Raw genomic sequence first — 144,179 nt, 5'->3', positions numbered from 1 at the left:
ACCTTGGTACTAACCACTTCGGGTCCCAAACGCCTATTATAAGCCACTTCCATAGAAATGCACCTAGAAAACATCTCCTAAGTTCCAAACCAAAATTGTGTCCTATTTCACAAAATGATAATAATCAAACTCGATTCTCTAATAGGTAACTCGAGAATGCAAAAGCTCTCAAAACCCAAGTTAACATAAATGCTCAAATTGAATCAAGATACATCAAGGCATCCAGTCAAATAGACATCATAAAAGAAAAATCAAAGCCTTTGGTTCACATCCTAACTTGTCCAACTAATAGCTCATATGAAAATCACCACAAGTCAAAAACCAAAAAACCCATAAACAAATACCACAAACCCTCAAGTAAACACATAAAACACAAGGTTTTCAATCTTATAGTTTCAATTTAACTCATTCTCTTATGTTTATTTTTTCCATAAGCATGTGATCAAAGATTGAATAATAATATAGGTGTTTTAGAATAAGTTATTATAATTTAGTAAAAGAAAAAGAAATATAAGCAATTTACACTTAATAGTTTTTTATTATTTGTTATTATAATATCAATCATAATTAACATATACAAAAAAATTCTCTTTCCCTTTAATACAAATGATAATTTCAAATAATTTGATTTAATTAATATTTAAAATAAATAAAACTTAAATTTATATATTCTAAATTTTATATTTTCAGAACTGATAAAAATGTAATTCAATTTAGAATATTATAGAATTAACTTTAATAATAATTATATTTTAATTAAGATGAAATCTAAACAAAATAACATTTAATAAAGTTAAATTTTAATTACATAAAATAAAATTTAAAAAACACTTAATAGAATTAATTTATTATCAAAATAAAATTTAATTTAAAACATTAATTAATTTAATATAATAAATATTTTTAAAATTAAATATAATTTTTTAATTTAAAAATCTCCAAAGGAGGGGTGTGGGCTCCGCTACCATTAAAGGTGGTGTTGGTGTTTTAAAACTACTGAACAACAAAATGCTCAATACCAAAATGATATTACTCACACAACCTAAGGATTAGCCAATTCCTATTAACAATTACATGTGCAAACCATTTGGACCCAACTTCAACAAAACCAAGGATGGTTTTCTACTCTTTAGGCTCTACAAAACCAGGGTGGGTATACCCAGGGGATGATTCAAACTGAATGCTACTATATGAGAATTATATTAGTTTCATTATGATTCTCATCTTATATCCTCAAACACATACATGATTTTGACATTTTAGATAAAATGCATCCCATATAGTAGATTTGGTCACTATTCTTCTATAGATTTGCAAGCATGTCCAGTGATAGTGGCTAACTAAGGCTAAAACATTCCATGCAAACAAGTTTTGACCATCTTTGTAAGTCTTCAAGAAAATTAAAATAAAGCTGATTGTGATTTTAGATTTGATGCTTACTCATGATATACCTATATGTAGACTGAATTAATTTGATCAGTGCCTATTCCTTTGGGATTCAAAGTCTATTCCAATTTGTAGATCTAATTTGTTGCATTACAACAAATAATATCAGCAATTCTTAATGGAATTCATCCTTATAGACATCCTTTCTATTACCATAGCAATCCTATCAAATTCATCAAAGCCTTTACTTAATTCATTGAATTAATAGCAGTAATGAATTGACATACAACCTAAATGAATTGCATTCAATTGAATAAGCTTTACTCACACAATCTCAAAATAACCAGGTAATAGCAAAGGAGAAAAAATTGAATAAGAATTGATATGGGGAGAACTCAAATTTGTATTAATTTTCCTTGAAAATTGTATACAATTGTAATAAACTAAGAATGACTCTAGAAAGAAACACAAAGATCACTCAATAGTAATGTATTCTCAAAAAATTTGCAGAGAAGATTCATCATAAAGTTTGCTCCAAGACTAGACCAAAAACATCCTAAGTATAAAACTAAAAATGCATTGGAAATAGGACCCTCCTCTCGCCCTAGAATCTCACTTATATAATGTGAGATGCAAGAAGATTCAAGCATAGAGAACTGATAGGTGTCCTTTTACAAAGAATATTTACATTTGATGTTGTCACAAAAAGAAAAAAAATTGTATAACAGAAAAGATTTTTCATCATGATATTGCTTTGGTGGGGCTATTTTTCTGTTTACATCTTTTGTGATATTACAAACTCTATGATAGGCTCCTTTATTATTTTGATTCATTAGAGTATATAGACATCAGGCTTGCCAATGATGAATTATGCTTTAATGTTTTCAGCTTTACTTCAATTCATGGCTCTTCGTTGTCACCATCATGAACTATCAAAACAACCATTATCTGTTAATCCTCTTCTGCCATATCATCAATTGGGACCATGATGCTTTCTTCTTGAATTGGTTGTTCCTCTTTGTCCTGCCCTGCATGTTAGTCATCCATCTAGCTTTCTTTCTGACTACTCTATTTCATCTTCTTCATTTCTAGGTGCTAATAGAAGTGAATCAATAATTTTTAATTCATCTTGAGGTACTTCTTCATCATCACTTTCAGCTTCCTCTCACTGTTCACCAGAAGCAATATATGCCATCCACTTGTCATAAAGTGTATCATCTGGCCAATCAAAATGCAGAATGTCCTATTACTTTCTGATAACATATTCAGCTTCTTTATCAATATCAACAAATTCTTGTTTCAAAGAATCAAAGAATATCTGGGCTTTCACCATTTCTTCTATTGTGGTAGCCCACCATGCATGTCCTCTCTCATTGATGATTTTATTCATTCTTAAACAAAATAAATCATCTAATTCCTTAGCCCATTCATCTTTTTTTTAAAGTTATTTTTTCTATCTAGGGCATGAGCGAATAAATCAAATTTTTGACTTCTATACTTACTTAAGTAGCCTACTATTCTTCTCTATAGGTGAACTCTCTTATTATCAAAGTCTAGAAGATCGGTAACAATATCATAAGTCTTTTCAATTTGATCATGTGAAAATTTTATGACAAAATAACATAAAAATGTCATTTCTTTCCTTCTTTTTACCCATTTATTCACAATAGGCTTTAGAACCTCATCGTGGGCTTTCAATTTATCCCAAATGTTTATTGTCTTTATTAGTTGATCATAAAATAGTGGCCACTCAATTTTATCCCCCATATATGTGAGAGTTTTTATCAATTTATCTTCATACTATACATTCAGTTCTACATGTAAGGCCCCACAGTTTACTCTTTTCTTCTTCAAAATCTTCAACAGTATAATATTGTGGCCTTTGTGGGGTATCTGGCAATTCTATGATAGGAGTGGATTTAAAAGGTTCCACTGGAGGATGGGATATGTTATTCTTGGTCTTATAGACCTCCCCATTACTTTATTTTCAAGTTCAATCCTCTCTTGAACTTCTTTATTGTAGGCTTCCAAAACACTCTCATATTTGCTCTATAATTCAAACATGGCCTTTTCTTCCTTTTCAGTAGTGGCCAAAACAAAATGAGATGTATCTACACCCCAGTGTGTAGCCTACACATGAGAAGTATCAGCTACTCTTCTTACAATGATATTTACCATCAATCCAAACTCATCTGGTTGTGATGAGGTGGCTCTTGATCCCTTTCTTAAAGATCATATAACCAGAGCAGCCTGATCTTCACTGAATGCATTCCCTATGAATTCCTTCTTGTTTGGGTCTTGCAAATCCAATTTATTTGAAATAGAATTAAAAATTAAGGCATCAAAAATATCCCAACTGGGTAATAATAAAATATTTGAGGCCTTTACCATTTGTCTCCCCTCTTCAGGGGTTATGTTTTGAAATTCTTGCATCATCTCTTCTTTTATTTAATTTTGCAAGGCTACCTCCTCCAGCTCAAGATGCTCTATTCTTAGTTTATTACATCTTTCCTCAAATTTTTCCATATTGCTTCTCCATGCAAATTGGCAAAAGGCTCTTGATTTAACAAAATTATCATCTGACAAAAATTGTTGACTTGCTTGCTCTAAAATAGGGTCTAGTTCCCTTCCTTTATAATCTACAATTGTCAACTCAAAACTTGGCATAGGAGGCTCCTGGGAGTTTCCTTCATCTATTTCAGATTGGGTGACAAAAACTCCCCCTTGGGATCCCAATTGTTCAATTTTCTCCCTATTGACCTGTTCTTCCTCAATCCTTAGAGGGGTTTTTGAAGGTGAATATTCCTCAACATGAGGATCCTCCTCCCTTATTATTTTCCACCTCTTAGGGGAAGGCTCAGGAGGCCTCTCTTCCTCGACCGTACAAGTGGACCTAATTAGTTGTTTACCTTTGTCCATAGTGGTCCTTTTATTCTGAATTATAGTATAACCTAGCCTCTTTTGGACAGTCAATTGACCTGCCCCAATGTTGGGAGTAAATCCCATTTTCCTCATTACTTCCCTGGCCTTATCTAGGAAAGAATTAATAAGAATTTTCTTCTTCTCATTCATGGTTTCCATTGTTTCAGGAAAAGTGAGCACAATCTTATTTATTATGTCTACTATTATAACAGCATTACCAAGAGGACTATAATCTACATCAAAACAATGAATGAAATCCAAAACCTTTGAGAAAACTCTCCATTTTTCCTTTTTAGTCTCCTACTCTTGCAAGAAGTCTTCATTTCTTATTATATCTTTAGGAAAATAGAATTCATGTTCAATTTTACCCAGCTTAATTCTATGTCTAAAAGCCAAATGATAAAATCCCTCAATGTCACAAAAATGAGGGTGAGAAACAGCCATCTTATATGGATCCAAAATCTTGTGCAAAGTAAACCATCCCCCTTTTGTGATTACAAATTGATGGGCCACTGTGCAAGTGGGGAAAATTGACCCTCTTGATCTTTTCAACAAATAGGTTTCCTCTAATCTTCCCAGATGCCATAAAAATTTTTCTACTCCTACTTTTAAAGGCACTTGGTAAGGTAACACATGGGGAGTGCCTCTGAAGCCATAAATTCTGATGACAGTTTACACTGAATACGGAATGATGTCTCCCCAATTATGTGAAACCTTCAAACCAATAGGATTTTCTAGGGGGCTAATGAGACCTGCCAATGCCTTGGGTATTTTGGGATTGTCACTCAATAATAAACATCTCAGCTTTGAAGCAAAATATCTATCAAATCTGACAAAACTAGCCTTCTCTACTTCCCAGGTCATATATGTACTCCATAATTGGACTGGCAGTGCTTCCCCATCTTGTTCCCTATTTAATTTCATCTGTTTTCCAAAATATGTTACTCCTTTGAATAGAAACATGTGCATTATCAAAGAATAGTGACCAAAAATCTTTTCCACCTTGCCCTTCACAATCCCAGCTAGGCCATTATGAATTTTTTCAGCTAAATAAGAAGAAAAATCAAAAATTATGTCTACACCAAAAGAGGAAATCTGAGTAATCATGTACATAAGATCCACAAGCATAAACTCCTCTTCATCTTTTCCAAAAACTCTGCATAGAGTCCTATATGCCTCTACAGCCCTGGCATTGAAGTATACCCTTTTGAAGGGTTCTTTGGAAGCCATTTTTATTGTTGGTAGAGTCCCAATCTTACCTATATGTGCCCTCAGTGCACCTTGTCTAACAGAATCCTTCTTTGACATGTATTCTTTTTCTAATCCTTTTAAATCAATTGTCACATTGTAATCAGTGAGAGGCCCTAAACCAAATACTTTCCTAATTTCCTCTAGGCTGATTGTAATTAGAATTTCACCATCAATTCTCCTCACTACTCTAATTGCTTGGTCATAGTTTTTTGCCATAGCCTCAAGGAGGTCATAATCCATAAAGACACTAGGAACCACCAATTTCCCTAAATAAAAATTCCAAATATTGGCATGTGGGGCAAACAAGTTCCTCTCTGAAAACCATTTCTTAAATAAATCCAGACTTGTCTGAGAAGTGTTAGCATCCCAAACTCAATTTTCCTTATCATATAACCCATCTCTAACTCTCAGCCTAGGGTTTAATGAAGTTATCTTTTTTACTTGTATGGTCTCAATGGTGGATTTAGGAAGCAATTCGAGCAAGTCATCATGGATATTCCTATCCAAATAATTCTCTTACCTAGAAAACACCTTCTTTGGAGGCATCTTGACTTTAATTCACAGAAAATGAAATGCTAAAAAGATTATAGTGTATAAGTACTTACTTTCTTGTTTGATGGTTCTTCTCTGTAATTCTACAATAGCTTGCGAACAATGGGAAACTGCTTCACGTTCTTGTTAGGCTCGACACAATATTCTCAGTAAGCTATTGTGCTTAGAAAAATTGGAATCTTTGTTTGCATGAGATGGGAATGGTGAGATCTCCTGTAATATACTATATTTTTTCTCACACGCGAAGCTTTCAATCCTCATAAATGAATTGTAAGGGAAAAAAGAATGGCACCACCTTCTACGCTCAATTTTACACCATTGATCTTTGAAAAATCCTATGATCCACGGATGCTAGCAAGGATGACTCACGTTCTACTTGACATGTTGGCAGTCAAACTAATGATATTTTGCCATGTGTACCTTTCCCTCATTGTTGGCACTTCAAACTGGACCCACTGACTTCTGAGGACACGTGTCATTGGGTTGTTACCTTAGTATACATAAAGAGTGAGTATGTTGCTATAGCGAGGAAGTGACAACCCTTGTTCTGATCTTAATCTGATGGCAGGCATTTTACTGCATTGTCATTACTATAATGGTAGGTCCCTCCTATGTTTTTCATGTTCGCTATGTCACTATACATAAAAAGTGAGCAACTTTCAATAGAGACAAAGTGATGATCATTGATTCGAGCTTGATTTGAGGGCTAGGAAACTGTATGAAATGCATACACTGTGGTGGGTCCCCCAGTCGCTATGTCACATAAGATAAATAGTGTACATCTTTTCATAGTGAGGTAGCGACTATCATTGATTTCATCTTGATTGAATAATAAAAATTCTTCATCTGGTTTCTGACTGGAGTGTGGGTTCAAGTTATTATTGATTTGAGAACATACTATCCAACTAGCTCATGAATTAATATTTTAATCCTTGTTATATTACCTCGTGGCTTAGGTGAAATGTCCCTTTTCTGATTTTGTATGATATTTCAAGCCTCTAATCAGATCTTCAACATCAAACAACTAATATCACAAAGATCCACAAAATTTCTCAAGAAACCCCAAATCGGGTATGCTGAAAATAGTGCCAAAAGCTTCATAACTTCACAAATTATTAATAAATCTAAAAATGGACATTTTTTACAGAAATTTCAGCAGCATAAAATCCTACAAAATTACATTTCCAGATCCATATAGCCTTTACACAACAACTCACAAATGTAGGACAAAAACTATGCTCATCGGGCTCCCGAAATTAACACAAAAATGCCCGAAAACACCACAAAAACACTAATAATCTATCTCAGAAGTTTAATCACATCCCAATACATATATTCAGCTCTATTTTAACATCTTAAAGTCTGAAATACAGCAGCAACCCAAACTGATATGAAATACTCAACTGAAAACACCAAACTCATACAAAAAACACACCCGAAAACCCACAAATCTGCACTGTTTAGCACAAAGGAAAACTCTGTATGAGCATGCACATGGAATGGCTTCAAACTCCCATCCTTAGCCTTCTTGGAAACCTACAAACTCCCATTCTTGGGTCTCCCTGGAAACCTGCAAACTCTCATTCTTGGGTCTCCTTCTCCACAAGTTTGGCAGCCTCTGAAGAATAACAAAGAATGAGCAAAAATCAAGTTCTGGAATCCGCCCAAAATGCCTCCAAACCCCTTAAAAGAGGGCATAACCGTAACTCACGTCCAAGAGAGGTTAATGAAACATATTTTAATAATAATTTCCATTTATTAGTCCAACAGTTTCCAAAGATTAACCTCCTTTTTCCGAAACTTCACTTTCTTGGGCCTGCCTGCCTTAGCAAAGATTATTATTTTTTAATTATTTGAAAAGGGGACATGACATTAGGTCTCACCACATGCCCACTTTCTGGCTGGGGGCTATGTCACTAACGGCGAGGTGCAAATTTTTTTCAATCATGACATAGCGACCTCCAGTGTCCTCAATTTTTTTGGTGCATGACACATATCCAACTAGATGCCACCATGTCCAAAGGTTGTGTGATTCATATCTGATGATGAAAATGTCTAGGACCCACCCTTTGAAACCGTTGCTACACTATCATTTTTTGGTTGGGCGTTATGTCACTAACGACAAAACTCATTCATTTTTTGATCATGACATAGTGACCTTCGGTGCCTTGTTAAAATCTGGTGCTAGAAAGATAAATACCTGTCAAATCATAAGTATCCTAATTAGTGCTTCTGATAGAAGAATAAAATTGCATGCCCACCATGCCACTTGGGAAGTTTATGGTCACTAAAAAATTTAAACATAACCGTCATCCTTATTTCACGTTAAGGCACCATGTCGCTAATGGCAAGGCTCAAAAAATTTCTGACAGCGACATAGCAACCCATCGAAAAAAATGAATTTTTTTGAAGCCTTTTGTACTTCGTTGTTTTAGTTCCTTTTTCGATTCTGAAAGCTCTGATATGAGAAACATGATTGAACATTTCTAACTCAATGCACTTTCCAATCACTACTCCTCCATTTCACGACACCACCTCTCAATTTTGTGGCAGTCTCTATTTCACATAGGATAAAACACTCGCATCTTTTGATAGCGACAATGCAATTGTCGTAGATCTTATCAGGATCAAACAGTGTGTAATAAAAGGGGGAAAAGGTCAATTGGAGGTGCGAAATATTTGAAATGGGCATGAAATATTCACATTTTAAAAGGTTTCGCACCCAAATAAATTCAAAAGGAACAAGACATAGGGTTTAACAAATATTTTCAAAGGTTAACAAATTTGCAGGACCAAAGACCAGATAACCTATTCTCCATAATGGACTCAATTCTGATTTTTTTTAGCTAGATTGGGGAAATTTTATCTTGCAAAAAATCAGACCAATAGGTGGTGTATGTTGCATTGGCATGAACAAAGGGTTGTTCAAACCCCCCTTCAATATATTTGTTTTAATTTTTTTATTGTAGTTTTTTTTTTAATTAATTTATTTGCTAAAAAAATATTTTTATTAGCTAGTAAATTACTGAGTCGTCTAAAAGGGAAAATACAACTAGCCATTCAATTGTTAATTTATACTTTTCTCTAAAGGAAAAATTACAACCAATTTGTAGATTAAATCCCTGTAATTTCTCAATCAAGCCCTAATCTTTTTTTTTTGATAGGTAAGATGTCAAACCTAAGATTAATTTTTATGTTATCTGACTAATTATTATTTTATTTTTAATTTGAGTAGGTTTGAACCCAAGACCTCCCAAATAAGAGGCTCACAATTTACGGTTGTGTTGTAGGCTCTTGCCTCTCAATCAATCCCTAATCAATTAAATTCATTCTCTCCATTTTTTCTTCTAGAAAATTCAATTAGGGGTTTGATCATGAACAAGGTTTCCAATTCCTCCAATTTAGATATGAAATTCTCTACCACTTGCACATATCTAAGATAATACAATAGATCAAACAACCAAATTGCAAGTACGCAAGAAGACATGAAGAGTATATATCTTTTTAAATGAACTTTCTACCGCGGGTTTCAAACCCTTCCTCCTATCAACTACTAAAATTTGAGACAATGGTGAAACTCTTTCATATCCAAACCCTTTGAAGCTTTCAATAACTATTTTGCTCCAATTCTAAATTTTCTCTCCAAAACTTGTGTTCAAATATGAACTACAAACCCTCTACTAAAGAGTTATAACCCTAGCTAGGGTTTATCTTCTCTAATATCTAAAAAGTCATGACTTTATTAAAATACAAATATTTTAATTTATTTAATTTTTATGGACACTTAAAGCCTTTTACAATTAAAATAATCTCTTATTTTCTTTCATCCACTTTATTAATTAGTGCAAGCACTTTTAAAGAGTAATTTATTGTTTGAATTAATGATAATAGTTAAAGCCCATCATTTCAATGCAACTCTAATTTAAGCATTATTAATTAAATAATAATAATAAATTGATGTTAAATCTTTTAATATTTTAAATATCTTTATCCAAATTTTTAAATTAGACTTTTAAATTAAGTCTTTTAAATTGAAGCACATATTTAATTAATTTCCAATTAATTAGATATCCTGATATTAATTTATTAATTTTTTAATCAAATAATATTTAATAATTCTATTATCATAATATTGATCCAAACATCACAATTAAATCATTCATCTGGTAAATAACATAGAAAAAATCACATAGAAACAACATGAAAAAAATTAACTAGAAACCAAAATCAAGCTAATCACGCAAAGACAAACTCACGGGTTTCAAAGGGTAGATAGTCATATAAAAGTCCTCCTTCTCAAGACTAGTAATTAAGCTATTGTTGGGATTGAATCTGAACATTATCTCCCCATTCTTACCACTAAGTTTTTATGATAGGGCATGCTCATCTTGGCAATTCAGGTAAGTCTATGCTTGGTATCTACAACTTGCATAAAAGATAAGCATATATATATATATATATATATATATATATATATATATATATATATATATATATATATATATATATATATATATATATATATATATATATATATATATAACTAAACTTAACATGCCATGGTAGGAAGTGGTTCATCTTGTAGATCTTAACTAGTTGGTGCCTACAACTCCCTTCCTTAACCTTATCAAGCACATCCAAAAAAAATGCAAAATAGAGACACACACACACACACACACACACACACACACACACACACACACATACATGAGAGTATGTGATAAGTACCATAGTAAATCACGAGTACAAATAGTATTAGAATCCAATATAATAGCTCATCATCATAAAAGAAATTGCATTTACTAACTAAGAGTCACTAATGTATCATCAATATGAAAATAATCAATATCATCATATAACACATGAAATGTATCCACGATGAAATCAATCCAGGTATATAATGAAGTCATGAAATATTATTGTAAGTCAAATATTTGTTAAACTAACACATGCATGAAAATAGGCCTAAAGAGTTTCACAAACATAACAAAAAAGAAAACTACGAGTGGGCACTACTTTCACCTATTTTTAAATGTTGCTATTAATAAGACTCTCCCAAACTTTGTTTCTTTGGAATCCAAATGGAGAAAAATAGAATCAATCCATGGTTTATGAGAATGTCACTATCTATTTTCTAAGTTATTCTAAATAGGTCATGTAATAGTTGATTCCAAAGTTGTTATAGCTAAGGAACACAAGATGAAAGACAAATGACCTTCATCTACCTGTTTGGTGGAGGATTAGAAGCTAGATATGGATTCCTTAAGGGTTGAGGAATATTCCTTCATTGATGATCTATAGGAGCTTATGAAATCACCTTACAACTCCCTTATGTTGCAACTTTTTTTAGCTCAAAATTTAGAAGAAACTGTAAATGAGGATCTAGTAAGAATTCAATTATCAATCAAGGCTTTAAGATATGGCCATTATAAAGATACTGAGATGTTCTTAGTGAATAATTTAGTAGAGGATAAATTAACTAGTGTGTCTTTGGTAGATAATAAAGTATGAAACCCCTTGAGTTGAGTTTCAAGATGTGATTATCACCCAAAAGGAGAGTGTTCAAACTAAGTGAGAAAGTTCTTCCCATATCTTGAGCTTAGCTACAAGACAAGTCTCATATGACTTTGGCACTAATGTCATTATAATTAAAATTTTAATTTTTCTCATAAAAAATCTTCCATTGTGATATTATCTCCAAAATTGACCCTATTTTCCTTACCCAGTGACAATTGTTCCAACAATTGGATAGACTGCAATGGATCACTATCAAATTGCAATCTTTCTCTTTGTTTAAGAGGGGCATCTCCCTCATATGATGGATGCATTTGTGATTGTTGTGTACTTTTTTCCTGAAAGTATGAAAGGATAAACCATAAAACTAAATAGACATACAAATTCTAAATGGATTCCTAAAAGATAACAATTTACAAGGAGATAATTTGAGCATACATATGTAATGTGATTATGAAAGTAGTATATTGGATCCTGACGTCTGAAGTGATCAACTATATGAGTACATCTAAACCAAGATACTAGGAGATCAATGTTAATATTTGCACCAAGTTAAATGGTCCACATGAATGCATAAAGAAATCATTAATTTAACATCTGATAAACTATTGATCATAACATAGAATAACAATTTGGACATACAAAAAAATGCATTCTTCATTATCTTTTTGAGAAGATATAAATGTTGACATTATGGTCAAGTTTGTTTATTAGTGAATCACACTTAGTCAATTGGTTAAACAACTACCAAGCTTATCTTTCAGTTTGAGGTATTAACTGAGTGCTACAATTACTACCGAGTAATACAGTTGCTATCGAGTTCTATAGTTGATACCGAGTTCCAGAATTACTATTTAATTCACATCGAGCAGTATCTACCAAGTTGATAAGTAACAATGCAAACCAAGCTTCATAGTATCAACCAAGTTGCACAGTGTCAACTATGGTCTCCAGTGTCTACCAAGTTCACAGTGTCAATGAAGTGAATCTAGTGTTGACCAAGCCAAGGAAGGTCAACCAAGTGATTTAGTTTATACTAAGCTCATAGTGTTAGTGTTGACCGAGCCATGCACTATCAACCAAGTGATTCAATTTATATGTCAAGTGTCACAATGTTCACCGAGTCACCAGTGTTGACTGAGTTTAGTCTACTTGGAAGTGATTAGTATGAGCCAAGCTTCTACATCTACAGAGTACATGATGATGCCAAGTGTTGACAATGGTTTTCAAGTATCAGAACCTTACTAAGTTTGTCTTTAGAACCTGAGTGCCAACAGTTGAGCTGAATTTGTAATCTTATTAGAAATCTATGTTGTAGCCAACTTTGATGAATTATAATTTGGATTGGTATATATGTAAGTATTATATCACATCCAAACATATAAGAATAATAAGAAAGTATGAAGGGAATAAGTGTGAATTAAGAAGGCTACAAGTAGTATAAGGAGTAGCAGAGATTTATCTATCATAGCAAGGTGATCATTACATTTCAAAGGAATCTCAACCAGCAAATCAGAGTTGAAGATCAGAGATCAGCCACTAGTTCATCCTAACAGGTGTATCAATTAAATCCTTTCACAAGGTAGACTTAATAGTCTTTTGTGAATCTCTTTACCAAGTTCATACTTCATTGTATGTTTTGTAAATCCTTTCACAAGGTAGACTTAGTAGTCCTTATTGCTCCTAACAGGGAAGATTGTCAAAAGTAATAAATTGTAAGCCTTAATTGGCCAACTTTATACTGCATTACTAAAGCTTGCGAGTATCATCCCCCTTTACTTTATATTTGGAAGGTTTCTAGGTCATTATATCTTGTGTCAAACTATTATTAGTATTTTAATGCTTTCAGTCTTTCATGAATGCAATTCAATCAGAATATATATGAAGGATTAATTGGTGAAATAAGATTAAGTTTTATTGGTTCCTGATTCACCCCTCCCCTCTTAGTAATCTAGCTTATCCTATATTTCCAACAATTGGTATTAGAGATTTTTGGTTCTCAAAGAAAAATTTTAATAGCTTGAGCAAAGATCAGAGGCAATGGAGGTATACAAGCTAGACAAGGTTATTGACAATGAAAAGATGGATTTGGAATTGGCTATTGGACAACTAAAGAAAGCAAAGGAGAAACTCTCTCAATCATTGAAAAGAATAAATGGCCATGTAGTACAAATAAATGACAATCTATACACTAAAGAAAGAGCTGAAGATATCTATCCATAAAGAAATTCAGATGAAGTTGATGAGGCAATCAAAGACCTGTTGTCAAAGAATTGCAATCTTCAAGAAGAAGTTAGAAAATTGAAAAGAGAACAATAAATTCAGTTAGTAAGATTATGTGAATTAATGGAAGAAAAAGACAAAACCAAAGAAAGATAGAAGAAAAAATAAATGAAATTCAGCATCTATCCCTTTAGTAGGTAGACTTCATTGATCAACTTACTAATGTAAATGAAGAAATCATGAATCTAAGATCAGAAAATGAAAGATTGCAAAATGATCTAAACACTGAAAAGCAAAATAATGAGAGAATGTTGAAATCTCAAGAAAACATGAATCAATTGAATGAGAAAAGTCAATACCAACAGAAAGGCAAAACGGGAATAGGATACACAGAAGAAGGTGAATCATCCAAGCAAGGAGCTCAAAAGAATCAAAGGCCTACTTGTAATCATTGTGGTAAACTAGGTCATACATCAAACAAATGTTGGAGTAATGGTAAAACAAAATTCAATGGAAAATGTTATAATTGTAATAAGCATGGTCATAGAGCAAGTGAATGCAAAGAGAAACCTAAATTTGAAGGTAAATGTCACAAGTGCAATAAAAAAGGACACAAATCTTTTGAATGCAAAACCAAGATATTGAACCCAGCAAAATAGATCGTGAAAGCTATATGCAGTTGAAATTACAACACATGGTGTAAATGCCACTACTATGGATAATTTGGGCCCATTGGAGAAAATTGTGTGAAACGTCACATGAGAACAAGAGACACCACTAGAAGATATTTTATTTGTACAGACCTTGGACATCTTGCCAAGAACTGTATGAACACTAGAAGGATTGAAGATGAAAAGAAAGCCAAAGCTGACAATATCAGAATGAAAATGAGGTAGCAATGGATTCCAAAATATTTTGAGAATGCAAGTCTAAGTCATGAAGCACATGTCACTCAAGAATTGGGTGACTCAAGCATTTCAACTTGATCTCCCATAGGAATGAATGGAACTGAGACTCTGAAACAGACATCTTATATCAATTTCAGGTAGCTAAAAGGAAAGATCCATATCAATATTCAAGATACCAAGGGATCCCTGAGTGACTAAGGAAAATCAAGACCTTACTAAGCTAGTTTAGGTTGAAAGAACTTGTCGAGCAAGGTCGAGATACACTGAAACATTTTGTGGACACTGAGCTATGAGTTACTCTACTGAGCATTAAGGTTAAACCGAGTGGAAGATAGTCTACCACTGAATGAGTGATCATACCAAGCATTTACGGTGATTGACAAGTGAAAATATGTTAAAAGGAAGGAAATCAAATTCAATTATCACCATGAATTTTTGAAGAGCTATTTGTAAAGGGAAATTTCTATGCTTCCAAGTGATCTATGTGTTTTTTGTTGAGGATTTTCATGTTTTCATAAACCATACCGAGCATGGCATCTTCCAGTAGCAAAAGTAGGAAAGGATTTGAGATGTTGGTTCGAGGAGTCGATTGGATAGCACCAAACTTCAATTTGAGTCTAGTAATTCCAGAAACACTTGACCCAACTGGAGCTCAATCATAGATTATGTCCAAGGTATTACTCATTAATGATATTTGTTCATATTTTTATTGTTTGATACAAGAAATTGGAACCCTACAGATGGATGAGACTTTGAAAAAGTTATGTGAATGGTGCATTGAAACTCGAGCATCAACATTTGGAGACCAAGGGTTTAACACACATTTTGCATATGCCCTGAGACTTTCAGATAAAAATGGATAAGGTTTATCCTTATTCATGTACACAATAGGAAATTAGGGTTGGATCAGCCTATGCAAATTACAAAGACTCTTATTGAGTGAGATAGAAGAGGTATGAAGATCAGTAGTGTGACTAACATGGAGCTCAAATTTGGAATTCATTTGATAGCTCATAAGATTTATAGCTCCAATCGTCTTGACAATGTGTCGTGTAAGGCAATTGATCTCACTCTCAAGGTAGTGAAGAACAACATGTTCTTTAACCTTGTCGAGCTAATGCTAAATCAATTAAACAAGAACATGGGGAGCATTAGGACTTCAAAGAACAATTCGTGTAAGTTTGGTTCACTATTAACTTGCTTATTTTTCTTTGTGCAAAAGTTTTTCCCTTCAAAAGGTTCAATCGAATGGAGAAAATATGTACCCGTGTTATATCAGATTAATAAATATATAGCAAAGATGGCTAAGAACTTTGTCAGTATCATGGACAACTATTTTGATTCATTCAAGGAAAAGATGAATAGAAGATATAGAATTCCAAAGAAACTTGTAGAAGATTACAAGGATGATGTTTATTTTATTGTAGACTATGACAAAGTTTACATTCAAGAAGTTAAACCTAGAGTGGTGTGGGTTAAGCCTCTAAGCTATGAGGTTAACATTGATGAAACCAAGGATATCATTGAGGCACTCTTGAATGAACCTGTGGATCCCAAGGCCACATATTTTGGTACCTATGATGAAGCCAAAGCTAGAATAGAACTTAAAATCAAGCTTCACACTCAAGCAGTCAGTAAAGGAAAGAAGAGGATAGCAAAACTGAGGCAAGGAAGTTCTACTCTCCTATTGACTGAAGGAAAAGGAGATGATGTGGAAGAAGATGAATCAAAAGATGAAGCTGAAGAAACAAAGTCTAAACAAGAACAGCCTATAAGGAAGAAGAGTAAGGTTATCATTACCCGACCCACCGAGTCATCTACTGCAGTATTCATAAGAAGAGCATCGAGATCAAGAAAGAAACTGAAATTAGGTGAAGAAGATGTTGAGGAAATTATTTTCAAGAAACCTCCACCTACATTTCAGGAAAAATTAAAGAAAAAATGAAGGCGAAACTAAAATGGAAAACTTCAAATCTCTCAGATGTGAAACTAGGAATGTAGATGAGAAGAAGAGAGTTGAAGATGTGATGATGTCAAAATTAGTTAAATGGAAATACTCTCTTGATCAACCTGTACAGAAAATTCCCAATGAGCTTATGCAAGTAATCGAACCAAGATGGAAAAATGTTAAGAAAATTGCAAAATAAATATTTGGATAGACTTTGAAGTAGCTCATGTCAAGTCTTAGTGACTAAGAGCTGAAAGAATCCACGAAGAAAAATAAGGAAAAGATCATTCTGAAATTCAACACATGCATGATATTGGTAAATGACATTGAACATGTGGTGAAGACAGCTACAACTACATGGAAGAATGTTTACAAACTTCATCAACCAAGTGATTTTGTTGTTCATGTTAGTGACATGGATGATGAAGATGACAAGGAAGATAATGAAAAAAATGATTTAAAAGATATAGAAATAGATGATGTAAATTTGGATGATGAGGAGCAAGAATAGGAAGCTATAGAGGAGAATCGCCCTGAGATTCAGAGTATTGAGGAAACCAACCTAGAGAAGATTGCAGTAGCAGCAATGGCCTCATTTCCTCACTCTCTAAGAAAAGCTTTAACACCATCAAGCTCATAGAAAGCTTCTGCAGAGTTGGTTGTGGCAACTACAACAACACCATGCACCCAACCAATCTCTGCACTTGTTTAGCTGAGTACCATATTGACTGAAGTGATCAGCACTTCATCTACCGAGCAGCCAATGCCTCCACCATCATCAAATTTGGCTACACTGTAACTAGGTATTTCTACTATAAGTACAATATCTGCTTTTGTTGCTATCCCTTCTATTTCTACTATTGTTACAATTCCAAGTGTGCAAATAATAAGTACAAGGATGGTTGAGATTAAGTCTCAACTGAGTACTACAGTTTCAAGCAAGGATAAAGGTAAAGAAGAAGACATTGATCTTGATGAGGATATAGTTATCCTGAATTGGGATATCTCTACTCTCAATCCTGATCAAATAAACATAATGGGTGAACTATTGCAAAAGAGAGCTAAGCAAAAGAAGCTTAGAGAAGAGAAGAGTAGAGAAAATCAAGTACTTGAAGATGTAAAGAACACACTTGTAGATGCACTAAGTACTGAGGTTGATAATACACAATCTATTTTGGTTCAATTAGCAAAATTTGTCTAGAAATTCAATGAAGATTTGAATGGAAAAGAAAAGTTTCTATAGAGAGCAGAGAGAAAATTTGAGAACAAATTATTGGAGCAAGTTGCACAAAAAATTGCAATAAATCAAGTAGAATTGTCTACTACTCTCAGCTCATTGGAAACCTCTGCAAATAATGTAACTTCATTATTCAGCAAGTTGTGTGATACATCTATCTTCACTCAGGAAATCAAAGATAAACTATCTAAGATAGATGAAGACTTTAAGGAAAGTGCAAACCAGTTTTCACTTGACCCAAGTTACAGTTTTGCGCACTACTCAAAGATCAAATTTTTGACTAATTTACAAGCATAATTTTTAAGGGAAGAAGCCAAGATCAAGGCCACACTTGTAGACATACAAGGCATCATTCTTCCAAGCATGGATGCATTGCAGAAACATGTTGCACATGCTAAAACTCTTATCCATGATAATAACTTCTCCAATGTTGATCACATGATGGAGTTATCAGAAAAAGTACATATTGCACTTAATGCAAGCAAGGTGTTACAAGAAAATTGGGACAAGACAATGGCATTGATTTTAAAGGTGCATTCTGACTTTTTGTCACATTTTAGGATTAACATGTAGTATACACCTTTGGCATTTATGTCAAAAAGGGGGAGAAGATGTGATATATAAAGGGGAGAAGATGAGTATAAGATGAGATATATATATATATATATATATATATATATATATATATATATATATATATATATATATATATATATATATATATATATATAAGGAGGAGAAATTTGTATATATTAAAGAGAAGTATAATATGTGTATATATGTATGGGGGAGCAGCATAATATTATACAAATACATGTACAGATAATCAGAAAAAAACTTTTACAAAAGCAATTTTGAAAAATCTCAAAAATATGTTACCGAGTTGAAGATAAAAGATGGAGACAAAAGAATTTTTTGGACTTGAAATTTTGAGAATTCAGTTTTGGATTGATAAGTGTTTTCGTCACTAATGCCAAAGGAGAAGATTGTTGACATTATTGTCATATTTTTTTATTAGTGACTCGCATTTGGTCAATTTCTTAAATAGCTACTAAGCTTATCTTTCAATTTGCGGTATTTATTGAGTGATATAGTTACTACCAAGCAATATAGTTGCTACTGAGTTCTATAGTTGCTACCGAGTTCTATAGTTTGCTACTGAGTTCCAGAATCATTATTCAGTTCACACTGAGCAATATCTACTGAGTTGATAAGTAATAGTTCAAATTGAGCTTGATAGTATTAATCGAGTTGCACAGTGTCAACTATAGTCTCCAGTGTCTACCAAGTTTATAGTGTCAATGATGTGAATCTAGTGTTGACTGAGCCAAGGAGGGTTAACCAAGTGATTCAGTTTATACTGAGCTTGTAGTCTTAATGTTGACCGAGCCATGCAGTGTCAACCAAGTTATTTAGTTTATATGTTGAGTTTTGCAGTGTTCACCGAGTCACTAGTGCTGACCAAGTTTAGACTACTTGGAAGTGATTAGTATGAGCCAAGCTTCTACATCTGTTGAATGCATGATGATGTCGAGTGTTGAAAATAGTTTCCAAGTATCAGAACCTCATTAAGTTTGTCTTCAAAACTCGAGTGCCAGCAGTTGAGCCGACTTTGTGATCTTAGTGGAAATCTATGTTGTAGCCGAATTTGATGAATTGTAATTTGGATTGGAATATATGTAATGTATTGTATCACATCCAAACATATAAGAATAATAAGAAAGTATGAAGAGCAAAAGTGTGAATTAAGAAGGCTACAATCAGTATAAGGAGAAGCAAAGATTTATCTATCATAGCAAGGTGATCATTACATTTCAAAGGAATCTCAACCAGTAAATCAGAGTTGAAGATCAGAGATCAGCCACTGGTTCATCCTAATAGGTATATTAGTTCAATCCTTTAACAAGGTAGACTCAACATTCTTTTGCAAATTTCTTTACCAAGTGCATACTTCATTGTATGTTTTGTAAATCCTTTCACAAGGTGGACCTTGCATTCTTTATTGCTCCTAATAGGGCAGATCATCAAAAGTGATCAACTATAAGCCTTAACCAACCAAATTTATACTGCATTACTAAAGCTTATGGGTATCATACACACCCCACATTTAATTTCTATTTGGAAGGTTTATGGGTCACCGTATCTTGTGTCAAACTATTATGAATGTTTTAATGGTTTCAGTCTTTTATGCATGCAATTAGATCAAAATATATATGAAGGATTAATTGGTGAAATAAGATTAAGTTTTATTGGTTCTTGATTCACCCCTCCCCTCTTAGTAACCTAGTCTATCCTATATTTTCAACAATAAATTTAAAAACTTTCATACATAATGGGAGACTAAAATTCATTTAAAGTTTATTTGAAAGATCCTCTAGAAGTTTCTCCCTTTCCAAAGTATCATCCCTTTCATTACAAATAGCCCTGTATTTAAAGGATTTACAAACATAACTAGCTTTTCGGGTTAGTAAGTACCTAAGTTAGAGTACAGAGGTTATTCATGATTTTTATAACCAACTCTAACTTTTACAAAATAAAAGCTAAAATCCTAAATTTTACAAAATAAAAGGCAAAAGCCTAACCTATGAGTAACAATGAGTGAAATATGCCACTTCTTTCCACAAGATAATTAATAACTTATAGAAAGAAAGACCAAAATATTGACTTCGTCAAGGTTGCCTCCCACCATCATTTGTGATTGCATCATCTATGGCTTCGTAGGGCTTGAGATTAGTATTCCTTTGTAGATGATTTCACCTACAAACTAATATAACTTGGATGACATGTGCTCTTGTATTTACAATATAACTTTCCTTGTAGTAGTCATCCACTTTGATTTGTGAGAGAGAAAGTGTATTTCTTCTCAAACTCTTCTTTTTAAACCATATCTTTCATGGTTTAAATTTAATTCCCACACCCCTTAATAACCCAGTTAAAGTTGTTGACATACCATCATCTATATGTCAGCCCAAATATCAATAGCTATGTATTCCTCTATTCATAACTGTTATAATTTAACCTATTTGTACATCCACTCTAGCGAGAATGTAAAAAACTAGGATAAAAAACATATCAAATATTTAGAAACATTCAATGGTGCAATGAGAAGTTATAGCCTCTGAGACCCAATCTTACTATTTACTATCCCAAGCTATACCATTAAATCCAACCTACTCATAAGTTTTAATAGATCACTAGTTTTGCACCTGCAAATATATTTTCTTAAAAAAAATTGAAAGGTAGTTAGTGTTCAGTTGGAGTTTTGGTTAGAGTTTTCTATAATCCTAACTTTCTAACTTTTCAAAAATTAGAATTACCATTGTTTCAAAAATTTCTAACTTTCTAACTTTTCAAAAGTTAGACTTCTCTTTGTCTCCAAAATTTCTAACTTTCTAACTTTTTAAAGTTAGAATTCTCTTTGTTTCCAAAATTTCTCTTTTTATAACATTTTAAAGTTACAAATTTAGAGAAATCTCTACATTTCCAAACTTTCTAACTTTTTTAACTTAGAAATTTAGAGAAAACTCCATGTTTATGAATTTTCTAACTTTCAAAAATTCTAAGCTAGATTTTTACAAATTTTAGAATTTTAAAACTTGAAATGCCCAGAATCTTTTAACTCATAACTTTTTACTCAAAGGTTCAATTTTAAATTTGAAGTGTTGGACGAAGGTGGAAACAAGTCAAGGACTTCAAAATTATAAGACTGCAATGACTCAAATGAAAAGTCAACCACTATTAAACTAGAAATGTGAAACTCTTTATGGACATATAATTCAAAATAACAAAACTTACAAAATCTACACAATTGCCTCATTTGGAAATGAAATTTTAAATTTTTTGACCTTTTCAAAAAGTTGGACAACAAATTACCTAGAAGGTCGAAAAAGGAAAAGTTTCACTCAATGCTTCAAATAGTAATCTTGGGAGTATAGGGGAAGAATAATGGTTAACACACAAAAACCAAGAGCTAAGAAGGTGGATGTGGGATCTAAAAGCTAGGAAGACCAAATTTCAATAAGGGTTTCAAGGCATAAGGAAACTACTAGAGAAATTTATAATGAAAGGAAATAGACCCTAGATGTTAGCACCAAAAAAACAAAAATGAAGTTCCTTTCATGAAACATTACATGATTAAATAGTCCTCAAAAGAAACATGTTTACAAAGTTTGTATTTTAGAGCTTACAGAAGATATCATTTACTTCAAGAAATGAAAGTGACTGCTCATAATTTTTCTTATATTGCTAACAGAATTTAACAAGGTTCATCTTTCTTTATCAGTGAATTTATTGGACCATATGGATTTGGTCACCATGTCGAACCTTTATAAAATCAAAGGGGATGTATTTGCATTCACTAATAACTTTATTGGTATTACTTTATCTTTAGTAAATTATGTTTGGTATTTGTCTAATGTTATGCTCCTAACACCTTCTCTAGGAGAAAGGAAGTTTGGAATGAGATATCCTCTTTTATTCTTGGTGATATCAATTATTTATGGATGATGGATGGTACTTTTAATTCAATATTATTTTAGTTTGAAAAGAGGGGGCGCTTAATAGACCACTCTAACACAATGACTGATATGTTATAATTCATCTAGAGAATTGATCTTTTGATATAGAATTAATGGGTCATCCTTTCACTTGATCAAAAAATAGAAAACATGATCACTTTATTTAGGTTAAACTAGACAAGTTCCTTGTTTCAACTATGTGGAACATTAGTTGTAATGCTACTCTAAAGGCTTTATCTTGAATCATAATTGTATCCTCCTAGACTAGATTGATAGACCTCTAGGTATCCCTCTCCCCTTTTATTATGAGAAAATGTAGGCCTCACATCCAAACTTTAAGCCTTGTGTTCAAATTGGTGTAAAACCCCTACAAAAGGGTTGGCTATACATAAAGTGTCATAGAAGCTAAAAAACATTATAAAGCAAGTGAAAGGTTAGCATAGATCTACTTTTGGGGACATCTTCGCCTAGAAAAATTAATAGGCTCTAAACTTGGAAGTATGCAAAATCTTATGGCTTCTAGAGACTTTTCCCAATCTCTACATGAAGAAGAAGAAAGTTGGAGGAAAAAATAGAAAGATCATTTGAGGAACAGATCTATAGGAAGAAAACATAGAGGGTTCAATGGCTCAAAGGAGATAGGTACTTATCCTTTTTTTTTAAATATACTAGAAAATGCAAGGAGAGAAAAACTATAAAGAGCTTGATGGATGGAATTAACTAGGAAATCATTGATGATTCTCAACTTGGAGGGTAGGTTATTCAATATTTTAAGAAAGATTATACTGGGGTGGGAGGATTGGTATATACGAATTTGGGGGATCAAATTTTACATTACATTCAATATTGTCAGAAAGGAGGACAACAATCAGATTTTGGGTCCTATAGTTGAAGTGGAAGTGAGGTCAATTGACTTTTCCATGGGCTCTTTTAAGGCCCTGGACTTGGATGGATTTCCTCCTACCTTCCATTAATAATAATGAGACATTTTAAGCTATGATGATACTATAGTTTCTAGGGATAAGGAAACAACTTAAAAAGCTTAATAAAAGTTTCAATGCTCTTGTTCATAAAGTCCAAAAGCCAAAAATGATGAGTGATTTTAGACGTATTAGTTTGTGTTACACTATACAAGAATTCCCGAAGGTTTTTCATCGATGGGATTAAACATTTTCCTAAAAAATTCATAGATTATAACCAAAAAGACTTTTTCCCTCAAAGACAAATTCTTGATGCGGTTGTATCCACACATGCAATTATTCACTCAATGTATATATGTTGAATGAGAAGTATAGTTCTAAAACTTGGTATCTCTAAGGTACGTGATAGGGTTAGATAAGTATTTTGAATTGAAGTTTTTGCAAGGTTGGATTTTAATGAGAGATTGCCTTGTAAGAGAATGCATCAAAAAAAAAAATCTTAATTTTAGTGAATGAGGGTTCCTTGGTGTGTATAGGGGAATCACACATTGACCTGCTATCAACTTACTTATCCATTATGCTTACAGGTGTCTTGGACACAAAATTTGTCAATATGATTAGCTCTAGGATAATTTAGGGGGTTAAAGTTTCTTTAGCCCTTCTTTTTGTTTTGTAGCACTTTGTTGATGCTACTATATTTTTTGGGAAAGCCTCAATTGTTAAAGCTACAGAATAGAAGGCTTTTTTCTTCTACTATGATAATGTTTCAAGCTAGCACATTAACTAGGAGAAAACCAACATCTTTTTCTTTTAGCATAGGGAAAAATCAAATATATTTTGGGGTGTCAATGTGTTGTTTTACAAAGAACCTTCCTTGTTTTGCATCTCACTATCAAGGAGAACACCCAATCTTTTTCAAATACCACACTAGAAAGAATGTGAAAGAAGTTGGTTGGGTGGAAAGGCTAAGCTCATAAGTTCTTAAGCAATGCAAGAAAACTTCAACTCTTGTTGCTTTGCTCTAGGGTATTCATGTCCACTTCCTTTCCCTATTCAAAAATTATGGTAATATGATAGATAAACTTGAAAGAATCAAGAGAGGGTTTCCTTGGATTGGATTTACAAAAAGAAAATAATAGCTTTGGTTAATTGGGAAATTGTATGCAAACTGAGGCACTAAGCTGGCCTAGAAATAAGGAATTCATCGGTTCTAAATAAAACCCTTATTGCTAAAATGGATCGAAAACTCTCTTGAGAAGTCGGATTGGTGCAACTTCATGAGGATCAAGTATCTCAACTTTGACAATTTTTACTTATTTCTTTCCTCAAAAAGCTACCCTGATTTCAAAATATTGGAATGACATCCTCAAATATAGAACTATCACCAATGAAAACCTCAAATGGGAGATTGGCAATGAAAGGAAAATAAGGTTTTGGGGCTATATTTGGGTTGGGAATAAGGCCCTCGAAGATAGCCTAAGCTATTGGGGTTTGATGGAGACTTTAGAAAAGCCTCTTTCGTAAAAAAGTTTCTAATTACACTACAACATTGCTAAGATGAAAGGATAGCATAACATGTTTCCAAAATAAACCTAGTTTGGTAAAAAAAAATATTGAGCTTCAAAGAATAATAAGAAAGGTTACACTTGATCTATTCCCTAAGAGGATAAGCATGCATAACTAATTCCTAAAAAATATTTATTCTAGCGTACAACTATACATAACAAAACTCTAACCCAAAATAATCTTGTTAAGAGAGAATTTCAACTACTCAATAGATGCTTTCTTTTCAATTAGGGGGGAGAAACTATTCCTCATATTTTACTTCATTACCAATTTGTTATACAATTTTAGTAGAAAGTGTTGGAAAAGTTTGGCATACCATGGGACTTCAATAATGACATCCAAAAATTTATATTGGAGTAGAGGATTCCTATCTACAACCCCTAAGTGAGACAATTATGGGTTTCTACCTACAACCTCCCACACCATGTGAACGCCTTTCCTATGGGTTATTTTTTTAAGGGATATTTTTGGGTTTCTTGCTAAGAATGAATTTGATACTTAAGAGAGAGGCAATAGACATATTAGGAAAGACCAAGGAGCAACACTTGAGTTTCATGGAAAGACATTTAAATTTCATGACTAAGCATAGGATGATAAAAAAACAAATGTATAAGATGACTCTCCTCCCATGTGGCATTATGATGTGGCAACTAAGGAATGGTGATGCATAGAACAACTATGTGTTTGTGTTTGCTACAAAAGAAAGTTCTAGGATATGATGACAAGGACAGTAATCACAAGAAATTATTTGAGTTCCTCACAAAGGATTGGTTTGTTGCACAATATCAAGTGAAAATGCAAATACAAAGGAGCTCAAAGGGACTTGTAATGGGCACCCCTGGATGTCCCAAAAAACTAAACCAAATTGCTAAAAGGAATTATGTCAAACAGTTTGCATTCAACTTCTTAAAACCCCTTATGACTCCAGAAATCAAACGTTTATTTGTTTGTTGTGTTTCGTGCATGGAATTGGTATCATACAACATAAACAAGAAAGAAACTACAATAATATGCAAAGTGGAAATGAACGGCTGCTAATAAAATATTATTTTCAGAATTCATAAAACCAAATACATGGCAGATTTATCAACTCACTAATTACTTCAGCAATATTGTCATAATACTCCAGCCCATGCTTACGAACTTGCTGCTACAATACTTTGTCCTCCAATCAGTCCACTACCTTCATAATACCATTCCCTCCAAGCGGCATAAGCGTCGGACAAGTAGTGAAGAAGATATGAGCAAAATATCAAATCTGCCTGTAGCCGAAAATGCAACTAAATTGTCTGATAATGAAGCCAATAAGAAAGAATTCCAAAGGCCAAACCCCAAGGGAATGATGTCTAGAATGTTACAAGAGAGGATAGATGTCCTCAAATGCCAAGAACAAAGCTACAACTCACACACCAATTTCTTCTCATATTCAACCTGTCTAATGAAGCCACAAATGCTTCCTTTTATTCTGTTCCCATGGGTCCGCTCAACTCATATGGGCAATGTGGGATAAAAGATGTGTAATATAAAACATATATTAAAATACCCCTTATGTCTCCCTTGGGTACACATCACCATAAAATAAATATTAAAGTAACACTTTAATATTTTACAATTAAATTAGACGTTACTTTAATAAAACTTTAGGCATTAAAATGTATTAGCAATCGCACTCCGAATAATGCGAGTGATAGCTCATCGGAAAGCTCTCACCGAGGAGTATCGAATCCAATCACCAAAATTGATCTGCACTGTGTCTTGCCGACTTACTAAAGATAGTAAGTATGCCTGAAACTAAGTAAATCAACTTCGTTTTGGCCCAAACTGGAAATGACTAGGCCAAAACACTCCAAGATCCCATTAAACCCTTTGTTAGCCCTCGGGACCATGTAGAACAAGGCTAACGCACACACACTTGGTCAACTGCTAAAATGGGGACATTACAGGACTTCATTTTCTTTGCTACTAGTTGCCTCTCTAGGCATAGTTTGAAGACTCTTAATATTTTTTTGGTGTGTAACAATGATATTGTTATTAAGTGTGCTTACATTTACTAGGGTTGTCCTATCATTTGATTTTTAGTAGCTTAGATAGTAGAGTAGATAGGAATTCTACAGACTTTAACTCTATTTTGACACTCTAGTTGATCATTGTATGATGATTTTTTATGTAAGTAGTTAGTGACCAATGTGTTGCTAATGTTAATATTTTGACCATATTCCCTATGGGTTGTATTAATGGGACAACACCCTTGTTTTGGGAGGGGCTTCAATATCAAAAAAATTAACTAAATTAAATTAAATGAAGAAACCGTATGTCTATTCCCACAAAGCCTCATTATTGCAAGATTTTTAATCTATATTATGTTATCTCTTCATTAAAATACATTCACAAAAAAGCCAACTACCAATCCACATTTCAACCTTATCAAACCATTAAAATTTAAGCTAAATTATTAAAAATATATTTTTTAAACAATTTGATATTAACTATAAATTCATAAATGACATTTTAATAACACAATGATTAATTACATAGTAGTAAAATAGTGTGAATTTAAGTTACAAATATAAGGAAGTTGTCTTATAATTAGTATTATTTTTATAAATAAACCACAAACCAAAAGTGACTCCACACTCAAATGTTATTTAAATATGATACATAAGATGTCATTTTTGTCAGGTACAATATCATTAAAAATCTTATAAAATCCATTTGGAGCAAAGAATAGATAGGTGTTTATACACACGTGTGTGTGTGTGTGTGTGTGTGTGTGTGTGTGTGGATAAATTGCTTCTCATTTTCACCAATTGCACATTTCATAAGGAAGATGTCCCATCGGGTTCAAGAGGAGACTTAAACACTAAGTGGACAATGATCCTTCTCGAAAATGTGCAATGGTGAAATCAAAGTAATGTAAATGACTAATTAGGCAAGTTACAAAAAATGAGAAATAACAATCTAATACAAATTGATAAAGTGTTGAAATGTACAGAAACAATAATCAGAGTGCAAATCTAACATGTGGCTAAAATCTAGGATCAAAATGTAAGCGACAAGATGGCAATAGCAGCTTGTACCTAGGACAGAATGGCAAGGCGACTTGTACCTAGGACAAGATGATAATAATGACCTATATCCAAAAAAATTGACTACATTTTCTAGGGATCTTTTGTCAATTCTTGATCTTGTCTAAAAACTTTGTATCATGTTCTAGACACAGAATTACAAGAAAATATTTTCTAGAAGGATTTGCCTTAGCGAAATCCCTACTTAAAAATCAACCTTGATGAGATGAAATCGCATGAAAGAATGAAAGTAAAAAGGTAAATGATTGATTCCCCCTGCAATAACTCTTATGGGCAGATGTAGGAATCACTCATATCCATGGATATGTTTTAATATGTTTGAAATCCAAAAAGTTGACCTTGGAATGCAATTTTCCTCACAAATGCATCACTACTAGATATTAAATATAAGAAGCTTGATAATCACTTACGATGAAGGAGAGATAATGTAAATTAAATGATCTTGTTTAATTAAAAATTCTTCTACCTAGCCTCGGTGGGAGATTATCTTCCTTAAATTGAATAATGTGGCCTTTGACCTTAATGACCTACAAGAATTGGAGAGATGTTGAAACTTGATCTTGGATACTTGCCTTCAAATCTTGAATTCAGTTGCTTAGTTGCTCTTAATTGCTTGAAAACTTGATATTAAATACTTGAACTTGATAATTGATACAAAAATAAGTGATAGAATTTTTCCACTCAATTCATCATTTCAAGATTTAAAAATAATCTAGGCCAACCACAAAATCAAATCTTATGCTAAAACCCTAACACCAAATCCCTACTAAATTTGGGACCCTATCTTTAAGGATGAGATGCCATTAGCAATTTGTCTGGAGGACAATATGCCAATAATGTCTTGTACCTTGGAGAATGGGCCAAATTTTGAGTGCGGTGTCAAGATTAAATTAAAAGATGCTAGGGAGAGAACAAGTTGTCAAAATCTATTGATGTTTGATAGAATCTGTCAAACAAACATATATATAATTATATGAGATATATATATATGAGAAAAATTAATGTAACATTTATTAAATATATTATTATATTAATTATTTGATTAACAAATAGATGTGTCTCTTCATGGGTCATGTCTATTCAATGCCTATTCTCAATATAAATCTAAGAGGATGTTGCATTTGGAAGATACATACCAAATATTATGCCAATGCTTAGTACATTTGCAGTGACCCCTGAAACTCAACATGGTATTAGAACAGGTTGCAAATGTAGAAGGTATACTATCTTTACATCCCTCTTCCATATCCATTCGAAGCTTATCCTCCCTGACAAGAAACGAAAGTGGTCTCATAAAATTGCATTGCCTAAGTGAATGAAAGACATGGAAAAATTGCTAAATCTATCAACCTCTCGCAAACTCAGATCTAATATAGAGTATAGAAACTCCTATTAAAAAGGGTGACTCGCTAATTATGTGACCTGTCAATGGAGAATTACTAACAAGGAAGAACTAATATACTACTAAAACATTGATCCCACCACTAATGTGATATGTATAAAATGGAGCCATCAAAATTAATATAAGTCTGGCCTCTGAAATGGAATCACAAAGAGCTAGCATATGCCAAAGGAGGTCCCTTACTAAAACCCACAACAAGAACATTGGATGCCCATAAGGAAATAGAGCGGTCAATCTGACATGGAGAGCAACGTAGCAAAGCATCAATTATACCTTGCAAACAACAATTGGAACAATTAACATTCACATCTAAATCATTCCCAAAAGTAATGTGGAATCAACATTGTGTCTTGAGGAGTAGGCAAAGATGTGCAGATCCAATGAATTCCTCGTTCCCTTCTTCTATGATGTGTAGCCCCTTGATGTTCGACATCCTCAAAGACAGGGAGGTGTGTCTGCGCAAGACTTCCAAAAATATTACACCCATTTGGATCGACATCATGAAGATTATAGAGGAGTCCATGTGTTAGATTGGGAAGCAACACAAGAGTATGAAGCGTATGCAACACCATGAGAAACTGTGCAGGAATTAGTAGCTTAACGTCGTAAAGGAAAGAATGAATTCTTCTTCTGCTTGAACTAGTATATGGATGTGCATAATATAGGGAACAATAGATGATATCATTAAATAAACTGAATAGGGAGAAAATGACGTGGAGGACACTTGAAATGTCGCAGGTCACAAAGGATATAAATATGGACCGCGCCAAATAAGGAGAACAAGGGATTTATGTATTGGTGTGAAATCATTGACTCGTCTAAAATGGCGTACAATCTCTTAACTCGCTTGTCATTCACAAAGAACTCGCGTGAAACCAATAGGAAGGATAAACCTCTACCAACCACAACCGTGGTTAGAAGGGTCAGATTTTGAGAGAAGTATGTGGACAATAGTTTGAGAGAGGGATCGAGTAGTAAAGACTCTCCTTCGAAGTGCAAGATGATCCCAATGCTAGACATGTAAGCATCAAACCTGTGAATTAAGGTTAATATACAAGTTATTGCAAGAAAGGGGAGATAGATATTAAGAGGGTGTTTGATACATCTGTCTAAAGAAGCGGATAGAGGATATGTTTCAATTGATCTTTGAAGATTTCAATCATACCAGATTTAGAGGGACTCTCACACTTCTTCAAACGTAAAGGAGCTTACAAGATTGATGTTTAGAGGGAGTCCACCACATTCGTCTAAAGGAGCAAATATAGGATATGCTTCAACTAATCATTGAAGATTTTGATCATATCATAATCAAAGGGAGTAAATCAAGCTAGAATTAATTCTCTAGTGATCAATAAATTGTAGCCATCAAGAGGATTGTGATTCATGAATATACCTTGCGACTGTAATTTTAATGGGCCTACCCCCTATGTGTATCCTAGGGAAATGATGTCACTTGTATTTGAAAAAGATACCATAAGGTGATGATCTTACAATAACTTGTATTATGAGAACAAACAAATTGAGTATATGATGAATGTCTTACATCTCAACATTTTGGAAAGCCATTACTCAAAGAGTATTTGGTGAATATCATTGGTATTCTAGGAGACCAATACTCTTGATATCAGATGTGATATCAAAACTTCTTCTTTTTTGAGTAATTGGTGAATATGATTAATATTCTAAGAGGCCAATACTCTTGATATCAGATATGATATCAAAACCTTACAAGTACTTGGTGAATATCATTGAAATTCTAAGAGGCCAGTACTCTTGATATCAAATGTGATAGAACCTTTTGAGTACTTGGTGAATATCATTGATATTCTAGGAGGTACTCTTGATATCATATGTGATATCAAACCTTATTTGAGTACTTGGTGAATATCATGCATTGATATTCTAGAAGACCAAAACTCATGATATAAAATGTGATATCAAATGGTGGAAAACTTCAAACATATCAAAAAGAAATATTCTTAAAATTTAGCATTCCTAATATTACCACTGGTGTAATATGTGTCTTGTGTTTATCCTCCCTAGTTAAGGAGTGTTGATGTTTGATAGCTTCTGTCGAACATACACACACACACACACACACAAATATATATATATATATATATATAAGAATGTCCATTCATGGGACATGTCTATTCATTATGTATTCACAATATTAATCTAAGAGGATGTTGCATTTGGAAGATACATACCAAATATTATGGTAGTGCTTAGTACATTTGCAACAATCCCTAAAACTCAACAAATCAAGCATAACAACATTCAAACCTCAAAATCACAAAAATAGGATCTAATCAATTGTTATAAATCACCCAATCATGAGTGTCATTGGATGCTAACTTTTTAGGATGGTAGAAATATATAAACAGATTAGAATATACACATACCTACGTACATACACACATCTACGTGGATGTGTGCATGCACGCATTCTTGTACATGTGTTGTATATGCATACAAAGAGGTATTTATGTATACATATCTATATATACAGACAAATATATACACATTTGTATGCATGTGTGCATCTTATATGTACACACTATTATTATTGTTATTATTATAACAATAACAAGAGATCTTGTTGAGCGGAGTCCCTACCTTTTGTCCAAAAAGGAAGATATATTTATATTTAATGATCAAAATGTAGTTAATGTTGTTCCTCCAAAACATGACTTGTAATTCTTTTTGTGTTATGAAATATTTTAATCATTTTTTGTTATTTGGCCATATTTTGGTTTTATTTGTATAAATTTCTTAAATGTTTCTTGGATGTATGACAAGATTTTGATTCATAAAACATAAAATTTAAAATTTAACTAAATTTATTTATACTAATATTTTTGCACTAAATTTAAATAAATAATTATTTCAACTAAATTTTTATAAACAAAGTTAAAGGACAAAAATAATTTCTTTTAAATAAAAGTATATTAGCTAATATTTATGTTTTATGAAAGACTAAATAGAATGAATGAATAACATGAATGAAATAAATTATATATAAAAAGTATTATTCTCTTTTATATATTTTTATTAATAAATTATTTATAAATATCAAAAGACTATGTACAAAATAAAGACAAATGAAATAACCAAAAGTTTAATATTATTTTTATTGCTTAATGTAATTAATAAAATTAAAAATTAAAAATAGTAAAAATAATATATAAATAATCATTAGTATATTATATTTATTATTTTATTAATATAAATATAAAATTAATGAAACAATTTGATTCAAAATAGAAATAAATAAATAAAACCAAGTTTTTGCTTCCAAGATAAAATCAAAGCATAAAATGATAGACTTGTTTTTATTTGTTGTGCATTGAGACTTGTCACAAATGGACACACAAACTACTACGTTACGTGTAGGAGCGCCTCATTTTAATTTTCAGATTTTCTACTCACAAAAATCAGAATATGGCCCAAAACATTAACGTCTAGCCAATCAGAATATGGGTATTAGCATAAGTTTTTTAAATCAAACCCTACAAAGTTTAGAATATAATATTGATTTGTTGGGCACTAATTACTACCAGGGACTAATCATACACACACACACACATTATAAATTAAAAAATAAATTTATTTTGACGTGAATCAACTAAATTTAAGTCTATTTTTGGTTAATTTCCAAATTTTAGAAGTTTAAGAAATGAATTAAAACCATTGCTTAAAAAATATTTTAACCACAAAATTGATGAAAATGTCCATATATTTCAATAATTACTCCAGTTAACAAAAATAATGTTTCGAGGATAAAAATAACAATCATCAATTTTCATTATTTTATTTTATTTAACTAGTATTTTAAATAAGTCTATCTAAAGAAAAGTTGATAGACATCCACTAAAAACTATTTATATTTTCTTTGATTCTATTTATTTTATTGTTTTCACTAATTTCATCTTTTTATTTTCATTTCTTTAAAAAAATTAATAATTTATATCTCCAAAATTATAATTTTAACAAATATTTGGTGTTGTTTATTAAATTATTTTTAAAAGTATATTATGTTTATAATAAAATTTAATTTATTGATATGTAAATGGTTGTCAAATTTAACTTAAAAAGATAAAAGCTAACATTTAACACATTCACATCCATCACACTCTACCCTAGTATAAATGCCTATCAACATTTTAAAAATATAATGTTAACATGAATAAAAAATAATCATCAATATGTCTTCTTAGTGGAACCTGCTGCCATTATGACGATTCTTGTTTCCATCTTTATGGAATGAATTTGCTTGCAATCGGAAAATGTTAGAATGATTTGCTTAAATAGTAAGAAAACGGGATTATTAATCTAATAGTTTCATTTTTGTAGAGCGTTAAATAATTTCTTATATGATAAACAAATACGATTATGATATTAACACCACTGTTAAATATTTCCCCAAAATATTAAATGACTTGTTTATATAATGAACAAATACAGGGTTATATGACACCAGCCTGTTTCATACTGTTCCCGCCGAATTGAAATTATGTTTATTAATGAGTATTTTATGAGTTTATAATAAATAACCAATACCCTTTAAGATGCAATGCAGATGCAATTAAGGTGTCGAGAACATTTTAACTTAAAATAAAACAATAAATAGAGTATTGGTAGCTATGCTACCGTTCATCATTCGTTAATGAGATTCTGAAGGAGCCCCTGCTCTTCAAAATCCGGTCTACATTTTACTATAACATACACAATATTAATTATAGTTAAAAATTGCATTATTGGCAAAACTGAGAAACTACAAAACTAAGGCCTACTGTTATAAAGACCAGCTGGCGCAACATAACAAAACCACAACATAGAACTAACTAGAATATACAGGAGGAAATTTATTTTGAGCATGTTGCTATCTTTAACCCTAAAATAGATTTTTCTCAAAAAGCTCTTGCACAGCCTTCTTGGAGTACCACTTGCTTAAGATTATTCCAACTAGTTACTACAGACATAAAACTAAGACTACGGGCATTGGAAAGCTTCCACCAAATTCTCGAGAAAAACTACATACAAAAAATATGGTTTCATTCAACTCTAACTCTTTCCGTCCACACAAATTACAACAATAGTATTAGATTTAACCACTTACAGCTCAAAAAATAGAGCTCGCAATGCCTCCATAAGAAGTCATATGATGAATACAAAGTGCGCTATGTCTATAACGATGTAGATAGAGAGTAATGTGTAAAATCATTCTACTTTGAGTGGTTGAAGCAATACAGTGCAGAGGGATTTAATAAATGAGCAACAGAATTTAATGAAATCTCCTACAAACAAGGAACAAGCACACAACAAATAAAACAACTACTTACAACAAAGCGTTCGATGATAACACAAGCATAACAAACCTAAAAACAATTCTAAATGCATCATATGCCTTTATAGGATTAATAATAATATTATATGATTCATCAAACTTACGCCTAAACGACTAAACCTGATCAATTTGAAGTTTTTCTCTAAACCGACAAACCTGCCTTAACACAAGATTAGTCGTGATGCTGGCAATTGGCTCTCCAATAGGACAATAATAAAGACAGATGTCTTTGTTATCAACCAACTAGAGACTGTAATGGTGATGAACTTTTGTCTTTGTAATTGTGTTAGCAGCTTGCTCTGCATAAGGACTATAATTAAAAAGAATAGTCTTTGTTATCAAACAAAACGTGGATGTAATAGTAATAAACTTCAACATGGTTATCACACAATAGACTAGGTTCATCATGATCTTGAGTTACTGGTCCGGCTTGCTCCGTCAGAAGCCCAACCAATAGGTCCAAACTCTTCATAACAACACTACCTCATATCATCTACTGCCAATTGCCTAATATTTTGGTTATACAAAGAAGATAGGACAAATGCATGTTGTAATCAGCTTTGCCACAAAATTACTCTTGAACCAACCCATAACCTATTGTAGACTTATCAGTATCATCCTCTTGTTCTGTTCTGTAAACAAATTAATTAATTTGTGCCACATGCACAAATTAGACATGAATTTTAGCCTTTCAAGAGCCTGCCTTCCCTCCTCACATAGACAGCTACAAAGGTTCTACCTAATATTTTGTCATAATAGCAGAGGTAAGTGATTATGTGGTCTCCTTGATGAAAAATCTGCAGATAAAATTAGACCGAGTTCATCAACATCTTGAGTTACTGGTTCAGCTTGCTCCATCAGAAGATCAACCAATACTCTTCATAACAACATTACCTCGTATCATGTACAGACAATTGCCTAATATTTTGGTTATACAAAGAAGATGAAACAAATGCATAATATAGCCGGCTTTGCCACAAAATTATGCTTGAACCAACCCATAACCTGTTGTAGACTTATCCGTATCATCCTCTTGTTCTGTTCTATAATCAGATTTAATTAATTTGTGCCGCATGCACAAATTAGACATGATTTTTAACCTTTTAAGAGCCTTCCTTGCCAACTCACTCATCCCTCCTCACATAGACAGCTACAAAGGTTATACCTAATATTTTGTCGTAATAGCAGAGGGAAGTGATTATGTGGTCTCCTTGATGAAAAATCTGCATAGGAAAACCTGCAAAAGTACTTTTGAAGTCACATGTCCTAGAAATAAAAACAATCAATGATCCAGGAGCACCGGTATTATAAGATGCATGAGCATGGACCAAATGCTAATTAATGAAAATCAACCAATATGCTGTCTTCTCAATCCATACGAGCAGGGGAGGCACCCACTGGTCTTTGGATAAGAGGACTCGGTTAGAAATGTTTTGTTAGAAACGAAACTACAAGTCATTAGATTTACAACCTCCATAAAAGGGCTAGCTCTCAATCAATAGTTATCTTTCATTCAGAACAAGTGCATGGCAAAAAATATGATGTTTCCAATTCAGTTTAAACTTTATATGTTTACACCATAAACAGATGAGTAAACATTTTTATTCATCTGCATTAGTAATTATATCACCCACCTAAGAACAAGGTCAAAACAATGCTCTTTTATTTAGTAGAATAGTGAGCTAAGAGTGACTTACGATGTATTTCAATGCTCCAGCAGCTTTGTTAATGGGGAAAAAGCTACAGATGAAATGCCCAATGTAATGAGCTAAGACCTTCGTTAAAAATGCTTAAGAGGTACTTGTGTGCACCTCTGTTATACAATATATACTATTCATGAAAGGCAAGTTGGGATAAAATCCATATAGGTCAAAGCCCGCATAAATTCAAATTCTCAGGTCAAAAACACCTTGATCATACAATATATATCATCAAATTAATCGTGAATTATAAACAATGGCATATAAAGCTACAACAGTCCAGTTAACACTTGAAACGCGCTTTTATGTCAATTTTAATTAGAATGTTTACATTTCAAATGCCCCTGGAATTTGGCATCAACAAGCTCCATTGAAATCATCAATCTAGAGTCCTCATTTAGTCAAACTCTAAACAAAAAATAGGTGCCATTGGCCTTGTCCAAAATTAATCATGGGGTTGCACAAATAAAAGCAACTCCTAACTTGCAAAAATTGAAACATTTAATGAGATAACTAATTCAGCATCAAATACCCAATAACATGCAATGAAATAATTATACTTACACAATTCCCTTCATTTGTTTTGGTCAATGCAGGGAGTTAAAATGCACCCATCAATATGTACCTTCAACATAAAGATTTGACTCTGAAAGTTAAAAGCACAAACCATCATGACAGAGCTTCCTACTATTTGCAAAAGATGTCGAAGTTCTTAAGCAACCATTCTCAGAAGCGCAACCATGCCATTCTAACAGTGCATTTCTTGGACTACTGTTAAATGAACCGTTCAGGAAAAAACGTTATGGCATTTGCTGCAAAACAAAGTACAAACAGTAAGGAAGTAGATTCACTAAGCAATAAGTACTATTAAAAGAAAACTATTTTTCAAAACAACATCAACTCTCTGCTTCCATAATCTTTAATCCATAAGATTCAAGACCATCACCCCACTACTACAAACCTTTGGGAATTTTTCAAAAAAAAAAATATTGTATCAGACTGTACTTATGTAGCATGAATTTCAACTTAGTAACTTATTACTCGTTCTAAGCAATTTGTTCATTATTTACTCATCACAACAGCTGAAATGCCAAGACCAATTAAGTGAGAACAGTGTTTAACATGTTTGTTATGTGACCCATTAAATGCACCATCGATCCTCAGAATCAATTAAAAATTAACTAAAAATGCTACAGCCTCATTCGACAATTAATGTTCATTCGATGTTCATACTTACGTATATTATTGTACTATTAATGATTCCTGACCTCAGATACCGTCTTGCAGTTAATGCAGAACAGCATGGATATAAAATGTGACAATCCTCCTTAAAAACTAATATATATACCATAAAAATAGAAACACGGCAGTACAAGATCTGTGAATCCTATCATCTCTACCAGGAAACAGAAAACCTTGGTAAACAAGTCAAAAATAGTATAACAAACTAATGGCATCAATAAAGGAAAGTAAATTATCGACATGTACAAGTCATTATTATATTTTCTTCAAAACTCCATTACATTTGCTATTTAAAAGTTAAAAACTATACATTGGCTTTAATATTTCACTCCACAAAAACAGAATTTAAACTACTGAGCGTCTTTCAAGCTACTTAAGGTCAAACATGGACCTAAAATTGAAACTAATAAGTATGATTCTGTTTTCCACAACTTAAAAGAACTAACTTCAGAAGAGTAGGTCAGTTCCATTATGGAATATGACTAGCAATCAGTACAGCACCTAGAATGGTCTCGCAAAGACTCACAAGATTCAAATTATGAATATATTTTAAAAAATGATCAACCAGTTAGTTATCTGCATAGTCAGAATATGAAGTCATTCCTCCTGCCATATGAATTACTCAAGAATAACTGCAGCTTAAACTGTAGTGCCTCTCCCATTTGTGATCTGCTTACCATCCCGAGGGATGTGATCTTTATGTTCAGGCCTATCGAGTGATCATTTTGGGAGCCATTAGTGGTCAACACCCTTAAGGTGATTTGACTTATGTTGCATTAGCAGACTGGTTGGTATCAGTTATCACAATGTTATCCTATTCTATGGTATCAGTTATCACGATGTTATCCTGTAAGTACCCATGAGATATGAACAGTGGTTGCACTGTGTGATGCATATGAATACTGCACCTGATTCTAGCTCCTACAGTAGTGTTGACTTATATGTTAGACCCTGTTGTTACTAGTATGTTGATCTTATCTACATTTCGATGCTTATGATGTTATCTGGAGTATTTTGCATTCACGGTTATGGATGTTGTTTCAGGATGATTTTATGGGATTTTATAATATACTCTGGTATGTATGTTGTTGGATATTCAATTATTTACTTCCATTGATATATGCTTCAAATAATCGGCAAATGGTTTTAGTTTGTATTTGGATTATGGATTATGCATCTGGAGGATGTTATTTGACTCGTCATTATTGTGCCTTTATGTTGTTGATATTTGTCTCTTACTTTCAGTAGATATATGCTCAAATGGTTGTAAATGATTGCTTAAATGTACTAATTTAAATGCAATATCATGATATTATATGCTATACTGTAGTGCATCACTGCTATGCATTTTGCCCATTGGTGCTAGTACAAAGTGGGAACAGAGATATAGTTGCTTGCAAGATCTTCACAGTGTCTTATTCTCCTTCAACCATGATTATGTGTGTTTATGTGCTTTGGCTATTTATATATTGAGCACATACACTCAATGTTTGTTTGTTTACTGAATAGGTGTCTGGTGCAATCATCCTGAGTTGCACGTATTGTGTACCTATATTCCCGGCAATGGGCACCATGAGATAGTGCCCTTGGCCTATCATACTGAGCCAATGTCGTCCTTGTATGGGCAACACATCCATATTATTGGGTTATTATTATTATCCTTTTACTAAATATCAGTAAATCTGGATTCAAAATGCATTATGTGAGCAGGCAAGTGCAAGTGTTTGTGCATTTAGGATTTCACAGTTGTCATGCAAATTGCTCAATAAAAATGCTAAATTAATTGTACTTTGGGAATTTTAATGATTTAATTTATTAGCGGCTGATTTGTCGTAGTTGGATTCCAAATTGTTGGAATCATTTTATTTAATTTGGGAAAGGGGCTGATTAGTTTATTAAGTACCTTAATATTCTAAATTATGAATCACTTTAATAAAAGCGCTTATATTAGGAAAAAATGATTTTACACTCACTTCTTATTTCATGTTTTTGAGAATCTGAGTTTTGCTCCAAAAACCCTCCTTGGAGAATTTGGTTAATCACCCATTGGGTGAGATTAGCGTGTTGGATCTTCACGAGCAGGGACTCGTTGGATTTGTAGAGAGATTATTCATCTTTGCAGTGATTTTCAACCCATTTGAAGCTTTCTCCAATTTCTTCTATTCATCCCTCATTTTGAGCATTTGGTAAGGTAGGGCCTTCTTGTTTTAATTGTTTTACACCCTTTAGTTGCATTATTGAATGCTTTATGTTTGGGGGTTGAGAGCTAGTGCTCCCCCCTATTTTTATACGGTCCCATGACCCAGTTGGACAGGTGTGTTGTTAATTCATATGATTTTATGTTTTGAAAAATGAAAGTTTCCACCTAGTCATGTTGTTAGGTTTTTCGTGTGCCCGGAACTTGAATTTTATTTGATTTTGGAAGTTTGAACATGTTTTGGAAGATGGTTTTCAATTTTGTCGAATTCTAAGAAGGTTAGATTTTGGGTGTTTTTTGTGGTGCCTCGTATTGCATGCTACCAAACACTTGTTTCTCGCCTTGTTGTGCTAAATTGAATTTTGATTTTAGTAGCCTCTGCTACAAAGAGTAGGATCATGGACTCAAAATAGTTAGGGGACATTCCAACTAATTTTATATCACAATCCGAAAACGCTCTTTCAAGTTTAAAATGATGATTTTTGCTCTTTGCTGGATTTTGCCAGAATTTCATATTTGGTTGCGCTTTTGGGCATTGTGTGTTGTCCTTGTGTGCTAACGAGATGAATTGCAGATTCCATGGGAATTGATGCTCTTGGCAAAGTGGCCAATTGAGCTATGTGCTTTTGTGCCTCCTTATGGTTTCCACTCAATTATTTTCCTGAATGTGTTTATCCTTTCATGTGATGTTGCGTTGCTGCATTCCTTGAATCTAGCCCCTTGCATGGTTGTACGTTACATGAATAAGCCTAGAGTTCGTTGTGCCCATCCACGAGCACGTAAGTGTGCCTTTGGCGGGATCTTGTAAGACTCGAACTCTTTGATATAGGCCAATTGACTATTTGAGCATTGGGGTTGGGTTGGGAAATGCATTGCCTTGTAGCACTTGTATGATGAGAAGGGTATGTACAAGTAGACGTGTGGAATGGCTTCTCAAATTTACCCCAACTAGCAAGTGGCCGACAAGGCAACATGAAGAGGTTTTAATAAGTGATAACCAAATAAACATATGATATCATAAAACTTAATGCAACATAAGTGAATTTGACCACCTGACCTCCTCAAGAAGTTGGGACAATGGTGGGGGTGTCTAGGGTCCTGCAAGAGTTGGAACGACAACTGAATCTGGCCTCTCGAGGGAGTTAAAACGGAGATACATTCTGAATATGGCCTCCTAATAGGATTGGAACAAAGACTCGACGCTACTCGGGCCGCTATGAGCCAAGCAATGAAACTCCACTAGTCCCGACATAGAAGCCTATAAAGTGTTATAACTAGCGACATAGAATACTACATTGTGACATTCATGAGCATCTATGTTATCTTGAGTTATGCATTTGGTTGGCATGTGTGAAGCCTTTGTGTTTGTGTTTGTTGTTACTATGGTTGGGTTGCTATCTTCATGAACAACTATGTGGACCTACGGATTCCACGTGGTCGGGAGGCATTGCTAACCTATACCACGGCTAGGGATTAGAGTACAAAGACTATCTCCCTCCGGCTACAGAATTAGAGCTTGTTGCTCACTTGTTTCATCAGTCTACCCTTGATATATGTTTTTACTTTACGACTATGCAGTTACTTGATGTCAAATGTTTTCAGTTGATGATGCACATGTATATATGTACTTGATGATGGATTAGATTGGTTGATTTGTAATGCAATGAGTTAGATGGTAGATGTACAATATTAGATGATTAAGATTTATATGTCGTATTTATGACCTTGAAATGTTCAAAAGCCCACCTCCTTGATTCACTAGTTTTCGGTTTTGTCCAGTGTGGAGTTCGATTATTTTGTTCTTTTTGAACTTTCTTTCTAATGCCTGAAAAATAGAAAATTGCATCCGAGATTCCTAAGTCACACATGGGATCTAAGGTAACATCTGGTAAAAACTAGTTCGTATCTAGTGACTCCAAAATTCAAGTCGCCCATTCATAGTCTTGGGTCATATCAGGATGCAAAGTCATTTTCGATGAGTTGCATCCGAGATTTTGAGCCACATTTGAGATACTAACTCACTTCTAGTTGGTCACTTCTTAGACATTGGGCACTTCCACATGTGCATTAGACTGGATCGTTGCATTTATGAGTACCCTTTTGGGAGACGTATCCTCCCAAGTCAAAATATATTTGATTAGTAAACACTTTAGAAAAACGATTGAATGTGAATCCATGATCAGACTCTACAGTTAATTCGATAAATGAAGTTGTATAAGTGACCATGGTAGGAATTGTACTTTGGGTTTAAAAAGAACATCAATTGGAATGTTAGTATAGTAACTTGCATGAACCTTGCATGTTAATCACTTAGACTATAGTGTACTAGTGGAAATAGTAAAGGCTTGGGAATCTATGGCAAGTGTAATTAATTCTTTTGCTTGTGATATGTTATGTATGTTGTTGCTTATGACTTGATGTTATAAACCATCTTTAAACAAAACAAAAATATACGTTTGTACTTGTTTTGATCTTTGAGACCAAGGATTCCCAGATGGGGCATTACATAAACCCTCATGGACTGTGGGTATATAAAGCTGATATATGCAACCTATCATCCCCTACAAACATGCCATGTTATCATAATGCAGCCAAAGACAAAAACACATGAGGTAAAGACAAGATAGTTTGGCTGCTACAGCACAAAGATCAGACAAGACTGCCACTTCAAACCTCTTTACCCCATTCAATTATGTCAAGGTAGGAGAAACTAGAAATTTAATCCTCGTTTGAGCTTCTATAGCAAAAAAAGCACATTTAATCATGTTTTTGTGCATTATCACCTAACAAATCAAAAACATTTGTGTGTCCACTTGAGATATAAATACATCAAATAGAACTACAGCATACATGTTAGTTGCTTCAGATTAACCAACATAACTCTCAAGCAGAATATTAAGAACCGCTCCCAGCGATTAACAGTTTTCAATGATACATGTTCAAAAGAATTCTGCAAAAGATCAATAATTTACCCTAGAGAATCACGATAACTGAGAAATACTCCATTAAAGCAGACATCTATTATTGCTCTAAAACAATTATTACAAAGTACATACTAAATATCAAAGTACTTTCCCATTCTCAAATCCTTTATGATGTCCTGCTAAACTCACATTTTGACTGTCTGCTAAATACTTATCATTTATGGAGATGGATGTATTTCTTTGGTCTTAAATAATTCCCAAATTTCTAACTGTGAGCACACCAAAAATTTAGTGAAGCATGAGGATACCCCCGCACCCTAGCAAAAAAAGAAATCCACCCTTTCCAAAACAAGGGGCGGCAAAGGGACGATCTGCCACTGCCACAGACACTTGAAGGATGGAGCAGGGAAGAGGTGAGGTCTCCAAGATCTCTAGAGGGAACCCAAACATCCTATTGGTTCCCAAAACCACAGATTGGAATCCTACAAGTCTTGCCAACTCGATGCTAGGATATCCAACCGGTTATGGCCAACTTGACGAAACTAAACAATGTAGTCTAAGTTCCCTGCATTCTGGCTCTACAAGACCAAGGTGAGTGCACTTGATCCTGGACAAAACACTTAAATCCAAGATACTTATAACAAAGTGATTAGAATGCGAATGCAATGAAAGTTTTCCTAACAGCAAGAATTGCAAAAAACTTTAAACTTTCAAATAATGAATTAATATTAATAAATGAATATATGAATGTTTTAAATAAAAGTAATTATTACAGATGATTGCAACAAATGAATATATTAATTCTTCAAAGGAAAGATATGAAATAATTGCCAGTGTATGGACTGCGAATAGTGAAACATATAAAGACCAGTGCCGAAGGAGGATAGAGTCAATATTATAAGTTTAAAACATACAACTTTATAAAATTCTACGCACATCAATTATAAATAATTTAGTAATCAAGATGCAACAGATCAAATATATGAACGCAATTTTAAAATAGTCTAGAATGTATTTTAACTCCTGCGGTTCGGAGAAAAACCAGACAAAGATTCGAAAGCAATTAAATATTTTGCAATATCTATGATGTTTGATTTTAAAATGCTATAATTGATCCTGTCCACTTATCTATCATATAAATTATTTATGAAATTAAAAATAATAATTATAAAGGACGAAACAATATAATATTTTAAGACGAAACAATTTAATATTTTAACTCTAAGGCTTCATGCAAATAAAATAAAATAAATATTTCTTATTGATCATGCAAGAAATATAAATTGCACTACAGACGCTCCTTATAGATGATCCATCCAATGCATTTCAATTCTGGAATCGCATATAAATTTTCTTAGTAACCCAAAATCCATAAGCTTAGTTCGAAAATTCATTCCTTTACCAATGAAGGAATAATATATCAAAGTGCATAAGATATGTAAAAATTTAATATGAATATGAATTATATATGGAAAAGATCATTTCGAAAGAATGAACTGACCATATACTTATAGACTATGAAAAGGTACGAGTGAAAGAACACAATCACTCGGGCACCTAATCCTTAAAACTACCCGATAATCCCAAAATATTTGTTAATATAACAGATTTAGAGATGACCATTTAAATAGCAAGATATCGATTATTTCAAAAAGGAAAACATTTGGACTTTCATAGCTATTCCTTTAGGGTGCTAAAAAAATATTGTCCAGGGCTATTACGGTAACTCTCGCATTCGTTCAAATGTTTTTGTCTCATTATTCAATGCGTACAAACCTGCGGCAAAAATCAAGGAAGAAGTCATTAGATTTCCATGGCACCTGATAATAATATGAAATCATTTGCTCAAGAACTGTGTAAAGCTTGATATCTTATCAAGATGACACTGTTCAGATGCCCGCATCGAACGCAAATATTTAGCAGATGACCTCCAGTTATGATTCAATATGGTGCGAGGGAATTGTGCACTCCATATCCGCACATGTTCATCCCTAAGATCAGTTGCAGGCCCAATGCTCCTCCTCTACGGGTTAATGGACTCTCAAGCAAACTCTAATTCATTTGTCCACGCGTTACCAATAACTGCAACAAATCTTGACAAAGTGCATGATTCTGAGTTTGCCGTGTAGGTTCTTAATAAGGCTCCATGTGCGATACATACCACTTCATATTTTCTATACTACCCTGCTCTTTCTTGTGACTGATTTTAACCATATAGTCATTTAATGGTGTCACAACTCCATTTACTTCACTTGGTTTGAAACATTGGTTCAGAACTTGATAATATTAATACCATTTCCTGTACAAATCTGAAGGTATAAACAAATATATGAAAGGTGATTCTGAATCTGGTAGATGCCTGTATTCTGTCCATTACAGCTTGGCATTTTCAAGCTTTCAATGACATCCTATTTTCATTATATGCTTGTATCTGAAAGACTGACCACTGGTTCCAGGCATCTGGTGCATAGAAGAATAATTTAGAGTGCCCTCCATTTCTGTGAATCCATCAAGACTTGCAAAAATGTTGTTGCTGTGTATGAATTTCAAATAATCTGTGTTCTGCCTTCTAAATTACGCAAGCCAATCTCAGATTTCTCTGATCCAACCAACCAGACTACAATAATGACATTCTATATCAAAATACCTTATTTGTTCTGAAAACCTGTGATATGCCATTGTCCATATTAAATAGAGGTTGAATCTTCTATAAATATCAGACTGTCATCAAACAAGATCCTCACCTACACCAGATTTTTATGCGTCTTTCCCCAAAGTCTAACTTGACATCAATGGAAATATTCAATCACTTTTATATGTATATATCTTCAAAGACATTTAGATCGAGTACTCTGTTGCTGATCACATAATTCGGAGTGATTGGAAATATCTCTCTAGCAAGAACACATTATATCAATTTGTTGTGAAAAATGTAGGGACATATACCAAATTCTTGGCATTAATTTACAACATTTTTCCACAAATGGAAACTCTAAATTTAGAGTTCCATCACATTCCTCCACCATCTTGAGAACACCAAAGGGTGTCCCCAAGCGTTGTTTTATTTTTATTATTTTATCCCGTCATAACGATTTCATTGGACATGATTTTCATTATCTCTTTTAAATTGGTTGTGACATCCCCACACTCCTATTGTTGTAACTTTTCAATTCAATTTTCATTGCTCATTTTGTAATTTTTGAAGGCTAAAACTTGCATCCAAAGAGCGTCCAGCAACACGATGTGATGCACAGCCAGCACAAACTGACAAGGATGCTAGGAATTCAGATGCAGGGCTGGTTGGTATTAGTTTGACAGAGCTTAACCACGAGAAGTCCAATAGTTCTAGTGATGAGAAGTATGGGGAGGATTAGAGGCCTCCCTTCACTACATTTTGACGTGGTGTAATAATTATAATATCATGCTACTCATTCCCATCATCTTTATGATGTTTTCAATATAAAACACAACAGAAATCTCTGATTTGACATTTTCATTTATTAAATTTTACTTATTCAAGCATTTAATAATTTAGTGTTTAGTATTTCCAATTGTGCTATTTTACTGATTTGCCAGAGTTTCATTTAAAATCTAATTTGTATACATCTTTATATTGCTAGTTTTCAAGTATAAGACGTATATCAGCATCGCCCTCCATTGTCATCCCCAAAACTCATTTTGAAGCTCTATAGAATAATAACAAAATTATTTAATCTAATCGAAGCAGATAGAATCCCCAAAACTCGTCTTGAAGCTCTATAGAACAATAACACAGTTATTTAATTTAATCTAAGCAATGCCAACTGGGATGATTAATGATGTGTTACAATCAACCTACTCATTTTGTTAGGTAGAGCATGAGGAAATAGGCACGACTGTAGTTTGAAGGTTCCTCCTCTCCTGACTTTGAAATTGAACCTGCTTAATGATAACACATTACACTGTCATCTTTTTCATCTTCAGTGGCTAAAACAATGATAATGAATATGTGCTTATCCTTGGAAGACAGTAATTGGCTATTTCTTTCATGGAGATGGCATCTCTCATCCACGTGCAAGGACTAACAAACATAATTTCAGAAAGTTCAAGTGGCACTGCATTATACTCATCTTCATCACCAAACTTGGCTGAAATTGCAAACGCAATTTTGTGCTTCCTAATGACTTGTTTCTATGCAACAATATCCAATTGACCACATTGATGTAGATGAGAGTGCATATATGGCTGCAGTCAAAGATATATGCACTGCCCTGCTTCTAAAACAAATTGTGAATCACAACCATTGATGCATTTATCTGATGCTCCCCTTGGTTCTTCATGTTGAAAAGTTTCCCACTCTCCACTCCAAGATTGGATTCTTCAAACCCCCACCATAGCATGCTATTGTGACACATCGGGTGTACTTTTATATTCTTTGACTCTGGATTTACAAACCTTTTTTGTGCCAATTATGTCTCAATACAAGTTGCCAATTTCAGCATTTATCATCCAAATTCCTATCCTTCACTCTTTTTAATCTTTAGCAGCTCCTGACCAACTAAATTGCAAAGCACACTATTGTTTACCTCTTCAATGTGTTTTACATCAAAGAGTTGCAACTGCCTTCGAATGTTGCAATGTAAGCTTGAATATACATCAAAACATTCATAAGGAGATGTATTTTTAAAAATGACTTGCTTTAGAAAGGTACGGATCTCAAACACAATGTCTTTCCTCTTTATGGTAGCAATACCACTTCATTACTTGATCATCATTGAAGCCTATATTCTTTAATTGCTTCCATTTTGTCACCTTCGAATTAGTGTTCAGATGTAAATTATCAAGATACTTCTCCTACCATATAAAGGCAAAGCCAAACATCTGCACATCTTTTCCTTCCCGCTTCATGTATACTGAACTAGATTTCAAATTATTTGAGCCAAATTGAGTTATTCAGGGTTACATTAAATGATTAAACACAATATGTGTGTAGGTTCACTTAAGCTTACATCTTGAAAGGTGGTTTTGATGCTTCCCACCCAAAGCACATGTTTTCAGAGCTCCGCAAGGCATTGTCCCTTCCCTCCATGTAATGCACTTTCAACTTGATACTTTTGCCTACAGCTGCCAACCATTTCTTATTGAAATTAGATAGAGCTCTCAAAACCTGTCAGTTTTCAAAGATCCTATGCACTTCCTCTTTTCCCTCCTTGTGATACCCCTTCACCATAACATTTTCACCAAGGGCTGCCACCAACTTCTCTAAACGTTCAAGTAATCTGCAATTCAATTCCTCTCCAACCCCAAGAATCAAGCTCAAATGGAAGCACACTAGGATCTGCTGAATAAAGATCTATTTTCTTGTTGTTTCCTCCTAAAAAATGTGATCCATAATTTCTCTAGTGTATGAAAAGAAATGAACAAACCACACTTTAATTAACATGCTACTTGGATCTACTTAAACTTTAGGTTTCAGGTCCTTGTAAAACCTGGTAGTGTTTTTTTTATTATCTTTAGTTTTTTGTAAAGGATTTCGGTTCCCTTCAAAACTTGCTTTTATTGTAATCTAAAACATGCTACTTGAATCTTTAAAATGATAGCTAATTATGGTCTGAATGCTGTTTGGAACTGAAAACTAAAGAACAGAAAGTGACAATATATGCAAAACAAAAATTGTCTTGAACAACCCAGGGATGAGGAGAAACAAGTTGATGGCTGCCATTGTTCTCCTACCTGGTTTTGTTACAAACATTATTATTGCTTGTAACAAACAAGTACAAAGATAAGCAATACAACTTTTAGCTGCCTTCTTACTATCAAAACTGCTACATCACTATTCAGCAGGTGTTTTTCTTCCTGCAATTGCTTCAACACTTGAATTTGTCTCCTATAATAAATTTGCCCTCTCCATGTCTTCATAGAGGTGTTGGACGTCTCTAATTTTGAACTTAAGGATATCCTTTCTCAGAAATGAACAGACGAATTCGAACTGCATATTTCATCTTTCCACACATTGAATCCAGACGAAACTGCCCCATTTATTAGATCAACGGTTTTGAAACTGCCCCTGACACAATCAGCATTTTCAGAACCACCCTCTGCTGATGTAGAAAAATCTCCTCTCATGCTACTGATCATAAGTTCGCAGTCATCCAAAAATAGTAGTCCCAGTTCCAGATTCTTACACAGTTTTTGGAGTGGCATTTTTCAGCTATTTATGAAAGGAAATTTTTGTCAATTTGGGTCTCAATAAGTTGGAGACATAACAAACCCAGAAATATGACTTATAATCATGCTATTAGATAAAATCTCTCTAATTTTGTTTCTCTCTTCCATAAATTTACTTCTATTTCTAAAGGTCACTCTTCTTCTATGTTTCCATATTCTCTCTCTGTTCAAACTTTCTCTTTCTCTCTTCAGCATGTTTCTAATTCTATCTCTTCGTTCATTATAGAAACATTCTTGTGTATACTTGTATATATAAATCATTCATGACCTTTGTTTAATAACACATTCATTATTTTACCATAATATTGTATAAGAGCCTTTTTTCAAAAACAAAAAAAAAAAAAATTATTGAAATTTTCTAGTTTATTTTTCGAAATAGGTTTTGAATATCTATAATTTCTTCATGAAATTTTTTAACTCAGATTTTCGAAATCTCTGCCTAGGCGTTCAATTTTTTGCAGGAATTCGTTTTTTTCTCCAAACCCAACTAGGGTTTTTCTGTAAATTTCATAGCCATTTTTTTCTACAAATCTCAGGTAAGTTTTTTGCTGCGTCCATTTTCTCTACAACTGTCTTGGCTACTGTAACTGCCGGCAACAGGCTGGGCATTTTCTACTGCATTTTTTTGAGCAGTCATTTATAGTCGAATGCCCCTTTTTTGTCGTTTTCTGCTCAAATGCCTGTGTTTTGGGCATTTTGTCTGCAACCCACGATCCTTAAATTCATGAGTGACAACAACTGCAAATAGCGGAGGTATTCTCGCCTGCTTTTGTCGTTTTTTCTGCACTCAACAGGATTTTTTTAGCTTGTTCTTTAGCAGTTTTGTTTGCAACTTGTGGTAGTTTTTCCTTCTTTGGACAATTTGACCCATTCTCCACTGCTCTTTGCTGTTTTTTGGCAGCTAGATCTGCACTTTCCATCATTTTTTATTACAACAATCGGTAATTTTTTAGAAGTTTTTGCAGTCAGCTAGGATTTCATTCGAAACTCTCTTTTTCCATGCCAGTTTTAAGAACTTTTTCTTGGCGAGTTTTTGCAGATCTCAACTGGGACACTCTTCGTTTTTTCTGGGTACATCATTTTTGTGCCTCAATTTTTGAGCCACCGGAATCATAATCTAATTTCAGATTATTTTTGGGTTTTTCATAGTTACTCCGCCCTAGGGGACAGGGGGACGGCGGAACAGGGGGACAAGTTTCTAGGACAAGGGGACAAAAGTAACTTAATTTGGGGACGGTGGGGGGACAGCGGGGGGACGATGATGGGGGACGGGAGGGGTTGTATATACTATACATATGGTACTTAAAATTCTAGTTATGAAAAGATGTATTATTGCAATATAAGATATAAAGACGCAAAGAGTAGATACTTGAACATTGCATTGAATTGGAACAACAATCATTGAACATAAATAGTCAAATCAGCAAATAGTCAACACCGGAACATCCCCCATCCTCGACAAAGGTGGCAGAATCTAGTGGCATCATTGGGAACGGGGAAACGAAGTCCCCAAGTCCCCCATGCGTCCCCGTCTCCAGGACGTGGGGCAAAAAGGGGGGGGGGGGGGGGACACATCTCTATGTTACTATGGGATTTTTCGAGATCTCTTTTGGGTGTCCTTCAATTTTTCTAGGTCTTTCGTCAATTTGCCTTGAAATTTGTGTCATTTCTAATAGTCACATTTTTTTGCATCAAAAAACATGTCATGGCGTCTCTCACCAATCTTCTCTTGTAAGGCAGTCAACGATTCAATAGAAAGAACTACAACACCTAGAAGCAGAGAATAATGACACTCGTCCTACCACAATTGATGCTACTCTAGATAAGTTTGATGAGCGTAATCGTGAAGTGGTTATGGTTATCAAGCTTTCAAATACTAACGATCAACTGCCTCAAGTGTTGTCTGGCAAGACAAATGCAAAGATCTAGAAAACACTGATGGATCTCCACAAGACATCAAATAAAAGCAGAGTCTTCTTTCTACAGAATCAGTTATTCTCTATTATTATGGATGAACACACGTCCTTACAAGAACATCTAAGAAAGATTAAGAACATCAGAGATTAGCTTGAGGTCATTGGTTGTACAATGGAGGAAGAGGATATGGTGGTCATTATTCTTGAAAGTCTACCATCATGTTACGAGCACTTTATTGAGAGGCTCAATACTATTGCAACTAATGTTGACCTCAAATTTCCAAATTTGTGCACCAAACTTCTACAACAGGACCATTGGAAACGCCAATTTGGCAGCAATGCTCCTTCATCCTCCTCTAAACAAGCATTTTCAGCCCAATACTTTAACAAGGATAAAAGCCCATCTTAGTCATCTACTCAATCTCAAAATAGCTCCAAGAAGAAACAAATCCGGTGAGAAACATTCTTGTTTATACTTGTATATATAGATCATTTGTGAGCTTTGTTTAATAACACATTCATTATTTTACCATAATACATGCACGTTATAGCTTCAGCCTTCAACCATATTATAACTTAAGGGGAAAGCGCCATAGGATGCCTGGAGACTGTCCTCCACAACTTAACCCCAAGAACGGTGAACAAGTAACCAGCTCATCCAATACCTTGACCCACAAGTAGCCAACTCAATGGGTGCATGCTCCTCCATCTTCCTAACCAATTTATAAATAAATAGATAATTACTACAATAATATGGCATACTGGTCAGTTTTCTTATTATTTTAGATTGCTGCAGTTTTTTTCTGGTTTTTATTCAAATCAGATTTGATCACTCCTTTGTTGTTGAATGATTGATATTTGTATGGATGATTGATCAACTGAATGAATTCCTCTATTTGCATGATTTAGGTATGGGTGAGTGATGATTAAGAGATTTCTGATTAGATGAATGATAAGTGATGATGTAATGAAATTGGTTTGAGATGTTTGTGAATGATGATTCCATGTATGCTGATTTGAATGATGAATTGTTTGTCCTCGATCCCAAGATGATGTGATGATTGATATGGATTTGATGATTGTTTTCGTATGTTGCTGATTGCTTGCTTGCTTGATTTATTGAAGGATTCGTTAAGATGGGTTCATGAGTGATGATTGATAAGTAATCCTTCAAAGCTTGGAATAAATTCTCCTTTATTGGTGAAAAGGTCACTAACTTCCATAGGAATTGAAACGCCACTTTTCATTGTTGCCTTCCAGAATAATATATTATTCCTCAAAATTGATCACTCTTCCATCTCCTCCTCAAACAAAATTCTTCCAATGTAAAAGGAAGTCACTCCTCTCTTCGTTATGTCTGCCCTTTCAGAGGGTCCCCACCTTTCACAATCAGTCTCCCTTTAAAGAGAATAACCCTTCATAATTTCAGCCCTTTTGAAAGAGTCACAACCATTCACAATTAGCACCCCTTGAAACAGTACAGCCCTTCATAATTTCTACCCTTTTCAAAGAGTCAAAACCATTCACAATTAGCACCCTTTGAAACAGTACAGCCCTTCATTATTTCTGCCCTTTAAAAGAGACACTTCCTTTTCTACTTCCCATTCCTTTCTTCTTTCATTAGTCCTTCCTTGATTCACTTGCTCCATTTTTCAGTCCTTCCTCCCTCTCCCCTTTCAAATGAACTCTTCTCCCTTTCACATCTCATGTTTGAAGAAGTCACAACTCTTCACTGCATGCCTCTTGACCTTTCAATTTAATCAACTTCTAATTATATTATATTATGTTTTATTATTATTTTTCATATTTTACTTTTATTATTATTTAATTATTAAATCCTATTTCAGAAAGGGACATTACAATAAGTGTGTCACCATTTCTCGGAATGGATGGCCATTATTTTAAGTGCAGAATTGTTTCTAGTTTTAGATATTTTAGACGTTTTATTTCAATTTTTGGTGGTGCCCTTCATTGAGTTTTAACTATATTTTAAGGGGCTTGACCTTTAGTTTAACATGGCACTCAGCATGCATATTAATTGTATTTTGGGGGCAGTAAATTCTTCAAAACAGTCACGCTTATCCAGTCCTTTGTATCAGACAATTCAGAATTAACTCATTGTGAATAATTTTCTGCCAGACATTCAGCTACAGGTCTGTGTTTTGAACAGTAAAATTTTACAGTTTATACTGTGAATGGATTTCTTGAATATTTTCTAACAAATGAAACAGGTAATTTCACACTGCTGATTCCTCTAGGGCTATTTTGAAGTGCTTAAAAACTCCAGAAGTGAACCTCAGAGTTAATGTTTATTCTTCCTATATCCTTATAGATCATATCTCACTCATGGGCACCTCTTCTAGTCTCTCTGGTCTTCTCTTGCAACACTACATCCTTTGCAAGTATGATGAAATTTTTTCATCATTCACCAAATTGTAAATACCCTTGCTAATTGTGATCTGTTTTCCTCAAGTTTGGATGTTTTACATTGTGTCAAACACTTAGCACCCAAACCATTGTTATCTGAAATCTGATTATAGTGTATAATTTTCCGGTTTATAACCATTGCCAATTCAGATAGAAATACATAGAAAATGAATATTATGCTGTAACAGCCTTCATATTACATGGAAACATTGTTGCCCTCACAACATTTTATGAGAGAACATAAACATAAAGAAATACTGGTGATTGCAGATATAACAAATATGCAGACTACAAAACAATAATGCAATTATCTGACCTTATTTGCTGCATCAGACTCAGAATAGGCTGTTATTTATTTCAGCCCTTCAAGATTTATGGTGTATGCCAAAAAGATGTTGATAAACATGCCCTAGCTAGGCAAACCCATCCCTCCAAACAAGAAAGATCTATTACAGCCGAATGACTTATAAATCAGCATAAAAAATCCCTCCTAATGGTGGTGCTAGGATTTTCTTAAGTTAGATACGCAAGGCTGTCCGAAAAAGGGATGAAAATGCTAATCCAAATGTAGGACTGTTCCAAAGATACACTTTAAAAATCAGAATGCCAACCAAACCCTAGCAGCCAGCATCTGCAAAAAATGAAAAATCCTTAATCAAGTCACTCCCTTCTTCTATCAATGCTGCCAAGGTTGGGGTTTGAAACCCTAAGTCTTAAAGTCGCAATGCCTCCAAACTGATCTGCAAATCTGTGGTGCAAATTTCTAAGTCACAAGGTTTGAATTCGAATTCGAGTTCCGCAACTATAAAATTTGAATGAAGTTCAAGAAGGCTAAAATTTGGGAAAAAAAAAAATCGAATTAAATCCGCCGTATATAATTTTAATTATTTTTAAATGTACGTACTTTATCCCATTAATTTTCATAATAGTTAAAATTGCTAAATAGATTTGACAACTTTGTAAGCATGATGACACATTTATAGAGTATCAAACATAAGAAACATGTGAAATCACAATTGCAACGATGTGTTTTGTTCGCGAAGGTACAATCAAGAGTCAAGACTTCATAACTTAAAAAAGCTCCAAGTCATGAAGAGCACTAGGCTCAGATGGTGTAGCATCATCATCAATATCACTACCCAATTCTTCATCTCCTCATCGAAAAAGTCAGACTCTTCGACGTCTAGTACTGCTATGTCTTCTAAAGTTCGTTGTTGTGAAGAAGATGACTCATTTTCTGATTTGTTCATGAGCAATTTTAAATTGCTGTGAACATAGAGAAGATCTCCCAACTTTCTAGACAACTTGTTCCTCTTTTTGGAATGGATGTGGTCAAACCAACCCCAGTTTCTCTCACAAGCTTGATGAACTTGCTCCTTGACTCAATATTCAAATGGCAAATCGCTGAAGTTCAGGAGTTTCTGCCCTATAGCTCATCCACCATCTATAACCAGGTACCTCAATCTCGTGTCATATCATATTTGGCTGCTCCTATTCCAAACATCCCTTCTGCTTTCCTGTATTTTCAACATTGTTCTCTAATTGGAGATGCACTTGTTGGATCTAGTTCAAATCTACTAATGGCTTCATAAAACCCTTTCATAATTCAGCATCACCTTATTTATCAATGTGAAATAGTTTAGGCTCCAAATAGCAAGCTACTACATGTAAAGGAGTGTGCATCATTCTCCATCTCGAATCAACAGTCTCCCATATCTCTATGTACTCTGATTCCACACTATTTAGTGTTTTTGAATAACTTCTTGCAACGGTTCCATTTTCATAAAGCATTCCAAGGCAAGGAGTGCCACCATCAACCATACAGAGCACATCAACAATTGGCCTACATATATTTAAGACCATTGCCCACTTTCCCAAAAGCTACCATTTAAAACAACTTGCTCTTTGATCTTCCCCTTGGCACTTTTAGAGTGTGTTGAATTTTCCCACTCATTAGAACAAATTACAAACCTCAAAGCCACTTTCTCTTCAACCACTCTTTTCAAAGTGATATAAAATGAAGCTAATCTTGTATCGCAAGGCCTCAACAACTCCCTAGATGCACGTTGCCTGTAAAGACTCAATGTGAGATGATGATTTCGTATGAAACTTGCAACTACTCTTCCTCTATAAATTGCTTCATGTATCCAAGGGAATTTAGCCAAGTCCTGAAGCAACAAATCCAAACAATGAGCTGCACATGGACTCCAATAAATTTGTAGGTACTTCACCACAATCAAATTCCCAACTCTCACACAATTTGTTGCACTATCAATAACCACATGAACCACATTTGCAACCCCTGCTTTAGCAATCGCTTCCTCTAATATCTTAACTATATATTCAAAAGTTCTATTTTTTAATCATCATATTGTCAATAAACTTCAAGAATACAACACCTTCAACATTGATCAATGGTCGTTGACATATCCGACCATCCATCACTCAATATAGTGCAACCTATTGCCTTCCAAAAGGCTTTGACTTCAGCTAATTTCTCAGTCACTCTATCTTTTGCCCTCTCCAAGAGAGTCATTCTGAAAGCCTTAGATGAGGGAGGTATATACCCTTTGCCACACTTTGCAATCTATTGAATTGTAGTACGAAAAAGTGAATTTCTAGCTACATTGAATGGAATTGCACTTGTATAGAATAAATCAGCTACTGGATCACCCACTTGTTGTTTCTCGCCTAGTTTCCTAAAGCTGCTCAATGTTCCACTCTCTTTTGATGCCTTTACGACCTAAGGTAGACAAGAAGATGAAGATATAGTAGATGTGAATCTAGAGACAACATCTTCGAATCTTTGTTTATTTTGTGCCTTCTTAATCTTTTTGGCAATAGAAGATGAATGCTCTTTCTCTAAAATAGCTCTGATCTCTTGGGTCACACCTGGACATGCAATAACACCTCCACCATTGGCCCCCATAATGCCAAGCAAGTGATCCATGACCCTTAATAAATTTCCAATAAGCTTAAGAGTCACATGTTTCCATGCCTCCGAAGTACATTTGTTGGGAGCCATATTACAATCTGGATAATTGAACAAAATGATATTTAGTATCTAAAACATTAATTAGTTTTTTTGGGTAAGAAATTAAAAATTATTAATTTCTGAACTTCAAAACCAAAATAAGTTCAAAACTTTATCTAAATATTTAACTATGTTAATTTAAATTTTAAAATAAGTCAATGGGCCCTTGGTCTACTGGTGAAGTTGAATGGCTCACAAAGAGTCCATTAGGGATCAAGTCTTGTTGAGTGCAAGGCCCGAAGACATCATAAGGGATGAGGCCGGGATCGTGCCCCGAGTGAATTTGGCAGCGTGGATGCTCCTTAGTCCTTGGCTCTTAGCCGAAGAGGTTTCAAGCACGCGTGGGCCTACCTAAAACTTGCTTGTGGATGACCTCCATCAAAAATAAAACAATGTCATATTAATAATATTATTAAAATTAACTGAATATGTTAAAGATTAGCAAATAGCATTTCCATAAATATATTAATTGAATTATATATTTATATAATATATTTTTTTCTTATTAACTTTCAATGAGAATTGAGTCTATGTTACAAAAAGAAGGGTGTTGGAGTTTCTATGAGTACCTAGGGCAGGCGTGCCCTAGCTCGCATTATCCTACATCTGGCTTGTCTCCATCATCGACTGGGTTGTTTAGAGTCTAGGGTGGCACGAGACCGTTGGGGGTTTGTTTCTCTTTGCTTGGCGTGAGTGTTGGTTAGCATGGATCCTATTTGGTGGACAGGACTTGGTGGTTTTGGGTAGGGTTGTGGTGCACTCTATTGTGCATGGTGTACACAGCTTGTTTGAGGGTTGTTGCAACGTTTGGGCCCTCTTTGCTGGTCTCTCATGAGACAACAAGGTTTCCCCTCCTCTCAAATATTGTTTGTGGACTTGGAAATAGCTGACCTATCTCAATCTATGCAAAATGTTGCTAAAAGCCATGCTAGTAACCACCAATCTGGGGTGGAGAGCACTTATTCTAAAGGGATGTTGAGTATTAAAAAGGTGAACGGGTGCCTGGAAAAATCAGAGAATCGACCACTTTTGGTCATCCAACCAAAGCAAGTATCCAAGGATGTTGAATACTAGGGCAAACATGCACACTCATTTGCAAGTTTTTAGGCCTCCACCTTTCTCTTCCCATATTGGAATCATGGGCGCACCGGATTTGGAACCCCAAGGGGAATATGGAGATTGTAATATCCCCCTGTTGGATTTGAATTAAAATATTGAACAAAACTAATGAGAATTTTGTCAAACAGTTGGACTATAACCAGTGATTGGAAATTATGTCTTACTGTTTGACTCTTTACTATTCATGAAGTTACTGCCAAGAACACATCAAAAGAAAAAAAATGCCAATACATTCAAACTAATTGGTATTAGAAGCTGAACGCAGACTCACCACAACATTTTATTCATACCATAAAATTGATGGATTTAAAGCTACAATCTGAAACTGGAATTCAATCATATACTATCATCAGAAATCCATGACATTACAGAGTGAGAAAAGAGCGGACAGACTCGGTTCTAATGAATGTCATTAGATGTTTTAGCAACTCACGGCAACCAATGAAATCCGCCAAAGATATCAGTTTCACCCCCGACTATCAAATGTTGCCGAAACCCAAACGTTGAGGAAATCCGACTCCTACTGTGGTGTTGATGATGCCGTGTCCATGGAGTTATCACCTAGTGTGAAACGACCCGTGAATGGGTGTCGGCAATGTGGCTTAGATTGCATTGACACCACCGACTCCAATAGCCTGTGTCTTCCCTGCTGGACATGTGAGTTGAACTGTGTTCTACTGGTGAAGGCATGGCCCGTTGTAATGACCCCTATTAGGTCATTCATTTGTTTATCCTTTTTTTTGTTTTTTTGTATGCTTTTTTAATATTTTTTTTCTCTCTGATGCCTTCTTACCAAAATTTGCATTCTAGATATATATTTTTCAATTCTAAGAGTTGTGTCTTTTCAATATAATAGTTAAACTATATTAATAATAATATAATTATATTAATTATTTATTTGCATTAATATTAATATTTATATTAATATCACAAAATATTATATTAATTATTTATTTATATTAATATCACAAAATATATTATATTAATATTTATATTAATATATATTAATTTAATAATACATCAACTATATTATTAGATTATAATACTTTATTAATATATTACGTTGCTACATATCTTAATCATAATTAGATTATTATTATAACATGATATGTATGATATTATTATATGATTATAATGTAATATTACTTTATAAAATATTATTATTTTAATATCATTATTAATATTAATTTATATAAAATATTTATTTATTATTTAAATTATATGCTAAAATGGGGACATCACACCCGTGACTTCTATTGTAACTAGCGACTCCCATATACCGTCAGTCAACGACCTATAGGCAACTCTACTCCTTTGTGCGTCTTTGTTACTGAGAAGAGGATGATGTCGGAAGATTATGGGGCAGTTGTTAATGGCTCAGACTGTGATGGAAATGTCCAGGACTCTACGTGGCAGGAGATTGCTTCCAAATCGTTGGGTAAGATTTATGTATACTATCTTCTTAAAATCTTCAATCCGGCACTACCTTATTTAGCCGACAAAATCACTTTTCATTCACATAGAAGTAAAATAATATATTTAATCCATATTCCACTATGAAGTTTGACTGTACTTACTTCTCAGTGCCAAAATTGGATTCACATTTCTTCTTGCCAATTTTCTACCTGGGTAGTGTATTAGTTTCAAGGAGAAAAATTGGAGTGACATCCAACTTCCTTGAATAACTCGAGGGGTTTCGTCCTTAGAGTTTTGCCAGTCATATCAAAGCAACCAAAACTTTTAATATGTTGAATACATAAATTCTTATATGCAAATCCCAAGATGGAGTCTCTTACTTATAACCTCGAAGTGAGGGAAAAGTGTTGGAATAAGAGATGTGGGATTAAACTCCAATTTTGTCTTGTAGTCATTAAAGTCACTTTATAAGGTAAATCACTTTTAAAAAATAAAAAGTAACTTTATTAAAGCACTTTCAATATATTAAGTGACAACTTAAGATAAATCTCCCTTGTGACTAGCAAACTTCCTAACTGGTGATGCCATTGATCTATTCGGATATGGAGATAGATTAACCCGACGCCATCGAACTAGTGCGAGAGAGGGGACATGATAGAGATTTTCTTGGAGCCCAACAACTATTTCTTGGTTATTTTCTCAAATATGACAAACTAAAATAAGGTTTTTGAAAGGGGGTCCCTACTTCAATCAGGTGGGACTCTTCATCAAGTCGTGGCACATAGGGTTTTAACTTTGCAAAAGAGATTCCTTCTCGAGTCCTAGTGTGGGTTCGCCTTCCAAGGCTACCACTGGAATTTCAAATAGAAGATATCCTTCACTCAATCTTGTTGTGCCTTGGGAAAGCGATAGGTTCAGCTATGAAGATTTTGGATTGTAAGATAATCTCTTATGTACACATTTGTGTTAGAGGTAGATTTAAATAATCCTTTGCCAAATTCTATAGAAATCTGTTTGCACTCTACTTTGTGGATTCAAAAGTTGGACTATGAGACCCTACCATTTAGATGCAAGATCTATCATGAATATGGACATTTACGGCGCAGTTGCCCCTGAAATAAATCATTATCATCCTCAAGCCCTACTGCATCTACTTCTAGTGAAGATAAGGGTAAGACCCCTGTACCTGATGCCCTCACAAATAGGGAAGGATTTGTCCCAGTAAAGTCTCATAATAAGGGTAAAGGGAAAAGGAGAAAGTGGATGAACAGACACAATGATGGCACTTTAAACAAGTTTAATGTTCTTGATGAATTGGTTCAAGAGAAGAGTTTCCAGTTCAACTTGCCTCTGGGGGTGGGGCTCAATAGGGAGCCCCAAATGAGGAGTCAAGGGATCTAGTTCAACCACCAGAAGGACAAAGAGGCCTGAAGATGATGATTGAACCGCCTCTAGAGCAAGATAGTAGTGTTCTTAAGGAGGCACAGCCTGTAGGGGATATAAGTAATTCAGCTTCTACTCTCCTTGCTCATAAGGGGATGACAAATATTACAAGAGATACCAAAGCTTCACCCAATTTAGGATTGTAGCAGAAGCCTTTTAAAGAGGGGCCCTCAGAGAAGACATCCAAGAGTGGAAGGAAGATAGATCAAGAGAAGGTCAAGATGATGAGGGAGACATTAGTTGAGTCAGGGTTTGTTAAACCCATTGATTCCCATTTCTCCCAACCCCCTAAATGATTATTCTTTCTTGGAATGTTAGGGGTTGAATAGCATCCCTAAACATTTGCAAATTAATGGAGTCTTAATCTCTAGATATTGTTTTCATTCAAGAAACCAAACTTACAATTGATGTTCATTCAAGAGACCAAGCTTACGATTGATGGTTTAGCTAACTCCGCTCCAAAGTTGTGACCCCATGGTTAGTGGTAGAGAGTGGGTGCTCAAGATAGCTCCAGTGGGATTGCTCGTTTTTGGAATCCAAAGAAGGTGTCACCTTTGTGGTGGATTTCGAGTGGGTCTTCTATTTCTTTGATTGCCTCTCACTTTGAGACTAGAGAAAGGTGCATGTTTTCTAATATTTACGCTCCTAATGATTTGATGGATAAATCTCTTCTTTGGACCTATATCACCTTTGTTCCTTAGATCCATTTATCCCATGGATTGTGGCTAGTGATTTTAATTTTGTTACTAGCTTAGATGAAAAAAGAGGTGGGGTTGCTCTGTTGGATCCTTCCTCAAATATGCTCAAGGATAACATTGGTATCCTGAACCTTATTGATGTAAAACCAGGTAATGGTATTTTTACCTAGAACAAGAGGAGCACAGCTAAGGCTATTTCTGAAAGGTTGGATAGGTTCGTAGTTTCTTGTTTTGGATGAATGTCAGGCGGTCTACCAGCTCAGAAATTCTTGATTGGACAAGCTCTGATCATTGGCCTAGTAAGCTATATGTCACTTCAAGGTCACCAAAAATCCTTCCTTCGAATTTCAGCTGATGTGGTTAAGAGATCACTCTTTACGAGATCTTACGCTAGTGTGGTGGTATGAAGGTATGCCTATTCATGGTACTGCCATGTTCACTTTTGAGAAGAGGCTTCAACGTGTAAATTTTAGGCTTAAAAGGTGGAACAAACACTGTTTTGGAAAACTACATGTTTAAAAGATGGCGGCTCAGTCTAGGTTGGATAGTGTCACGTGACAGACTTAGGACTAGGGGATGACCTCTGATTTGAGTTCTGTTGAGTCTTTGACGCTTAAGGAGTTAGAGGAATGGGAGCTACGGGAGGAGATTTTTTGGAAGCAAAAGTCTCATGTGCACTGGCTTCAGGAGGGAGACAGGAACACCACCTTTTTCCATAACTCAGTTAAGGCTCACAGGTTTGGAAATTCTATCTCCTCACTAGTCTCGGCTACTGGAGCACAACTTTCCTCTTGGGAGGGTGTTTCTAAGAAGGCTATCAGTTACTTTTCCAGTCATTTTTCCAAGGATGACCCTACTTCTATGATTGAGGGAAGAGCCATTCCCTAATTGGTTTCTGATGAGATAAATATGGCTCTCTTACGACCCATATCGTTAACTCAGCTGCAGAAAGTGGTGTTTGGTATCAATAAAGGTAAGGTCGCTGGCTTGGATTGGTTTCCTATTGAATATTTTGAGGAATTTTGGGAGATTATTAAATTTGAGCTTCTGGAAGTGATCAAAGAAACCCACAGGAACGAACAAAACTCAAGTCTTTGAATACTACCTTTTTGGCTCTTTTACCCAAGATTGATGGAGCCAATAGTTTTGGATCAATTAAGGCCTATTGCTTTATGTAATGTTACTTACAAAATTATCACCAATTGATCGCTGAAAGATTCAATCCTCTTTTGGGTACTTTGATCTCTGAGGAAAAAGGAGGCTTTGTTGGTTGTAGACAGATTCTTGATGGTGTTGTAATTGCAATGGAAGCTATTCATTCTATGACCACATCCAAGGAAAAGGCTATGTTTATCAAGTTGGATTTGGCTAAAGCATATGACCAGGTAAGCTGGGATTTCCCGAGTAGAATTCTTTTGGCTTTTGGTTTTGATTTGGAATGGGTGAATTGGATCCTCAATTGTGTGATTTCTTCCTCCTCTATTCTTATTAATGGGGAACCTACATAGTTATTTGCTGCTTCCTAGGGACTTTGGCAAGGAGATCTTTTGTCTCCTTATTTGTTTATCATTATGGTGGAGGACCTTGGCAAAATTTATTAAATTTCAGGTTAGACAAGAGCTCATCCAAGGCTAGAAATGGAACAATAATCTCCCGCCTTATTCTCATCTTTGATTCGTGGATGACACTAAATTGATGGGCATTGCTATAATTAGTAAGGCAGGGAATTTCAAAAGGGCCTAAGACACCTATTTGAAAGCTTTCGGGCAGAAGATCAAAGAAGATAAGTCCTCCATTTATTTCTTTAATACTCCTCAGCCTATTCAAAGAAAGATCGCAAGGATTCTAAGATTTCAGATTGGTTCTCTTTCTTCGATGTATCTAGGAGTCCCCTTGGCTCTGGGAGGTCAACACAAGGATTATCGGCAAGATCTTTTGGAAAAATTTCGGATTGAAGTTTTCCATTGGACTTACATGTGGCTCTCTTCTGGTGGGAGAGTGATCCTTCTTAAGATAGTGGTATAGGCTCTTCTCATTTACAGTTTTTTGTGCAAGTTCCCCTAGCCTCTATTATAAAAGAATTTGATGCTCTATCTTGGGAAATTCTTTTGTCAAGCAACCTTCTCTCTTCTTAATGAAGTTTCGTCAATTAGTTAACAATTTGCTTGCCAAAGTCTGCTAGTGGCCTGGGTCTCATGTGTATGCCTCTTGTTGTCCAAGCTCTGGCAGCTGAGTTATGCTAGAGGTGGTACAATAATCAAGGTTAGGATTGGGCCAAAATTATTCCACAAAAGTATTTTCTAGGGGTTGATTGTCACGCGGTCCCAAGACTAGCTCTGGTTGGGAAAGGCTCTTGCATTTGGGATACTCTTAAAAAGGGAGCTCAATTTATTAAGGATGGCATTTTTTGGATATGTAATTGGGGATCGAGTGCTTTGTTCTAGTAGGATTCTTGGGATGGACATCCCCCCATTCTTTCCAGTCATCCCCATCTCCACCCTCTCTGCCATATTTTTACTAATGATGGGTGGATTAAAGTGGAACACTTTTAAGATTGTTAAACATTGTGCACTGGTGGAAGTGACTTGCTGGAAGAACTCACATGAGTGGCCTCTGGGTTGTTCTATGGAGAGTTGAGTTGTGCTTGCTAGCAACCTCGACGGTAGGTTCTACAGTTCTACTTGGGATAAGGATATTTTTGCCTGGGGTCCGAGTCCTAAAGGAAAATTTAGTGTTGCTAAAGGATATGCTTGGTTACATAGACAATGGCATGGATTAGCTGAAGCGTCCTAGTGGAAGAAGGTTTGGAATAGCCCTTCTTGGTCCAAGTGTAATTTTTTTTATGGCTGGTTGCTAAAAAGAAATGCCTTACATGGAATAACCTTCAAACAAGAAGATTTCAGGGGCCTTCTCTATGCTCCCTATGTATGCATACTTAAGAGAGTGCCTCCGATGTAAGTTTTCTTTGCCCCTTCTCAAGAGAAATATTGCATGAGTGGTGGGAGGTGTGGCATCATGGTTGCATCCATGCTACCTCCCTAATTGAATTCTAGGAAAGCCTAGATAGACCTACTGCTAAAACCACTTTCCTCCAGGTCAAGAGAAGGACTTGTAGCAATGGGAAGCGGTGACCTCCCCTTGCTGGTATCCTAAAAATTTGTACTAACTACTAACTATTCCTCTCATTGAAATCCTAGGCATACAAGCATTGGTGGAGAGGTAATCTTTCTTTGCTCTATCTATAAAGGTGAGCAGTCTAATAATCTGATTGGAAGCCCTTGCTATTAAGACCGCTATTGAGAGGGGTTGTTCTTAGGGATGGGAAAGGATTATATGCGAGTCGGATTCTCAAATTGTAGTGGATATGTTAAATAACCAAAGTGTTGCTAATGTTAACTGACAATTAGCCTCTATTATCAGAGAGATTTTGAATCTGTGTAGGTATGTGGATTTCGTGTCCTTTTGTCATATTCCTAGGAAATGGAATGGAGTGGTTGATGTTTTAATAAAATGGGCATCAAAGAATGGAGTTGGTTGGGATATTACCGGAAAGGATAGGCTCTCGACTAATTATCTTGGTATCTTGGAGCATTTAGAGGGGGAGGATAGGGTTGAGTAGATGTGGAGGTGTTTATCTTTATTTGTTTAGTCTGGGGCCCTTTTGTATTTCCATTGTTTTGATTGAATAAATTTTTACCCCTTCTCAAAAACAAACAATTTTATAAGAATTTATAAAAAATAAGAGAATATAATATTAAATAACTATAATAAAGATTCCATTTCTTAACAATTAAAGATAATCAAAATTACAATTAAAACTGGTACTTTTATAACTATCTTATTTAACATATTTATTTAAATATTTATTTTAATAGAATTTAATTTTGAACTATCTAATAAAATAGTTTTTAAAAACTTAATCAACTAGTATTCTAAAAATTTAAAATGTAAATTATTATATTATTAAAAAAATAATATATCAATATTTAAATTTCTAAAATGTTTCATTTACAATTGAAAACAAATGTTTCATTTGATCTTAGAGACATATTACTTAGAAAACCATTATATCAAATTTGAAATACTTGATAGAAATGAAACTTTTTTTTAATCTATGGAAATAGAAAAGATATTTTAAACGTCGACTATGGAAAATAGAAGACTTTTTAAACACTTTATCTTGAACTATCAAAACTCTTCAATAAATCAAAGGGTGCTTGCCAAATTTCAATATTGAGCAACAAAATAATGGTGTTGCCCAACCAAGAGTACGACGCTCCTCCTCCCCTCACTCTCAAAGCAAAGTCCAAATGCATCTCTCTCTTGTGCCTGCTACACCAAATTATTTAGTGCCTCTATTGTGCCTGCTACACCAAATTATTTAGTACCTTTGTTGCACCTACATATAACACTTGCGGTAACCAGATTGTTCTATGTATTTAAGGGCTCAATGTCTATTATGTAGTGTAACCCGGGTGCGCGCACCTAGGTCAAAAATCCGAAGCACCTGGTGCACATACGCACCCAATGCGGGTGCATCGCGCACCCAAGTACCCCCATCAGCCGAAAAAGTGCCACCACACCGGTTGAGCACCCAGGTGGGACGCAAGACTCGAGTGTGTTGCGGGTGCTTGGGTGAGGGGGTGTGCACATGGGTGTGCACGGGGTGCTCCCAGGGTGCTCGCGAGGTGCGACCGGCTGAATGGCCCAGAAAGTTATAAATAATATTTTTTTGCATTTCTTTTTTAATTTGTTTTTTAAGCAAGCTAACCCTTGAGATGACTAGAATTTCGATATAGGGGGTGATTAGAGAGCACTTGGGCTGATTCCATTATCATTATTGACATTTTGTCATTTTGTTGATTGTACTCACTTTGATATGGCTATAATACATTATTTAATTTCACTGTTTAATGCTACTCGGCTCATTGTCATCATGAGCATCTTTATGATATATGATATTCATATTTGAACAATGAATTTTGAATCTTGCATCTTGAACTTAGTTAATTTGTTAAATGGTCATTGGTAATTGTTATGAAGATTCAAGTTTGAACTTATGGTTTGTGAATCGCATTTCAATTTTCTCTATTCAACTATATTTGGTATGTTATATAATATATTGAAGTATCATTTCATAATTAGCATTTTCAATCATATATATACTATGCAACCCCCTCCCCCCCCCCCCCTCCGCACCCTTGCCACCCCCAAATTGAGGCCCTTTTTTTTTCCCGCAGCCGAAATTTGTCCTAACGTCCCCCCGCACCGGTGTAACACTACTATTATGTAAAGTTAAATTGTTTCAAAAACCCAAAAAACGGATGCCAAAAGATGACAATAGCAAGTTCAAAATATTCACGACAGCAAGAAAAAGCCCCCAAACAATGAAAATAACCATTTCTAAATATATGTGACAGCAAGAAAAAGCCCTAATTTTTGTGGTCAAATCCCTGTGAATTTGGGGGAATATTTTGAAAAAAATAAAATTCAGAAATATCTTAATCTCATCCTTTAAATGTGCCAAACATGGTGACGTATGGTGCAATGTAGCTCCAAACCTATTCTGAAATGCAATGTAACTCCAATGAAATTTTGTCTCCCTGAGTGATCTTGGTTTTCATCCAAGTTATACAATTTCCCCAAGGGTCTTTGTCCTAGACAATGATCCAAGAGAAGCTCTCCAAAACAAGTAAAAATGACAAGGTACTTTATAAAGGTTCCCCAAAGTTTAAACCATTGGTGAGCCTCCACTCTCAATGTGGGACTACACCTCACTTTTATTTTACTTTCTCTTCAAAAGCAACCTTCTATTATAATTTAAAGTTGATATTATAATGAAGTTACTTTATTAATTTAAACTCCCATGTTGCTTCAAAAATGACCTTTTCATTAATATAATGATAATCTGAAACAGAAGGTCCCTATTTAATGCGCCCGAGATTTAAAACGTCTAATCCTGAGTCCAACCAACTATAGCACTAAAGGTAAATCCAATTAAATTTAGCCAAAAGTAGACCCAACTTGTAAGAATTATTGAAAAGCATTAAAATCGAAATCTGACAGATTATGAGTGATCTTGACAATGAAAGATGATAAACGAGCCTAAGTAGGTGGCTTATCAAAAATAGATGCTCCCTCCAAGAATCTGGAGCCCAAACTGGAAGTCAAATATAACATCTAAAAGTTTCATTTAACTCCTCTTAACAATGCAAGCTCATTCGAAATATCAAAATACCCCATGAATCATGCTAACACAAACTAAGAATGTCAACAACAATTACAATCCTAGAGGACACAAAGAGGGAACATAACAAAAATCCTCCCATGCATGTATTCACCGTTCACAATAGTATGCATTCTTATATATGGGGGTAGATGAAGTCTGAAACCACCATTAAAAGCCTTCAAATTCTTAGCCATTTTACCTTCTTGGTTGACCTTTGTTGCCTGCTCTTGTAGTGCTTCTTGAGGCCCCTCTAATTGGTCTCTCACTATGAGCAAGATGAATGAATTTCACCTATTTTTCCATCTTTGAACCTTGTCCTCATTTCCAGTAGCCCTTCCAAATCAATTACAAGTAATGGAAAGCTATCTCCAATCATTGCATCAATTTTGTCCCATAACATCGATCGAAATTCCATACAGATCTAGAATCTTCATTTAAAACAACAGATTGATGATTATAATAGCCCAAAGTGCACCCAAACATTTGTAAAGAACAATTCTGCTTTCTCTTTCTAGTGACGGACTCCTTGCATGAACTAAATCTTGCTACATCTTGATGGAGCCTTAAAATTCAAAAATTTTAGGCATCTATTTGGCCATATTTTCTGAGTATCGGCCTCCATGATTAAAATCCATTTCTGCAATGCATCTAAAGATGATGACGATCATGTGCACAAACTGATGGAGTTATGTAAAGATGGAGAGCTCTTTGATCAGATATTGAAGTCAAAAAGACAGGTGCTAATGTTGATCTGATGCAGCCAGCCTGTTCATCAGTCAAAGGAGATTTTAGCATATGTTGTGCAAAGTCAGGATTGAAGGACTTACTTAGATCATGAATCCACTCTATAATGTCAATATGGGTACATTTTAAATGGCAACCAGAGACAGAAGTTTTTTGAGAGAAAGATTAGAAGCATATCTAACTTTGGATAGTTGTATATCCTGAGCATCAACAGTAATACTTTCTGATCTTTGCTACCAGTCAATATGAAGTTAATGATGATGTAAATACTAGTCAGAGATAGTGCAAATGAGTGGAGTAACAAGTGGGCCTTGTTTAAGATTCTTCCGGCAGTTAATTTTTGAAGTTCCTGAAGTCTGTTTTCAGATATGGAGATCAGATGTAAATACTGGTCATATAATATTAGAAGTGCAGGAATACAAAGCAAGGCACTAATGTTTACATAAAAATTTATGGCATCAGATCTTACCTTACGTTATAAAGGTCATCAGGACAGAAGTATCAATAATAGCTTGCAGTGCTAAGCATGGTTTCCAAATTTTGATGGAGAGCAAATATCATTATGAGCAGTGATTACTGGAGACATTATTAAGCAGCATAAATATAATACCATTGTCGATAACCAGTAATTTAATTCTCCAAGTCATACATGGGGTATATATGTCATAATCAAATATTAAATGTAAATCTTTAACTTCTTGATTTGTCCCTGAAGAAAGGTGAACGCATTCATTTGAACTTCAAATCTTTGAATGTACCTGATGATTTTTGTGAAGCCAATAGTTATTAACGGTAGAGGTAAGGTTAACCGCCATATGGAGAAATGGAAGGCAAACGTCTACGGCTATGATCTCTGAATGAGGTGCAACAGTGAAGAAACAAGGAATTTGAGCCATGAAACTATTCAATACTCCATCTACAATCATGGCAGTCATCTGGTCCACACGGATAAGGCATGATTCACAATAGAGGTGCTAAGTGCAATACAGGTCGCTAGTGGCAATTTGATGCATGGTGATACGAAGGAGCCTGAAATCTATTTGCCACGTCTTTACATAGTGCCGTTGAATGAATGGGGGTGTCCGGAAGTCAAATCTCATACTAGCGAAAGTTTATTATTAAAGATATGATTACTCTGAGGAGAAATCAATTGAAGAAAGCCATTGAAGCATATTTGCTCTCCTTAGCATTAGCAATTTCCACGAGCCCTTTTTGTAGTATTTCCCATCAATTTTACTTACAGCACTCTGTCTATTTGTGGTAGGTGTACGTTCGGATGAAGGAACCATCACGCACAAGAGTGTCTGGAGAAATATGAGCATCAGAACAAACAAACACAAAATGCCCAGACAAAGACGTTGAGAGAAGGAAAATCGAATCACAAAGAGTGTTCGAATAGAGTGGAACCTGCGCGGAAGGAAAGGTCCAAGCGTCCAAGTCTCTACAGGTTTCACTATGCCAAGAAAATACTTCGCCTCAGGAAAAAGAAATTATTTTCTCGGACTATAGTCTTGGTGGGAATTTCACGACAATACAAATTTGTGCATCAGGAGTTTAATAGTTCAACCAATTGAACTATACAAAAACAATCAATTAATCTTTTTAAGAGCCCGATAAAATACAAGGCATTTGAAAAATTTATAAGTAATTTGTTAAATATTTGAAGAGGTGCAAAGTTTGGAAAGGTAACCAATACCTTTTCATCACCTATAAATATGACATGTAAAATCAAACAGGATAGACAATTCATATTCATATTTTAAAACCTTACACACACACACACACACACACACACATATATATATATAATTTTTTATTTTTCTTTGATCAATAAACAGCCGAAACCTTGATTATATAATATAAACTAAATAGTATACAACAGAGTACCTCCGTTCTTAAATTTTATATATTCAAGCACTTATGATGTATTATATTCTCCGATTGGCGAAGAAATGAATTCTTGATCAAAGCCTGTGGATTGAATTAAAGAGCAAATTTATATGCGATTCCGGAATTGAAATGCAGGAGATAGATCATCTGTAAGGAGTGTCTTTATTGCGATTTTATTTCTGGCATTATTATTTATTTTAAATTTTGGAGTTTTAAATTATTATTAAGTTGTGTACTTTATAAATATTTTTATTTATTTTCTATATATATTTTAATGTTCCAATTAGTGGACTTGGTCATTATTGCATTTTAAATTTGATAAACATAGATATTGTGAAATATTTAATTGTTTCCGTATTTCTGTCTAGTTTGCCTCCGCAGGAGTTAAAGTGCATCTTAGACTAGTTTAAAATTGCATTCATATAATTGATCCGTCGCGTTTGAATTGTTAAAATTGTTTATAGTTTAAATATATTGAATTTTCTAAAGTTGTATGTTTCAACTTATAATATTGACTCTGATTGCCCATATAATTAAAGCACTGGCCTTTTACTCTTGATTCATAATCCATATACTGGCAACTGTTTCATTTCTTTCCCTTGGGGAATTAATATATTCATTTGTTGCATTCATTCTTTATTTAAAACATGATCACATTTATATAGTCATTTACTTTTATTTTTAATTCATAATTTGCAAGTTTGAGGTTTTCTATAATCCTTGCCCTTTGGGAAACTTTCAATATATTCGCATTCTAATCAATCTACTATATGTGTCTTGGATTTAAGGTTGTTGTCCAAGATCAAGTACACCCGCCTTGGTTTTGCAGAGCCAGAAGCGCAGGGGATTTGGATCGTATCGATCAATCCCATCAAGTTGGCCTTAACCGGTTGGATATCCTAGCATCGAGCAAGCAAGGCTCGTAGGATTCCAATTTGCAGTTTTGGGATCCAACAGATTGGCAACTCTGCTGACGAGAGTTGCAACACAAACCCTAAAGAAATTTTGATTTCAAGATTAGTAAAAGTTAGGTTCTATTTAATTTGTTGAAACATTTTGATATATTTGAAGTTCTAAATTGATAAGTTTTTACAGTGCATTTAATTTCTCGGAATTATTTTATAAATCTTAAATTGCTTTATAAAGATTTGATCTTGTAGGAATATTGTATGTTTTTCTTTAATCTTTTTCTATAGATTCGATCTTTGGTGAGGTATACTCTGCTAGAAGGAAGAACTCAGATTCTTAAAGATTATTCATTTCCTCTATTTGGAGGTGGCGACTCTATTGTATTTTGATTGGTACTTTACAAAAGAAGTGCCTGAATCATTAGTGACTCTGTTGAGGGAGAAGACTTAAAAGAAAGTACTATACAGTTTTTTCAAATGTATCGATCATTTTAGAGAAAGCTTTTTATTCCAGATGGCATCAATCCATTGGATTTCAGCAATTTTGATTAGGAACTTAGCAAGTTATCTCCAAAGCTTTCACAATTGGTACCAAAGTTCCATGGAGAATGGGATGAATCAGCAAATCAACATTTGGATGCATTCTACACATTTATAGAAGATTATGACATTTGTGAGGAAGATCAAGTAATGAAGTCGTTTGCCAGAACATTGAAGGACAATGCAAGACAAGTGTATGAATCATTACCCACACAATGTATCTCATCTTGGAAAGAATTTGAAGGATGGTTCCTATTTGAATTTGATGATGTGTGCCATGAAGAAGAGATGTGTTATGAACAAGATGAAAATCAAAGTTGCAACATGGAAGAGGATTCTGACATGTCTCTACTTGATGCCTTTTTCTATAGAGAAAGATATGAAGCGAGACTTCAGCACATTTATTTTTGAGAATGATGAACACTTATCATGGGATTCCATCAAGCTTTAAGCCTCCTTACAAGGAACTTCTAAACAAAATTCTTCAGTTGAGAATCTCGCCAAAGGACCCTGATATGAAGCTTCTTCTTCAAATATGGGATCAAGCTATAAAAGATGAAGAAAAGGATGCCAAAGTAAAGCATGAACATAATAACGTTTCAGATTCAAATGTAGAAGAAATCGAAGAAGAATTCAATCATGATGAGACCGATAGGGAATTAGATTGTGAAGAAAATGGAAATGATGAAGAGGATTATCTCAGTGTGGATGAGATTTCGACCTTGTTACACATGGAATATCAAAAGTATGTCGAAAAGGGGGGTAAAAATTTTCTTCCCATACACAAAGAAAATCAGATTGATGAGACAATAGATGTGTTGTATGAAACATTCAATGAACAAGAAAATTCAGTCATCTTGTCAAAAGCATATCACTTTCATGAGAAGGAAAACAATGAGCCAAAAGGGGCATGCATTTCTCATGAGGATATATTTGTTGAAGGGATGCATTGTGGTCTAAGTATAGAAAGAGATCTATTTGGATACAATTTCAAAGAATTTTCAGATCCCATATATGATGAACTGGCAAAAGGGAACGAAGAATGTAGCTCTTATACATTTCTTGAGGAGAATGTTACCATTCAGGAAGAAGAAGAAGATGCATCCAAGGGGGACTTCCAAATCATTTCAGATCTTTTATACAATGAAACAATAGAGAATCTAGACAAAATATCTTGTGAAGATGAAGTAGAACAGCATGTGATATATGAGCATGAGAGAGTTTCAGATGAAGGTTATCATGAAGATATTCCTGAGGTTTCTGTTTTTTTTTTTGAGTCCATTGTCTGAAGAAGAGTTTTTCTATCAAATATATCAGCACTATGATAACATGCCTAAGGATGATCCTGAAAATAATGAAAATCATAGCATATGTGGAGAAATATATTTAGAGGAAGAGCCATTTTCCAATCCATTTTATGATCAACCTTTGCATTTAAGATGTGAAGATGAGATGGAATCGAATGTACATAATGAGGAGGACGTGTTCGGTGTTAGTCCTGAAAATTTTTTAAATATCTCAATTGATCAGATTCTTGACAAAATGGAAGTAATAATGCTTGAATGCGGATTATATTCAAAATCTCCTTGTGAGGAGAATTATTCGGAATGTATGGCAGAGTGTGTGCAAAAGGAAAATCAGACAAAGGTGACTCGTTCTAGTAAAAGGGTGACTGATTACATAAATACGAACCTTCCATTCAGCAAATATCACAACACACTTAATGACTTCCCAACAGCAAAACAAAAGTCAAAGGTCAAGGATTGCATTGATGAACTAGCAGCAATAAGTAATGCTCATAAGTATGATACATTTGACACAGGAATGAAGTATGAGCAACCTACCAAGGTAAGTATCCTTGAAGACCCTGTGATAATATTTGTTAACAATATGGTCAGGGAGATGTTTTTAAGTTTTTATCATCTTTCTTTTGAAAAAATTTCTTCCACATATATTGATCGAGTCAATGAAGTAAGAGATCAGATGTTTGGATTTAAAGATGATGAAATTTATTTCTATTTAAATGATCCAATTGGTTGGACAAATGTTAATTCTAATCTTGAACAAGAAAAACACATGTCAAATGATGATTATTTTTTATTTGCTAACGGATCATATTTTACTCACAAAAGATATGATATCATATTCAGGAAATCCAAGGTATTGAATGATCAGAATAAGGTGTTTGATAGAAGAAAGAATCAGTGTTCACTTGTTTGGGGGCCCTGAGGGCCACCCAATTTCACTGTGCATTATGCTCAGCATGGGTGCTTGGTCTGCTCCTCCAGAGATAGCTGGAATTCTCACTATGCTCACAAGGAGCATATGTCCTCAGCAAGAGCCACTGATGGAGCCTTAAAATTCAAAAAATTTAGGCATCTATTTGGGCATATTTTATGAGTATCAGCCTCCATTATTAAAATCCATTTCTGCAATGCATCTAAAGATGATGACGATCATGTGCACAAACTGATGGAGTTATGTAAAGATGGAGAGCTCTTTGATCAGATATTGAAGTCAAAAAGACAGGTGCTAATGTTGATCTGATGCATCCAGCCTGTTCATCAGTCAAAGGAGATTTTAGCATATGTTGTGCAAAGTCAGGATTGAAGGACTTACTTAGATCATGAATCCACTCTATAATGTCAATATGAGTACATTTTAAATGCCAACCAGAGACAGAAGTTTGTTGAGAGAAAGATTTGAAGCATATCTAACTTTGGATAGTTGTATATCCTGAGCATCAACAGTGATACTTTCTGACTTTTGCTACCAGTCGATATGAAGGTAATAATGATGTAAATACTAGTCAGAGATAGTGCAAATGAGTGGAGTAACAAGTGGGCCTTGTTTAAGATTCTTCCGGCAGTTAATTGTTGAAGTTCCTGAAGTCTGTTTTCAGATATGGAGATCAGATGTAAATAATGGTCATATAATATTAGAAGTACAGGAATACAAAACAAGGCACTAATGTTTACATAAAAAGTTATGGCATCAAATCTTACCTTACGTTATAAAGGTCATCAGGACGGAAGTATCAATAATAGCTTGCAGTGCGAAGCATGGTTTCCAGATTTTGATGGAGAGCAAATATCATTATGAGCAGGGATTACATTATTGCATTTTAAATTTGATAAACATAGATATTGTGAAATATTTAATTGTTTTCGTATTTATGTCTAGTTTGTCTCCGCAATCTTAGACTGGTTTAAAATTGCATTCATATAATTGATCTGTTGCATCTAAATTGTTAAAATTGTTTATAGTTTAAATATATTGAATTTTATAAAGTTGTACATTTCAACTTATAAAACCAACGGTCTTTTACTCTTGACTCATAATCCATATGTTGGCAACTGTTTCATTTCTTTCCCTTGAGGAATTAATATATTCATTTGTTGCATTCATTTTTTATTTAAAACATTATCACATTTATATAGTCATTTACTTTTATTTTTAATTCATAATTTGCAAGTTTGAGGTTTTCTATAATCCTTGCCCTCTGCGAAACTTTCAATATATTCGTGTTCTAATCAATCTGCTATAAGCATCTTGGATTTATGGTTGTTGTCCAGGATCAGGTACACCCTTCTTGGTTTTGTAGAGTCAGAAGCGTAGGGGATTTGGATCGTATCGATCAATCCCGTCAAGTTGGCCTTAACCGGTTGGATATCTCAACATCGCACAGGCAAGGCTCATAGGATTCCAATCTGCGGTTTTGGGAACCAAAACATCTATTGATAGCTAGAAAAGAAAAATTGTGTCCATGTTTACTTACTCGTATTTACCCACAAAATCGATGGCAACACTTTTTCATGGCTTTTTGTCCATAGAATGAGCCATTTCCATTCAATTTCTCCTTTACTTACTGCATTTTAGGCCCACATACATACCTTTGCATACGAGTAATCTTGCCAAATCCAACTAACACACAACTTTATAGGTAAAATCTTCTCATCAATAAGAGTGTTTGTTCATTCAGTACACACAATTTGCCCACCTTGTAGTGCATGACATCTTTAAGGTAGAGATCTTCTTCACTCTCTAAAACCTTTTGAGTTTTTTGATTGCTTGAATGTCCCCAAAATTCAAAATCAAAGGCATATTCATTATTGTGTACCTCTTTCGTAAAGGACTCAAGTTAACCATAGCCAATGCTACAGCTGGCAGTGGCATTAGATAGGTAGCCAGGATAGCTTATCAGCCATAATGTTTATGCCTCCCGTGTTGTATTTGATAGCAAAATTGAATTGTTGTGAAATTCCATCCAGGTGTAGTGTCTTGCCCTAAACAACTTATTTTGTGCTTGCAAATAATTTTGTTTGTTATCATCCACAAGAGTTTATTTACACAATAAATAACATCATTTCTTGACTGCCAAAGCTAGTGCATGCAATTTTTTATCACAAATCGGATATCCTCTAACTGCTTGAGTACAATGCACTTAGTAATGACAAACTAGCTTACTTCCAAATAAGACAGCACCCATAGGTTTACCTGCATCAGTCTCTAGCATGAAATGTTGTTGCAAATTCGAAAGACCACGGCAATAGAGCATGATTGATTTTATATTTAAGTAAACTCAAAAGAATCATGATCCTTGCTCCATTGAAATCTCTTAACCTTGGCTGCAACCACATGGATAGCTGTAGCTAAGGAATACAAAAAGGATATTCCTCATGAATTGGACTCCACTTACAAAGCTCCTCATTTCTATGGCACTCCTTGAAGTAAGCCAAGTAGTGATGGACTCCACCTTGACTAGACCTACTCTTATATCAAGACGTCTTTCCAAAAACTAAGATCAAAGCCATTTTTCCAATGAGTAAGATGAATAGTTAAAAACAACCTTTCCAATTATTAAGATCAATATTTTGGATAGAAAATTATATTAGGATGCCTTTTATATTCAGATGATTTCTGATTGGAACGTTAAATAGATAGAAGTGGTTTCTTCCAAGGGAATACCTCTATGTTGTTCCTTTCGTTCGCACAAAGCTAAGCTGAGCCAGATAATTGCTCTCTGCAAAATCGTGCAATGTGCGTTGGCACTTCTGACCTTCTTGATTCAAGGTAGGGATGTAATCCTTGATCGCTCTCCTATGCTCTACAGGATCCTGCATCAAATATTATAAGTCAGTGATGAAATAACTGAATCATTACCTCTCCTTGTCCATCAAATATAGAGCAGAAAAAAGTGCTCCCCACCTCACTAGTACTAACCATTTTCATTGCTACCTCTTTTGCAAAGACGCAACAGAATTTTTCAACAATTAATTCGCTATTATTTAGTATTTGCAGAAACATACATTCCAGGAAAAAACACAAAAAAATTTGACAAGTTGAAAATGAAGCCAGAAAATACTTATAGATAAGTTTCAATTAGTGGTAGGATTAGTTATGGTGAAGAATACAATAAAAAGGTACTTCCTAAGTTTTAAACCAGCAGTTAATTGTTTGAAAATGAATTACCATGACATGTTCAAGTGAGAATTATACGTATCTGATGTTTTTTAATAAAAGACATTTGTAAAATAACATCAAACTTATAAGATCTAAATTCAACTATATGAATCTGAATACTCCTAAAACACCCTTTCACTATCAGCATTTATTTTAACCAGTTGAAACATGTTTCGAGTTTTCCAGACTTTTACTTGCATTGTTAAAATATTTTTTCTGATGAGATATGAATTATCCTCCAGCAAATATTTTGTTAAACATAAAAATGTTCTAAATCTACCTGCAAAAATTCCATCATTTGTTCTTCGATCGTACCGCGCATAGCCAATGTCTCTACATAAATTGGTCGAGTAGCTCCCATGCGATGTGCCCTACTAATTACTTGTTCCTCCATGCTGATTAAAGCAGAAAACTAGTTATCAATTCGGACTACTGAAACAATACGATTATCCATAAAATACTACCATGCCACCAGTCTTACACTAGTTACCATTTCATTAGCCATTCTTATCTCTGTTTAACTTAATTTCATTCTAGTAAGAATGGAAGCATAACGTCACTCAACAAAGAAATGCTAAGTTGCCAATTCGGGTTCAGAGACGGATTCGGGTTAGTGGGTTCAGGCAAAAAAAATTTCCCATTTGGGTTCATGGATGGGTTCAGGCAAAAAAATGAGAAACATGCATAGTTGTAAAAGTAACTTACAAAGTCATTTCATAGTATGAATATATCAATGTTACTTGATCATTGATCAATGCCAAATGTCAAAGGTAAACATTAAATACTCGCTCCATTAATCAATGTTAATATTGTAAAGAAAATCATACATTGGAAATATTTTTTAAATGATATTTTAATGTAATTTGAAACACTTTTATGGCCCACAGTCCCAATTAGGGACCCGGATCCGGACCCAAGCACAAATCCAAACCCAGACGAATCCAGATCTGGACCCAAGCTCCAGGGTAACTAAGAAGAAATGTTACCTTCTATCCCATATGGGCTCCATCAAAAAAACATGGGTGACAAAGCTAAGGTCTAGTCCCAGGGCAGCACTTCCATCCATTATAAGAACCATGCAATCTACATCCTTTTGAAATGTAATTAATGACTTGACCTGCACATATCCTCACAATCAACAAAGTATCAGTTATAAAAGGTAGAAATTAATCTGATCTTAAGGGCTATCTTTGAAAGAAAATTAAATGCCTGGTGCAAACCTTGTTACTGGAATGCATTGGACTATACATCCCAACATATCCAATACCTGCACCTGTCAACTGTCACACAAAAGTAATACTCATAAAAGGATTCATTATCAAACAAAGTAATGGATCATTAAGTTTGGACATTAGTATACCTGTCGCTCAACAACATGTATGTGCTCAAGAAACTGGGAAAAAATTATTGCTTTCTCTGGCAATTTCCTATGACTATTATCTGATAAGTCAGCAGCTTCACCTAAAATCATTTTGTCTACAAAATCAATGCTTCTATGCTCAGAGATTTCTTCCATGTCTTTTGAAAGATCCTTGTTATCTAAACAATAACCCATCTGTCTGTTCCTATCACGCAATGATTTTAACCTTTCAACTAAATATGCAACTTTACTGCTTGTTGTTGCATGCCAATCAGGATCCCAACTATCCTGCAGAGAATCATATATAAAAGAAACAGTATCACCACACAAAAGTACATCCCCAAGAGTGTACCATGATTAACCACTTCAACTTTAAGAGTAAGACAAGAAAATGGAAGGAGGCTAGCAATCTTTAAATATAATCCATGCATCTAAATGCATTTATCTCACCTGATTGTAAGATGGTTGTAATTCAATAAGGTCTTGAGGAACAGGCCATTTTGGATTTGGATTTTCAGGGCGAGCCAATATTTCTGGACTCTGCATCTTGTATGAATAAGTACAACCAGGCAAGGTGCATTTTTCACTATCAAGGGCAACACAGTCAAGGCATAGCAAGTGCCTACATGGTGTAATAATTGGTAGCCTGCACCATTCCTGACATCTGTGAAACCCACAGTTTCCAGTTTCAATAATTTGATCAGACTTCTGGGAAAAAACATAGCTTAAGATTTTATATACAGGACCATAAACTAAAATTTCAAGGATAGGAAAATCCCAACCTGAAACAATTTCCTCCACAAAGAAGACAATGCTTTATGATAACATATTCCTCTGATGAAGGATCTAAGCCTTGCTCGACAAGGATATCCATGGTCTCTTGAATATCCTCCCCTGCATTTTTTACCTTTATGTGGCCTGCAACACAGCAAGATAGACGCACATTTCGAATGGTGTTGCTACGAAACTTCCACTGTTTTGGATTGAGGAGAGATTCAACATGAGAAGGATCATTCCAATCTGCCATTAGAATATTGCGTCTAACCGTCACTACCAGCTCATTGTAACTTTTTGCATGTTCCTCTGTAAAATGAAGAAAAGTAACTTTTTTAATGCAGGCAGGAATATTCTTTAAATCTGCTTTCCTGGCACTTATCATGCACCTCTGAAGGAGTTGTAAAAGGCGTGAACGTCCTTCCTCCATCTCAGCTTCAAATGGACGAAGAATACCACTCTCCCACGACTTTGGATGAAGTCCATATGCTTCTTCATGAAGAAACTTTAGCATAGGCTGCAAGTGAGCCACTTGACTATTCGGCGTGTTTGGCATTGGTGTGCCAGTTAACAGCCACCGGCAGGAAGCAGTTAAAGATATTGCCATTTGTAACTTATTTGTAAGGTTCAAACTGGAACCAAGTGTATGACCCTCGTCTAAAATGACCCGCACCCAATGCACTCGCATCAATACACTGCTCTCCCGAAGACTCCATTCTGCACTCAAGCGTGGGAAAGTAGTGATCACAATGTCATAGTCCCATGCAAGGTTGTGTGCAAGGGGAGGTTTTCTCTGGTCAACCCAAATGAACAACCGCACTTGTCCAGGCCTAATGTGTTTCAAAATTTGGTTTTTCCAGTGCTCTACTAGATTTGCAGGCACTACAATGAGAGTTGCTCTAGACAAGTATAGTCTAACTACATCAACTGGTCTGGTTAGAGAAATTTTCAAAGCCAAAACATCAAATACAAGATCAAGCAGACCGCGTGGATAACACCATCTAGTAATGCCCTTCCCTTCCTTTCTTTGTATAAGGCCAAATGCCTGAAATATTTTATAATAGCCATGCAAATCTTGTCCAGACACTGAAACCATCCTTAAACCAGGAGGAAGTGTAACACCTGTGGTTTCCATCTTTGAAAGCTTTTCAGGGGTGAGATTTGCTAGCCAAGTCAATGCCTGCTTTGTTTCTGAGTTGAGCAATGAAGCATATTCCTTAAGTATACTTGTAAAGAAACATATATTCTGTTCCTGTCCAGGTGATGTCCCCTGATTGTGGAAACCCGGCATAGATGTAATAGACCTACTAGCATCCCAATTCTCTTCTGGGGCCGAGCAATTTTGTCGAAGTACATCCCTGTTCATACTACAAAACCAAGCAAGGCTGTCATCTGGTCGTCCAGTTCCAAATGGTAGTTTCCGCCACTTGCTGCAGGCATCACACTGTACCCAAGTCTCATCACTTTCATTCATAGTAGAAGATTTTTGTTTCCTCCTCTTGCTATTGATGCGGGATGATGACCTTTGTGGTTTAGACAGGCTGGCAAGTGTAGAGGAGCTATCTCTGTGTGATCTCTCCTGCCGTCTAGCCCTCCTTCCATCCTCGTGACTGCAAGATGTTGAAGGTTCTTCAAATGTTGCTAGCAGATTTCTCTTAATTTGGCTAAAGCTTCTAGTATATCGATTAGATGGAGCTGTTGAAAAAGAGTGCTTCAGATTAAAGGATGAAAAGGGAGTTAACATATCCCTGACAAAGTTTACTGAACCAGTGTGTGGCACTGAAGCTGTCAACCTTGACCTCTTTAATGGAGGGGTAGAGAGGGAAGAATCCAAATTTCCTTCTGTAAAATCAACTGGAAAATCAGAACCTGTATAAACTTGGTTGCGTCGAGCATTAAGCGTCATGCATTTATTCCACATTGACATGATACGGCCTGCTGAAGAATTGCTTGCACTAATTTCATAATAACCATATTTCTGACCTGAACTGTGGTCACACCATTTTACCTGCATTCCTTCAGGTGGATCTGCCAACGTACCCTGAGTCTTAAGGACAAGGGACAAGGCTGTTACCGTTTTACCGAGGCCAGGTTCATCACAAAACATGCCACCCCTAAATCCTGTTACCGTAGGAGCCATCCCAGGTGATACTTCACCTGAAACTAAATTAATATAAAACTGGAAACCATCTTCGGTAACCATATCACGATAGAGAGGATGTGTCATGACCTCAGTGCTTCGCTCACGTTGAAGCATCCATTCAACTGCAACCTGCTGATGAGGAAAAAGTTTAACATTCATACAAGGCATGATTGACACAGCCAATGACCTTAAATGGTGGCACGTTGCAGAAACTGAGAACAGGTCCCTTGGCATGAGTCTACTTAATACAGTAGTTAAAACATCATGAGGAACATCCCAGATGCCCGGACCCTTCGAAGATTTTGCAAGTTTGATCGATGTAGAGTAGTGCTTCCTTCCATGGTCAAGAGTTGGCAAGCTCTTAAAAACTTCGTGAAGATCAAAAGCTTCCCGCTTTTTGGACTCCGATAACTTGCAATGCAGCTCACAACCAAGAACATGGCATTCACCAGGGTTCCACATGCTCTGCTCATCTCCTTGGAAATATACTTGCTGGTTTTTAACTGCTAAAATTGACTTGCTTCGGTTTCCCCAGTCACAACTGCAGACAAGTTCAGATTCAAAGTGATTTTTAGTTTGTGTGCATTCATATAGAATCGTACCTCTTAACACAAAAGTAAGCTAATTTTTATATAGCCAATCCATACTAGGCTCCTAAATATGCATCACAAAGATTAACATTAATAAGAAACAAAAATTCAAGCCAAGCACAATTCAGAGAAATCCTTCATTAAAATCATCAGGTAAACTGTATAAATCATTGATGGTGTTTTAAAACGAAAATTAAATGAGATTCAAATAAAGGAAACCATAAGGAAAATTTAAATTGGAAAACACTTCAAATGCCAACCACTCTTAAGAGATTCCATGAGATAACTATATTGATGCATGATGAAGAACTTAATCTTCCAAATTAATACCATCTTGCTTAATTATGAATAGAATAAAGCCTAATTTGTGTGCTTGTATGTCAAATCTATAATTAGTGTCATGCTCAAACAATTAATTTCCACCCATTTCCAGGCATAAGCTCGAGCAGTTGCACAATCAACTACCTAAAAAGCAGATGATATTTTAACATGAGAAATGATGCATCGTGCTGATCTTGACCTTCTAAAATATTTATTTTCAGCTATACCTTTCTGTATTAGTAAAAGTCTAACTTGACTGTAAATATCCCAAATCCGTTAAGCAAGTTATTGCAAGTTTATATGGTTTCCTCATCTCCAAATTAAGATTAAGTGGTTGAATGTTTACACCGCCTATATCTACACAAAAGTGTACAGCTAGGCAAAAGACCACTCAAATGATTGATAAAATGTAGGGGGGTCATATACTGCTAATGAATAGCTGTGAAATAGACACTAACATGTAATGTCCCCTTTTTCTAATATGGACCACTACTGAGTTCTTCACAATGCTTTTATGGGCAGTTAATAAATATAAAGCAATTTCTTAATGTTTCTGACATCTGTTAATTAGGCAATTAATGGAAAATCTGATATGATTGATTGGGACTTAATTCCAAATGCATAGGCAACGTAATAAATATGCATTAAATATTTTATATACAGAACAATTATGTTCTTGTAACAATCGATTACAAAATGATGTGTTTTTGCTGTTTCTGATATACAGGAATTATATGCAATGACTGAGATGAGTCTCAGTTCCTTGCACTGCTTGTCGTGTCTGATCTGCAATAATGAATCTGTAGCTTCTGCAGGCCATGACTCATATATCGATTAATAAATGCTCTAAAAACTGTTTATAGGGCTGTGTCTGATATGATGATTACAATATGCTCGGTGATGTTGTTTCTGATCTACATGCTTGCACTAAAATGTGATGGAAAAGGTATTACACTCTTGTATAGAGGGATCCTTAAAGCATAACAAATAAATAAGTTTTCTCCAATATGCCTTGATAGAATAAGGTGAACAGCATTATATACTTGTGATTAAGGATGAAGAGGTATGATCGAATAGTCATCTTCCTCAACGAATTCATAATCAGTTTGATTATTATATTAACCAATGACACTTCATCTCAATCATCACTGATTAGTAATGGTCAGCTTAGTAATATTAACACTATATAGACAACACTTATCTAGTTCTATCACACAATCTCTGCCAACTCTCTGTCGTGATGATAAACTATTGCCGTCTCTACTTTTCATTGACATAGTTTTGAGTAGCACCAATAACATGTATTACACCACTGCTTATCATAAACCAGTCGTCATCATGATAATTCAACTAGTTATTTGAGATATTACCACTCTTCCTATGAGTTGATCGACCGCCATTGTTTCTGTTCTTTCTTCCCACATCATGGTGCCTTGACACGTTGATGACTATTTGACTGCATTAGATGTTGATTATAAATTTTGCTGAGTCATCCACTTAGTCTTGTGCATACTTTGACAGCTGCCTTCATATACTCCCACCAATATTATTATACTGGACATTTTTATTAGATTCAATTGATATCTTTGGAACTTAAAGTGTGTGGTCTCCGTAGCATCATTCTATGTCATGATGTAGTGTTAGTGTCTCAGGAACTGTGAATCTTCTACTCCATCAATAGTGCCATGATTGCTGTTCATAAGTCATTGTTTATTCTCGTCAATAATTAATTTCTTAATGATGGTAGAAGAATTATGTTGTCATTTTTTAACTCAATTGCGTCTTAGACGAATACCATCATTATATAGGGTCAATTGCATAGCAAATTGATATTTATTTGATGCCGTGTAATTCTTTGCAATCATTATTTCAGTTTTGGCAAAGTACTTGCAATGTGAACTTCAAACTGGGGATATTACACAACCATTATGTTGAGCAATAAACTGACTATAACTAGACCAGAGTTAATCAGTCACTTCTTGAATGTGGAGAAGAAATGTTATCTGTTTGATGAATGTTTCAGTAATCCCCTAAGAAGTTAACAGAAAATGATTTAAAACTGAAAACATTTTTTTAAAAACACTACCATTCATATGTGAGCATTGCTTTATAGCTATGCAATGGAAAACTAACTGCTTTGTTGCAGTTAGGAGATTTCCACAATCCATGAATTATGCAACTGTTTTTCTGGGCCAAGATTGTGTAAAAAACTTATTACACAATCCATGAAATGTTATCTGTTTGATGATAAAAAACTTTTTACACAATCTTGGCCCAGAAAAACAGTTGCATAAGTGATTTGTATTAAAAAAAAATAAGACACACTATTACAACACAACACATGCCCATTATTACATTTTTTTTTCCCATGTCTTGGACACTAAGCTGTATACACAGCATACACAGGCACAGTCAGTTACAAATCAACTGCAATGCTTCCATAGTAATGCAAACAAACAACTCCATTCACAATGATTTATCAAAATGTATTAAAAAGAAAATAAATATTTAAACAGACTAACACTGAAGCATCGACATGCAGGAACATCAACAAGATAAACAACCACAGATCTAGAGAAATCCAATATGTTCAAAAAATTAAATCATACATAAGTAGCATATCTGTTCCCTAAGAACTAAAAAGTGAAAACTCTTTAACACAAACCAATTGTAAGCAATATTACAAACAACTGGATTAAAATAGTAGATCAAGTAAATAGTAACAAAATATCAAAAACTACACAGGCCTCAAGAAAGATTCTATTAAATATCAAAGTAGCACAAAAATTATTAATAATATTAATAAAGCAATAAGATACGAGGAACAACGAAGGGAATACCTCCTCCAAAAAAATCTCATTAATCAGATCTTGAACATGAACTTAAGACAACAATAAACATTCACCCATATCTGACACAGACAATCTGACAGACCTAATGATACTGGCAAGATTTAAAGCTTTTCAACATACTTCATCATGAACAAAGAGAAATAACTTGCTTATAATAACAATCTAACCATTCCCTAGTCTAATCAACAATCAATTGACTCTGAATAAGAGTTAAAATACTGCTACATATAATCAGTTCATTCAAGAAATAGATGACACATTAAATAGGACCTTCTAATTCAAACATATTGTCACAATCTATTTTTCTTAAATGTGAACTCCTTAATCAAAAGTGGAACCTTTTTAGACTAAAAAATTCTAAAAGAAGGCAATTTCTAAAAATGGGATGGCCTTAAAAGAGGAAAAATAGTCAGAGCAAATTATGGAGAATTGTTACGAACAACCCAACACACACTCCCTCTTTGTGAAGAACAGATCCTTCACCATTCTGAGCTGCTCTCAAAGCAATTCAATCTACAACTCTGTAGGTCCTTCGTTAGAACATGGGCAACCTCCTTCTGTGAGGAAAGAAACTCAAGGACCTATTTGCAACTTCTCCTTGAACTAACAATGCCAGAGTCTCTACACTTTGATGGATCATGACTTTGACGCAACTATCAGTATAAAGTTAAATTCACCAGATCTAGTATTGGTATAGTGCTAGTAAAGAATTAGCTTGGTATGGCTCAGAATAAATCAAAGCCAAGATGACATGATAAATTAAACAAAAATTAAGTTGGGCAGAACTACAAGCAACAATCTGCAAAGTATAAACAAACAAAAAAAATCTTATATTCCTCTTCATTAAGAGCATCAATTTCATCATGTGATTGATTATAAATTTAAAAGAACTTCCCTAGCTGTGCCATGCACATCTAGCATAATATCCCCAGATGGAATATTAAAAAGAAAACAGTAAAATCTACAAACTAGGGCACAAACTGATAACAAGAAAATAACCTCTGCAACTAGGCATAAATCTGGAAATGAATTTGCATCAGATTATTCTCATTACATCTCAGAATTCAGAGAAGATTTAGACACTTAAACAGAAATTTGAGATTGTTATTATGATCAGAGAGAAATACAAAATAACCCAGAATTTTCAGAAAAGCATGTCTGATTTTCCCGAGTTATAGATGGGAACATTGATGGATTGAAGCACATGTACCTCAGACTTATTTCTAAACTTTATCAAACCCTAGTCATCCCTCTAATAGGCACTAGGCTCCAAAGAAGACCGGCAAACAGACTGATTTAGCTGCTCCTTTGCAGCCTACCCCATAAGGTACTCAAAAATTGACAATGTACAGTTGTAGATGTACATCAATCTGAATCTTCAATGCTGATATCTTCCTCTAATTGATCGCCAACCCAAAAGACACTTACAGCTTTAGAATTTGCAATGTGCTAATGTTTCACAAACCGGAATTATTCCACCAAAACACACTTCTGATTAGGGTGAGCCCTTGTGTCTCATTGAGACCAGGGATACTCAGGGGTTTATATCCTCTAGTCAGGTTGCAGCAGTAATAAACAGAAATTTTCATCACATAATGAGCTGTAAATGAGCCCTCAGGGTGTTGTATAACACCTTTTAAAGAGATCAATGAATCTCCACCCTTGACAGTCCACCTCTTAATCTACACTCCAAAATAAAAACCTAAAGTATTCACAAATGAAACTCCATGAAGTTGCGTGCCCACTTTGGCTTTTGTCACTGGATCTTATAAATCACTTACATACATGAAAGAGGAAATAAATCAAATCCCCTGGCTAGGCATAACTTAAACTTGCCCAAAAAGATGTGCCAAACTTTTAAAAACTTAAGGGCCCGTTTGGTTGCTGGAATAGAGTGGAATAGGAAGAGAAAATTAGAATATGTTCTATATTCGCTGTTTGGTATGCTCAATCAGAATTGGGAATAGGAAGACATATTCCAATTTTGCCCCCAAAATGAGCATATGTCTATGCCAAAAAATAGATGGAATTAGAATAGCCATTCATATTCCCAATCTGTTTTTTTATTAAAAAAATAGAATTTAATTCCAGTCCTATTCCATTTTTCTCTTCTAATTTTCAATTCCTATGCCAGCAACCAAACGGGCCCTAAGTTCACTCAAGTTGCATCAGAAGACCTCAACTTAAAATTAGAATTTAGAATAAGCCTAGGACTTCATCCTAGGTAAACCAAGGAAAGGACCCCACATCAAGTAATGAAAGACAAGCAACTAAGAATCTGGATTCGCCTGGTATGTGGCCCATAATTGACCCTAATCATCAATGAACCCAAAAGAGAGCTACAGTTTTTTATTTTTTATTTTTTTGGGCAGGTGGGGACCTCTTTAAACTAAAATCAACATTTAAACCCTAACTCAAACCACTACAAAGTATTGAGTTCAGTTCATTAAAATTTTAAGTTCTCATTTTGGCAATCCAGCTTCAAATCTTATTAAGCTTATTTGGAGATTAAAGTTCACATTCTCCAAATGACATCTAAGTCAAAAAATGATGATTTACTAAGTATAACGCATCATTGCCACTAATACTTGCAATCAAAATTTTATCATAAATGAGACTTTTAATTTTAACATTCTTATTATTCTTCTGCAGCTATATATATTACGTACAAAGTTCTTCTTAGAATGAGTTAAACTAGACTACGTAATCCTTTATCCACTTACTTTATAAAAATTGATGGGCTGCACCAGAAAAGGTAGAGCATTTTCTTTTTGTGCAACCAAACTTGCAGCTCCTATCACTTAAGTCAGCTATAAAAAGCAAGGGGCATCAAAGAATTGGGTTGTAAATACTAAGGTTATTGGCTAGGATGTGTTGCTCAGCTTGCCATTATCAACTACAAAAAGCAAAGGGCATATAAACACTAAGAGTGCTGACTTTTATTTTTGCAAGGCTTGTCATTGTCATTTTGGAGGATCTTGAGGCACCTATACAAAATACCTTACTACAAAAAGCAAGTGGCGTCAAAGAATTGGGATGTGAACACTAAGGGTGTTGACTTGGATGTATTTGTCGCATGGCTTGCCATTGTCACTTTAGAGGATGTTGGGGTTTGTATTCAAAACGTATATAGTGGGAGAGGCGCTCTAGTTGCTAATGGGTCAAATAAACAAGTGATTGGTTTCATCCTCTAAACAAAGAGCAAGATGGAGATTATTGATTGTTGTATTGATTTGACATATATGATATATGTCTTCAATTATCTTTCTTACCATCAATTATGTTTTCAATTCTGTATATATTGTTTGCAAAGTATGGATATTTTCAATAGTTTTTACTTGACTGTATTTTGCATAATTTTACTCCGCCATATCTGACACAAGGAAAAAATTGCAACACCAACAAACACGAACACACCAAAAACAGTACCCAAAAACATAGGTGGGATATGGAAGCATCCAAGTCTAGATAGTCTAGCATACACTGTTAACCATAGTAAAAATATATTAACACAATAATAAGACAGAAAACTATGTCATGCAAGTTTAAAATAAAGCACATAAAACTAAAAGATGTCAAACCCTAAACCACTGCCGATTTTGAAGAGGCTGGGAAAAGTTTTTTCAACTTAGACCATTTTTTGGCAATTTGACCTAATTGTGACAAGCATGGATATGTTCTCAGATGAACTGGCTTGCTGATCCTAGCCAGCACAAGAAACTTGACAGGTGTTGAGTGCCCGTGATAAACCAGTTTAACATAATAGATTAGCTACAGATTGACCTTAGGTTCACCCGAGATGCATCCAAGAGTAAAGTGAAGGGCAAACTTGATCAATACCCTGAAGCAGCAGTACTCATATCTGTAGCATTGAAGAATCTGTGTATGCTAGAGGCAATTTTCCATCAATTTGCAGAAGCCAATTGCCCCACAATTAACTTAAGATACCGTAACACACTCTACTACATCTGCTGCCCAGTCAAATCAATGACTCTATGCAGACAAATCTTCCCATATCATATCTCTAATACAATGGCAAAGAACACTCTTCAAACATCAAGGAACATGCCTTGCAGATTTCCAATACAGCTGCAACAACCCTAACATGAACTAGCTCAAGGTATACAGTGCAAAGCATAAGTGAGTCCCAGCATTGATTAGGTTCATCTGTAATCCTCAAACTGGTACCTAGTGGTTGAAATTGTCTGCATCGTAGCATCTAAAAGAGATTTAAGATCTTCAGTATGTACCTCTCTTGCCCAAAGATGGTAAACCATCAACTTGCGAAATCTACAATTCCAAGATTTTATGTAGCAGCCCCATATCCTTAATATTGAACTCAATGGCTAAATCCTCCATGCACCTACCTTACCCAAGGAAGGCAATTCCATCAACCAGCAAAACCTTCGATTCCAAGAATCAATGTAGCAGCCCACATCCTTAGTATGAGTTAATCCTCCAATTCCAAGAATTAATGTAGCAACCCATATCCTTAATATTAGAAATTAAAACTCATTGGTTTCTGTTCCACACACTGTATAAGTTTCTTAGAATTCAAGAAAAAAATAAAATCATTTCAGATAACCACCAAGAGAACCAGATCTGATTTATTAAATGACAAAATCGAGATTAGAATTTATCAGTGCCCCTTAAAAATTACAACTTTTGCCAATCATAATAGTGGTGCCTCCTTCAGGCCGCACGAGGCCTTCAATCTACAAATGAGTGCCGTGCCCAAGTATTTCAAATCTTTTAGGCTGATCAATGTATAGTTCCTCTACAATCAAAATATGCAAAAGACTACTTTTAAATATATCTGATGCAAACTCCATGTGAAACAAGTAGCAAAAGACACAATGTTCTAAAGAGGGTATAATATGCAACCACAGCAAGAGTTTCATTTTAGTCAACTCCTCTTTTCGAGAGTACCCAATGCCACAGACTTGACCTGGTAATTTCTATACTTCCATCTGTAACATACTTGATTCTGAACAATCCTCTAGAAACAATGACCAAATCCCTCAAATATTGATACAATCTCCTAGACAGTCTTCTAGCTAATGAAGTTACACTATGTGCCTTGGCAGCAAACCAATCAACTAATCACTAGAAAATAATCTCTGCAACAATAAAATACATAAGAGAGAAAGATAACCAAGATAGAAACTCCTTCGGTGGATGGCTAACATTAATTGATGATTTGGACTACCTAGTATTCTACTCTATGACATACGAAATGAGAAAGCTTCTTTCTGAACTTCAAGACAGTGTGACCTCCCCTTGTTGAATAGAGTCGATAAAATCCAGATTTGAGTGCTAATCTCATGTCAGTACGATAGGTTTCTTGAGCTCTTCCATTGCTGTAGTCAACCCAAGGAATATCAATTTCAAAACATGTAGACTCAAAAAGCCCTCTCTTGATTGCTATGCTCCACAAATATATCATCCTACACCCTACAAAGTTGACTTGCTACACCCCAACAAGGATGTCTTTCATACTCAAAGGCTCCATTTTTGTCCTCTTAAAGACATGCACAGACATTAAGAGGACAATGATAGAAGGGATCCATCTGACTCCATTCCTATGAAGACCTACTCAAGCATTTTGTACTTCAATCTGGTGTACTGGCACCTATTCAAGATATTAACCACTCAAGATACATGAGTATATCATTGTCGTAGATCATGGACAGAGCCAGTACTATGGTGGTCATGTTCCTTCTCTAAACTAATTCATTTCACTGCACAGTAACAGGACACTGATAACTCCCTCTTTATTCCAAACTCTTTCAAATAATAATTAAACTCTTCGAAGAAGTAACCTCCATTGTCTGAACAAACTAATTTGATCACGCATAGTTGCATTTCCACCAAAGCCCTAAATTATTTTAGCTTGCTTAACACTTCATGTTTACTTTTCATAGAGTACAGACAAGACTTTCAAAAAGAATCATTCATTAAGGAGCTATTTATCAAAGGGGTGAAGCCTAGGTCTTAATACATCACAGTGTGCTTGCTTTTGGATCTCCATAAACCATCACTAACAAATATGAAGGTAACTTTGGGCTCCTACTTCAGTGCACATTCCTTGAAAATTCCAACCTGCTCAACTTCTAAATCAAGCAATCCATGCTTGATGTCTTTCAGAAATGGTACCAAGCCATGGTGCAAATGTCCAAATCCCATGTTGTAGATTTCATACCCACAAAACCCAAATCGGTTACGAGAACACCTTGGGCTCAAGTCTGTATGTGCGTCCATATTGGGTGTGTGAACATGCGCACTCAGCACAGTTGTGAAGGGAATCGCACACTTGTGAACCCGTGTGCACCCATAGTATTGGGCACACACCTAAACCATCACTAACAAATATGAAGGTAACTTTGGGCTGCTACTTCAGTGCACATTCCTTGAAAATTCCAACCTGCTCAACTTCTAAATCAAGCAATCCGTGCTTGATGTCTTTCAGAAATGGTACGAAGCCATGATGCAAATGTCCAAATCCCATGTTGTAGATTTCATACCCACAAAACCCAAATCGGGTGCGAGAACACCCTGGGCTCAAGTCTGTATGTGCGTACATATTGGCTGTGTGAACATGCGCACTCAACACAGTTGTGAAGGGAATCGCACACTTGTGAACCCGTATGCACCCATAGTATTGGGCACACACCCAACAAACCCAAGTGAACCAATGACCCAACTTTAAAAAAATGGGCCCAAAGTAAAATTAAAAAACATTTTTTATTATTTTTTCTTCATAACCCTAAAACTGCCCAATATGAGGACTTCAAGTTCAAACACACATACATTTCATTTTTAGCTCTTATTTTACTCCCACAATATTTTTACTCCATCCAAGAATTTGAAGTGAGGTGATTGTATTCAAAGGAAATCAATTGTGGAGTACCAAATAGCTTCAAAAAGCAAATTTAAGTGCTTAAGGTATGCATTTAAACCCTATTCTTTAGTATTTGATGAATGTTTTCAAATTTTTGATGATGCTTTTTTAGTTTGTATAGAAGTTTTTCAAGTATGTTTCTTTTTCATTTAATCTATAGATTGCAACAATGGTTGGTAGTCAAAACTCAGTAGGTGGGGAGGGAAGTGAAAAAATCAATATTGATAAAGGATCTCCTTTATGCATACGTATTGTTGGTTCCCAAAACCACAGATTGGAAATCAATGAGCTTGCCAATTCTCCAACAGGATTCCATTATCAGTTCTAGCCAACGAATGAGAATAACCTTGATTCCCTGCACTTTAGGCTTCACTACACCTAGGCAGGTAAACCTTCACCTCAAACATTGACCTAGTTCAAAGCCTTTATATAGAGAATTTAAACTTTACGAGTTCTCCGGTTGTTAAGGTCCTTGAACTCGATCAAAATAAAATTTGAATGCTGAGTGGTTGAAATGATTGAATGTTTTGTATATGGTTCTTAACAATGGGTTTGATGCTTGTAAGGAGGAAGATATAGATTTTATGACTTCAAATACAAACCCAAATAATAATACTTCAATGATTCAAAAGAACCGTGCCTTCGCATATTCGGGCAATAGAGTCAACCACAATGAAGATTTTCACGTAAAACTTTATAAAATTCTAAGCACTTATACTGTCAACAATTTAATAATCAAGATGCGACAGATCAAATATATATACAATCTTAAATTAGTCCAGATTGAACTTTAACTCCTATAGTACAGAGACAAATCGAACAAAGTTACAGAACTTCAATAATTCAAAAGACCAGTGCCTTTGCTTATTCGGGCAAAAGAGTCAACTACAATGAAGATTTTCACGTAAAACTTTATAAAATTCTACGCACTTATACTGTCAACAATTTAATAATCAAGATGCAACAGATCAAATATATATACAATCTTAAATTAATCCAGATTGAACTTTAACTCCTATGGTATGGAGACAAATCGGACAGAGTTCGAAACTTCAATAATTCAAAAGACCAGTGCCTTCGCTTATTCGGGCAATAGAGTCAACTACTATGAAGATTTTCACGTACAACTTTATAAAATTCTACGCACTTATATTGTCAACAATTTAATAATCAAGATGCAACAAATCAAATATATATGCAATCTTAAATTAGTCCAGATTGAACTTTAACTCCTATGGTAGGGAGACAAACTGGACACAAATACGGAAACAATTCGATAATTCTCTATATCTATGATGATCACATTCAAGATGCTAAATAACCATGTCCACTCATTCGACATTTAAATTCTTTACAAAATTTTAAAATGATTATAAAGGACGAGTCCAAGTGCAATTTAATTCTTTGTGCCTTAAATATAAACAAAAGGTTTTTTTATTTATCATTATTTGAATTTTTATTACAAAGCCATATTTTTGCTCCTTATTCCTCCTTACAAGCAAATGTAACATACATTTTTTTATCAAATGTGTCTTAATGTTTTCTTTCCTATATTTATTTATACATAAATGAAAAGACACTAAACCTTGAGTCAAATAACATGTCTTTTCATAGCCAATAACTAATTAGTTATATCTGGTAATTACATACTATAGAAATGTAATGTACTCTGGATATCATCTTAATTATATTATCGGGCAAACATTGGGGTAATTTAACCTTCCATGCAAATGATGAAAAGACTTAATCACAATGCTGCAAAAATTATTCCATTCAATAAACATTTTCCATTTCTCCATTCTCCTGCTTAGAGATTTTTTTTTTTTTTCCCGTCAATGAATACTTCACTGGGAATGGATATGTTCTGCTGGGCTCGCATAGCATTCTCATCACAGACATTCATGTCTAAGCATGGCGTATTGGTGGGATTTAAAGGATTCAATCCACCTTCAGGCAGTTTTGCTTGAACCTATGAACTCCGGCCTCTTATATCCCTTGTTTTATTATCGTGGGCAAACCACCGTGCGAATTATTTTTGCAGTATGAAACTATATGCAAACCTGCCAGAAGAGGGCCAGAACTTTCCCGTAATTGCTTTGTAGCTTCATTGCCAAGTGGTAAAATGAATGTGACGGGCACGTCTTTGTTCAGATTCTGTTAACTCCTATTTGTTGACTGGGAGTCTGTGGCTTCATTGTCAATTTGTGAAATACAAAGTAATGCCTTGTTTTCAATGCATCATTTCACAAATAAGTAGCATCAGGATATTATGGCAGGAATTGTCCACGATTGGTGCTACATAGTCTACATCTGTGGTGTCTCCCTTCTATACTTAGCGAGAATGGACTGCGCTAAAGAATGATCAATTTGCACTCTGTATGAAAACTACTTAAATCCGTATAGTGCACAGTCTATGATTATCTCCTTTGTTCATGTTGACATTATTTACCATTTCAATTTATTATTCTCCTGTGCTATACCATCCCACAATGTGTATTCCAGGATTGGTACAGTTCTGTAATTCCATGGCAGTATGTGCTAAAGGGCTTCCATCTGGCAGTCTTCTTTCTTCAAACCTCTATTTTCTGTAACAAATTCTCTCAAATCTGAAAGTAATTGTGAAATATCTACAACAGCTAAGCAATCACCATTTATATTTTCATGGTCATACAAAAGAAAGCGTAAACTATGTTCTGCAATCCTCAGGCAATATATATTTGGTGTATGATTGTGGTTTAAGCAAGCATTTTAGACCAGCTCCAAGAATTTTATCATGATGATTTACGATCATGAGATATAGCAGATGGAGCTTTTTGGACTTCAAGAGGCTAAAATGGTAAAGTGCATGAATAGGATATTTTTGTTGACACTGTCGCTTGACATGTAGCTTGAGAAAGAGCTGTCTAGGGGTCTGTCCAAATGATCTATCTGAGCTAAGATTGTAGCCTTAATGGCGGGGTCTGAAACAGTATCAATATCAACATTTCCTTTGTATGTATAATGGTAAAAGACATCGGTTGCCGCTTTAGCAGCCTTTCCTCTCTTTGGCCCAAGGAAGTAGTACAATAAAAAAATGTGCATAAATGGAGCCTCGAATTTGAGCTCCATCACATACCACAAAAGTTTTTACAACTTCTAGTGGTGGAGGGTTTATATGGAAGTATAATCTTTGCAATGTACAATATAACAGCTCCTATTACCGAATGAAACTTCATTTTATTGCTCCTGGGGGTAAAGGGATTAATATGTGTAAGGGCCCAGGTAAGAATGGATCATCTGTTGAACAAATAGCCAGACTTATTAAAGAACAAGAAGATGTTGACAGATTGATTGCAAAAGAGAAACAAAGTGATTATGGTTCAAGGGAAAAAAACAGAGACATTACCCTCTCGATCACTTAAGCCCTCCAAACATCCCTTCTTGACAATTCCCTCTTACAAATGCATGGATTTTTTTGCTTATCTCTGACACACACGGACATTTTTGTGGTCATTTTTTGCAGGCAACATTTATTTCCAGACTCAAACAGCCATTTTGTGGTCATTTTCTGCTCACTCACAACCTTTTTTTGTGATTGTCTTGTTCCTTTAAAGTGTCATTTTCTTGGCCTTCTTTTCTTGCATCTGCTTGCGACTTCCACCTCTAATGTTTTTTTCCTTTCAATATTTCGACTATCATTTTGGTCATTTTTGTTCAAGATCTTTTCCCTACTTCAATGTCTTCTCTCTAATTCTACTCACTGCTAGGGCTTCCTTTTTTTAAGCTATTTTCTATATTTTTCTCAAATGGCTAGCATTCATTACAACTCACCTAGGTTTTCCATTGAATTCAAGTTTTTATTCTAGATTCCTACTGAGATTTTCCAACATATTTTCGGGTTTCTCTTAGAATTTTCAGGGTCTTCTGAAATTATTGCCTTAAGATCTATGCCCAAAAGATTATTTTCCTACCTCCAACTCAATGTAGTACGATACGCATGGCATTTATGCGATTTCACATGCTGAACATTTTCCGACTTGACATTTGTACCACCATCTAGTCTACCTTTGATCTAATTTGTTACCAATGACATCTAGGACAAACATTCCGCTTGAGGGGATTCCAAAATTCAACAGCAGAAACTAAAATACCTAGAATCCACATATGTTAACGATCTTTGAATACAGATGTCTTGACAAAATTGTTTTGGACAAAATTGATGAGTAAATTCTGGAGGCTATTATCCATCAAACTTTTGTCATTGATGATCAACTACTGCAAGTTCCTTCTGGCATAAGAGCTACAGAAATTTGGATGCATCTAAAAGGTCATGTGTTCTTATAGAACATGCTCTTCAAGATGATGAAGGATGGGCAGGTGTACCTGCAGGATCATCTCAATAAAATCAAGGAAATCTGAGATCAGTTAGAAGCAATTGGATGCAAGATGGAAGAGGGCATGGTCATGATCACCCTAAAAAGTCTACCCTCTTCCTATGAGCAGTTTGTTGAGACTCAGAAATACTTCAACTAATCTTTAAGTTTTTTGATCTCTACACAATGCTTTTATATCAAGATTGATGTAAACAACATTTCAGCAATGGTACCAGTTCATTTTCCAAAGAACAAGCCTTCACAACCAAATCTCCATCTTCCCAATCTTCTCGACAAAAATCCTTTGCTCGGACATTAGAAGGCTCGAAGAACATTCAATGCAACTGCTGTCATAAGTATGGTCACATGAAACATGAGTGTCATAAACAATTGGTTGCATAAGCTAACTGGTTCACTGACTAAAGCAAAAGTAGCTGAGCAGACTGAGCAAAGCGAGTCTACCTTTTACGCTTTCATGGCTAACAGAGTTGCAAACCATGTGATATGGCCGGTATATTGATTCAAGTGCATCACGTTACTTCACTCATCGTCGTGATTGGTTCACCAACTTTCAGTTGTTTTCATTGACTATTATTTTTGGAGGCAGGGCAAAGTACACCATTGTCAGAAAAGACAATATAGAAATTCAATCTAGTGGGAGGAAATTGATTTTCCTCAACATGTATTATGTTCTAGAAATGGAACTCGGCCTTCTCTCAGTCGATCAAATTCTAAGATGTTATCCTCGATTACACATGACCCTTAGTTCACATCAGTGTAGTATCATTGATTGAGAGACTCCATCTACTATTGTTTTGAGTCTTGAGGATGATGATCTATTCAAAATTGTCGACTTTGGTGATTCGCAGGAGCTTGCCATGGCAACCAAGTGCTCCTTTGTAAGTACACTCTGGCATCAGCAGTATGGGCACTTGAATGTGCATTATCTTACTCAACTTATTCAGGAAGATTTTGGCATTGAACTGCCAGAGATTCAGGCCCAGAACCTCAAAGTTTACAGAGCATGTCAGACTACGAAGAAACATCAGACTTTCTTTTCAAATAGTGACTCCTGAAGAACTTCTATGGTACTACAACCAATCCATGTTAATCATTGAGGACCCATGGTTGCTCCTTTTGTTATTGGATCTAAGTATTTCTTACTTTGTGTTAATGGTTTCAATGGTTAAATGTGGGTGTGTTTCCTTCATCAAAAATTGAAGGTGTTTGTTTTCTTTCAAAAGTTCAAAGCGTCGGTGGAAAATGAGTCTGATGAACATATTGCTACTCTTACAACTAGCAATGGGGGTAATTTTGTTTTTCCACCATCTCCCATTTCTCTGTACATGGCATAAAGTGCCAATTAACAACACCCTATAACCCTCAGTGAAATGCTGCCATTGAGTAGAAAACCTGCACAATAACATAAATGGCCAGGTCTATTCTTGAACACATAAGTGTTGTTCCATAGAAATTTTTGGCTGAAGCAGTCAATACTAGCGTCCATCTTCTCAACCTCTCTCCTACACATTTGTCAAGGAGAAGACTCTAGAATAGGTTTGGTCAAGAAGTAAGCCTAGAATTAGTCATCTCAAAGTTTTTGGCTCTACTACTTTTGTTTGGATCCGTGATGCTAAGCACTCCGAGTTGGATGCCAAGAGCCAAAAGTGTCTGCTAAACGACTACAATGATAATTATAAGGCCTGTCGTCTTGTTGACATTGAGACACATACTGCCATCGAGATGTCAATTTTGACAAGTAACGAGGTCATTCCAGCTCTCTCCTCTAGTTATGGATTAAACGGATCAGCCTCTCAAGGCTCAAAACTTGGGTGTTTTTTTTCCATTAGGTCCACTTGATGGGAGGGCACCAATTGTTCTAGTCCTTCTCTGGTTCCTTCTCCTACAAGATCACCTAGGCATGCAGCTCAACCACCTAATTTTCCTCAAGATTCATCTAATCTTCTATTTGATGAACCTGATCCTGTAGCACCTCATGCATCTAAGGTTGGCACTTCTGCTCTTAGGGGTACAACTATTTGGAAGAAGAGATAACTTTTTGATTCTTTAAATTTTGCTCTCATGGCCAACATTCAAAGTATATATGAAACTAAAACATATACAGAAGCAAAAGGGAAACCTAAGCGGGAAAAGATATGGAAACTAAGCACCACAATTTACTGAAAAATAGCTTTTGGGTTCAATCAGATCTTCCTCCTAGAAAGGAACTCATTGGATGCAAATGGATCTTTAAGGTCAAATACAAGGTTGATAGCTATTTGGAAAGTACAAGGCTTGTCTTGTTGCCAAGGGTTTTCTCTCGGAGGGAAGGGAATGATTATAAAGAGACCTATGCTCTAACAGCAAAGATGAGAACCATCAAAATAGTTCTAGCCATGACAACTTAATGTGGTTGAAAGGTCCATCATTTGGACGTCAACAGCGTCTTCCCAAAACCTCCTCGACTCAAGGTTGTCAGTGAAGAACACAAAGAACTCAGACTGATGAAAGCACTTTTTGGTGTAAAACAGGCTCCTTGTGCATGATACATGAAAGTGATAAGTAACTCACAGATCAGGGTTTCCAAAGGAGTCCTTCTGACTCAAATTTGTATGTCAAGATTATTAGTGGTGAAATCATTCTTTTGGTTATACATGTTGATGATCTGATAACCATTGGCAATTCAGCATCTTTAATTTGGTGAATCAAACAGAATTTACGCCAGTCTTTTGACATGGCTACTTTTGACATGGCTAAACCTTGGGCTTCGGCACTACTGCCTGCGTGTTGAGGTTTGGCAGCACTTTCACGGCATCTTTATCTCTCAGTCCAAATATGTCACCTCTTTGCTTGATAGATTTTGAATGCTGGACTGCAGACCTGCATCTACACTGATGGAGAAAGGCCTGAAGTTATCAGCCAAATTTGGTTCTCCAGTTGAGAATGAATTTGTACTCAAGCAATAAGTGGGTTGTTTAATCTCACTGCCACTAGAAATCTCTCAGCTATAGAGTGAGTTACATTTCCCACTTCATGATAGCTTTTACTTCTAATCATCGGGCTGCAACAAAGTATATCTTGTGCTATACCAAGGGCACTTTAGAATTTGGTATCCTGTATCAACAAGCCAAAGATCCTAGTCTCATTGGTTACACAAATTTGAATTGGGGAGGCTCTATTGATGACCAACAAGTACACTTCTGAGTATGTCTCCAGTTTGGGCATAGGTGCTATCACTTGGTCCAGTAAGAAGCTACTAGTTGTATCGCTTTCCTCAACAAAGTTTGAATATCAAAGAAGAGTCAAAGCAACTTGTGAACCAGTTTGGCTTCGAACGGAGCTCTTGAACTCAACAAAAATCCAACTTCCATAAGAAAACCAAGCATATTGATCTTCTTTGTCACTTTATCCCCCAACAGCTCTAGAAGACAGATCCATCAATTTGTAGCATGTTCCTTCAGCGGACCAGATCGCACATATTCTCACCAAGTCCCCACTTACAGATAAGTTTGTAAGTCTAGGGGGTTCCTTGGTGTAGGGGACAGATTGACCATTAAGGGAGGGTATTAGAATAATATCTCTGTACATATCTTTCTATTTTTGTAGAAGGTTCAATATTGTAAATCTGGTACAGATAAGAATATTTCTAATCCTTACAATTGTTTCATTATGGAAACGTCATCTTTATAAACTATAAATCAATGGTTTGTTCATGTATTAATTTATCCAAAATTTTACCAATTACCTGTGTAATAGCTCCACCATCATGGATTGGTGGACCAATATCAAACATCGACCATTCATCAATCTTACTGTTACTAGCACAGCGAGCCCTCGTTTTCTTAGACCTCTAATTGTTCAAGGAAAAGGAAAGATTCAACCGTCTGATTTCAGATTTTGAGAGATGCTATAGAGGAGATCAGACCCGCTAATGTTGTGTAAGTAGTCACTAATTCAGACTGGGTGTCTAAAATTAGTTGGATTAATGGTGGAGGGTGCCTATAAGCTCGATTCTTGGACCCCATGATGTGTGCATTGAACAATACCTTGAAAGACATTGGAAGAATTGGATAAAGAAAATGGTGATAGAGACTAGAGATGTGCAAATGTTTACTTACAATCATCATACTTTCCTTTTTTTGTTTAGGATGTTTTCTACAAAGGAATTCTTCAAGCCCATGGAGATTAGATATGCTAGCTACTTCATTTTGTGAGAAAGGATGCTTGAGGTCCAAAAGGGTCTATAATCCATGGTGGTCAATGTTGATTGGGGTAGATGGCATGAGTCAAACAAATCAGAGGGAAGAAGTGTAAAGCAAAGATTTTTTTATGATAACTAGTGGTCCACAGCGAGGTAAGAAAACTGGTATTGCTGATATTATTAAAAAAAATCTAATTTTGGCATTTTTTTTGGTATTATTTAAGAATTAAGAATTTTTAAAGTTTAAGATGTTTCTAACTTGGTTGAACTTGTAGCTACATTTGCTCCTTCATTGGGTCTATTGTGTGGGTCATTGGATATATTGATACCAACTCCCCTATCTTTGGAGAGTCTTAGTCGTCCTTTGATAGCATGCTTGGGCAAATCAAGCAAGTTATTCATAGCAGAGACCTTATTTTGGGATTTTATGAGAAACATCTTAGATCGAATGTGACATGATGGCGGAACTTATAAACACCTTGCTTCATATAGCAGTCTATGCTCTTAATCCCAAATGATGTGCATCGAAACCTGGGGAGTGGCTCCATTTAGTGATAAAGAGGTGATTCTCAAATCTCAAGCTTTCAATCTAAATTTTAAATAGAAAAGTAGATCTGTTATGATTGTCTTTTCATTATTTAAGATATTTTTTGTATTCAACTTACATGAAGGATGGCTTCTTTAAAGCCCTTGCAAAAATGTACAATGAAGGTGATGCTATAAAACTTTGCAGTCGGTGGCTAGCATTCATCAATCTTTGTGTTCCAACCTTTCGCAAACCACAGACGATGACAAATAGAGCTACAATAGCTCAAAATGACCTCTCAATCAGTTACTGTCTCCAAACATCCCTTCTTTCCTATACCTTCTATGGAGGATAGCGATGAAGAACCACAAGTCCCCACCCGCAAGAGAGGTCCATTGGAGAGGGATTTCAAAATAGAGGCAAGGGATGTTGTTGATGAAAAATTGCATTTTACCTCTGTGCCAATGGTATTCCATTCAACTTGGTGAGATCACCATGTTGGAGGAACATGGTCTTAACAATAGATAAGGCACCTCTAAGTTTCACAAGTATTGGATATAAAAAGGTATCAACCACCTTATTGCAAAAAGAGGGGAAATCTTTAGAGGCGCAACTAAAACCAATTAGAGAATCTTGAATTCAAACATGTGTTCTAATGTTTTTGATGCACAGAGGGAGAGATGGCAAACACCATCCATTGATCAGCATTATGTGGTGTCCCTCAAGGACGCAATGTTTTTGAGGGCAATTGACTCTATAGATATGGTGGGTAATGAAAATGTTGACCAAGTAATTATTGATAATGCAAAGGTTTGCAAGGCTGCAGGTGCTTTGGTATGAGCACATCTATTGAACATTGTGCCTTGTATACTCGCTCAATTTGGTGATGTGACACCCAAATAGAGTGGGTGGATGAAATATACCAGTAGGCTAAGGAGATCCAAATGTTTATGACATGTCATAAGTAGTTTCTAGAATTTTTTCAATATTGAAATTATTCAAGCACAATTTTAAAATTTAATTTATTTAGTTTCATTTATGTCATGTTTTACATAATTAAATTTAAAAATTTGCATTGTTTTCATATTTTAAATGTGTTATAATTTACTATTAACATGTTCCTAGGTTGTTCGGACTCAGTTTGCATCTCACACAATTGTTCTAAGACAACATGTTGAAGATGAAAGAGGCATTAGACCAGATGGTTATTAGCAACCAATGGGGTATCCGAAAGCAATCAAATTCAAAGAGGGCCCAAAAGGTCAAGGCATTGTTCTTGATTCTTGGATGAGTTAATATTTTGTCAATAATAATGATAAATAGCAAGAACTAAAAGAACAAAATAAGAAAAAAGACACAACATTTATCCTAGGAAAACCCTTGATACCTCATCACATTACACTAATCAACAATTTAAATATATTGAAATGAGAGACTCTTCATATTACACCTAAAGATCTCTTCAATTTCCAAAAACAAGACTCTTCATGTTTTCAAACGCATGACTCTTCACATGACACGTCTTTTTCAAATGACATTATCTCAATTATTATCACAAATATCTTCTCCACAATATAGAGGTATTTTCTCAATAGCAAAATCAGAGATAAAGATTTCTATCGCAGCTACAATCTTCAACACTCCCTCTTAGCACAAGAGAGATCTTTAATATGGCAGGCACACATAGCTGCAACCAAACAAGTGTAAGATAAATTCTCAGCACATGGATTCTCATTAAAACATGTTATCTCAACATAACATGATACACCATATAAGCACAAAAAATTAAAGTCATGGAGTCACATACATGACTTTAATCATGCCTACTTGCAGAGGGTGGTCCAGCATACCTACTTGCGGAGGGTAAAACAAGGCTTCCACCTCAGACTTCTCCCAAAGAAAAATGCATTTCCATCATGCCTAATCGCAAAGGGTGGAACAAGAGCTTTCACTTCAGACTTCTCCCAAAGAAGAATGCATTTCCACCATGCCTACTCGTAGAGGATGGAACAAGGGATTTACCTCAAACTTCTCTCACGGAGAAGAACTCATTAACTGCATATGCAAGAATGGCTGAGATTGTCTCTCAATGGAGACTAACTCTCAATAGGGACAACTTTGATCACAAAAATTAGATAGTTGATTCCACTTGCTTTATTGTCACATAAGCTTACAAAGGGTCAGACATCTCCCTTTGTCACGTATCCTCCCTCTAAAGCTGAATCTACTTCCTATGAATTTTTTGTATCAACTCAGTCCAATGACTACATGCAACATCCTCATGTTCATGAAGCTCTTGTCATTGCATTGATGCATCCTTCAATGAAGAGAGATTAATAATAATTAATAAAACCAATCTATCATTAAGATATATATAACTCAGTCCCATGAATACATGCAACATCCTCATGTTCATGAAGCTCTCGTCATTGCATTGATGCATCCTTCAATGAAGAGAGATTAATAATAATTAATAAAACCAATCTATCATTAAGATATATATATATATATATATACATATATATATATATATATATATACATATATATATATATATACATATATATATATATATATACATACATATATATATATATATATACATACATATATATATATATATATACATACATATATATATATATATATATATATATATATATATATATATATCAATGCTACAAACATACACTATTCCCAGTGATATAGAAATTCAAGATCAATATTCAAAGATATAATCATAGAATACTTATCTCTAATCTCAACACACGCACATATCATAGAACTTGCTAAAAAGAATGTGGCAATATCAACCAAATCTCCAAGTTCTATCTTTGGCATAGTCATGAAGCCATCTAGGATAACCATTGTTTTGGGCATTGAAGGAGCAACATGTATTAGCTGTTGAGACTGCTTGAAAGCTAATTCCTCCAATCTTTGGACCTCAATATATAATTGAGGAGTGCGTAGCCTTGCAAGATTCAGTACTAATGCCTCAGCCATGTTAAGCCCACTAGCTGACACAAAGAGCATGACATTTGGATACAATAGAGTTCATAGGTACTTGTTGATCAAAAACACTAGCACAACTATTTTGTAGCTCTATTTGGAATTGGAACATCTACTAGAGCAGATTTCCATCCAACTACTCCAATAGCAAACACCCGCACTTAGTGTTGTACCTAGACCTGAACCAACAAAAATATTTAGACCAAGTGAAGAAGTTCTTCCTTGGTCTGACCTTCCAACTGCTCATTGTCCTTGCCAAATTGAACTTGAGTAAGATGATTGAATAGCTTGCCTCTCTTCAACTACAAGAGAAGGAAAGTTTCTCTCAAAATCTTTTTTTAATGTTACTTGCAACTCCTCCCCGAACAGGAGCCATTGTAATGCTTTTTAACTCATTTCCTGATTTCTAGGCCTCATCCTTTGTCTTTCTATTGGATATTATAGATCAAGAACGTCTTAACTCACCTTCAAACCTCACATCCAATCCAAAACTCAATTACTTTTGTGATGAGTCAGGTATTTCACAGCCAACGTTCTGATCATTCTCATCTATCCCAAAGGACTTTTCTTTTTCACATGCTTGTCTCTGACTATCTCGATTCACATTCAACAAAATCAAAACAAAAGATAAACTATGACAAAGACTAGCATAAGCATGTGCATTTCAAAAGAGTTCCTTAAAGATTCACACGCTCACTACCCACACTATTATTACTAAGGACTCTTCCAAAAGACAAATGAGAGGGATTGCCTTATTGATCCCAAATTATGAAAAAATTCAGTCACCACAAGTTTCTCCAAAAAAACATAACTGAACTGGCCTTGTTTTTCTTCCCATAGCAACCATCCCTCGCAATATTTGCATGCTTCCCGTAACGAGCCCCAATGCAATGACATTGGAATCATCAATCTAAAAATGTATCTTCACGTTTGGTGAAGTTCAGATTCAATGGCGATTTGATGCCAAGAACAATTATTTTCCAAGAACATCCAAAAATCTTGCTTGACCCGAAGGCATTGGTGATGTGGTCGGAGAAGACGAAGATCCCTCTAATGGCAGCAAAGGTGAGACCGTAGTTGCCCATGAGATGAAGAATGCATTGGACTCATTGAACATCCTTTCAATCTGATCCATTTATTACCAATCACCTAAAGCGCCCATTCATAAACCTCTGATCATTACAAAACACACTGATACAAAAAAGATGAAAGACCACCGCCATACAAATCAACCAAGGAAGTTGACAACTCATAAAAATAATATATTAAGAGTATAAGAAAAAGCACACCTCATAAGTACGAAGCACACAATCCACGAAGGCTCAAAGAATAAGATGCCACATTGTCAATACTTAAAGAACAACACAATGGAGAACACGAATAGAAAACATGGAACTCAAATATGAAATTAGCAGGCATAATAACAAAAGTGACAAAAATAGAGGAGGAACATACAAATAGAAGACCAAGATACTTTATAATATCAGAGAAAAAAAGACTACAACAAATACTGAAGAAGCACAACAAGAGCAACTAAACAAAGTTGTCGAATGGCAAAGACGAGAGAACTCAATATGAGATGGGAACAAAAATTGCAGGAATGATCATCAAAACGATAAGATTTATCACACAGTTACACTTGATTTTCAATATTTACAAATTGCCTACAAGATAACACGAATTAAAGAACAAGAGAGTCTCCTTTATTGTTGTCATCTAACCTGGCTCTAATACCATGTTAATGTTTTGCCTAGAATAATGATAAACAACAATAAATAAAAGAAAAAAAATAAGAAAAAGACACAAGACATTTACCCTGGGAAACCATTCAACTTGAAGGGAAAAACCCAACCAAACCAGAAAAATATCTCTTTTATTAAAAATAAATGATCAAGTTCAAGTGCAATGTTTTCACTTGATACCTCATCATATTACCTAATCAACCACATATATAAATTGAAATGAGAGACTCTCTGTATTACACCCAAAGGTCTCTTCAATATCCAAAAACAAGACTCTTCATGTTTCTAAATGCATGACTCTTCGCATAACATGTCTTTTTCATATGACATTATCTCGAATATTATAATGAATATCTCCTCCACAATATAGAGGTATTTTCTCAATAGGAAAATTAGAGATAAAGATCTCTATCGCAGCTACAATCCTCAACAAGATGATGATTGGTGAGTTCATGGGGAATATGTATTAGAACTCACTGAACCTATCCTGTTTATGCTCTGTATATTAATACTACTGAACCATGCTTGGGGGATATCTATAATAGCATGAACATGACGTTGGAGAAAATAAAAGTGGTATATACAAAGGAGAGAGAATGATCCTTAACTTTTACAAGAGGGTGGAAGCCATTGTTATACATCATTGGAACAAGATGACCACACCATTGCACCTTCTTGTACATGCCCTATGCACCTCCTTGTTCATGCCCTATCTCCCAAGTACTATAGCTCACAAGTACGTATCCCAAGTAAAATGCCACCAATTAGAGATTTTGAAGCTACTAATGAGTACAAGAGAACATTTAGTAGACTCTTCACAATCCTAGAGGTGGATTCAATTGTTAGAAAAATTTTGGATTATTGGACTCGGGAAAAATACTTACCTCTTGTGTTGTCAAAGAACAATGCAAAATGGATGTTATTACATTGGTGTTCCTCCATGATCAAGTTCATATGTACCTGCAACCTCTTGCCATCAACATCCTCTCACAATTTTCTTCTTTTCTTTTTGCCACTTGTATTGTAGAATTTAACACTTATCATTCTTAAATTTATCTTGCATCTTTAATGTTTTACTTTGCTTATTTTCTCTCCAAGTTCTAAGCTCTTCTGTTGTTGAAGGGAATGCGAGTGCATACTCCTTTATCCACTCAATGAAGCATAACTGGTTGGTTGCAAAAAACGCAAGAGACTTGGTTTATATTCATACCATTTTGCACCTTTTGTCACGTAAGAATCCCGAATAGAAGGAGAGGGGATTGAAGCTTTGGGATGCCACGCACGAGACTGCTAACTTGGATGCAACCACTCAAGATCTTGCTAAAGCCACTAAGGTTGATGTGGATGATGATGATGACATACCACATGGTGCATCTAGTGCGAGTGGAACCACTTCATCTTCTAATGATGATGATCATCTTCAAATTGCAATCGCTGAAAATCACATACATGATTATTGATGAACAATAAACATTGAATCGTGTTTTATGCACTACATTTACATTTTGTAATTTAGTAATTCAATGAATGAATTTCATTAGAATCGTGAACACGGACATATATGATATCACTTATATGGCTTATTTGAATATTTCTCAACTATCAATTGGCATTTAATATTTATCTTTGGCATTTGCCATTTATCAATGATCAAGTATAATATTATGACATGATTTAGATTTACAATTACATATATTTCTTTTTTTGTATATGTTACATATATGCACATGTAACCATATGCACCCCCCCCACCCCCCCCCCCCCCCCCCCCCCCACCCAAAAGAAAAAGGAAAAAAATTCACGAACCCATATATCGTCTTCTTGTACTTGCACTTGTCCCTTAATGTGAACTGACACCTTAGAAAAAACTATTGAAGTGCATTTGGTGCATTGAAGTTATGTGACAGTCAAATACAACTTACCTAAGGATCATGCAAATACAATTGTGCCAACTTTTGGTGTAAAGGAAGTTTGAGTTACAAAAATTAGTGTGAAAAAATGGGGCATGGTATACATCCTAAAAGCGTTCTCTCTTGACATGATGATTATTGTCGAGGAAATTTGAGAAGTTGCATCGATTACCTAAATATTTTGTGGGATATTGTAAGAGAAAGGGAGAGTTGAATTATATGAACGAGAGAGCAAGAACTAGTGTGTAGACAACCAAGTTACTATGCTCAAATTTCTATTATATACAATCAAAGTTACAATGTATGTTAAAATTATAACTTAGAATATATAATTTGGATTTAAAAATTATAACGAAGGTCCAAAAGCAGATAACTTATTAGACTTTGGTGTAATTCTTCTTTCAAACTTGCAATTGTCTCCCTTTGCTTAGGGCCTTTGAAATGTTTTGAATTTCTACCCATGTTAAGGGTTTTTGTCCACTAGCTTGACAAGAGAAATTAAGGATTCCCATCCTCTAAATTCAGTCCAAGAGGGGTTTCATCGTTAGGCTATGAATATTGATTCATAATTCACAAGGAGTGATTATTAAATACAAAACATATTAAAACAATGATATCATTATACTTTGCTTGGTCTTCTTAAAATGCCTTTTTCCCTCTAGAGTCCCAACTATTTACATGTCTCTTATTAATTATAATTTCTGATTATTATTATTTTCTCAGTAATAATAAGTTTTATTAGATTACTGAAAAATTAAAACTTCAAAAGAGTTTCTACATTCACACCAAAAAAAGCCCTCCCACTCATCAAACCAACACCATCAAATAATTCAAGTTTGTTCCCCTATAAACCCCTACTAAAAACCCTAACCGCACCCCAATACTTACATCAATTAGCTACCATTATTGGTTCATTATACTTTTGCAAACATTACTACGCACTAATTATAGTTGACAAAGTTTCCACACAAAGCAATGCAAACCAAACATTGCTAAAAACTAGAACAAAGGCACTCTCGCTGTGTTGGTTGTCATTCACGAGCTTACTCGCCTATCATTTTCATCAGTATCACCTTCCACCTTTATTGACATCTCATCATCCGCTACCACTACACCCTCCAGAACACCTTCTCGACTAGCTTGGCAATCTACACAATCCATGTCTCCAACCCAACGCCCATTGGTTTCCTTTTTGGTGCCCTTTGTCTCCTAAAAACTTTTGCAATGTTTAGAATTTCAATTTGCTTTAAACATTCAATTTCTTCATCCAATTCTTTAATGGCCAAAATATAGAAAATCCCTACCCAACCCTTTCTTGCCTCCTTGAATCTGCTATGTTGTTTCCATTACTCAATCACCAGACAAAGAGTGTGTACTTTGTAATCATTTTTATGTGGACTAGGTCATCCAAAAAACGCATTTCAACCCCTGGTCGTGCCCTTGTAAGCAAGGGTTCTGAAACCCTAAGAAAAATATTGGAACAAGTGCAATCATTTCCACTATACAAGCATGGAATGGGTTTTGTTGTTTCCTTTGTCGCAAGGTGATTGAAGTCTCCATTATCATCGCTCACCCACGTTCCCAACACCAAACATTGTGATCATAGAAAGGAAAATGTTGGAATGTTGTGTGATTTTGGAGATAAATCCCACACAAATTCTTATTATTCCATCCCATTTGTTGGCTCTTCGATTAGAGAACCTCATTAAATGCCCATGTACATTCTAGTCTGTCAACCTATCAACCACCTTGACACCTTATTTCAAAAACATTAGTGCATCTAATTTTATTAAATGCATCATTTAAGTATCTAAAATCTTTAATTGCCACTTTATCTTCTTCAAGTTTGATCACCCAATTTGATAGAATGTCAGCCTCCTTGTTACACTGTCATCTAATATGTGTAACCTTAAAATCTTCAAGTGAAAGAAGGTCTCCAACAATTATGTCTATGTAATTATGTCATGCTTACATACTGCCTCTTGAAATTGTATTCACAATAGTTTGTGAATTACCTTTAACATGAAGTTTTTTAATACCAAGCTCCTTTGCTACTCTAACTGCTAACAATGTTGCTTCAACTTCTACAACATTGTTGCTCCCTTTAACCAACCTCTTCCACCCACATGCAATCACATTACCATTCCAGTCTTTGATTATTACTCCTGCACCTGAGGAACCTAGATTTACCCACCCTCCCCCATTCACGAGCTATAATTTCTCATTGTTATTTTACTTAATTCTTTCTCAAAGTACTTCAATGATTAATTTTTTCTATTTTTTAATTTTATTTTTATTAATTTACTTTATATCTTCCTCATATGTCTTTATGTGTAACATTTCTTGGTGTTAATCTTATTTTAATTTCAAGATGAGGAAATTACAAATTTTGACCATCCTACCTAGATGGAGCATTTTTAAATATGGTTTTTATATAATGGTCAAATGCAAGATTACTAGAGAACTAAAAAGATGAAGAGATAAGTTATCTATAGAATAAAAACATTGAAATACAACCTAAGTTGGCCTTAGTGAGACATAATTTGTACCTTTCAAAAAGTGGGTTCAAATCTCATTGGGAGTAAGGTATGTATGTTAGGATGCAGGGTAGTCTCATATTGCTGTCACCATATGTAGATGCAAAAATAGATACCGATATAGTAGACTATAATAGATAGCAATATAGTAGACAATAAAAGCTCCTTTCATGTTTTTTCCATTAAAACTATGGAAACTTGTTTCTATCTACATACTTCGATTTTTTTTTATTGTATTCACCCTCCGTGTTCTCAGTTTTGCAAGCAATCCTTGGCTAATACGGTTGCCATCGCAAGCGGCAATGAAATGACAAACATGCGAGCAATTCATATTTTTGGCAAATAAAAATTGGGGGAAACAAGGTGACTGCTACTTCAAAAGCAATGTCAAGTTTATCAAATCATAATAAACTAAAGCAGACGAGAGAAACAAAGCTTGTTCTCTGTTTGAATGACCAAGTCCATAATAGAACCTTAAAAAAAGAGGAAAAGAGTTGGGGCATTCCGCAAACATGCAGCACAACTGAAGAAGGCTACCTCAAATGGCTGAGCACGGCGGCAGGCGTGTAACCGGGTTTCCAGAACTGAGGATCCGCCCACAATGCGAGCGGCAGATAAACATCGAAAAGCACAACTGCCCTGAATTCTCCATCCCTGGGCTTCGAAATCCCGACCACCAAACCCTTCACCTGTACGAGCCTCCTGCTCACCAGCGCCTGCAGCTCATACACTATACTCCTGTCCCCCTTCACCGACCCCAATCTCCTCCTCTTCGTCCCTGAGCATTTACTCTTCCTACCAGTACTCTCCCCACACGCCACAGTCTCCGCGGCGGACCCAAGATTAGGGCTTTCGCCCTCGTGACGGATCCCGTCATCCGAAGATGCATTGAGAAGAAGCTTCACCCCGGCCTCTGTGCGAAGGCAAAGATCAGCACCCTCCCCGTCGAAAAAGCATTCAGAGCCCGTCAAATCGGGACATGTCTCGTTGACGGCAAGAGTAGCATGGAGGAACCCACATAGCTTGTACTGCTGCTGCTCCCTCTTCTGCGTCAGAGCTGGTGACAGCCGCTTCCGTCCTCTCTGTCTCCGCATGGCGCTCCAAGTTTTGAATGATGTTGATTGTTACGCCCTCAGTCCTTTCTGGTCCTTCTTGACGCCCTCGTAAGCAGAAATTTGTAGAAAATGGAATTGGAATTGGATGGCCTCGACCCCTGTAGAGTCACCGAGCACCTCTCTTTTCCTCCATTCTTTCGTTTCCCATCGCTCATCCTTCCTCCTCCTCCCCTCTGCCCTTCCGTATACATGCGGATTTTGTGAATTTTTAAATTTCTATGAAATTTTTTTTTTTTTTTGGTACAAAACTCCTGTTTTTACTCCGCTGCGTTTTAGGCTCAAATCTAATCAAATCTGTGACTAGGAAACTTGGGGCGAAAGAGATGTGTTTATCGAAACTGAAGTCAAAGGTTAAAAGAGTTAGTTAATTAGTAGTTACTTCCGTTGTGTGGACAGTGGAATGATAGCGATTTCTCATTCATTGTAGTTCCACCTCGTTATTTGTTTGTTTGGTTTGACGTGGACGCGAATAGAACGAGGCATATATAACTTCGCTTCAACTAGATGACGTTGGCTATATGACTTAGAATATTACCTAAATTTGAGGGAATATAAAGTGAAATTTTAGAAATACTAGTAATTTAGTAGTTAGTTAGATTCTAGAGTTTAATTGGTCAGTCACAAATAATTGGTTCTTTGGTTTAATGTGTTTATTTGTTCTTCTACAAAAGTAGGTAATTCTTCCAATTGAATCTTCTTCTAATTAGATAATTATTTCAATTCAATTTCCTTTTACATGAGAGATGATATAAAATGGGTATATTTAGTATTGAAATTGGCAAAGAATATGTTTTATTAATCATGAATAGTCATATTTGGTATTGGAAGTGACAAAGAATTGCCCACATGAATAATTATATTTAGTAATTGAATTGTCAAAGAACATGTTCACTTGGTATTCATGAAGTGTAAAAGTCAAATCATCATTCTTTTATTCAAATTAAATAACGAAATTTAAATTGTGATGGATAGAGGCATAAAAAAAATTTAGTTACATGAATTTTTAAAAATTGTATTAAGAAAATTTAAAGTCTTAGACTTTAAAAAGTTTTACTAGTTTTAAATTATTATTTTTAAATAATATTAAAAAAAATAATCTTTTTTTTTTAAATTTGAAGTAGATATTTTTTACAAATCAAGACTTTAGTTTGAAGATGATATACAGTATAATTTTATAAGTTGTGTGCATCCTAGGATTCTATGGTTGTGTTGTACAAACTTGGTTAAAATCTCTTGTTACTATGATAAAAAAGACTTGGATGAATTTATTTTTACTTTCTTGTGTGTACTAATTTTATTATTATTATTATTTCTATCTAAGTAAAATATAGTCCATGCTAGTGTATGTATTATTTCTTGCAGGCTAACTAATCAAATATGCAACTTGGGATTAGGCATATTTGATTTTTTTAATCAAATTAAATCAATTTTGAGAATAATAATTTACATTAATTTATGAAACAACGTAAAGATTAGGGTTTGGAGTAAACCTAATGATAATATTAAAAAATGGTGATCTTTGCATAACTCCTGAAATATGTGAACAATCAGAAAGTCTAAAAACCACATTTCAAAAACTAAATATGTAATCAATGAACCCTTGCGACCAAATAACCCATTTGCCATTCTTTTAACACTTAAAGAGAAGGAACAAACGAATCCAAACTCCATCACAATTCAAGAAGCGGTAAAATCGATTATGCTTGCCTCAATAGACTGGAACGATAACAAGCGATTTTTTCCAAACCAAATACTCAAATCCAAAGGTCGCAACAAAGCAAGGAGATAATGAATGGATTCCAATGACTCGAAAAAAGAAATGCCTTATTAATGTGGCAATTAGATCCCAAGAGTCAATCCCATGGTCCAACAAAATTTTTGACCTTATTAGGAATCCAATAGGGTACTCACAACCAAATCAACATCTCAACCCTAACCCTAGATACACTCATATCAAGAGAAACACCTACATACCCCCTCATCGCAAATCTTTGTTCCCCTATTCAAAACCCTCCATGGTCTTTAAGCAACCCAAGCCTCATTTTAACAACCTACCTTCCAAGCGTGACATCTCTAAATTCAACAACCCAGATACTAAGGGAGATATTAAATATAGCCAAAACCCTGAGAATATTATCATTATTAGTAATAAAATAAGTGAAGAGAGATGGGCGGAATGTCAAGAATAGGGACTTTTTGCATTCTGGAATGGTCGAATCTCAAAAATGATAGAATGACTTGAAAAATTCTGCAAAGATTAGGTAAGTATATCCTTAGTCTCCAATGAGCTATTTTACATTCACTGCAAGAATAAATATATTAGAGAGCATTTTTTATCGATCTCCTTTTGTCTTTTCTTGGGTTACTTTGTTAAAAAAATTAAGTGGGAACCTAATTTTGATGAATTCGGAGCCAAAAAATATTTGAGTCCGAATTGGGTTTCGATAGGTTCAATTCCTCCAGAAATCAATCACTTAGATGTAATTAAACGTATCAGATCATCCTTAGGTAACCTTGTAGGGTTGGAATCTTGCCATAATAAGAATAATAACATCAAAATGTTGATTAATATGGAAATATATTTTAGAGATTTCAAACCAATAAAAATAATAAGTAATGGATCTATTTACAACTTAAATATTGCAAGATTTGAAGGATAAATAAAAAAACTTATTAAAATAGATAATCAAAAAATATGCAATCTCAAAAGTCTAGCTCTAAACTCTTCATTAAAAGAAAATTTTCCAATGATAAACATCAAAAATAATAACCAACATTTTAAATAGAGACAAGAATAGCCAAATCGAGAAAACGATGAGAAATGGATAGGGGAAGAAGTAGATCTTGACTACAACACAAACAAGCTAGATAACAATGAAGAAATTATTGAAGAAGGTAAGTTCTTTGAAGATGATGGACCTTCAAAAATTAATAAATTCTTACTAAGATCATAGATAGTGTAAGAAAACACAAACTTGGGTATGAATAAGTTCAACAAGATAAGAGAAAATATGCTCCCAATGCAACATTATGAGAAATGTATCAAACAAAATTTATTCATCGAAGACATCAAAAGCAATTTGACTCAGTACAGAAGGCTTACTCATGATATTCTACTAATTCAAAACAACATTAGTGATCAGATTACACTCTAGGAAGAAGGTCATAAGGACAGTAAGATAGAGTATTAATCGTCGATTATTGACAACCATTTCTATATAATCTAAAAAGAACATTATAGAAGAAGGACTAGAAAATAACCATCAAAATTTGGACTCCAAGAATCAACATAAGGCCAATAATGGTCAATTAGATAATCTAATAGAAATGGAAACATTAAACATGGAAGAAGGAACTTTGGAATCTAGTGATCATAGTGGTGAAGATAGATCTCAACCAATCCAAAATCTCAATCTCACTCCTTTGCCTAAATCACAAAATAAGGTAAATGATACAATATTCACCCTTACTCAAACAAGGGCCAATTCTTCTTTTCAAGAAAGTTCCCCTTATGTTTAGAATCAATATCACATATAAGACTTGCAACATTTAGAAAAAGAACAAAAGATATTAGAAAGAAATCCAACAAGTTTTGGCAAACTCCCCAAGATAGAAAAGACCCATTTGAAATAATAGGTAAGGAAAAAAAATCAAAGTTGGAAACATATCCATTTGGAATTGGAAAATTAAATCAAAGAGAATGGAATTGAAATATCTAACAACACAAATTTAATGAGGAATCCAAAGGCAAACTCTAAGGAATTTTGGGCAGAATTTGGGGTGCAAGAACACGACAATCAAAATCAACAAAGAAAAACAATGGAAAACCAAGAAAATTGGGAGAAACTAGATGATGGGAAGAAATCATATCTAAACAATCAGATACTAAAGGAAATTAGAGAAGAATAAAGAGTTTTAGAAGATGAATCAATTGAACTCACCATTGACAACACAAAAAATATATAGATTCTTTAGGACTAGCATGCAATATGGAAAGAATAAAAGTTCCATGTTGTAGTAAAGAAAATAAAACATGAGGAAGGAAAATTTTAGCAGAAATAAGAATTGCAACTAGTAAAGCAAAGAATCATAAAATAAAAATACATGAAATATTAAAAGTTGGGAAGGGGAAGAGCCTTCCCACGGGTCAATGAAGTTGACAACTTAGAATGTTAGGGGACTAGAAGCCCATAACAAATAATGCTTATTAAAGTGTAACCTAACTTTATTTGAATCTGAAATAACTTTGATTCAAGAAACAAAATTTAGTAAAAATGAGGGAGAAAAGTTAAACAGAAAACTTGGGGTATGAAAAATTGATCTAATAGAATCTAAGGGTGTGTCACGTGGCATAGGGGTCATTTGGGATCCTAGGAAAATAGATTTTCATAGGGTGATAGAAAATAATAACTGGATGTGAGGGATGATAAAGAGCTTCAAAGATGATCTACAATTTATCCTCATCAATGTTTATGGACCTATACCAACAACTAGTAAGAAGACACTATGGAATGAAATAAGAACCTTTACAAATAGCCACAATACCGAGTTTTTCTAGATTGGAGGAGATTTTAATGCATTACTAGAGCTAGATGAAAAAAGTGGAGGTATGCAAGTAATGTCTTAGGTTATGATAGATTTCAGAGTTTGGTTCACTAAAGATCACATTATTGAATATCCTCCAACAAATGGATGATAGACTTGGTATAACAGCTGGAAAAAATTATGTCAAATAGCAAAAAGACTAGACATATTTGTTTTCAAAGGGGATCTTAGCATGTTTAGTCATTAATATCAAACTACGATTCTCCCTAATGCTAGTTCAAATCACTATCTAGACAGATTAGAAATTTCAACACAACAAAAACCATTCAGAAATATATTGAAATGCGAAAAAATGTGGTTCCAAGATGAAAGATTTATGACACATTTAAATCAATGGTGGCAAGAGATAAATTTTGAAGGATCAAAAATGTTTTGTTTTATCTCCAAAGTAAATTACTAAAGGAAAATATCTTAAAATGGAATAAGAATCACTTTCATAATACATTTGAAGAAAAACTGGAAATAGAAGAGGAACTTTAAAAACTCAATGAAAATATCTTAAATGAAGGTTTAGATAACAACAAATACATTAAAGAAAAGGAATTATTAATCAAACAAGAATCAATAATAGCCTAAGAAGAAATATTTTGGAAATAGAAATCAAGGGATATGTAGCTATCAAAAGGCAATCAAAACACACAAAAATTTCATAACAACACTATCAATAATAGGAATATAACAAAATATCTAAAATTAAGGATGAACAAGGTAATATAACAGAGAATCCCACACAAATAGAAGATATCTTTGTAGATTATTTCCAAATCATCCTAAACCACTATGAAATCTCAAACCTAAGAACTCAAAACACAATGCTAAATGCAATTCCAAAACTAATATCCAAAGAAGATAATAACTTCCTAAATAACTCTTTCTCAAAGGAAGAAGTAAGATCTGTGCTTTATAATCTTATGCCGGATAAGTCTTCAGGACCATATGGGTTCCAAGCATTCTTTTTTTTTAAATGTTGGGACATTTTAGGAGAAGATGTGTGGAGAGCAATAGAAGTGACTGCGAATTTAGGATCTCTACTAACAAAAATCAACAACACATTTCTAACATTGATTCCCAAAAAAACTACTCACAAAGAAACAGGAGACTACCGTCTGATAACTTTATGCAACACTATATATAATATATAATATTAACCAAAGCTCTCACAAATAGGCTCATAACAGCATTGCCAAAATTAGTTTCAGAAGAACAAATTGGATTCATGCCCAATAGATTGATTCTAGATGGTATAATCATTATTCAAGAAGTAATTAGCTCCTCTCAAATCAACAAAGAAGCATGTATACTCATGAAATTAGATATACAAAAAGCATGTGACAAAGTAGACTAGAGATTCCTTTCTAAAATCCTAAAAGCTTTTGACTTCTCACATCAATGGGTAAATCTAATATTCAATTGCATAGCTACTCCAAAAATCTCTTTACTTTTTAACGATACCCCAGAAGGTTTTTTAACATATCAAGAGGAATAAGACAAGGGGATCTAATATCTCCATTCCTAATTATTATCATGGTAGAATTCTTTGGAAAAAGTAGACAAAAATTTCAAGAAGAATCACGTATCAAATGAGCACTACCCACATAGGGCATATCCGGGATAACCCATCAACAATTTGCCAATAAAATCATCCTCCCAGAAGAAAGTTCAATGACAAAAGCTTGAAATTTCAAACAAATCATCTCAACAAATATGGAAGCATTTGGGAAAAGGGTTAATGTAGAAAAATCTATATTTTTTTCCCTTAAACAATCCACTACAACTAGAAGAAAGAATATGCCAATTCATGGGATATAAAAAAGGGGCTTTCCTATGCAAGTATCTAAGGATTCAGCTAGAAAAGAGTATGAAAGAAACTAAATCTTGGAATCTTGTTGTACAAAAGATGGGAAAAAAAATGGAGACATGGAAAGGTAAATGGATAACAAAAGCATGTAGAGCAACCAAAATAAAATTAGTTCTATCAACAATACCAACATATTAGATGTCATGTCTCCCTCTTCTTAAAGGTGTTAAAAATAAGTTAGATAAAATAATGAAAAAAATCTTTTGGAATGGGCTAGCAGAAGAAAAAAAAAAGCTCTAATAAAATGGAACAATATATGTAGACCTAAAGAATTTGGCGACCTAGGAATCGAGAATCTAAATTGGTAAAATGAAGCATTAGGGGAAAAAATAGTATAGAGGATCTATCATGAAAAAGAAAATAAATGGGCAAAAATATTATATCATAAATAGATCTAAACTTAGTCGACCCGCTATCTATTTTTTGAACTATAAACCCTGTCAAGGGATCAAGAACAAGGAATTTTATGTTGCAATATTGTCCACTAATTTGCAATAACTTAACATGAAACATAGGAGATGGACATAATGCTCTATTTTGAGAGAATTCTTGGATGGTCTTCCTCCTCCAGATACTTTTAATCTTCCCCACAATATTAAGAACACATTGACCAAGAACTGGGGGAACTCAGTCCATAATTATCAAATTGTCATCATAAAAGACCAAAAAATATTGTGTAAACAGAAATCAGTAGCATAAATGAGCTTATTGGATCAAGAAAAAACACACTATGAATGCTTTATTAGTCAAAGAACAACAATTTGTAAAAAGGTTGGACAAATTAATATGGGGAGCATCCAAGGACAAAAAAATATAGAGTAAAAAATGGGTATGAATTAATCACTAAATCTCAAAGATGGGATGACATAGAAATTCCTTTAAACTTGTGTTAGGATCCAACATGCCTTCCAAAAGCAGTGATTTGTTTATGGTTGATGAAGGACCATCAAGATGTCCCTTATGTAAGAACCACTCAGAAACAACAAAACATTTTTTGTATAAATGTCTATTTGCCAATGAATGTTGGCAATAGCTATGTAAAAAACTTAACTAGTACACGGTTCTACCAAATAGACTAGAGGATCACCTCAGAAGCTAGCCTAAAACTGACAAATCAAAAATCTATAGTCTCTGGAAGATCTCACCATAAGTTTTATATGGGAAATTTGGAGAGAAAGAAATAGTAGAACTTTCAATAATGAAGAAATGTAAATATCTCCATTCCTTAATAAAGTAGAAGCTAGCATAATTGAAAATATGAATAAGGAACTTAAAAACACAGTCAAAGAAGAAAGAAATTTCTCTAATTGGGATGCAAAAATGAGGAAAATTTGGCATTATCTCATTAACCCTCCCATGTTATACCCAAAAGCTAATAAACTAGTTCATCTAAACTGTGAATGGATCCCACCTCCAAATGGATGGGGCAAGTTAAATTTTGATGGAGCTTCTAGAGGAAATCCCAAGAAGGTAGGCATAAGATGTATTACACTCATCTCTAATAGGGATTGGATAGCCAAACGAGCAAGATATATAGGGGAGGTGACTAATAATGTCGTTGAATTAGAAGCTCTTGTAGAAGGTTTAACTCTTAGTCCAGAACTAGGAATTCAAAATTTAATTATCGAAGGTGATTCACAAATTATTCTAAATGCTATAAGAAAAGGAGAAACTCCCAAATGGAAACTCAATTTGCAATTGGAACATGCTAAAATATTAATTGAAAATTTTAAGGAAATAAGAATTCAACATAATTTCAGAGAAGGAAATAAGGAAGAGGACAATCTAGAAAATCCAAGTGTGGAAGAAAAAGAATTATCAATTATAAAAGAACAAAAAATAATCATATAAATCTAATACAAAAATTAACTAGACAAATATGAACTTAATCTCTTAACGATGGTAACTATAATCCTTTATTGGTATTTTATGAGATGTCATCCTTCTTAACTAAATAGGTATAATGGTCATTCCATTTCATATTCCACATAGTTGTAAATACATATATTTATAATCCTTTCTAAGATTTAGGCTAATGCAACCCCTTCAAGGCTTTAGCAATGTTGACCCCCATTAAACTAAAAGGTCCATCAATACAAATTGCATTCGACAATCCTATCAATCGTTAGAGACTTAGGAGTATCTTGCTTGCTACCCATTTTTTAGTAGTCTAAGCAATACAAAGAATTTGGGAAAAGATTTTTTGAATAATAGTGATAAATACAAAGTAAATTTGGATATCCCAACAAAGTTCATTGCTTTAGCCCTATAGGTGGACCTTGACAAAGTCACCATCGAACTACTATGCAGGAGAGTGTTTAAAGCAGTATACATCCAAAATTTGGAGACAATAATTTCAAACATCAAGGAAGAGTTAACTATCCCCGAACCAAGATTTTATCAATGAAGAATGATACGCAATAGAGAAGTTCTAACATATCCCATTTTGGAAGATGAAGATATTGAAGGGTTTCTTGAATGGACACCAACCCTCAGATGAAACCTAGATTTACTCTTTCATTTTCTTCATGTCCCCTCCCCCCCTAAATTAACTAGATTAACGCTTTTATCATGGAAGACTGGATAGAAGCATGAGAATGGAAAGTGGATACGACACAAGAGGAAGTTATAGAAGAAATGTGGATGACGATATTTCGATTGAAATGGACTCTTTATGATCTAGTACTTTATCATAAATGGAATACAATATAATGGAAAGCCCTCTCTTAATTTGGTCTCAAGTATTCTTACATAATCTATATTATAAACATCTAGTTGTACCTTTTCCAGGCACAATAATAAATGATTGAACTTCAGTTGAGATTATCAATAGAGCAAAGTGGGAAATAATCATATATTTATTTCACTTCAAGTACCATATCTTAGAAAAATCCATTCGCAAAGGAATTAACATCAAGAATCTAACAAATCCCATTTCCAAAAGATATGAAATAATTAAAAATGTGGTTTTGCATACTCCCTATATAGAAAAATGGATGAATATCAATTACCATTAATTACAAATGCATGAAGGATGGAGAGGAAATCATGCTAAGTATTGGGAATCGAAATAAGCTCTTTTGCTAATCACCTTAAAGCTCTTTTCGTTATGGTGGATGTGGTTATAAATCAGAGTTGAGTAGAAAAATGTCATTGTCTTAGCTTGTTAAATAGATTTTGTAGTCCTTTAGTAGTTATGGATACTCCTATCCGAATGAAGCTAGGAAAGTGTAGTATCCTCCTCAATTAGGGCATTTAATACTAAGTCATATTAAAATGAAATAAATAATTTATATAATCAAGATTAATAGATATCAATTATGTATTATCAAGCTAATATATTAATATAATGATTATCTTATATATAGTTATTAAATCAATATATATAAATCTTGAACAAAATAATGAAATAAATACGTTTTAATAAATATCAAATAATCAAATATAAAATAATAACTAAATACATTGATAAATAATTAAATGAATTTGTATAAGTTAAAATCCCTAACTAACCATGGTGGTCCATAAGTCAAAGGACACAATACATGAATATGTTTGAGCAACAATACTAGCACTTGCGCCCGAGCAAGGTGCAAGAGTACAATCGAGAGTGTTAGGGGTTGAAATGCCTCATTAGGTGAACTTTTTGTTGATGGTGGTGAATCAATGGATCCTACTGCTAGCTCTACTACCACCTCCCTTCTGTTTTACATAGCTTTTTCTTATTCTGTAAGTTGTACTGATGCCTCCACTGCGGGTTGTTGTTTGTTGTTTGAACACCCAGATGTTAATGAAAGTAGATCTTTGGGATAGAAAGGTGTATAGTTATCTCAACATATATAGTGTCAATAGTAGTACACTTCCATGGTCACAGAGTCAGTATCACAACTACTTATTACCTATTTTTCTTCTTTTTTATTCAAATATTAACAAATTGGTTCCCTTTATTTTCCTACCATGAGCTTACTAAGTACAAATGCACAATTTGATGCTATTTTCTAGTATTTGAATGCATTCAAAGCATTAATTCTAACACATGTAATCAATTGATAAGTACTTGTCCCCTATAAGAGAATTAGAAGAGCAAAATGAAACTACTAACTAAGATTACAGTTTGAAAATAAAAGCTCATATATGTCAAATATATTCCACCCCATGTGATATAGATTCTAGAGCATAATGAAATGGAAGATGTGTTAAATTAATATTTCGAATTAGCTACCTCATTTCTTAAACATCACAACAATTTATAAAATAAACTGGCTTGAATAGTAATCCTCACAAATGAAGCATTTTGATGTCTGGAAATAGATTTGGTAGCCATTTGAATCATTTTCCATTCACCATCTCAATTTAGCTAGAGAGTACTACAAAACACAAGTCACAGATTCATGTCACTAACCATGCATACAATTATCTATTTACATCACATAAAGAGAGTTGTTATGAATGCTTAAAACGAAAGAGTGCCTTTGCAATGAGGGATTGATAGTAGGGTTTCATAGCTTCCACATCAAATCTTACTTTATTCTTACCATACAAATCACATTTTTTGTAAACAGAGATAATCATAAGAATGCAGATCATGCAAAATAATATTTCCATGTTAAGATGAACACTATTTAAAACTTTAAATGAAAAGAACCAACTTCTTGCTCCTTACTTGAATATCTTAAGCCATTGTAGCATTTTGTAATCCTCCTCCTCCATGAATGGGTGTAAGCAACAACATGATACAAAGCTGGAATATGTAAAACAAACCATATAATTTGTGAGACATTATACCAAATACGTTGATAAGTAGGAGATATTTTCTACAGTAAGTCAAATTGTGATATTGCTATTAGAATTAATGGCATCGATATCAAAACAAAAAACCAATTTAGAGAATTTAGAGAATTAAAACATACCATGTGCATGTATGTAGTAATCTAGATTACCTTTAAAATATTGTTCACCAACAACATATTTGAGCTTCTAAAAGGGGAAAATGTAATCTTTTGACAGATTTAATTAAAAACCAATCAGAGAAATTACCTGGCAATGAAACTATGGGTTCATCAAATGCACATCCCACAATGAAATTGTCACCTAAAATTTCAGATTTGTTAGCATCCAATTCAATTTAAAAGTTAGTAGAATCACATATGGGTTCTATTAGTTGTGTGAAATGTTGATTGAGCTCACCTACAAAACTAGGATGAAATAGCACCTTGCTTGAATCTGCAATCACCATTTTTTTATTCATATATGTTTGTAGATTAATGAAAGAATAACAAGTAGGATTATGTCATGAATTGGCTTGGTAGATGTAAGAAGGGCTATAAATATGTACCATGAATGAGTCCAGTCAAATGAAGCCAATCTTCATTGGAATAATCTATGTGAATGGGTTCAGTTGTTTGGAGGAGATGCTCATTTTGGGGCTTGTCAAGATCAACATCAGATTCATCTACAAACTCATTCAACAATTCACAACATTCTCAAATGCTCATCACAACCCTATCAAGCTTACCATACTCTTCATGCTTGTGTAAAAATTGTAAAAGATAGAACACGCAACCAACAATAGAACCATGTAGCCTTATGTATGGTTGAAGTAAATGCCAAACAACTCAATTAATCTACCGCATACAATAGAGCCATGTAGTCTTACATTTCTAATTTAATGCATACAGGGAAATCAAGTGGCTATAATGTTATATTGAATAAATTATGAGAGTAGCACATATGCAAAGGTAAAATCATAATCATATGGATGGGATGTTTAAAATTGGGTTTGTCTATATACTTGTGTCAACATTTATTAATGGTGATGTGTAATTGTGCAAAGTGAAGCTATAGTGAATTGAATACGATTGGAGCAAGTACATGGTTAACAATGTGGCTAGCTAGATGAATTAAGGATTTAGAAAATTCAAAATATTTAGCAAGATGAGGATTTTCGACCAATCCAAAACTTTAGCATTAAAGTAAGATAATAACACGACTAGAATGTGTTTGATTGTGGCTTTCTGTACGATTTTTTTCGTGTAACGGATAGCAATGCAAAGTGATAACTCTAACCAATTGAATGAGGCTAGAGAGATCCAAGAGTTAGCAAAGCCACATGAGTATAATAGATTTGGATAATTTAGCAATTTCCCATCTAACACATTCATGAAATAGAGAATTTTAGTGAACTAATAATGATAGTATTACCGTATAATGGAGTTGTTTTGGTTTTCCACAACTATCAATGGATCCTAATGCTAGCTCTACTGCTACCTCATGTTTTACATAGCTTTTTCTTATTCTATAAGTTGTACTAATGCCTCCACTATGGCCTGTTGTTTGTTGTTCGAACACCCAGATGTCAATGAAAGTTGATCTTTGGGATAGAAAGGTGTATAGTTATCTCAACATATATAGTGTCAATAGTAGTACACTTCCATGGTCACAGAGTCAGTATCACAACTACTTATTAACTATTTTTCTTCTTTTTCATTCAAATATTAACAAATTGATTCCCTTTATTTTCCTACCATGAGCTTACTAAGTACAAATGCACAATTTGATGCTATTTTCTAGTATTTGAATGCATTCAAAGCATTAATTCTAACACATGTAATCAATTGATAAGTACTTCTCCCCTGTAAGAGAAGTACAAGGGCATAATGAAATTGCTAACTAAGATTATAGTTTGAAAATAAAAGCTCATATATGTCAAATATATTCCATCCCATGTGATATAGATTCTAGAACATAATGAAATGGGTGATGTGTTAAATAATATTTTAAATCAACTGCCTTATTGCTTAAACATCACAAAAATTTACAAAATAAACTGGCCTTGAATAGTAATCTTCACAAATGAAGCATTTCGATGTCTGGAAATAGGTCTGGTAGCCATTTGAATCATTTTGCATTCACCATCTCAATTTAGCAAGAGAGTACTACAAAACACAAGTCACAAATTCTTGTCACTAACCATGCATACAATTATCTATTTACATCACATAAAGAGAGTTTTCATGAATGCTTAAAAAGAAAGAGCACCTTTGCAATGAGGGATTGATAGTAGGGTTTCATAGCTTCCACATCAGATCTTACTTTATTCTTACCATACAAATCACATTTTTTGTAAACAGAGATAATCATAAGAATACAGGTCATGCAAAATAATATTTCCATGTTAAGATGAACACTATTTAAAACTTTAAATGAAAAGAACCAACTTCTTGCTCCTTACTTGAGTATCGTAAGCCATTGTAGCATTTTGTAATCCTCCTCCTCCATGAATGTGTGTAAGCAACAACATGATACAAAGCTAGAATATGTAAAACAAACCATACAATTTGTGAGACACTATACCAAATACGTTGATAAGTAGGAGATATTTTCTACAGTAAGTCAAATTGTGATATTGCTATTAGAATTAATGGCATAGATATCAAAACAAAAAACCAATTTAGAGAATTTAGAGAATTAAAACATACCATATGCATGTATGTAGTAATCTGGATTACCTTTAAAATATTGTTCACCAACAACAGATTTGAGCTTCTAAAAGGGGAAAATGTAATCTTCTGACAAATTTAATTAAAAACCAATGGGAGAAATTACTTGGTAATGAAAATATGGGTTCATAAAATGCACATTCCATAGTGAAAGTGTCACCTAAAATTTTAGATTTGTTAGCATCCAATTCAATTTAAAAGTTAGTAGAATTACATATGGGTTCTATTAGTTGTGTGAAATGTTGATTGAGCTCACCTACAAAATTAGGATAAAATAACACCTTGCCTAAATCTACAATCACCATATTTTTCATTCATATATATTTTTAGATTAATGAAAGAATAACAAGTAGGATTATGTCATGAATTAGCTTGGCATATGTAAGAAGGGTTATAAATATGTACCATGAATGAATCCAGTCAAATGAAGCCAATCTTCATTGGAATAATCTACGTGAATGGCTTTAGTTGTTTGGAGGAGATGCTCATTTTGGGGCTTGTCAAGATCAGCATCAGATTCATCTACAAACTTATTCAACAATTCACAACATTCCCAAATGCTCATCACAACCTTATCAAGCTTACCATACTCTTCATGCTTGTGTAAACATTGCAAAAGATAGAACACACAACCAATAATAGAACCATGTAGCCTTATGTATGGTTGAAGTAAATGCCAAACACCTCAATTAATCCACCACATGCAATAGAGCCATGTAGTCTTACATTCTAATTTAATGCATACAGGGAAATCAAGTGGCTATAATGTTATATTGAATAAATTTTTGAGAGTAGCACATATGTAAAGGTAAAATCATAATCATGTGGATGGGATGTTTAGGATTGGGTTTGTCTATATACTTGTGTCAACATTTATTAATGGTGATGTGCAATTGTGCAAAGTGAAGCTATAGTGAATTGAATATGATTGGAGCAAGTAGAGGGTTAACAATGTGGCTAGTTGGGTGAATTGAGGATTTAGCAAATTCAAAATATTTAGCAAGATGAAGGTTTTTGACCAATACAAAACTTTAGCATTAAAGAAAGATAATAATACGACTAGAATATTTTTTATTGTGGTTTTTCGCAGGATTTTTTTCATGTAACACATAACAATGCAAAGTGATAACTCTAACCAATTGAATGAGGCTAGAGAGATCCAAGAGTTAGCAAAGCCATATGAGTATAATAGATTTGGATAATTTAGCAATTTCACATCTAACACATTCGTGAAATAGAGAATTTTAGTGAACTAATAATGATAGTATACCATATAATGAATTTGTTTTGGTTTTCCACAACATTTTTTTGGTCTTTTTTAAACAAGAAAGTTTTATGTTAAGAAATGGACTACAAAAATTAATTACGGTTTTTTGTAATGTTACATTGTGATTAACCTAACAAATTTCTCTATGGGTGCTACGAGATGTCCCTAATAGAGTTGGTGACCAGCCCAAGTGACCTCCAATGTAAAACCATCGTGACAAGAAAGTGGAAAACTAAGTGATACTCCATATTGTCCTATCAGTGACAGATGTCTTCCCATGCTAGCTTTCCATCTCATCTAGCCCCTAACAGATTTGGAGCTCATTTTTCATTCTTTTTCAATGAAAAGGGTTGCAATTTTAACAAATCATTCAGGGAAATGTTGAACTATAACTTATGAACTTTTTCATCTTTTACAATAAAACATCTCCTTAGGCCTCATTTTCATTGCTTTTCCCTATATTATGTAGGAATTGTTGACTATGAATAATATAGTTTTTATTCTTTTCCATGAAAAGGCTTACTTCATATTGTCTCTTATAGATTATTTGCGGAAATGTTGATTGCGAATAGTGAATTTTAAAGATTTACAATAAAGAGGCTATTCTTTTGTTGTTTGTAGTCTACAATAGCCAATATAACAGAAGCTTAATGTACACATCTACTATTACGAAACTGATTATATAAAGTTTACAAATTATTTGATGTGGCTAATGATTAGAGATTAGCAGAGAGAGGTGATGCGTGTAAGATCTCTAGTAATTGGGTCAGGACCAACATAAAGAGTCAATTATGCATCATGATTGAGATGGAGATTGTTGCCATCCTTGGGTGGTGCGATGAGAGAAACAACATTGGATTGGATACTATTATTACAACATGCACAAAATTGATTGGAGAAAATGCTTATAATATTTGAAGCAAATGCAAGTTGCAGGTCAACACCTAGACGCTACCACTTTCACTATCATGCATTGGCCATATGCCCAATCCAACTAACTTAGTTTTTTGGAACAAGTTGTCCAACAAGCAAAAAGTAAACAACAAATGGTTTCTCTCTTTTCCAATATGCCCTATTGAACTTGGGAAGGAAAAAATGTCAATTAAGAGTTAAAACAATCAAACCCAAATGTATGTGATCCTCATAGCATCATTTCTTAAAGACCATTTAGCAGAGGAATGTAAGCTATGTAGGAGCTTGCTAGGGGTATTCCTCTGTTAAAATAGGTAGCTCAATTGAGAATAGAACCTAGGTACAAGGAGTTCATGTTCTCTCAAACATTACATTACCCCACCTTGAATTGTCGTGTGTGGCATGACATTTCTTAAGACTATTTAGTAGAGGTTTGTATTGACAATCGTAAAAAGTTTGCCTTCCCACTAATCACAGGCAACACACACTTAATATTGTTGTAGGTTAGTCATCATTCGATGCATATCTCCTCTCAATGAGAGAGGAATGAATGAGTAAAACTGTAAACAATTGATTGTTGATTTATTCAGATAAATTACTTAAATGGTAGTAAAGCTAGTTTCAATTTTTACTTCAACCAATTGGCTCCTAACTAAGAGAAGTATATAATAATAAAACTAATGCAATTTAGTGGCAACAATCTCTATTTTCAGTAGCAAATACCTTATGATTAGTCCCTCATTTTTTATTGTACAAAATAGAAAATAAGGACTTGACCCAAAATGTAATCAAATAAAGGATAGCCATGTCCCCTAATGAAGGAAGAATAATCTTTATAGTGGGTAGATTTAGAAAGTACTATAATGTAAGATAGGGAGCTTGCGCACGTGCACACACACACATGCGTGCACATGCACAAACACACACACACACATGTGTGCATGCGTGCGCACACACACACACACGTGCATGCATGCACACACACACACATGCGCACGCGCGCACACACGTGTGTGTGCTCATGCATACACGAACACACGTGCGCATGCGCGCACACACACACACACACATGCGCACGCACGCGCACACACACGTGCATGTGCAAGCACGCACGCATGCACACACACATGCACGCGTGCGCGCCACACACACACACACAAATGGTTTAATTAGGTGAAGGCAACTTAAGATTATTGTTAGCAATAATAGCAAAATAAAGGAGTGTTTTAGTTACATTGCTCTGAAAAATAAATAATCAAAGAGTTATCAATTGTATGGTCATCAAGAGTAATAACATTCTCTAGGGAATGGCCTAAGGTAATAGTCTCTGTTGTTACTAGTGACAATGTACTCTCAATTCTTTTACCATCACAGGTCAAATATTTAATGGAAAATAAAGAGATTTGGAACAAGTACAGGGAGGATCACCTACTAACCAAAACTTTCTTAGGCCTGACAAGTCTTTTTTGCTAGCAATGATAGTAATGTAGGGCACTTTATTTCTTGCTAAAAGTGGCCATTGTAGGGTAGTGAAGGAAGAGTGAAATGTGACTTAATAATTGGTAGGTCTAGGAGATTATTTTAGTACTTGACACCTAAGACAACTACCTTACAATGGAACAAAAGAGAAACGTTTTTAATCAGAATCGTAGAACAAAAACATTTTTATTAAAAGATGATTTGTTTTTTTTAGGTCGTTTCATTTTGTGTGGATAATATCTAGAGCTTATCAGTTGTAAATTAGTCATGTTTCAAGTAATAAATGAGTAGATCAATTAATTATAGATTGATTCTAGTAAAGAACTTAAAGTGGTAGTAAAGCTAGTTTTAACTTTTACTTCTTCCCCTAGTTCCTAATGAAGAGCAACATACAAAACTAATGTATCAAGTGACAATAGCTTAGTTTTGGGGGCAATTATTTTTTGATTTGTACTTAGTTTTGATTCTGAAAAATAGAAAATATATAAAGGAGTTGTCCCAAAATTTCATGTAATAAAGGATATTCATGTCTTTCAATGGGAGAGTTAGAAAGTAATAAATGTAAGAGAGAAAGCTAAGGGATTTTTAGCCTAGTCTGGGTCCTAAACTAATTGTGAAAAATGTTAAATAAAATGGAATCTAAAAGTAAGTAGATGTCAACTTACCATTTAGTAAAATAAATATGTACTGAATCTACAACAATCATCTTGTCTCTAAATATATTTTCCTTGAAACTATTAAATATTTATTCCATGGAGATGGAACTCTAAAGCTCAATATTTGTCAATGCTATGATGGTGCTTTATCATTTATTTGAGTGCTGAAGAGATAGAAAAAATGGAGGAGATAAATTGAGCTTTAAAAGAAAATGATAATATTAGTGTCTACAAATGATCAAAATGGGTGAATGAAACTTAAGAGTACCTTCAGCAATGATGACTTGTGCTTTTCCTTTTGTGACTCTCAATGTATCTAGAACAAAATTGTCACAACTTGCTCTACAACAGTTATCATAGGAGTTTCAAATATCAACAATGTTCTTCAATTCTTTACTATTTCATAATATATAGTGGTCCTAATTTCCATATACTTTCCCAGTATTTCAAGAAACATTCAAATAGATAAATGCCACAATTGATTAAATTAATTTATAGTAAGATAGGTGCCACATATCCAAACTTATCAAGATTGAGTAAATCATAGTTTACTACCTTAACAACATTTATCTACCAATAAGGTATTTTAAATGATATAGTCAATCTATCTTAGGCCTGCATACAAATCTACCATTGCATAAATTTGCTACAAGAATCCTCTACATTACTAGAACAATGGACCTCAAGAGATGGATAATATATTATAGTTGATGTGTCGGTTATATTGAAATGTTAATATTAATGACTTTTATCATGAGGCAAAGTAGGGTATTGATAAAGTTGGCAATGAGGACTCAGATAAAAGGATGAAATATCAATGGGCACAAGAAGATGCTGACACTCTATGGAGGATAATCAACGGTCCTGAAGTAGACACTTCAACAATGAATGGGGATGATGGATTGGAGAGACAACATGTTCACTACTCAAAAAATAGAAGTGATTATGCTTGGTTGAAAATTTCCATTCTAAATGAACAAAACATAATGATCATTATGATATGGTAATCTCTCCAAATTGCAAGTCGTAGGATGATTCAATGAAATAAATGCCCCTAAACTATATTGAATAGAAAGTCTAGTAGGTAACAATAGATAATAATTGATAAAGAACCACTCTAACCCTTATCACTTTCAAATGTCATTCATTCAGTTAATGGAAACCCTAGTAAAATAGTTTAGTATGCAAGAATGGTATATACCTATTTTCCAAACCCTTATTGTTTGCCTCTTCTATCGCCTGTCTAGTTATTGCAAGCAACAATGCAAGCCTTGTAAAAAATGGTATTGCAAAGCACAACTCATTCAAACAAAATGGATAGTAACAATGAACATGACCATTTAATCTGTAGAAAATGAGCAACCCCTTACAACAACACCCACATTTAGCAAATTTATAGGAGGCTTTGACGGTTCATCTTCAATAATTACAGAGGCGGTGTCAGTGTGAATAAATCTAGGTAATCCACCGTTTACCATATTGACAAACCCATGACCCCTCCATCCATCTAGGAAGTAGCTATATGTTTGCCTCCACCACTCAATCACTTGACATAGTTGTAACTAGGTCTATGACACACACACACATGTTGCAGTGGGGAGAAATGTTCAATGACAATCAAGAAGCAACAACATGAGGAATTCCCAGTAGGCTATCACCCAGGTGATAGCCTGTTAGCTAATAAAAAAAGATATTGGCTTTATCAAAAAGGGAAGGAAGATACATGGGTTTTATTAATACTTCATATACTATGATAAGTACATTCAATGCATAAATCTTATAAGTTTCCATGTGAGAATAGAAGACCATGAAAACAAAGAAGAAAACCACATCATAGATATGACATGCAAGGTGATAGACTTACTTCATTTTAATGGGTCATGCTAATAAAAAGAAAACATTACTAAAGACTCTCACATGTAGAGTAAAGGAATAAAGGTAAAATTTCTACCTTATAAAAGGATTTTAAGAAAGAAAAAAAGAGTCATGTAAGTAGATTGATAAGGTAAGAATAAGGTATTAAATATGTTTATTTTATGATATTTTAATTTATGTTATTAAATATACCTATTTAAGATATTTCATAAGGTAGTTTATGTTTTGAGATATAATGTAATAAAGTAGTTTGTGTGTGTACGTGTATTTATTTATATTATTTATTTATGATGAATTTTAATGTATTATATGAATTTTTACATGTGAAGTGTTAAAAGGATTATATATTTATTTGTTAAAATTAATTAAATATTTTGTTAGAATAAATAAAATTTCTTATAAAAGAGAGATTTTGAATTATAAGTGTTAGTATCAGATATAGGTGGAGTTTCTATTTGATTGACATTTTAAGGACAGAATACCAAATCTTAGTGTTAGTATTAGAGATGGGTATAGTGACCTATTTTCTTGACATGAGAGAGATGGATGTGTTGGTATCAGAGATGGGTATAAATACTCATTTGGCTAACACTAAAGAGATGGATACATAGTGTTGGTATCAAAGATGGGTGTAATGCCCATTTGGCCAAACACTACTTAAATGGATACAACCTATATTGATATGTGAGAATTATCTCCATCTGACCAATATGCCTGAAGAAGTATAATGTAAGAATATTCTAATGATTTCAACATATGCATATGTGAATCTTAGGGAGCACACTCTAGAAAAGATGGTCAAATAACTAAGGATTAGGAAACCTAATATAGAGATATCTTTAAGGTTGGGGTTTTAAGATAAAGGGTAGAGTAATATACATAGGTTCGTATTTTTTTACTTCTAACATTTATTTTGAAGATAATCATTATCCCCAAATAGTGGGGACATTATAGAAAGAGAGAAATGACCTTTTGGTAGAAAATTACTAAGTTGAGAATTAGGAAGATGGTAAAAATTTAAAATGACCTAGTTTATAGAGCTATTAACTGAGTTGTAGGGGATGATTTTTTCTCTCTCATGGATAGGTAGAAACATAACACAAACATAGTAGCTATGTCATTGCCACAATTTTACATGTTGATGAGGACAAAGCCACCATTAAGGATTTCTATAGAGTACTATTTGAAAAACCCATCATTAAGGAACTGGATATAGTTTTAGAAAACATAGATGATAATCTTTTATTCCCAAGAGAAGTGAGTATGAAGCTTGGTCTTCCTCACAATAGATATGTGAGAATCATGCCCAAGGCCTTACTTAGGAATAGTTTATTCAATCTAAGGATTACTTCTCCCACCATGAGGTGCATTTAATTTGTCAACCCATGGACGCATACTTGAAATGGTCGGCATGGTATGTGGACTAGGTTTCTTAAGGAGTCATTATGCTTATGTTGTAGGAAAGTAAAATGCAAAGAAAGAACCTACACTAGTGGTGCAACAAAGTAACACACTTAACTCTTTACTGAAATGAATGCTAGAAACATAACTATATGCTAACTTATATTTTAACTCTGACCATCCATTATAACGGCTCTTGCAAATGCTGTAAGAACATTCACAAAGTATGATGCTGTAGGAGGAAACTTATAACTTCTACTTGAAATACTAGAAATACTAGAAGTAAATCTACACTACTCTAATTTAATCCACCTCCCAAGTGGGCACCCTTGGTTGACTTCTACTAATCTACTAACACAGAATGAAAACAAAGAATTACTTCATTATATTCCAAAACTCCTTACATAAGAACAATACATAAAACTGTAAAACAACTCACTACAAGAGTCAACAATGTTTTTCCATAAACTTTTCTCTAACAACAAAACTATTGATCCAATTCCTATAAATAGAGGATCGACACTTATTCTAAAATAGGAAAGAAAACAAATTGACTACAAATCCGCCAGAGAAGAAGAAGGAAATATAACAACTCGTAGTATAAGCAATAAAGTTTGGATAACCAATTAAACACAACAGTAAATGTAGAGGGAATATAGCAACACTTCATCCCTGCATTCCTAGAATAATAGCTCCTCCTTTGTAGCGGTTGTGTCTCCTGGTACCATTATGGTTCTTCCACCATAGTTGGGCCTTAACGCTCCTCCTTGAATGTTGTCTCCAACTTCTTCCTTGACAAGTTAGTTGTGATGCATAAATATTTACACAAATAAGCATAATCAAATTCAATCCAAATATTAGAACACACATTCAGATGGTTATATGAAATATTGGATTATATGTATAATATTGGCAAAATATGACATAACTATCTACCCATGGGTTAACGGTTCTATCTAGACTTTATTATAAGTTCAACTAAGCATAAGTTTAGAAATGTCTTGGCAGTATTAAAAAAAAGTATAAAAATTAACATAAAATAGAGGCAATAATTGGCCTCATCATTTGCCCCCTAGTAAGTTTAATGCTTGTCCTCAAGCATTACATCTTCTAGCCATTGATTAGAAGTCTCCAACTTCAATCCTCCCTCACTTGTTACTTCTAAAGGTGTAGTAGAATCCTCTTGTTCTTTCCTAGACTTCCCTTCTCTGATCCTCCTGTAACCTGTCAAGTCATTCAGAATTGATGTCATGGAGGGGCCAAAGAAGCATAGGTGGCTGCATCATTAACGGACACCAAAGTTCTGGTCTAGTTTTCCTTCCCAACTGTATGTATTTTGGAGCCCGGTGAAGGGTTGCCTCTAAGTTGATAGGGGTGCATGGATCTGACTTTCTAACTCCCTCGGGTAGTCTACCCCATCCACTTTTAACACCAGCCATGGCTCTTTGAAAGAAAAAGTAAGGCATGTTATCATATTTTGTGTATACCTTTGTTTTGGCCTCAAATATTTTCTTTCTTATGTCCTTGTGAACATCCCCATAGGTCAACCTAAACTAATCCCTAAGGATTTCTTCTAGTTTATTGATCTCTGCTCTTAATGGCAGGGGTTCTATTCTCTCGTCATCTCTGTAATTGTTCAATTGTTTGTCATAATTAGCCTCATTATGCATCCAGGACATTAGGGACCTAAGTTGTATATCCCTATGTAAAGTAAAGGATTCTATTGAGTTTTTGTAGGGATAATGAAATTGTACACATACAATTCACAGAGTAAATTTTACTACCATGGTGGAAGAGAATTTCTGAGCTAACCAAAATTCTGTATTTATATCTTTGAGGGTCATCATCAGTTGGAATAAAAGGAATTGTTCTTTTAAATAGATGGCATAGATCCTAGGTGGTGGCCTACAAGTAATTATTTGATTAGCCAATTTAAGGGAATGATCCATCTTTTGCTTATGTTTTGCCCATTGCTCTTTTAAGTTTGCAATTTCTTCACCTTGGTCTATTTACCTTCTTCATCTCCTTTTTCTCCTCTTTCCACGGGGTTGTTGTTAACACATGTTTATTATATAACCAAAAAAGAAGCATTTGTAAGGTAATTGGGCCACTTTCCTCTTCCCAGTTATTTTTATTCCTTTGTTCCCTCCATGATTGTTCCAAGAAATTTAGAAACCATGTTTGCATATAGGGAACTAGGGTAGTTTTAGAATAGGCTAATTGGTGTGTTATAGGGGATTTTTCTTCTTTACGGTCTGGAGTATCTTATTGGCTTACTAGGGGATTATTTTGGCTTTCATTCATCTCAACCTTACATTCCTCATCATGGTTTTGAGGAATGTCTGGAATTTTAGGTTGATTGGGGGAATCATTTAGGATGACTTGTATTGGAGATTCTTCATTAGATTGTCTAGGTGAAGTGGATTGGGTTTCTATGAACACTTTAGGAGTTTTCCCTCTCATTCTAGGGCTTCTTTGCACAGGGGTTTCTTCAAGCACCATAAAATTTTTCTTGCTAACCCTTTTAAGTGTCTCTACTGTAGGAGTAGCTACTACAAGAACCAACTTTGTTTTCTTTTGCTTTGAGACTGCAGGGTTTTGTTATTCTGCTGTCGGAGCTAAGGCTTCTTCTCATAACTTCCATTTTCTCTTTGCTAGGGCAGAAGTAGGTACATTGCTCATTTGAGCATGTAAAGACACATTTTATTGCATAGTTTTGATTTCCACATCTTGGGTGCTTTGCTTAGTAGTTGTGACAATAGGGACTACATTATCTTTGATGGGTTGTTCATTAGGAGCAATCTGAGGTTCTGGGGTTTTATGTTGGACAAATTCTTCCCATGACATGGGAGAGGCATCCCTAAGAGATCTCTCTATGAGCAATTTGATTAGGGCATGGTGAGTAGCATAATTCTCTTTTCCTTTCTGGGTTTCCTCAGCACTAATACATAACATATTGTACAAGAAATTGGGGACATTTACTGAAAAATTATGTCTTACATAACTGAGTAACTTAAAATGGTGTGCATGCAAATTAGAAAATATTCCTTCATAGGTAAAATACCTGATAATATGCATGGCCAACTCATTGTATGGTGGTGGAAGAGACATTCTTTTGCATCCTTGCTTAGTAATATCCAAAGGAGGGTCACTTGGTATGAAAAACTGGGCCCTAGTTGATCTAGCATCATGTGCATTGGGGTAGTGTTCTCCTAGTGTTGGTAGCCCGATTACTTTCACTATTCATTCCTCTATGGAAACAACTGTCAATTTCCATACTGTTGCTTCACCTTCCTCAAATGTACGTATGAATTCAATAGTTGCTTCTTCATCATACTCCATTAGTTTCAAGAAATATCCTAGCCAACCACATGCATTAAATCTTCTTACTACTTCTACATCAAAAAGTAAAACATTATGTTCCACTAGTTCACGTCGTTGTAGTTGTCCTCCCATTTGTGTTTACTAATCTCAACCTCTACTCTGTTTGCAACAATTACCTTCTTCCCTTCTGTGATTTTCAGACTCTTTTTTTTGAAAACCACAAACCCTTTTCACATTCTTTTCTATGAACTTTCGTCATGAACAATATGTCATGAGCAATAATAATGTGGTTTTGATGGGAATAGATCATAGATATGCGAGAATTGCCTCAAAATTTAATTTGGGTCGCATCTTAGTCTGACAATGAGGAGTTATTCGGGAATACAGGTACGACACTTGACACTTGCATACTATGACAGCTGGATTTTAATCAAACAAAGAGAGAGTACAGATTTGAGGATCTTTAATGAATAAATACAAATATCATTAGGAATTAGTAACCTAACCTTCCCCCTATGAAACATGGACAAGTGTCCTGACTTGTCATACTTGGCACGAGGTATAGAACTAGCATAATGTCACAACAATATATTTAATGCAGTAATAGATATAACCAACAAAATCTATGTGCTAAAGATGAATACAAAAGCTTATACCTACCAATTTGATCATTGCACATGCCAGACAAAGGTGGCAAGAGTCAAAGATCAACATCGACAACATACATTAGCGAACTCACCGTATTATTGGAAACATTATAAAATGATGATGTGGAAGATGGGTGGGTGGTAGAGAAATAAATGAGATGAGTTGAAAAATAAGAATTTAGAAAGTGAATGGAGAATTTTAACTTTATGTAGACATAAAGTTTTTATTATGGGCATGCTCAAAGGAATTTTTATTGAAGAGTTGTAGGCAAAAGGTTGACACCTTCTGCTGCAGGAAATGTTATTTGTTGTGCATTTGAAACTGGCTATTGAAATTGTTGTAGGAAGTCTTCTTTTGTTTGGGGTTGTTTATACAACTTTAACCGATGTCCATTAACTAATAACTTGAAGTGTACTAGATTAATTGTGGTTAACTAGATGACTCCATTTGCAAATACATGGGTTATTTCATAATGACCTAGCCATCATGTCTGCAGCTTGCCTGGTATGTCTTTAAATCTAGAATCATAAAGCAATGCCCAGTTGCCAATTTGAAATTTCTTACTCTTAATGTGAGAGTCATGGAATTGTTTCCTTTGCTTCTATATGATTTCTATGCATTCCAGGCCAGACCTACCCATTTCATCCAAAGAATTAAGATGATGTAAGTGTTCTCTCTATGCTGGAGGAAGATCAATGTTTAACTCTAGTGTTGTTCTTAAAGTTTTGTGTTCAAACTCAATGCATTGCATTGCTTCTTTCCATACAATAGTTTGAATGGTGTGAATCTTGTGGTGGTCTTCCATGTTGTTCAGTATGCCCAGACAACTTCTGGTAGTCTATTGCTCCAATCTTTGTGGTGTAAATGAACTATCTTTGTCAAGATGGCTTCTATCTCATGATTTGTAACTTTTGCTTGTCCATTAGTTTGAGGGTGATAGGGGGTTGATTTTTGATGTCTGATATTATATTCCTTCATGAGTTTTATGATCAGATTGGAAGTGAATTAAGTACCTTGTTCAGTAACAAGTTCTTTGGGTACACCATATCTAGTAAAGATTTCTTCACATAGAAATTTGACAAGTTTATGGTCACGGGCATGCTTCATGGCTTTGACTTAGACCCATTTTGTCAAGTAGTTAGTGCATACAAGGATATATGCTTTCCCATTGGGTGGAGGATCTATTAGACCAATGAAGTACATGCCCCACTTGTGAAATGGTGTTGATGCCATTTGTGGATTGAGAGTCATTTCATCTATTTTTATTGGTCGGCCCACCCTCTGACATTTATCACACTTTTGTGTATGATTGGCTGCATCTTTATGAAGTGTAGGACAATAGTAACCAATTGTTAAAATCTTCAATGCTGTTCTTTTTGCTACAAAGTGGCCTCCACATGGTTCATCATGACATGCATGTAGAATGTCATATGTATAATTTTCTCTTACACATCTCCTCATAAATTGATTAGGTCTAGTGTAAAATAATATGTTATCAATCCAAGAGAAATGGAAAATTTTCTCTACAAGTAGCTTCTTATCCTTGTAAGAGAAATGTGTTGGCATTTTATTAGCTGCAATGTAATTAGTAATGTCTACATACTATGGGGTCTAGATAGCAATATGAAATAGATGCTCATTTTGAAATGTATCATTTATCAAAGTAGTATCTTCTTCATCATGGTGGATTCTAGATAGATAATCAGCTACCACATTCACTTTCCCAGGTTTGTCAATGATTGTAATATCAAATTCCTGCAAAAGAAGTTGTCATCTTGCTAACCTACCTGTAATGACAGGTTTGCTCATGAGATACTTAGTTGATGCATGGTTAGTATGAAAAAATATGGGATAACCAGTTATGTAATGCTAGAATTTGTTTAGAGCATAAACTACTGCTGACAGTTCTTTTTCAGTCACTGTATAGCTTAATTCTGGTCCATGAAGGCTCTTGTTGATATAGTAGATTACATTTTCAAGATGTTGAGATTTTTGTCCTAGGACTACACCTATGGCATAGTCAGAAGCATCTATATGTATTTGAAAGGGAAAAGTCTAATCAAGACCCCTAAGTATTGGTGCAGTTGTCAATAATGACTTGAGCTATTGGAAGGAGTCATCACATTCCTTTGTCCAGGTGAATTCAACCTCTTTGGTAAGCAAAGTATATAGAGGACTAGCTACCTGACTAAAATTCTTGATAAACCTCCTATAATAGCCAGCATGTCCTAGGAAAGATTTGACTTCTTTTTGCTTTGTGGGAGTAGGGGTGTGAGAATTACCTCTACTTTCATAGGGTCTACCTGGATTCCAACTTCAAAGATAAAATGTCCCAAGACCATGCCTTCCTGCATCATCAAAAAGCATTTCTCACTGTTGAGAGACAAGTTGTGCTCTTCACATTGGATTAGTACTTTCTCCAAGTTCTCCAAAGCTTCCTCAAATGTGACACCAAATGTAGTGAAGTCATCCATGTATATCTCCATGCAATCATGTTATATGTCAACAAAGATGCTGATTATAACTCTTTGGAAAGTAGCAAGTGCATTGCATAAGCCAAATGGTAATATAGAATAGGCATAGGTACCCCAAGGACATGGAAATGTGGTCTTCTCTTGATCTTCTGGAGCATTACTTATCTGATTGTATCCATTGTATTTTTATCTAGAAATGATAAGTATTTCTTTCTAGCCAAAGCATCCAAAACTTTATCAATAAAGGGTAAAGGAAAGTGATCGTTCTTTGTGGCATTATTTAATTCTCTATAGTCTACACATATCTACCACTTTCCTCCTTCCTTAGGTACAATAACTAATGGTGATACCCATTTGCTATCAAAGATTGGATAGATGAATCCAACATCCAACAACTTCTGTAACTCAATCTTAACTATTTTGTACAATGTTGGATTTATTCTCCTCTAAGGCTGAAGGAGTGGTAAGCTTCCATCATTTATGTATATCCTATGGGTGCAGAGTTCAGGGTTCAATCCTACAATATCTTTATGATCCCAAGCAAAGGCTTTTTCATGCTGATTGAGGAGCTTAATTAACAATTCCAATTGTGATAGGGACAACTTGTTGTTTACATGGAGATTATGACCAGGAGAAAGTTCCACAGTAGTTGTTAATTCTACCATTGACACTTCTGGTATTGGACTTGTAGCTACTTCACTTGGCAATAATTGGTCAATTATCTTAGGGCTTGTTGGGTAGACACAATCTTCATAGTACATAGCTTTAAGATAGAACTTTTAGAAATATCTCTAGCCACTATACACTCATTGGTAAGAATGCTCTATACTACATCATCTTCTTCCTGCATTTTTAGAAAAGATTGCCTATGCAACATCATGAGCTGAGCTACTATCATGCCCAAACCTCGGGGCAAAACACACAATTTTTATTTTATTTTAAAAGATAATTATTATAATGCTCAAGTTGATAAGTTTGCGATTCTATAACAAGAAAAGATTCACTTCATTACAACATAAGTTTATAACTCTTGTGGAGGAAAACATCGATAAGATTGAATTTTCGTTATTAAAATGTTATCATCATAAATCACGTTATTTTATTAACTACACAACAAGATATGAAAGTTATTTAAATAACATCCTAAAAGATTTTGGGTTAAGATTAATTTGAAAATATCTAATCAAATAAAATCTACATTTAAACTTGATTTAAATAGCTAATTAATCTTAAAAAACAAAACTACTTAATACTCAAAATTTAAATTTTATTATCAATGAAAGTCTAACTTAGAAACTATATCAATTTAACTAATAATTCCATTAGAACCTTTTAAGATAATTAAACCACTAAATAATTAAAACTATACTAACTAAGTCTAAACTTAATCAAATTAAAACTAAAACTAAATTCTAACAAAATAAACTAATATACTAAAACATAACTAACTTAACACTTTATTAAATTAAACTAGTTACCCCTTTTCAAATTTAAAATTTCATTTAAACTAACAATTTAAAAATTATTAATAAGTAAATTATAAAACAATACTAACTATCAAACAAAACTAACCTAACTAACTAACCTACTACTCTACCCTTTTTATTCTAACTTAATTTAAACATTTAAAGCAACAAATGACAACTAACCTACACTTACATCTAAACCCTACTCTAACCCCAACTCCCATTGGTCACATCGGTCTCCCCTTTCCCCAAACCTCTGCGCAAAACCAAGCGCTGCATATGTACAACGCTCTGCCCAAGGGTGGGGTCAAGCGCAGGCCTAGGGCCTTAACACATGCGCAGGCCCACACAAAAGGTGGCGCCCAAACCAGTTGGTGAGAAAAAAAAAACAAAGCTTCAAACACAATTTTTTTAAACTTTACCATGGCTTGCGAATTTTGAGATGTGATAGGGTGATGTCATCACTATGATGACTAATGATTTTCAAACTTTTTTTAATTCCTCCTTTCATGCTGACGGTTAAGGGAGAAGATAAGGCATTTAAGTTATAAAGTTTTATGGGTGAGAAAGGATATTTAGTTTATATTAGTTTTAAATTAGGTTATACACAATTTCAAATATCATTATTATTCTAATTTAAATTTACAAGATTTAACATATGATTTAAAAGAGGATATTTAAAAGAATATTCTCTGTTCCATAAAATTCTAAATGTCAAGCCCATACAAAAGGCAGAGAGTTTTCTTACTCTCTTGGGCCACATTTTTTTTTGAAAATTTTCTAAGTGTAGAGTTAAAGTCATGCATTTTTTTATTTTTTATTTTGTATATAATTGGAATAGAATTAAAACATAGATTTAACCATTTACTCAATAATGCAAGTTTGATTAATATCCCATAATCATAAAACTAATTTTACATGAATGAAGATAAATTTCCATTTTCAACATATATGAACAACTTGATATAATGCCAAACTGAACATCATCAATTCCATCCAAATTTTAAAATTCATCCATCTAAATTTAAAATTTACAATTAAATCACATGACAAGCAATTATACTCAACACCAATTTTATTGGCCAACCTGATTCAAGGCTCAGCCGGGAAAGAATCAGGAAGAAAACCCGGCTTCGTTGCCATTTACAATAAGGTTCAAAATACAATTTACAATAGGATCTAAATCCCAAATTTCAACAATTAAATCAAAATTTTCCTCATGATCAAAATCAAGGAATTTGTAATGTTTTCTGAATCTCATTTCAAGAACAATGGAGGAAACCAATATTTGATCGGGTGACAACCAAGCAGAACCAAAAGAAAATCAAACATGCATAATCATACATGGTCTACACAATAGGATTCACAATGAATCAAGACTAGGGAAAGGTGGATTCTTCCAACAGGAGAAGTCAAGCACAACACCAATTCAGATGCCCAATCGGGGCTAATAACCAAGAACTTTCGTTCTTCCATTTAAACTTGCCATATTCATACCAGGTTTGTGCTGATGGGTAGGGGCCCATAACACCCTACCCTTTATCCCTCTTCTCATCCTGAGAAGAGACTCTACACTGGTTGGAGTCCAACTAAATATACCTCTCCCAAAATTGGTCACTTCTGCCCTCTCCAAGGGTGAGTAATACCAAAACACCCATGCAAGGAAAAACTCAAAATTGTAAACATAAACATGAATGGAAAATAACCAAAATAACATAGTTTTCAAATCTTCCCAACATACCCACAACCATACAAACAGTGAAACAACAACAAGGTAACATGAACATGAAACAAAACATAAAACTGAATAAGGGAGATGATAATTTCCTACCTTCACAAAGAGGTAATGGAAATGAACAAGTTGAGTAGAGTATCCCTTTCCTTTCTTCAACCTTCAAGAATTCCTCTCTAAATGTAGAGATTGGGTAACAACCAACTAGTCCAAGGAAGGCCTCTAAATAAGCCTCCAACTCAACCACCCGAAAGGAGCAATAACTATCTCCACCTACTAACAAATCTAGAACTCCTAACTCAACCTAAACCATGGTTAAACCCTAAGTGGAGATGAGGTGAGGTAACTCATGATAAGCATGGTCAATTTTCGCAGAAAGGCAAAAAGGGACTTTTTGAGTGACCTCAAAAGTCAAAAAAAGGGGCTTAGGGGTTGGAAAAGACCCCTAACCCATACCCATACCCTTTGGTTAGAATAATAACATGTTTAAAAGCCTTAGGAAAGAGGTTTAGAGTCAAATAAAATCTAGGAATAAAATAGGTCCATCTAACTACTCTAACTTGCAAATTAAGCACTAATCCGAATTAGGGATGACTAACCTCAATTAAGAACCTAATTAGAAAACTAACACTAACTTAAACCAACTTGGGTCTAAAGGTTATACAACTAACCTTAATCAGCACACTGAAGAACATAAACAATTTACGAGTGTCAAGCGACACTAAAAGAACATAGTTATGAACATTAACATTTACTGATCACAAAGAGGCACATACATACATCTCACAATACAATACTTGAATTGCGAACAACAAGGCTTCCAAAAATTAGCACAAAGAGATCAGTTCTATTCCTCCGTAGGGTTTCTCGACTAAATATCTACACACTCATTGCACACATCAGTAGTCCCGTAAAATCACATGTACATAGATGTATACGTATTCAGAAATTCACATAAATTAAAACATACATCAATAAGGGTTTCTTTATCCTACTTAATTCTTAATCATTTAAAATCTCTTAAATCAAAGTCTCAATCCTACATTTACTGATTTCATCAACATACATATACATGAAACAATAAATGACAATCATCAAATATATCTGAAAATAACATCACACAACATGAAATAATAAAATATGTTCTAAGCATCAGATAATGTCTCGACATCTCAAGTCATGAATATCAAAATAAGAGTAATGTATCACTATGCTACGATGGGTCGGGGCGAGGCCTCACAGCTACGAAATTCAGTTCTTCCTCTTCATCCCCTAAATCTAGCCAAATAGGTTCTCCCAAGTCTAGTTGGGGTTGGGCAGGTGGATATAGCTCTATCTTCCTTATGGTTTGACAATTTGAAATTGTCATACTACTTGATCTGAAACTAATTTTAGCATCGGTGGTGGCTAACCAGGGTCTTCCTAATATTACAAGATAGATAGAAAGTTTTACTTTAGGTGATAAGATAAGAAAATCAGTAGGGTATTCCCATGAATCTAAAATCACTATCACATCTTCTATGAGACCATCTGGAGTGATAGTTGAACTATAAAAAAATTGTAACATTGTGGGAGTTGTTCTTAAGCCTTTCATATGTAACTCATGAATTGAATCTTTACTCATCACATTTATTGTTGCTCCTAGATCAACTAAAGCATTTTTCACAGCCTATCCATTTATGATTAGATTATTAGTAGACTACCAGGATCTGAATACTTTGGTATCACTACCTTTCCTAAAATGATATCTGCTAATTGCCTGACAACATAG

At 34.5% G+C, this 144,179-nt stretch overlaps 1 protein-coding gene across 1 annotated transcript; it reads right to left on the bottom strand.

The window, feature by feature from the left end:
• Nucleotides 1–36,696: 36,696 nt before the first annotated feature.
• On the bottom strand, nucleotides 36,697–111,514 carry LOC149535108 (SNF2 domain-containing protein / helicase domain-containing protein / F-box family protein). The gene is made up of 9 exons (XM_089807634.1): nucleotides 110,635–111,514; nucleotides 79,022–81,697; nucleotides 78,690–78,903; nucleotides 78,240–78,527; nucleotides 78,100–78,159; nucleotides 77,866–77,996; nucleotides 77,160–77,274; nucleotides 76,385–76,533; nucleotides 36,697–37,294 (listed from the first exon to the last, which is right to left on the bottom strand). Exons 1-8 carry the CDS (start codon nucleotides 111,189–111,191, stop codon nucleotides 76,387–76,389), a joined length of 4,188 nt encoding a protein of 1,395 aa, XP_089663760.1. The 5' UTR covers nucleotides 111,192–111,514; the 3' UTR covers nucleotides 36,697–37,294; nucleotides 76,385–76,386.
• Between the last annotated feature and the right edge of the window lie 32,665 nt (nucleotides 111,515–144,179).

The sequence above is a fragment of the Cupressus sempervirens genome, chromosome 10, assembly GCF_028749045.1.
Source record: "Cupressus sempervirens isolate cs-2001-9-10 chromosome 10, ASM2874904v1, whole genome shotgun sequence".
Classification (NCBI taxonomy): domain Eukaryota; kingdom Viridiplantae; phylum Streptophyta; class Pinopsida; order Cupressales; family Cupressaceae; genus Cupressus; species Cupressus sempervirens.
This window is presented reverse-complemented; position numbering and strand designations above follow the sequence as displayed.

What these genes read in the sequence shown, in the direction of transcription:
- LOC149535108 (XM_089807634.1), bottom strand. Translation starts at nt 111,191, where the DNA reads ATGCGGAGACAGAGAGGACGGAAGCGGCTGTCACCAGCTCTGACGCAG. An exon ending in GCCGTGCTCAGCCATTTGAG is followed by an intron (nt 81,698 to 110,634) that starts GTAGCCTTCTTC and finishes ACTTGTCTGCAG; the next exon opens with TTGTGACTGGGGAAACCGAA. An exon ending in AAATGATGGAATTTTTGCAG is followed by an intron (nt 76,534 to 77,159) that starts GTAGATTTAGAA and finishes TATTTGATGCAG; the next exon opens with GATCCTGTAGAGCATAGGAG.